The following is a 142,759-nucleotide window of genomic DNA, read 5'->3' as shown; positions in this document are numbered from 1 at the left end:
GCACATTTTTACTGCAGGGAAAAAGTTTGTGTATATTTACGCAAACTTTGACGCAAAGTTCATTTTCATACAGGCTGATTTGTGCGTAAAATATGGCGCCGCACATTTTTTGTGCGTACGCGGCTTTAGACATGAAGCTCCAGACGATCAGACGCAGCGCTGCTGTTGCAGGTCTGGCTGCAGCAGCTGGTTTCTCTGCAGCAGGAGGTCGTGGGGGTCATGCAGATGAGGGGAGGTCCCTGTCTTTGTGTCGCCCTGACTGGAAAAACAAATGCAGTCATGAGAAATCCCCTGCAACATCTGACTTGATGCTTCAACGGTTCGAATGAAGAAGTGGCGCTGGGCAGGAAGAGCTGCTGTAGGTCGCAGCGAGGCGGCAACACTTTTAGTCACGAGGACTTTCTGAATGTCAAAAGGAGATTTAAGATTGATCTGATGACTGAAACTCATTTTACACTCTGAGTACTGATCTTCATGCAGCTTCATTCTGTAAACCATGAATGACTCAGAAAGCCTCACTGCTGCTGCAGACGCCATTTATGGGCCAACAGCTGCAGGAGCATTTCATGGAGTCCGTCAGCTTCACGCAGCCCAGATGAAACCAATAATCCAGGAGGCGACGATTCATCCGGTTGGATTTTAACTCCTGATCTACTCGATCCTGTTCCTCTGACTGTTTCTGGTTGGGAACGTTAAACCTGCGTTTCCTCACAGCAAACGAGAAACTTTGTCTAAGCCCCTATTGGACGACTTTTCCTGACCTGAATTAGCAGGTTTGAAACAACCAATGAGGAGATTTTCCTTCTCAGGAGAACAAACACAAACACTCGTTATCTAACTGCTCAGCACTTTTCTAACCTGCCTTTATTTCTTTATCTTGTAAATAAATCGTTTGTACATACTCATGCATGCTTACTGTCCCTTCAATCCTTTATTTCCTCTATTTATACTGTTAGCTGCTAGCCATTAGCTGCTAGCCGTTAGCGCTTGAAACCAAAGTCAAACTCCTGACTCAGCAGGTCCGTCTTCTGATTAATTAATCTTTCAAAGATTCAACTTTTCTAACCTGTCATGCTTTGTAGAACAGTTTAAATGGACCATGGCCTAAACAAAACATGTTCATGATATGTTTACATTAAATCATTCTTACATCATCAGATTCCAGTCTGATCAGTTCTGCCTGGTGGACTGTTTTAGGGTCTCTGTCACTTTAATGCCACGCCCCCAGCAAATGTTCACACTCACACCTGGAAATGCAAACAGATGCACAAATACATTGAAAAGCATTAGTGGTGCCTCCTGCACAACCAAGTAGAATGCTGGGTTCTGGTTGGCCTAAAACAAAACTCTTTTTCAGCAGCCATTGTACAGCAGGAAAACAGGCTGACCAGACGCTGGAGCTCAGCTGGGGTTGCTGGGCGACGGACTGGGCTCTGATTGGGTGAAAACAATTGAAAACGACTCGTTTTCCAGAAACTAAAGAAAATGAACCTGTTGCCAGAAATCAGCTGGGAGTTTTTTAAGTTCTTGGTTTGTTTTTAGAAGCAGCAGAAATCCAAACATGTACAAAATGTGAATTTTGAATGGGAGGAGCTGCTGCTGCTTCAGTTTCTGTTTCTCCGTTTGAAGTGAAGCGAGAAAAAGCCGCTCAATCCTGGTTAAAAATTAAACGGATTTTTCTGTTAATCTGCTGGAAGAAATATAAACCTGTTCATAATTTAGAATATTACAGAATAACAAAGGTTTAATTAATTATGATCATTTTCCACTTACAGATAATGAAAACATGACATTAAAAATATTACATCAGATCATAAAAACCAATTATAAAACAGTTTAATATCTGCTTAATAGTTCTTTCATCAGGCCGCATTTTCTAATTTATTAGAGCTGAACATGAAACAAAATCCCACAGGCTGACTCCACCTCTGCCATACTTATGGCCAGAGTCCGTGCTGACGGGAAACACACACCTGAAGGTCGGCTCGCCGCGTTTCTCTCTCTCTGTGTGTGTGTGTGTGTGTGTTTCTGCGCCTGACAGCCCGGTGATTTCCAGCTGAAGATGTTTGGATCGGAGCAACATTTGGCAAAAAGGAGGCAGAATAAAATCATCTTCTGTTGCTGTTCTGGTTAATTAATCCTGAAATTATTCATATTAAAATAATCTCTTAATCTGGCCAACACGTTTCTGCTGACTGGAAGGATTTTACTGCTGCGCTGCTTAAAAAAGGATTTCTGCTCCAATTGTTAAGAAGGTTCTAAAATAAATATAATAAAAGACGAATAATTAATTTCAGAATTGATTAAATCGTTTTATCGCCTCACTTCCTGTCAGAAACAAACTTCCTTTTTGAATTGCACAGTTTTTAATCTATAAAAGATCCTGATTCAGTTTCCACAGGTTCATCTTCATCCTCCTCCTCTTCATCACTCAGTCTGAGGAGTTAATTAATCTCCATGGCAACCAGATTGTCATTCCTGCTGCTTCCTCTCAGACCAGACCCAGCCATCAGAATTATATTTAATTAAGTCGAAACTTAATTAAATATTTTTCATTTTTCTCTTTTCCTCATTCAGTCAGAGTATTCAGAAATTTTACTAGTAGCAGTTTTTATAAAAATATTACTCAAGCAAAATGTACAGTGCAGTGAAATTACTCCTAAAGGTGTATTTTTTCAAAAGTTACTTAAAGTAACTTAAGTATTGTAAAAAATTTACATTTTGCATAATTTTGTTCTTCCATTTTGTGTCTCTGCTTCTAAAAACCAAAAGAGCTGAAAACCATCCGGCCGTGACGTCAAAACGGACGGCACTGCGCCGTTACCTAGCAACCCAATGAAGCCCAGCCCGTTACCTAGCAACCCAATGAAGCCCAGCCCGTCACCTAGCAGTTGTGCAGGAGGTTCCACTTCTGCTTTTCAATATAATTGCACATCATTCACGTGGCCATCATTAGTTGGGGGCGTGGTCAGCTGTGATTGGGGGCGTGGCCAGATGCAGCTTATTGGATTTAAAGTGACAGTGGCCCTAAAACAGCTCAACAGGCAAAACTGTTCAGACTGAAATCTGATTTCCCACTAAAGAATGCTTAATGACCAAGTCTTGATTAGGCCATAGACCGACCCGAACCTGTTCTAGGAAGGTCATAGGTGACTTTAGGGTAACTAAGGTAACTGAACGTCACTAGTTCCTTCCCATCTCGAGGGTCAAGTTTCATGATTTTCTCTGGTAGAAAACTAATTTGAAAAATGAGTCTGGATGAATCTATGGAGTCGCTTTAATTCCCCCTTAGGGGGCTGAGGGAGTTCTGGGGGGCTTTAGGGGGTGAAAGGCTGAAGATGGTGTTCAGGAGATGATGGAGGAGGGGCTGAATCCCTCACAGGTCAAAGGTAACTTTGAAGATTTCCCAGGACAAAAACGATTCCTGTTCTTCTTCTGAGCTATTGAGTGGCAGAGCATTGACCTTTGACCCCATCCCAATCCCCAACAGAGGAGCAGTTTGTGGTTCTCACTTTAATGCCTTATTGGTGCTGTAAAGAAGCTTCTGATTGGTTGGACTGGATCACAGCAAGGCTTCTGATTGGTGGAAGGACAGTTGAAGTTGATCGTCGGATCGTTATGATTCGGTCGACGTTTCTCTCCGTTTCTGAAGGCTCCAGCATTTAAAATGTTTTAGCCTTTAATGTGTTGAAACACTTCAAGTAATTTCACTGAGTTTGCTTAACAATTCATTTTATTCATTAAATAAACTCTCAGAATCAATAAAAATACAGAATAAATACTTTTTGAAGAATATATTTGATAAATGAATCTGGTTTTTGTAAAATCAATATTATTGTATTATAATATTTAGATAATGTAAAAAATAAATCCATCCATCCATTTTCTTCCGTTTTTCCAGGGTCGGGTCGCGGGGTCAGCAGCCTAAGAAGGGATTTCCAGACTTCCCTCGCCAGCCGCTTGTTCCGGCTCCTCCGGGTGAATCCCCGTGAAAATCAAGTAGAAACAGACTAAATATTTAAGGTGGGAAATAATTATGTAATTCTGTCCATATTCAGGTTTCATCAGGAACATTTGGTCGACTTTTGGGGATTTTTAGAGACTCTGGAAAATTAAACACTGCAAAATAAAATGTTGCCACATTTTAGTGCAACTATAATTCACTAGAAAAGAAAAATAAATTACTTAAAAGCAACTTTTCAGTAAGATTTAGGAGATTATTTTAGTCAATAAATCCTTAATATTTAAATGTTTTAAAAGCTACTAGTGTAACGGATAGTGAGCTATTTAAAATAAATTGCCCAAATCATTTATATTTGTAGACTATTTAAAGTAAATTATTCAAAGTGAATTTTCTAAATTAAGAATGTCGCAGATTGTTTATGGATGTTTGTCTGTTTTGATTTGCATTGTTGGTGGTTTATATTTAGTTTTGTTTAATGGTATTTACACTTTATAATGTTTTGGGGGTTTTTTTTATGTACCTCACGGGCTGCCGTAGCTAATGAGGGCAGGCCCTATAAAATCATTGTGCCATTAATGACTTGAACTGTCAAAACATGAAGAAATAAACTCTTAGTGAAAGCAGCGAGGTACGCTTTGTTTTGTTGTTTGTATTGTAAGTTTATGTTTTGTATTCTAATATTTGTATATGTTTTAGTTTTCACAGTGACTGAAGTGACTGTGATGATCATGATGGATCATCAAAGAAAATAAATAAATAAGTAAAACGCTAAATTTACCCGTCGAGACTGGCTGATTAATTCAAGTGCTGAGGAGCTGCTACAGCTAGTTTCACTTAAAACACAGAAAAAATGTTTTGTTACGAGTGAAATAATCTGCCAGTGGAATCAGCATTTTCTATTAATATGAAGGGATTATTGACTGAAAACAATAATTAAGTTATTTTTGTTGTATTCCAAGTGACCTAAAATATTTGCTCTAGAAACTAGAATAAAATAAAACCTTGGTGAGATTTGAGTGACTGCTGATTCAGGATTTGGCACAAACTCATCATGTTGGGATGGAATCACAGGTTTCTGCTTCGTCTGATCGCTGGATTACAGGAGCGTCGCCTGGAAACGTCCTGCAGCGTTCCTGACAGACGGAGCAGATTCATAAATCTGTTTTTAGAAGCTGAGAGCGTTTCTCCCTCCTGCAGACGCAAACGTGACTCTGAGTCTGAATTCCTGCGGCTTTAATAAAACATCTTTTATTGCCCCAAATGTGGGCAGCAGATCTTCAGTCAGCGCCTCCAAAAGAAGCTGCAGCGATTCACAGCCAGCGCTCCATCTGTAGGGCCCCATCAGGCGGCAGGGACCCCATCAGGCAGCAGGGGCCCATCAGGCGGCAGGGGCCCATCACACTGCAGGTCCCAATCAGGCTGCAGGGCCCCATCAGGCTGCAGGGCCCCATCAGGCTGCAGGGCCCCATCAGGCTGCAGGTCCCAATCAGGCTGCAGGGCCCCATCAGGCTGCAGGGCCCAATCAGGCAGCAGGAGCCCATCACACTGCAGGTCCCAATCAGGCTGCAGGGCCCCATCAGGCTGCAGGTCCCAATCAGGCAGCAGGAGCCCATCAGGCGGCAGGGGCCCATCACACTGCAGGTCCCAATCAGGCTGCAGGGCCCCATCAGGCTGCAGGTCCCAATCAGGCTGCAGGGCCCCATCAGGCTGCAGGGCCCCATCAGACTGCAGGTCCCAATCAGGCTGCAGGGCCCCATCAGGCTGCAGGGCCCCATCAGGCTGCAGGTCCCAATCAGGCTGCAGGGCCCCATCAGGCTGCAGGGCCCCATCAGACTGCAGGTCCCAATCAGGCTGCAGGGCCCCATCAGGCTGCAGGCTTTCTAGAAAAATATTATTAATTCATAAAAATACATTAAAAAACTATTTTTAAACTCATCTTAACTTATTTTAGTCTTTGACCTTCACTGCAAAAACACAAAATCTCACCAAGTATTTTATTTTATTCCAGTTTTCAGAGCAAATATCTAATATTAATAAACAGTTCTGGTTCCACTAGCGGATTATTTCAATTCACCTAAAACATTTTTTCCATGTTTTAAGTGAAATAATCTGCCAGGATTTATTGACCAGCTCATATGTTGCGCAGTGCCTGCTGCCGTCAGCAGAAGTCATATTTCTATTCACTTCCAGTTTTATATGAATTCTTCATAAAAGCGTTAAGTTTCCAGCTACTAGCATGCCGATGTGAGTAAATCTTCACTAGCGCAGATGGAGTATCTGCATAGTTTAGCATGCTTTGGGTCACTGCTGCTATGTTTCACATTCAGGTTTATTAACGTCACTAAGAAATGTAAAAAAGAAAAAATAAATAAAAGTAACAGAGATACAATCAAAGTTATAGAAATCAGGGACAACATCAAATATCTGAAGAAGATCATATACGTCCTCACCAGCCAACAATTACTATTAATATCAGTAACATGGAAGAAATAAATGTATAAATCAGCCAATCAGAGAAACTTCCTCCTGCCTGGCTCTGCATTAAAGAGAAAACTGAAGGAACCAAAGATTGATTTGCTTTCAACCATAAAGTGACAAAAAAGGCTAAATGTGTAGAAGGCAGAAATATGAAATAATGGGACAACAATACCATAAATACCAGCAGTAATAGTCTTATTTTTATTTCATTTTCTGAGCGTTTTGCATTGCTGAAGTGGACAAATGGGAATAGTTATCAGCTAGCATGAACAAAGAGTCATGCTAGCCCAGGTGGCCTGTCAGTCAGACCACCTGTTGGCTTCGCACGGCCAGGAAGACAGGTGCTCTTCCAGGAACCCCCCGCCCCACGCGAGCGCACACACACGCACACACACACACACGCACACACACGCATGTTTGCGCAGTTATCTTTCCATTGACTTCCATTCATTTCTACAGCCTAAACCTTACCCTTACCTTTGCCCTACCCATTACATACCCAACCCTAACCAAAACTCAATTCACACCTTAGTCCTAAATCTGACCTCTGACCCCAAAACAGCGTTTCCCCTTTGGCTTCGGTCCCCACAAGGAGCCGTGTGTCCCCACAACGTTGTATATGTCAGGAAAATGGTTCCCACAAGGTACTAGAAACAAACACACACACACACACACACACACGCTGCAGGTGAGAAGACAGCAGGGGGAGAATTCATCTGTTTTCTCCGCAGCCAATGGGATTCACTGGTCTGTTTGGAGGCTAAGCTGTCAGCCAATGGGGCGCGGAGGAGGGCGGGGTCAACAGGAGCTGCTGGAAAATAAGAGGGAACAAAAAGTCTCAAATAAGAAATGTTTTAGTGCAAGTAGAAATATTTGGGATCAAATCCTGTGAAATTATTCTAAAGCTGTGCACTTCAAAAACACAACATCCTACTAATTAAAACTGTAGGAGTTACTGTATGTTGCATTACGATTTCCATCTTCATGCTGAGAAAAATTCATCTAAATGTTTGACACCAATTTGGTTTGATTTGAAGAAAGTGGAACTTCACTCAGGTTGCTCCAAAGCGTTTGCAACTTTCTCAGAGGAACGGCAAGAGACCAAGAGGCACAAGGACTTGAACAGTGGAGAAGTAGTTTTGAGAATTTCATTTCTGTTCTGAGAATGCACCAAAGAAAAAGTTCAAATGAAAGAAACGAGAACGGGAAGTCGTCCCAATGTGTGACTCAGCGGCCGACGAGTCAAAAGTGACTCAAAGAACCACAAACGGTAATTATGATCAAAGGCAAGAGACTGGACAAGATTCAGTTCTACACTTTCACTGTAACTCTTTGGTAGAACAAGATGCAGGAAGGAAAAGACAGAAAACAAAAGTAGAAATGGGGACAGAAGACCAAAGCGACTGAGAAAAAAGTAGCCAAATAATTCAAAAGAAGAGCCAGAAAAAAACCACAGAAGTCAGAAGTTTGATTGTAAATGATCCCTGAATAATGGCATCAGTATTTAAGTATTATTGTTTATCTTGCATACCAAATTCATCTTTTTAAAAAAACTTTGAAGCTTTGTACTGATGCACTGAAAAAAATATTGCAAATAAAGCAATAAATGAATCCATATTTCATTCGTGCTGATGAGGATTAAAGAGCAGGACAAAAAGTGATTTTGATTTTATATTAGCAAAGTATTAGCAAAGTATTAGCAAAGTATTAGCAAAGTATTAGCACCCAAAGCTAACATGAAACACTGTTTCACTCATCTTGTCCTAAATGACCAGATTTCATCCAACAGCAATGTTAGCAGTCAATCAATCAATCAATCAATCAATCAAATTTGATTTGTACAGCACATTTCAGCAGCAAGGCATTTCAAAGAGCTTTACATCATAAAAACACAAAGTCATGCAACATAGCTCAACAATCAAAACATGACATTAAGTCGAGTTCCATCGTTAAATTGATTATTGATTACGTTTCAAATCCAACTCTAACCTTATGGGTTTTAGTCTGGATTTAAAGGATCTCAGTGTTTCAGCTGTTTTACAGTTTTCTGGAAGTTTGTTCCAGATTTGTGGTGCATAGATACTGAATGCTGCTTCTCCTTGTTTGGTTCTGGTTCTGGTGCAGAGCAGAACCAGAACCAGAAAGATGTTAAAGTGAGAGCACATATCCATTGTCTTTATGGCTTTTCTATTTTTTGAATACTGGAGAAATTTGATGTGTTGTTTGAATTCCTCTTTAAAGGCTGAAAAACGAGGTTTCTGATTTGAGAATTTAGATTTATGTACAAAAATATTTGGCGACTAATAAAATTAGATTGATAATATAAAAATGTTTTGTTTTATTAGTGGGATAAGAGAAGAATCCAAACAACATTTCTACATAAGTGAGGGAAAAGTCATCAAGAATTGTTTGGGAAATAAACGTACAAATGTCTTGTCAGAAAATACATGAGAAACAGCAAGAGCAGAATAAATGACAGAGATTTTCTTCATAGAGTTGGCAGAATGAACAGTTCGTGTCAGTTTCTCTTTCGTATCGTTGAAGGAAAAACTTGCAGGGAGAAAAACGATGGATCGTCTTAAAAGACACTTCTTTGATCAACAATATTCCGTTCAGACAAACGTCACAGGAAGTCAGGGAGGAAGTAGAAATATGCTGGAAACGTTCAGGAAGCTCAGGAGCAAATAGAGAACTGTTCATCCGCTCATTCAGACAGAGTGACTGAATGAATCTTCAGGCTTCAGGAATTTGTTTCTAGATCTGATGCTAGTTCGTCTTTAACTGCTCAGCCCAGAGGTCGCGTTTTGAATATTTTCCATATTTGACCAGTTTTCCTGTCGGTCATTTAACAGGTTATAATTCACACTCCTGATTGGTGCACATGGGCAGATGTTATCGGCAGTGATGGCATAGTTACTTTAAAAGTAACTTTAATCTCATTACTCCTCGAAAAAGTAACTTAGATTACTTGATAAGGAAAGTAACTAAGATACATTAAAAGTAACATTTTTAGTTACTTTCAGCAGCTGCTAACAACGACGCTTCGCCTCCTGTGAAAATCACATTGATCTTTGCCAAAACTTAACTGTTATTTTATAAAGTAACATCAACAATGTGTCTCCACTGATAATGTTGAACTGAAGGGGAGATTGTTTACTGGTTACAACAGTACAAAAAAACGTGAGTAATTTGAGTTTGTTTCTGTGTTTCTATTGTCTGGAAACCTATAAATAGGATTTTAGGCCCCAGCCTAAAATCCCCCTGCCCCAGCCTCCAGGTTCTGCGTTACGGCCCTGTGTTTGCTGTCGCAGCGCAGCGCAGCTCCTCCTGCGGCTCCACAACTCAGCTGGCTGCACAGATTTGTGACACTTATCTTCATATTAATAATTATAAGCCTTATAAATATCTCATTAAAACTATAAATATCTTATTAAAACTATAAATATCTTATTAAAACTCTAATACCTTTATGGTCAGTAATTTAGCAGCAAAAAAAGGGTTTTAAATTGAAAATGTTGCTTATATAAGACTTTCAAACTCACATTTCAGTTGAATCCCACCATATTTTAAATGTTACAGTTTACTAAAGTGTAGAGCAATTGAGATTACTCTCAATTGCTCTACTATTAGCAGTTAAACTCACTAATAGTTTAGTGAGTTGTGGTTTAAATCGGAAACAAAAATGGCAACACAGAGACAGGTTTTGAGCAATTACTGGAGAGCAGTAGGAGAAAGTAGCAGAGAGACGAAATCTGGTCAAGATTTCCTTCAACGTTTTCAAGAATAAAACTGCAAATGATGTCATTTTGAGTCAACTAATACAAACATGGCAACATGCAACTGCCTGCAGAAACTGGAAGATAATTATAAAAACACAATAACAAGTTTAATAGTTTACATGCTTGGGAAATATAATCTAATTAGTAACGAACTCTCATCGTTATTGTCAGAGAAACTGAAGGATTTGTGTTTTTAATGCAGCTTAGAGCTGCTTTGCTTTCTGAAGGCTCTTTGTGTTTAAAACTGGAAGCAGATGAAGCTTTAAATGAACTTTGGAGGATTAACAGCTGAACAAAAAGCTAAATGAACTCCTTAAGTCCACTTTAGATGGATTATTCTCGTTTCTTTGTATTTACGCTGTGTTTTAAATCTGCTTCCGTTGGAAAGTCTCAGGCAGTGGGCTGCTGGTGAGCGGGGTCTGCGCCTGACTCACTCTCTGTTTCCTCCCAAACGCCTCGGCGGCCTGGAAACACCCCCAGACTCAAAGCTCAACAACTGCAGATATTTTTCACCTCAGAGACGTTTATCAGCTGCTTTCTGCATCCTGAGCAGTTTAATGATTTATGTGGAGCTTCAGCGCCAGGATGACTTGCACAGCATGAGACTCGCTTGTTTGAGCCTCAGAGATTTCAGACTCTGAGGTCTGACACACCGTTGGCATCCCCGATGATTAAAAACGAGTCGTAACGTTTGGTAGTTTCATTCTGAGAAACTGAAAAACTAAGGTGCAGGTAATTCCCCTCCTGCTTTCTGCTTCATTTCATGATTTCATTTGATTTTCCACTCAAAACCAACAGGTGACATTCTCCTCCAATAATAGAAAACACAACAAATAAAGGTGGATTAATGAACATAACGTATAAAGCAGGAAGTGGACTACAGCTCAGGGCATTCTGGGTAAATACAACCAAAGCTAACGTGCTAGCCTAGCGCTAGCAGCAGAAATGGCTCCTGGTTTTAGCCAAAGACTAAAGAGAAATCCTCCAACCGCTAAAACCGCTCTCAGTGTTTTCATAGGTTTTTGTGTCTTTTCCTTCAGTGGTTCTTGGTGCAGCGCCCCCACAGGCCAGGAGGGGAACAGATTGGTTTGACTCAGAGAACCACAGCAGCTGGAGGTGGAACAGATGTTCTGGTTCCAGTAGAACCGGGTCGACCGGACCATCAAGTTCTGTATTTAAGGAAAATGAAAAATTCAGTCAGATCGGAGTGAGAGCCTCCATGGATATCAGCGTTCCAATCTCTGCACACTTTGACTAGGCCATTCTAACACATTTCTTCTAAACCTTCCCTGTAGCTCAGGATCTGTGTTTACATCCACCCACACAGTATGATGCTGCCACCACCATGCATCACTGTGTGTTCAGACTTTAGCCACAATAACTTGGTCAACTTCTTGAAGATTCATTTTAAGGTTATAAATAAAATTATACTTAAAAAAGAATAATTGATAAAAACTGGCATTTGGAACAATTAGTTCATTTGATATATTGTTTTAAATAATGAACCAGCCGACTCTCTCGCTCTGATATTCCTTTTGTACAGATTATTATTATTACTGTTGTTATTGTTAATTCTGTTTTAGATATGATCTTGACACTTTAAGAACCATAAATGTGGATTCCCCTGTGGGGGAACGCAGGCTGCTTGTGTTCAGTAACTTCAGGATTTACTGGATCTTTTTTTAGCTGCCACTTCGTCACATTTTCAGCCGTTTGTGTGTCTGTGGCTCCGATGCTGGGCGTGGAAACGAAACAGCGGCTCAGTTCTGCTAAACGCCCACAGCCTCATCTGCATCTCCTTCATGGTTCACCTGGGGTTTTCTGGAGGCTGACGATTTTCCCCCTGGATGGTAACAGGACAGCTTTTGTGTTTTTCTGATCTGAAGGTGGAAATTTACCTCGTCGCTTTCTGGGTTTTCTATTCGAAGATCGGAGCCTGTAAAGGTTTTATGTTCATAGCTGCAATATAACTGATAACAGTTAAATAATTTGAGCTTTGCAACAATGTTAAAATTCAAATGATGTTCAATAATAATCAAATGTTGCAAATAGGGTGGGCATTTATTACATCATTTATCATTTAGTAAGAATTTTGATTTGTCACCAAAAACTCCTTGGTTTTTGTCCAGATCTCCTCTGCTGGAAATGTTTGAATAAAATATTACTGCAAAATATTGAGATAAAACTTCGTGATCGATGCATCTGCACTGTAAAAACACTAAATCCTACAAAGGGTTTTTGTCTTCTAGAGCAAATATCTCAGTTCACTTCAAAAAAGACAAAACTAACTCAGCAAACTCAACTTTTAGATCAATAATTCATCAATATTGATTAAAACACTGGTTCCTCTGGCAGCTTATGTCATTTGCCATTTATGCCGTTACAAGTGAACATAGTAAGAGTTTGTGGTTTTGCAGTGCACTGACTCATTCCTGTAAAGCAGAACCTCAGTTCAACCGAAGCAAAGTTTCAATCCGTCATTCAGAAATGATTCAACTTTCAGTTTTTCTCTGCTGATCGGCTCTGAGGACAAACTCTTGGTTTCTGAGCAAGAAGCTGAAACCTGTGGAAAGTTTTCACTCCCCTGTAAAAACCAAACGTTGTTGGGGTTGCCGGGGTTGCTGTGGTGGCGCAGGGGCAACGCACGACCCACGTATTGAGGCCTTAGTCTGGTGCCGGTGGTCACAGGTTCGATTCCCAGCCTGGCGACATTTGCCGCATGTTTTCCCCCCCTCATTACCCTGTTTCCTGTCAAACTACTTTCAAATAAAGGCAACTAGAGCCAACAAACACTTAAAAAAACAAACGTTGTGATAGATCAGTTAGCAGAGCAACGCAACTTTAACAGAGCAACGCAACTTTAACCAGTCAAACAGTGACGGCAACATTTCCACCACTTTGGCAAAAATATTGAATTCAAAGGAAATAAAGTCACATTGATCAACCGTTGAGCTGCCGATCAACCAGCAACCGATGACAACCAGCAACCAAAATAAACCAGCAACCGATATTTACCAGCAACTGATGACAACCAGCAACTGATGACAACCAGCAACCAAAATAAACCAGCAACCGATATTTACCAGCAACCAATGACAACCAGCAACCAACGACAACCGATGTGTTTGGTTAGCTTGTATGTTTATCAAACTATTGGTAGCAATGTATGAAATTAAAAACTGATTTTTAACAGAAGGAAACCTCCATCAGAACCAGAACCAGAACCTGCGGCCTGGAGGTCAGAGACGGAGCAGAAGATCTGAACCAGGAGAACTTTCTACGTTAGAGGAAAGTAAAACGTTTGTTTGGGAAAATCAGAGGAGAATAATTTCTATAATATTTATGATTTTAGCTTCCCTGAACTCAATGTGAGACCCAGATGTTTCACACGCCGTCCAGAAAAATGGAGCTTTTCTACATCCATATTAAAGAATTGTTGACTTGAATTAAGCTCCTATATCATGATAAAAAGTTTATTCTAAATTTGGAGTGAAATAAAATATTTACAACAGAAACAAAACCAGAAATATTTGGTAAGATTTTGTGCTTTGCAGTGAGTTTGGATGAAGTTTCTTTGTCCCATTGACAAACTTTTATTCTTTTTGAAAATATTTTTACAGAATAAATCACCAGGAAGGCGAAGTAGAAAGGAGAGAGTTAAAGTGGGAAAGTTTCATTTCTGCCTGAGGAAACGACACGACTAAACAATTAGCTGTGGATAATAAACAATAAATAGTTTCTGTGCCAATGCAGCCAGTTGGAGCCGAGCTCTAACCGTCGCCGTGAGGCGTCGGTTGCTGCGTGTCGGCAGCATGCAGGTGGATGACGGCCCTGTGGATGCAGGAGCATAAACAAAGCCCGCTGCAGGCAGATAAGCAGCAGGAACGCTGCCTTCTGCTCACATGCAAATAAAAACCAAATACTGCACTGCTGCGTCAGTCAATTTGAATACCGGTCCGTCTTGAGCAACCCTGAGGAATGTTCCTGCTGTGGCAACAAAAACGGAGTTGAGAAATCTCTGCAACGGTTGCTGTTGCTTTGCTGTTGTTGGGAAATTTTCCAGGGATTTTCCAGGTCCTGGAAAACAGGCAGGTTTTCTTCTTAGAGGGGATCAATTATGCAAAACTCACATTGTCAGGTTTTTGTTCCATTTGGGTTTCAATCGTCTTTTTGACTCCGAGTTGGACTGAAATCTCCCTCTGGGATAAAGAAAGTATAGTATTACTAAGTACTATATATTTAGTAAGTATATTCTTACTAAATTAGTTAATTATTTCGATAACAATCATTTCAGCTCTAAGTGTTAGCAGTGTTAGCAGTACTGGAGCTGTTAGCTGTGTTAGCATTGTTAGTGGTATTGGCAATGTTTGAAGTGTTAACGTTATTAGCACTGTTAGCAGTGTTAGCAGCACCAGTATTGCTAACACTGTTAGCAGTACTGGTGCTGTTAGCAGTATTAGCACTGTTAACGTTTTGGTAGCTCTTCAGTAAATTCGGTTCTCATTCGACGTGAGGCTAGTTAGTTCTTACTTTGGAAAAACGCCAGTCAGGCTGTTTTTCTAACGGTAGGAAAACTTCTGGTGTGGAAGATTTCTGACGTCGGTGTGTTTTTTCCTCACGTTGATTTTTCAGGGAGCGCCATCAGCAGAGCAGAGGAACTCCAGTTTGCAGATTAGCGGCGCGGCTAAAAGCTGATCCTCAGGTTCGACCAGGAGAGATGCTCAGATTCATCAGTATTTAATTTAACAGCTGACCAAAGCTCAATTGTAGGAGGAAATGTATAAATTCAGTATTTTTGGATATTTTTATTTTAATTTTAATTCTTGCTGTGGGTTCAGGATGTGGTTTGAGTTTCTGTTTAAAGGATTTATGCTTGTTTCATGTCATGGTTTTAATCATTCATGTTTGAATATTCTGGTTTTGCTTCTTCTGACTGAATCGACTGATTCTGTTTCTGCTACCAGAAAATCCTCAGTTTTATTTGCATTTTCAAAGCACTCTGTTTCTTTGCATCTTGTGACAAACCAAACAATGTAATAACTTAACATTAATTTAGAAATATTGCAGCATAATGTTTGATGCAGGAACAAAGAACAAAGTTAAACTGCTGCTAAACAGGAAAATGTGTGTGTGTGCGTGTGTGCGTGGGTGTGTGCGCGTGTGTGTGTGTGTGGGTGTGTGTGTGTGTGGGTGTGTGTGTGTGTGTGTGTGGGTGTGTGTGCGTGGGTGTGGGTGTGTGCGCGTGTGTGTGTGTGTGTGTGTGTGCGCTACAGCCTCCATTCAGAGCTGATGGAGGTGAACGAGTCTTTCTGCTGATTCGTTCCCATAACGATGGCAGCCATGTTTTTGTTCTCAGCTCATCAACCAGTAGCTAAGCTAGTTCTGGTTCTGGTTCTGATTGGTCCGTTACTTCACTTCCTCGCTGCCCAAGGACTTTCCAGGACTGGATAGATGTGAAAAATCTCCAACGGTCGGTCGGTCGGCTTCGGAAGTTTAAATGTGAAGTGTTTCGGTGAATTCTTGAAGCTGAGGAACATCTAAACGTCCCGGTTGTCTCCAGGCTGCCGGTCCCTTCGTGAGTGAATGACCTTTGACCCTGAAAGCCCACCGCGCTGAAACATGGCCGACTGGTTAGCTGCTCCAGGTGAAACGAAGCGGTTCCTCTGATGAAAGCCCCAGGAGATTAGCGGAGCGTTGGTGAAGCGTTCATGTTGCTGCCTGTCAGCGGCTCTGCAGCAACATGCAGCTCAAAATGACATTTATGTGAATAATAAAGTCTTTTGGTTCCCAAGTTAAGACTCAAAAGCATCTTCGAGCTTTTATGTCAAAAAGTTGATTCGTTATGAACAAAAATCCATTTTTGATGTGAAATTCTAAAAACCCAAAAAGTGAATTTAGTTTGTTTTCCTCCTGATGGTCCAGTAGACCCGGTTCTATCAGAACCAAAACTTCAACATCAACATTCAGATTTTATTGCCTCAGTTTGTTCCTAAAGAAACTTTTGGACAAAACGTGAAAGTTTGTCCAGAACCGAGAGAAGAAGTCAGGTCCTGGAATCGTTTGGGATCCGGTTGGTTCCGGTCTTCGGTCCAGGACTTCATCCTGCTGTCAGAACCTGAAGTCCATTCAGGGAAAAATGTTCAAGCTGAAATTATTCACAAAAAGACGTGAAGAGTAAACGAATGTTTTCAGAGCTGATCTGAAACCTGCAGACGGAAACATCAGAGAATCTTTAGAAAACGTTCATTTGAAGGAAATCGCTTTTGATGCGTCTTTATTTATTTATCAGCAGCTCATCCTGAAATGGTTGGACTTTCTCATAGTAAAGATGTTTAATATTCCAGATTAGTTTCTCTACGTGTCGCTGGGACGAATGTTTAGTCATTTTGGTAACAGTGCAGAGGACGTGTCAGAGAAGCACCAGAGACCAGCCTGGTATCCAGAAAGTCATCCAGGTTCAAACTCTAGTTCAGTTCATCTGGATTTATAGACAAATAAAACTGAGTATCATCAGCGTAACGGAGGACGTTTATAGAAACTGGGCCAAGTTCTGAACTTGGAGTTACTCCAAATGTAACTCTGCTGCATGAGGAAGATCGACCCTGAAACACATGAAGTTGGATGTTAACATGTTGGAGCCTCAGAACCAGAACTCGGTCTGACTCGGATTGGGAAAGTGTGTGAAAGGTTGATGCTTTTAGATGTTGTAACTTTTAATCGGTGGTTAAAAAAGGGCGGTTCCGCACTTTGAAAGAATCCTACCTGTGTTCATGCAGCTGCTTTCACCTTCACACACACACACACCCCCCCGCACACACACACACACACACACCGAGCGTCCCATGGGAAACAGAGTGTGGGTGTTTGGAACATTTTCTTCCCTAGGTGTTATCTAACAGCACACACAGAGCGAGTGTGTGTTTGTGTATTTATCTAGGCTCTGTGGTTAAGGCGTGTCTCTACCTTTCACAATAAAAGGTTTATGGATGATTTAGGAACAAATAAAAGACCAAGATGGAGATTAATTAGGTTGTAAATCTTAGGAATATTTTCTCTGTACCTTCATATTTCTGGACTCCATTCTTAGACAAACAGCATGGAGTTGGTTCTTCATAACCGAATAAAGAATAAATATCATGACAATAAAGTCATAAATTTATGCAATTTTATTCTCATAGCTTATTTGCAGGTTTCTAAACAATGCAGCTTTTAGACAAACCAAAGAGAATAAAGAAAATATTTCCAGTCAGAGGCTTCCTTGGATGTGCTGAAACACAGACAGCTGCAGCAGATCTTTCCTGCCATCAACATAAAAACTTCCCAGCATTTAATCTGATGTTAATAAAATCTGTTTTATTAACGCTGCGATAAGTAAGTGCACCCTAAGCCAGCTGATGTGCTGTGAAGTTAAACCGCAGGCCTTTAATCTGAAGGAAGTGGAAACTGTTTCCTGTCTCTGCAGCTCTAAACAACCTTTCATGTTTTTCACCAAATGTCAAAATGAGATCCAGTTTTGCAGACGTGACCTAAATTCAGCAGCAAAAGTTAAAATCTTTATTAATGTTTGAATTTTTCTGGTTCAACTGAAACACAGTCTGGACTTTAAACATATGAAAATGTTTTTCAATGATTTTATCTTCTATGACATGAAGGAAACTTTAAAGTTGTGCAGAAATCCCAGCCGATGTGACGATGGAATCTGATCGACTCGTCTTTCCTTTAATCTTTGATGTTTTTCCTGGAAGAAGGCGGCGCCTTTGTCAGCAGGAAGTCACGGCGTATGAGACCGCAGACCACCGGAAAAAAACAGGTGAAGCTCAGCTCGGTTTCCATGGTTACTACAACTTCCTGTGAGGCTCAAAACACTCGCAGAGGCTCCGCAGCACAAAAAGGTTTGCTGACGTTTGACAGGAAGAGACGAGGTGAGAAACGAATTTATCTATCAAAAACAGCAAAATCTGACAAATTAAATCAGATTAATCAGCAAACTGCAGCAAACTGCAGCAGGCTGGAGCAAACTGCAGCAAACTGCAGCAAACTGCAGCAGGCTGGAGCAAACTGCAGCAAACTGCAGCAAACTGCAGCAAACTGCAGCAGGCGGTTTCAGGGCAGCAAGTGAAAAGCAGCAGCATTTATTTGGTTTTTGTTGTTTTTATGTGGAAACTAAAAACAAAGGTTGAGTTTTATTTATTTGCAGGAGATGAATTTTATTGGGTCGGCATCAACTGACTGAAGCTTCACCTGATCAGAGACTGACGTCCTTTCTGACTTCTGCAGGAAACCAGAGTGAAAACACCTGAGATCGTCCTTCCGCCAAGTTTTCCCCCAAGCAGACAGACTCTCCTCTGGTCTATTAAAGTTCTTCTGCTAAAAGTTTTAGTTGCTTTTTCACTTCATTTCTTTGTAATATTCAGGAATCGATGTCTAATCAATGAGTTGATTGATTTAATAAGTGATCAATATTTAGCTGAAACACGTTTCCTGTCGTCCCCTAAAAACAAAATCTGGTAAACAAGGCAGCGAGTCGGCAGGATGTGCGGGTTCTGCTGGAGGACAGGCTGTTCCTGAAGAACGGTGCAGCTTCCTCCGCAAACAGGAAACAGGCGAAACGATCAGAACGATCAGAACAATCAGAACAAGATCAGAACAATCAGAACAAGATCAGAACAATCAGAACCACTTTAGGTCGATGCAGAGAAACCATCACAGCAAATATTCATAATTTAAATTTTAACCAGAAATGAGCTCCAGTTTTCTTTTCTAAAATCCTTCGTTCCTGTTCAAACCGACCCAAACGGATCCAATTGGAATTTAAGGAGCGAATAAATTCAGATTATTATTTTGTGTCGTTAATTTTTACATCGACGTTTCGTCGAGTTTCATCTCCGCTCGCTTTCGGCGCATCGTTTGGTTGTTTTGGTTTTTCCAGAGGATAAATCGTTCTGGCGCCGCAGATTCATTCAGACATGAATATATTTGAATATCTGCTGCAGAATGAGACAAATCAACATTAATAATAAAACTTTAGACTGATTAATTATTCTGTCTGCTTTGTTTTCATTTCAGAAACAAAGTTAAAGAAATATTAAATGATGGAGGCAAAATGAAGGAAAAATGTAATAAATAATCAAAGAAACTGAATAAATTTGTTTTAGCAAAAACACAAAATATTAACAGATATTTTTTAGTTTCTGGTGCAAATTTCTCAGTGAAACTAAATATGTTTTAGCAATTTTCATGTTATAAGTGCAACAAATTAATATTTTTTATAAATATTCAATAATTATAAAATAATTTATTTCCAGCTGAATAATTAATTACAAATTACTTTAGTTTTATTTCAAATTAAAAATATTAACAGACAAAAACTAAAAAACTTGGAAAGATTGAGTGTTTCTGCAGAGAATCAGGTCCAAGATGGACCAGAACCAGAACCAGAATAGAACCAGAACTAAAACCAGAACAGAACCAGAACCAGAACCAGGATCTTGATCCAACAGCCATTCAGTGATTTATCAGAATATTGATCCGTTTGTGTTATTGATTATTATCGTTGTTGAGTTATTGATTATTATCGTTGAGTTATTGATTATTATTGTTGTTGAGTTATTGATTATTATCGTTGAGTTATTGATTATTATCGTTGAGTTATTGATTATTATCGTTGAGTTATTGATTATTATCGTTGAGTTATTGATTATTATCGCTGGTTCTCTTGACTCGTCATGTTTGGTTTGTTGAATCTTGAATTCTGTTTTAGTTCTGATGTTTTTGGTTTTATGACTTCACGTCTCGTTTTTTCCTCTCCCTTCGTTCCTGAGTTTCTAGAAATCATCTGGTCTCAGTTCCTGGTTTCGGCCGCTCCGCCTCCCGTTGCTCAGAGCCAGCCGTTTTCCTCGCCGGTTTGTCAGATTGTCTGTTTCGTCCTGCTGGTTTCTCTGCTTCAAACTTCCCAGTTGAATAAAATGAAAACTGAACTGGATGGAAAAATGAATCATTCATGTCTCTCTGCTGTTCTTTCTGAATCAAAGATTCTGGGGAAAATCATTTTTAGTTCAAATTGATTCTGAAAACCATTGATCCATGAGGGAATTATTCAAATATTTCCTCCTGGTTTCATGACATCATCTGGTTTCAGGTTCAGTTTGACAGAAATGCTTTGAATGTTTTCCTTCTGCTTTCCGTTTCCTGGTAGCAGTGTAGCAGTGATGCGGGTCAGAACCGTTCAACATTCAGTTTTACCTAACTGATCAATAATTGGACTTCAGTCAGCTCAGACAAAACTGTTTTAGTTTCAGAAGCTTTTCAAAGTCTAAACATTAAACCCAATTAAACCAAAATAGAATGAAAAAGGAAAAATCTTTTAAATATTCAAAAATATTAAATGAAAAGAAAATTCAGGATGTGTTCAGATACCTCATTCTTGAATCTAAAAGCCGAGCTACACCCGTTGCCTAGCAACCCGATCAGAGCTCCTGCCTTGCCTAGAAACCCCAGCTGATCTCCAACATCTGGTCAGCTGGTTTTCTTGCTCTACAATGGCTGCTGAAAGAGTTTTGTTGACTCATCATCCAGAAACCACTTGCTGCATTTTGGTTGGTTGTGCAGGATGCTCCACTGATGCTTTTCAAAGATGCACTGTCATATAATTATGCATCCGCTTGCTGCCCCTTTCAGGTGATAGTGTAAATGTTGAGTTGGGGGCGTGGCCAGCAGCGGTCAGGGGCGTGGCCAGCAGCGGTCGGAGGCGTGGCCAGCAGCGATCAGGGGCGTGGCCAGCAGCGGTTTCTTGGATTTAAGGCGACTCTGAACCAGCTCAACAGGCAGAATGATTTTAGATCAAAAATGTAATGACCATGTTTTGATTAGACCACAGATCCATCGTGACCGGTTGTATGAAACATGATGGACCAACTTTAATCATCTCATTTCATGTTTTGCCTCTTTTTTTCCCTTTCAGGTAAAGTTATGCTTCCTCCTCTGTAATCCCTTGGGTTAGCACAAGTGGCTGTTTTTTGCTGCAGTTTTCTTGCTTTGGACCCTTTGGAGTCTCTTCCTTCCTTTGTGGTCAGATCGACTGCTGCCAACGTGACTCAGCAAGTCGTCAGTTTTCTCTGGCGGAATGACGAAGCCACAGGAACATTGTTTTCCCAGATTCCTGTAAGTCCCGTTTTAATAATGAGGAAAAAGGGAAGCAACCTCTTAGTCATTCTGATATTACATTTCACAGCAGCTTGAACTTCTTCCAATTCAAACCGACCCACAGTTTCATCCCAGCCAATCAGAGCGCTCCTCTTCTGCCCACTGCATTCCTCAGCCTATAGAAAGTCAGAGCTGAGTCACACAGAAGGAATGGCTTTCATTCCTGACAGCTCAGTGCCAGCCGGCCCTCCCTGTGTGTGTGGGTGTGTGTGTGTGTGTGTGGGGGGGCGTGTGTGTGAGAGAGAGATTAGGAATTTGCAGTGGGACGTGAACAACTTCCTGTTTTTACCCGTTAAGGACATCCGTGTTGGTTCTGTGTGTGTGTGGGTGTGTGTGGGGATCAGGACAGACAGGGAATGGGATTATATCCGGCTAACAGTAACCGGATGCCGGAACATCCCAGCTGAATGCGGCGACTGAAATCCAGCTCCTTGATTATTGGTTATTGATCGGCAGTTTCACCAACTTCCTCTGATTCTGGCGCAGAAGAAGCTCCTCGCCGTTTGTTTCCCATTTAAAGAGATCGACGCGTTGAGGCTCTTCCTCATGCACTGTAAAACATCTGAAGGTGATTCAAGTTCACCAGTTTGTTACTGAACCAAAGAACATTGTTCATTTTGACTAGATTCTGGCTGCCTTTGACTTTCACTCCACTACATTTCTACAATGTTTTTGTGTATTTAGTAACTTTTACGTCACATTGCGTTTCTTTGATTTGTTAGTTTGAAAATAATCCATGACTTAATCAGATGTTGTTTTTTTTCTCCCCTCTAGGGGGTCTTTTGTGGGCTCTAGTGTCCCTTATGTGAAAGTAGGCTGACAGGAAATGGGGGAAGACATGCGGCAAATATCGTCGTGTCCGGGACTCGAACCCACGACGGACTCAAGGCCTCCAAACATGGGTCGCGCTATCCCCTACGCATCATCAAATTATCTGGTTCAAAAATCAACTCCATGCAGCTCAAAACAGGTTGAGGTTTTGGAAATTGAATTATTGTTCACAATTGACCCGCTGTTAAGTTGAATAAACTATTTTTTTATTGTGGGGTTGATGCCGAGCGAATTGGAAACGAGCAGCTCCTCTTCCTCGGATAGCTGCGTCTTTTTTCATGCAGATATCTTTTATTCTGAAAAGTTTCCTGTAGCTAAAATAACGTTTCCTCTTTCTAATTTTGATTCATTTTACTCTGCAGATGGTTCCTGATGCACAGAATCACATTTCCAACTGAACTGCCACACTATAAAAACATCAATGATCTGTTCATTAATATCGAAACATTCAGTCTTAGACCATTACATTAAGGAAAACATTCAGCAGCTGCTTTTACTTTACATACTTTTAAAATTAAGTATTTAAGTAAAAATATTAATGTGATTTTTTTGTATTTTTACAGTGTTTGGGTCTTTTCTCCAGCTTCTGAATGAAACTCCAGAAAATCACATATTTTATGTTTTTGTGCTGATCTTTTTACCCACAATGCACCAGAAGTGAGCCGATGGCGCCTGTCACCAGCTGGTGATAATTAACACTTACCAATGAGAAACTAGCTAGCTAGCAATGATTTATTAGCAGCTAGCTAGCCGTAGCCTCAACCACAGCTAGACTCAAATGTTTTACAGTGCACAGTCTTAAGTTAAAGATGCAGTACCTTAATAAATAACAATAATATAATTTTAAGTAAAGTAAAATGTTGTTATTGGTTTGATATCAACAGAAAAAGGCTTGAAAACAGTTTGCATAAAATGTGAGGTAAATAAATATACTGAAATGTGTTTTTCTATAATAATGAATTCTAATTAAAGTTGTTGCATGATGTTTGGGGTTTCAGCAGTTCAGAATCATTTTCACTCTGAATTGCTCTCAAACTTTAGCTGCTTTCGCCTGATAAAATCTGGTTTGCGTTTCTCAATCTGCCAGATGAAACCAATCAGGCTGAAGGTTTTAGATTAACATCAAACGATGTGGCATCGTCATGAAATCCAGAAAATTATCACCTCTTTAGCTGTGATCCTTTTATACGTCTGTTAGTAGCTCAAACCGTTTTACAGCCTTAGCAAACCGTAATCCAAGACTTTAATTTGATAAAGTGGAAGATTTTGTTTGAATCACCATTTCCTTTAAAAGGAGTCCAGAGTTGGAATAATTCAAAGTATTTCTGAAGTTTTACCTTCCAGGTGAAATAAAATCTGTGAGCAGCCAGAAGGTTTCAGTCTGTTGTAATTAGTCCATTTTTTATTCTTTTGTTTTACTAATTTTACAGGAGAAATGAGCAGGAACCCAAAGCCTGGGTGAATAACTATGGTTCAGTGTGTTAGCATGGTTAGCATAGTTAGCATGGTTAGCCTTTACAGGAGAAACCAGAGACTGGCTTTGTTTTACAAATAAAGTGCATGTCGATACATCCGCTGTTTGGAAGGAACGGTCAGTTAAATGGATGGTTGCACAGACACACACACACACACCCCGACACGCACGCACACACACACACACACACACACGTATGTTTGGTGAGCTGAGGGTTGTTCCAGGGGAGCGAAGTGACTCTGATCCACTCAGATGACCCCGGTGACCTCTGGGCTTCTCTCTGCTTGTTTTGACTGTAAGGAGTTGAAGCTGTGAACTGAGCATCTGGTTCCTCCTGAAGTCGCTCCTCCAGAGCGGCGCTGCTGTTTGTGCTGATCGGAGCTCCTGCAGTTCCTTTCTGTTGACTTTTAGTGGAAATGTTTCTGTTGATTATAGAAACATGATCGAAAGGCGAAGGAACGCCACAATATGAACTAATGTAATAAAATGAGGCTTTAAAATGTAATAAAACATCATTAAAGCTGCAATAATGTAATAATAAGTAGAAATGGACTGAAAAATACTGAATTATTATCTTCTGAGCATTCGCATAGTTCCCCAAACCAGATGAAGTTCTGGCAACATTAATTCAAGAGTTAGCTTCCATGCTAATCCAGAGCAGAACTGAGGATGTGAAAACTAAACCTGATCATTTCTAATCCTGGATTCATTCATGAAGTCACTGGTGGAAGCGCTGATCTCTGATCAAAGATCAATAAAATGTTGACACTCGTTTGTTCACTTTGGAGGACATTAATCTCATCTTGCCCTTTGACCTTTGCCTTCCATGGTTTGTAATCGAGGAACTGAAGTTGGAATCGCTGCTGACCCGACGCAGCTTTTATCCACCGAGGAACAACGAGTAGAAAAAGTTATTTTCTCCAGTTTCCCCCTTTTTGTTTCCTTTTAGTCCGTTTGTACTTGAACTTTCATTTTTTTCCTTCTGCTCCTCCAGGTTTGAACCGTGATCCTGAAGGCTCGTATTTCTTGGTGAGCTCACAGGCGGCCCTGTTGCAACGTGTTGAGCAACGGTCGGGTCCTGGGCTGGGAGCCGCTTTCTGCTCCGTTCCCATGGGAGACGAAGCCACAGCCAAGTTCCAACGTGCGTCTGTTTGCAGAAGAGAAAGCCAGAAGATGCTTTCAGGAATTCTGAGACAAGTTTCCAGAAAAAAAGTTTACCGTACTTACTTTCCAAAGGACTCGGAAAAAACTCGCTGCTGCAGCTGAGAGAAATTTCTGAGAAGTAAAAACTTATTCAGGCAACGCAGAAAGAAACGCTGTTCTCACTGAGAGTCTCAGCCAGCAGATAAAAACATTCCCAACAGTCAGTCTAAGACTTGCACACAAACCTTTTTAAATGACAATCAATGTTGAAGGAAAAGGAAAAAAAGAAAATCAAAACTGAAAAGTGATTCATGAAGAAGGGATTTTATTTATCCAGAAAACCTACAAGAAACTGTTAAAATCAGAATCTTACATCTAAAAAACAACTCGGTCCGCCTCGACCCGATTCTGGTTCGCTTTAATCCAACTCCGGTCTGTCTACCTTGAAGGTCCGGGTCAGTTGGTGAGTTGTAAACACTAATTAACCTCTGACCTCTGGTCCTCCAAAGTTCAGTCTGGGTTCGGTTGAAGTGAACTCTGGTTCAGTTTGAATGTGAACGCCAAGCGGACCAGAGACCGCTCCAAAAGCAGGAAGTGGACTACAGAGCAGGGCAATCTGGGTAAATACAACCAAAGCTAACATGTTAGCCTAACGCTAACAGCAGAAATGGATCCTGGTCTTTAGCCAAAGACTAAAGAGAAATCCTCCAACCGCTAAAATCTGATGCCTCCATCTTGTTTCCATCTGGTGAAGAAGGAAGTTGCTCTCAGTGTCTTCAGAGGTTTTTGTGTCGTTTCCTTCAGTGGTTCTTGGTGCAGCGCCCCCACAGGCCAGGAGGGGAACAGGTTGGTTTGACTCAGAGAACCACAGCAGCTGGAGGTGGAGCAGGTGATGGAGTTCTGGTTCCAGTGGAATCAACAGGGCCGTGCTGCGGGGTTTCAGTCAGGGATTCAACAGACTCAACTAAACCTGAACTATACACACGTTGTGCTGGGCAATGCAGCAACGATGCACCACAGCAAGCCACAGGCATCCAATAATATGCATATAAACAGAAATACGCCAAGTAAAGCAACAATGCAGACAACCAAAACATAACTGAACAGCCAGCAATTTAGCTAAACTTTTCCATTTTCCCCAGTGAAGCTCAACATCAATCCATACTGCTCAAGTAGCACATGTGAACAATTAGAAGAAAAAATATTCAGTAAATTTGTATAAGAATGTAACAGAAAAGTAACACTCACCCATTACTTGTAAATAACATCCAAACGTTCTTGTGCTCAGCGGTAGCTGTTAGCCACTTGTAGCGCTCATACAGTGGTGTGAAAAAGTGTTTGCCCCCTTCCTCATTTCCTGTTTTTCTGCATGTTTGTCACACTTAAGTGTTTCGGAACATCAAACCAATTTAAAAAATAGTCAAGGACAACACAAGTAAACACAAAATGCAATTTGTAAATGAAGGTGTTTAGTATTAAAGGAGAAAAAAATCCAAACCATCATGGCCCTGTGTGAAAAAGTGATTGCCCCCTACACCTAATAACTGGTTGGGCCACCTTTAGCAGCAACAACTGCAACCAAGCGTTTGCGATAACTTGCAATGAGTCTTTTACAGCGTTCTGGAGGAATTTTGGCCCACTCATCTTTGCAGAATTGTTCTAATTCAGTTACATTACAGGGTTTTCGAGCATGAACAGCCTTTTTAAGGTCATACCACAACATCTCAATAGGATTCAGGTCAGGACTTTGGCTAGGCCACTCCAAAGTCTTCATTTTGTTTTCCTTCAGCCATTCAGTGGTGGACTTGCTGGTGTGTTTAGGATCATTGTCCTGCTGCAGAACCCAAGTTCGTTTCAGCTTGAGTTCACGAACAGATGGTCGGACATTCTCCTTCAGGATCCTTTGGTAGGCAGCAGAATTCATAGTTCCATTTATCGCAGCAAGTCTTCCAGGTCCTGACACAGCAAAACAGCCCCAGACCATCACACTACCACCACCATATTTTACTGTTGGTATAATGTTCTTTTTCTGATATGCAGTGTTCCTTTTACGCCAGACGTAATGGGACACACACCTTCCAAAGAGTTCCACTTTTGTCTCATCGGTCCACAGAATATTTTCCCAAAAGACTTGGGGATCATCAAGATGTGTTTTGGAAAAATTGAGACGAGCTCTAATGTTTTTTTTGCTCAGCAGTGCTTTTCTTTTTGGAACTCTGCCATGCAGGCCATTTTTGCCCAGTCTTTTTCTGATGGTGGAGGCATGGACACTGACCTTAACTGAGGCAAGTGAGGCCTGCAGTTCTTTGGACGTTGTTGTGGGGTCTTTTGTGACCTCTTGGATGAGTCGTCGCTGCGCTCTTGGGGTGATTTTGGGCGGCCGGCCACTCCTGGGTTCACCACTGTTCCATGTCTTCGCCATTTGTGGATAATGGTTCTCACTGTGGTTCGCTGGATTCCCAAAGCTTTGGAAATGGCTTTATAACCCTTTCCAGACTGATAGATCTTAATTACTGTCTTTCTCAATTGTTCCTGAATTTCTTTGAATCTCGGCATGATGTGTAGCTTTTAAGGATCTTTTGGTGGACTTTACTGTGTCAGGCAGCTCTTATTTAAGTAATGTCTTGATTGAAAACAGGTGTGGCAATAATCAGGCCTGGGTGTGGCTAGAGAAATTGAACTCGGGTGTTAAAAACCACAGTTATAATCTATTTCAACGAGGGGGGCAATCACTTTTTCACACAGGGCCATGATGGTTTGGATTTTTTTTCTCCTTTAATACTAAACACCTTAATTTACAAATTGCATTTTGTGTTTACTTGTGTTGTCCTTGACTATTTTTTAAATTGGTTTGATGTTCAGAAACACTTAAGTGTGACAAACATGCAAAAAAACAGGAAATGAGGAAGGGGGCAAACACTTTTTCACACCACTGTAGATACAGTCTTTAAAATGCCTCACAAAGTTCTTACTGGTCTGTTAGTGAATCCAGGCTTGGTGTAGCTTTTCCATGTTTAGTTATTTATTTTTTATCCGTGAAAGAGCGTCTTTAAAAAGGCGATTTTGATAAGTCAGCAACTAGTAAACCGGAGCTGAAGCGGAAGCTGAGCCATTTTGTAAACACCAAGTTCACTACAGCGATGGGAAAGCAGGAAGCTCTTTACTAAAAATTACCATCAATGCTAACCTTAGCTAATAAATTACAAAGTAGCATGTGGAGAGTCACAAGCATGTTGACTAACATGGACTTGCACCATTCAGTATGTTAAAATTAGTTTATAAGCTAAAATTAGCCAAAATGCTAATGTAAGCCTAAATGCTGTCAGTAGCATGTGGGGCACCACTAGCATGTTGTCTTACATTGACTTTCTACATTCAGTGTCCTAAACATGGCTAATAAATAAGAAAAATAGCTAAAAGCTTATTTTAGGGAAAAGAATAGAAGGCAGTGAATCACAAGGCAGTGAGACCTGAGAGAAAAAGATAATACTGGCTATTATTGCACTGCCTACAGCGGTGCACTAACCTGAGAGGAATATTGAGGCATTTATTTTGAAATTTTCAGTAAGCTTTATTTTAAAGGGCTACACAAATGTTATGAGTAACAGTGTTTGGGTTAAATCAGTAATATACAGCCCATAGCAGCAAGTAATGCTAAATGCCAGCTCAGTCCTCTGTTTCAACTGAGTCTTCTGCCATAGTTAGAACTACAGTGATGCGTATTTGTAGTCCTAAGCAGCAGCTCTCCCTGCTCTGTGTTCCGTTGCTATGGTAATTAATCCTCTCTGCCAGCTGTGAGTGAGACACACAGGGGGAGACAGAATTCTCTGTTTGAGCCAGACAGTTTGACAAAAAAAGCAGTCCGAACAACTCCTTCCCGTTCGGGAACCGTAATACATATTGGAAACCCGTTTGAAGCGTATGAGAGGGCTATTTGTCGTCTCCGATAGTCTCGCGATTCATATCTCTACGTCACTCAAAGTAATAACAGCGATGACAGAAAGAAGGTGTGAGCGGAGGTCTGAAATTTTTCAGAAATATATGGAAGTCGATGGGTGAGAGCTTGAGCGAGCGTGAGCAAATCCTGTCGCATCACTTTGCTCTAAAGCACCTTGACAGAAAACCGTAAGCCCTAGATAAGTTTCGAAAACATTTTACCGGAGCAGGCATGCGTATCATTGTCATGACCGAGTTTGATACCAATTGGGTGATATTTGTGGGCGTGAGGGCGAGTTAAAAAATGATTTGGGGTCAAAATGACACTCCGTCTCTCACTCTAGCGGAGCGGCAGTTAATGTCAGTTACGCTCTAATTTTACAAAAAATCTAAATCTTTGGGTCACTTAGAGACAAATTGTGGACAAACCGTAATTTGTATCGACGTGCCGTCTTAACTTTCGAAGAGATCACGGACGTATCTACAAAATGACATTTGAGTGGCATTTCTACGTGAATTCATGACGACACAGAAAATCCTCAAAAATAGGGTATTTTTAGGATTCTTTTGTTGCCTCGCTGAATGGGATTTTGTGGTGTCGTTTTTCGCGAATTATGTCGCCATGGTAACTCAGAATCCCACTAAAAGTAATAGCTCCCTTCTCGGCATCGAGCCGCACGTTTCGATACCACATTTGTGGGGGTGCACACAGCGGTACGAGCCGCATTAATGGTGACGGAAGAAAGAAAAATAAAGAGACTTTCTATTGGGTGGAGAACAAAAGGCACCTGCCATGCAATGCATGGAGGAAGTGACTGACTTGCTTTGCATAAATAAATGAATGAATGAATAAATAAATAAACTGTGCTGTCTTTACTGGACGAAGGGTCCAGAATGGAAAAGCTGTGCATGAAAACCGAACCAAACTGTAAGCAGCTGATTTCAGTCTGACTTCATCAGTTTCTCACATCATGTAATTTAAACACATCATTAAAACAGAACAACATTTACTGACGTTTATCCCCAAACAGCCCATCATCCATCCATTCACTGAAAAAACTCAAAATCTTACCAAGTATTTTGGTCTAGTTTCTAGAGCAAATGTTTCAGTTCACTTAAAATACGACAAAACTAACAGCAAAGTATTAGAGTTGTTTTCAATAAATAGTTCGTTAATATTGATAAAAAGCTCAAATTCTACTGGCACATTATTTCACAGAAAATGGGAAAACTGTTTAATTAGTGGAAAAAAACCTGCCAGTATTAGAAATATCCAAGATTTTGTTTACTTAAATCAAGATTAAGTGTTTTACAGTGTAGTGCCTCCTGTCCCTGCATGGCTGCAGCTCTCAGCTTCAGCTTGGACAGACTGACTCTGGATCAGCAGAGGGGACCAGGCCCAGATCATCAGGCCTCCACCACCGTGCTTCACTCTGTTTGTGGTTCAGTTCCTGATTCTTTCCTGTTCAGAGACTCAAAGATTCACAGCAACAGAGAAACTGAAGGCAGAGCTGAGGAGACAGAACACACACACACACACGCACACACACACACCCACACGCCCACACACAGAACACACACACACTCTCCGGTTGCAGCGCATGCTGCCGTGCCGGGCGTTTCAGCGGCGATGGGAAGAAATGTTGAAGAGAAAGTTGTGGAGGCAGAAAATGGCCGACAGGCTGGGCCAGGGCCTAGCAGAGGTCAGAGGTCAAAGGCAGACCAAACAGTTTGCAGCAGGAAGTCGTTAACCGTCACAGTCAGCTGGAAGAAGGGAGACTGAACACTGTAAAAACACAAAATACATCCAAGCAAATGAGACAAAACAACAGAAATAGGAGCTTGTTTTGAATAAAATATTCATTCATATTGATTAAAAGTTCCACTTCCTCTGGCAGATTATTACACTTATAATAAAACATTTTTCCCAAGTGAAATAATGTGAGTGGAACTAAAACGTTTTATCGATATACAGGAATTATTGAGGTGAAACAATCTCTTCTCCTACATGAAGCTGAAGTTAGTTTTAGCTCCTTTCCAGCAAACTGAGATATTTGCGGCACAAACTGAATTGCTTGGAAGTATTTTGTGTTTTTACAGTGCAGCAAACAAAGCGACTGCAGGTTTTCTGTCCGATTTCTTTAAACTGTGAAAGGAAAGAGGAAGAACATCTGGAACAGCTGAGAGGAAGTTTCTGCTTTAACTTTCAGTCAAAGGAAGGAAGAAATTCATCGGCGCTGCTTTCACTCTCTTTGTTCAGAGGTTAAAGGTCACAGCTCGCCTATATTCAGATCAAACCTGAAGAATTCAGCTCTGCTGGACGATTGCCTCCATCCTCCCAGTGAACTTTGACCTTTCACCTCATTGTAGATGAGCTCAGAGTTCAGGAGCGGCGAGGCGTGACAGATTGTTCTGGACTCGGTCCAGACCCGGTCAGGTCCGCTCTGATCCGCCGCCACGGAAACAAACGTTAATGAATGGCAGAGAGGCGGGTTGTAAAGAAACATGAGTCACTCGTTCACACAGGAGGAGAGAAACTAGAGCAGAGCGCGCGGCGCCACGCGCATCACCACGCAGCGCCACCATGCGGCGCCACACGCATCACCACACGCATCACCACACGCATCACCACACGGCGCCACGCGGCGTAGCAGGAAACCACAGAACGCAGGCAGCCAGTCAACATGAGAGTTTCTTCAAACAATTTGTGCACAAAATGTTCAAACAATAATTTGGTGAATAAAATATGATCTGAATTAATTCCTGTAAAATCAGGACAGTGCACTGCAAAAACACAAAATATTACAAAGCATTTTTTATCTTCCCAAACTCAAATTACTGGAATAAAAACCGGAGATGTGCAGAAACTCCATCAGATCGAAAACAAAACCTGATAAACAATAAAATTATTTAATCATTTCTTAAAGTTTCTTATTTCTGACAAATTTTAATTTGATTCTTTTTTTTTATTTCCAGTGAAGCTTTGATTGAAACTGCCAGCTGGATGACCATTCATTCATTCATTCATTCATTCATTCATTCATCCATCCATTCATTCATTCATTCATTCATCCATCCATTCATTCATTCATTCATTCATTCATTCATTCATCCATCCATTCATTCATTCATTCATTCATTCATTCATCCATCCATTAATTCATTCATTCATTCATTCATTCATTCATTCACGGTTTTTCTACCCAATTAAAACCTGAATCTGTTTTATTAGTTTCTCTTCTGGGTCACAGCAGGACATCAGCAGAATCAGAACCAGAACCACCAGAACCAGAACCAGCGTCTGAAGCGTGGCGGTCTACAGGAGCCACTCTGGGAGCACGAAGCAAAACTGACCCACTTCAGCGCCAGACATCAGATTAATTCACTCTGCAACGTTTTCACACCCTCATCACACCAGAACCAGAACCGGGTCAGAACCAAATGCAAACTTATGTCAATAAAATTCTGAAAAGTGTGGCTTCAATTCAGCTTAACTACGACCCGTTTGATCCGAGTCTCAGGCTACGAAGGTTCATCATGCTGGAACCAGCAACAGGTCGGGGAGGGGAGGAAAAGTTTTAACTTGTAAAACAAAAAGGCAGCTGAGAGGTTTACACTGTAAAACAAAAAATCATTTTTGTCGCATTTTCCCATTTTATTAGTGGAATAATCTAATGGGATTATTTCTGCCATAGGAAGAAAACTTTGTCAATATTTGAGAATTATTGACTTTAGTTTGTGAAAAGTTACTCTGAAGTTCGATTGTTTTATTTTAGGTGAACTGAGACATTTGCAGTAGAAAGTTGACTAAAATAAGTGGCAAGATTTTGTGTTTTTGCAGTGTGAATGTTTCCAGGCTGGAGGAAATCAACTCCAAAGGATAAACTCAGATTCCTGACGCCTCGTTTGGATTTTTATTTGACATAAAATGAAAGCCACCACCAGTTTATGATGTTTCACATAAAATCCCAGTAAAATCATTAAAGTCTGCGGCAGGGTGTGAAAACATTCATCAGAACCAGAACCACACGGCGGCAGGATGTGACCCCCGCGCCTGAATCCAGCTTCCTGTGTAATCCGGAGCGTTGTGAATGATTGATGGGTAGCGATAAGCCTCAAAGCGATCGGCTTCGCTGAGCAAACAGGCAAACGGACATCTTATCTCAGGACCAGCAGCTGCAGCCGACAGGAAGTCCTTATTTGGACATTTTACATCCTTTTACTGTCTTCTTCTCTCCTTCATTCTCTAACTTTAGAGTCACTCGTTCATGAAAATCAAATATTTTCACTGCAAAAACACAAAGTTTTTATCAAGTATTTCTGTTTAGTTTAGGTAAATATTTTATGACAGTAAGATAAAACTAACTACAAGTAACTTTCAAGCAAGATTTGCACTGGAAACAACACAAAACTATTTGGTAAGATTTTGTATTTTGCAGCGTTCAGTTTCAGATCGGTTGATTTGAAAGCAAATAAAAAACGTTTGATATGGAAATATTTTATGCAAATATGTCCTGAAGGGAAAATATTGAAACAGTGTTATAAATCATGCAAATTATTAGCAGGGAGCTGATTTCCGGCTGATTGCAGTTAAAGGAAAACAAATCAGTTTTTTATCAGGGTTTTCCCCAAGCGGCTGAACCGGACAGGTGAAACACTGAAAACTTTCCTGTTGTTTGTGTTGCTTCAGGCAACTCGTTTGCATCAGATCTAGAGCTGGATCCTTCCTAGCCGCTAACCGCTAACCCAGATCCCCGCTAAACGCTAACCGGCACAGATCCCCACTAACCAGCCCAGATCCCCTCTAACCGCTAACCAGCCCAGATCCCCGCTAGAAAAACTAGAGCAGAAATGTTTGGGAAGATTTAGTGTTTGTCTTGTTACAGAATGCATGTCATTCAGAGTCAGCTGAGTGAAGGTCAAAGGTCACTCAGCCTGTTCTCCACATCAACCGTTTTTATCCGCGTGTCAAAGTGTCGCATTACGACAAGTTGATGGAAGTAGAACTGAAAAGTCAGAGTTAATGCGCAGAAGGAGAAACGGAAACAGGAAGTCTCTGGTCGGGTTTGTGCCAGCAGATGGAAATCCGTCTAATTCCCATTTTACTTTTCATCACATTTTAAAAGTTTGCTTCAAATTAGCAATTGATATTTCATCATTTCTCAACGAACTGGAGCACAACTCCAGATAAATATCAATATGTTTATCATGATAAGCATTCATGAAGACGAGTTAACGCAGCTTCTCTTTAAATAATCTGAGAGTTTCTGGCTGAAAAGCAGCTCAGAGCAGGAAGTCATGCTGCGGGCCAGCTGGACACACAAACACCGTGTTTCTCTTTGTGCAACACGTTTCCCAGTCTGAATAGTCCATGTTTATGGGGATGAAAGGTGTGGAAACCACAGCGTTCGTCTCCATCAGCAGTTACTGGTTAACATCACTTCAACCTGTTAGTGTCACTTAATTCATTACACAGACTCTAACAGATGAAAATATTTCTATTATTATTCCATTAGATACTTATTCAATAATTTAGATGCAAAAAGGATTTCTGAATTGAAAATGTTTTGTCTTTATATAGTCTTTGAATTGAGAATAACGACCAGCCATGTGAGCAGAGATTCGTCTGCAGGGAGATTCTTCCTGGAAAAATCCTCAAATACTCGACTCTCATTCATCACTTTCTCTTCAGACGCTGCGTTTCGGTCGGCGGTCAGTCCACCGTGTTTTAGGAGGAAACGGCCGACCCGGAGAAACCCGGCCGCCGAGGCCAGCGTGTGAACCAGGCGACAACAGGAGAGCTGCAGGAACATTCAGCTCATAAATTAAAACAATACAAATGAACTAAAAAGAAAGCTTCAGTTCACTATTTCATGACATCATTTACTGTTATTAATAATTCTTTGACATTTTTTTTTACTTCAGATTCAACTCCAGGCAGCGAGGAAGAAAAAATATGAAATATGTAAAGAATGTAAACATCTGTAAATAATGTTAAGCTTTTAATCATTAAACTTTATTACTTTACTGCAGTTTGAAAATTAAGAATTTTCAAGGACCTTACACTGAAATCAAGAATTTTCCAAACCTTGAAAACACTTCAATGAAATCAAGGCATTTTCCAGGATTTCAAGCTCCTTACAAACCGGAACCGACCTGGACTGGACTGGACCGGACCAGACCGGGTCGGACCAGACCGGGTCGGTTCCGGTTCTCCCTGGGAGCGTTGTTCTGAATGAAAGCCTTTCTCGCTACAGGAAGTGATTCTTGGATGAACTTCAGCAGATCTGATTTTTTACTGCACACTGTAAAAAATGCTGAGCTGCTTTTTAGCATCAGTTTTCTAGAATCAGTCGACGTTCCTCTCATTTCCCACCGTCATTTCACCCAAAATAAAAAACAAATCTGATCCTCTTCCAGATCTGTCGTCTTCATCCTTATCGGAGTCCAGAGGGTGCTGCTGTCTACCTTCAGAGGTCAAAGGGCGAGAGGTGGGGTCACCTGCACAGGCCTCCAGTCCATCGCAGGACAACATACAGACACAAACAACCATCCAGACAAGGAGAACTTAGAGACCTGTCAACCTGGACTGAGGGAGGAATCAAACCCCGGACCTTCGTGCTGCCAGGCCACGCCGCCACCGACTGCGCCAGCGTGCGGCCCGCCGCTTCCAACTAAACTAAATCCCATCGTTTCCAGACGTCAGCAGGCTGAACGTCACGTTTCAGCCGACATACGTCACAATTCAGCAGCAGAAGAAGCCAAACGGTCAATCTGATGAAGTGATGAAGCAGTCAGTGAACGCATCACAACTCGGTTCTGTTTGGTCCAACATCCAAACAGAACCGGGTCAGAAGCTGCAGGTCCACTAAAGGCCGTTGCTGTTAGCTGTTAGCTTTCTATCAGCTTCTTTCGTCTGCTGACCATAATGTTGCTCTCAGCAAAACCCATCCAGTGATGGTGGCGGCCATCTTTACTGCCTAAACAGAGCGCTGCTGGGTGGCGCTGAAAACGTTTCACACTGAATTCTTCTTCAAATCATCGTTCATCAAATTTAATTAGCAGTAGGAATGACAACGAAGAAAAAATAGCACATTTTAGCAAAACACAAGAATCGAGCATCAAGACCTGCGGTGGAGCGAAGCCTCACCTGTTCAGCTGATCTCTGTGTTTTCAGACTCAACCGTCTCTCAGGCTGCAGACACAAACACAGAGTCGGTGTCAAAGGTCAGCGAGGAACGGGCCGGTGATGGAGAGGTCACAGCAGAAGCTCTTCTCTGGACGAGCAGCTCAGTCTGGAAATCCTGCAAAAAACACAAAACAAACACCAACTATTTTTTAATGAGTTTCTAGTGCATAATCTGACTTCACCTGAATTAAAACTAAACTACCAGTATGTTTGTTTTCAGTAAATATTTATTGACTAATGATAAAATGAACTACTGGCAGATTATTTAGCTTAAAACAAGATTATAAAACGCCTGCAGCTAGCACTTTTTATAAATATTAAAATATTGTTGACTTTAACCAAGCTTCTATATCTTGCTGAAAAGTTACCTGTAAGTGAACAGAGATAAAATAATAACAACAATAATAATAATAAACTTTATTATCATTATAGGAACTATGCAATAAAATGACATGCATTACAATGAAAGCAGGTGATACCTGGCAGTATGCGCTCCTTTGGAGCTGATGGCGTCCAGCTGTGACAAGTCGCTCCTGGTTGTCCTGGGGCAGCCGGACCGGACCGGACCGGACCGGACCGGACCGGACCGGACCGGACCGGTGGAGTCCTAGAGAGCAGCCGATGGTCCTCTGGGCAGATTTAATGATTCTCTGGAGAATCTTCCTCTGTGCTGCTGCTTTGCAGCTTCTGCAACCAGAAACCAGATGAAAAACATTTGGTAGGTTTTGACTCTTTGATATTATCCATCTGTCCCAGAAGGGAACCTGGAGTCCTGCAGCTTCTAGACACGTCTCTACTTCAACACACCTGAGTCACGTAATGACGTCATTAGGGCTGCTCGGCTGTTGGACCAGAGAATCAGCTGAGCGTCGCCTCCCTCTCCCTCCTGCTGTTATTTTTTACAGTGTGTTTCTCTCTCCCAGCTGCTTACTCAAGCCCCGCCCTCCGCTCTCCTCATTGGCTGCACAACGTTTTGGCGGGTTTAGCGGCATCGGCCAGCCAATCAGCGGAGAGGAACAGAAGTTCAGCGGGGTGGTTTCCCTGGCAACGAGTTTCTGCTCGTTCCCGCTGAACAGGCCGAGTCCAGGTGTTCTGTTTATCTGTGCTACCCCTAAATCCGTCCTACCTTGTGGTAATGCGTAATTCCGTTCTCTAGATAAGAGCGCTGAACAAGCAGGAGTGTATTTTACCACCTGGGCGGTGAAGAGCCGCTGAGGGAACCGTATCTGATGGGGGAACCGTATCTGATGGGGGAACACGAACTGTTGTAACAGCAGCATTGTCAGTAGTTTCTTCTTCTGTGGATCGCAGGAAGCAGCTGTTTTGAGTCATACTGTACATGAGCGAGGGATTCCCTGGCAGAAAAGATCCATTTACTCTGTTTACAAGACAACGGACACCGGTACGTTTCAGAACCATTGTTCTCTGGGACCCGTTTTCAAACTGGGCCGTTTCAGAGGAAACATTCGGTGGTTTCATGTAAATGTGCAGAACAAACCCAACAAAAAGGTCAGTTTTAACTTTCACTGGAACATTTGGGTCAGTTGAAGTTATGGCCCGGTTTCCATGACAATGTTTTCAGAAACATTTTCGTTTACACATCAGGAGATTGAAAACTCATTCAGTAACATAGCACCGGAAATGACGCAGTCTGGCCTGTAGGAGGCAGTGTGGCTTTGGGACGATACGCTCGCAGAAGAACAGAAACCGAACATTTGAGTTTAGTTTGGGCTCGTCTGAATGATCCGAACCGACTGAATGATTTATTTCCAGCTGCATCCTGTGGAGATGATGTCAAACATTTATTTTAGGCACAAATTGATTTTTAGTAACGAATCTTTACCATATTTTCTTCTTTACTTTTGCGTCCAGCTGCAGCAAAGATAATCCACACAGAGTTCTGGAGAAATCATAGGTGGTTCTGGTTCCTTTCTCTAAATACTTTCTGAAACAAATATGTCATATTTCAACATGCTCTTATTGTGAAAGGCTGGGCTTCCTGCAGCAGAGTGAGGCTAAATTTAAAGGACGAGTCTGTGAAATGACGCAGCGGTTTATTTCTGACGCAGGTCTCCGTGTTCACTGCCTTATATATTATTAGTTATCTTCATGTTCATAAATATCTCAGCTGTGCAGCCGGAAATAACCCGAGTTGTTCATATCTGATGTCCTGGAAGGTTCTGGTTCCGACCCGCCTTGTTTGGTCTCTGCTTGGTGATTGGCTCTCTTCAGTAGAAGATCAAAGGAAAATAAGACGAGATATTTCCTGTTTAGATTTGGTTTGAAATGTATTAAAATAACAAGAATATGAAATCAATCTCCACTGAAAGAGAGAAAAGTTTAGATATTAATGGGAATGTGTTTTTTCTGTTTTTGAATAAATTGTCTGGCTCCTCCCCTCAATATGGACAATGACGTCACAAGGTGATCTTAACGGCCGTTATTCTTATTACAAAAAAACTTAATTTATTTCTCCTCACTGGTAAGTTTGTTTTCATTATTTCTTATTATAATTCAAACTAAAATCACATATTGGAAACAAAATGTATTTAATTTCCCGACTTAAAGTTGCTGATGAATTGCTGCAGTGATTTATTTTTATTTATTATCTAATTTTATGTTTTGACATTCGTGTCAGACGGATCTTGTTTTATTAATTGCGTAACGGTTTGTGTGGATCAGATCACCACTGATCTGATCAAATAAACTGAATAAAAATCTATTTTAATTTTCTGTTATCCAGTCAAAATAACAGAACTTCTTCATTTCTGTATCTGATATTGTAAAATGTTTCATTGTTGAACCATTTGTCCGTCCATCTTCCTCTGCCGGGGTCAGCAGACTTCCCTCCCAGCCTCCTGGTCCGGCTCCTCCAGGCGTTCCCAGCAGAGGAACATCGTCCCTCTGGACTCCTCCCAGGGAGGCGTCCATCCTGACCAGATGCCCCTCAACTGGCTCCTCTCGATGTGAAAGAGCAGTGGCTCTACTCTGAGTCCCTCCTGGATGGCCGAGCTTCTCTCTCTAGAGAGCCCAGACACCCTGGGGAGAAAACTCATTTCGGCCGCTTGTATCCGCGATCTCGTTCCTTCTGTCTCGACCCAAAAAGACCACAGATGAGGGTGGGAACGTAGATCGATTGGTAAATTGAGAGCAGTGCAGCGATCTGCCTGTCGATCTCCTGCTCCTCTCCACGATCCTAGGAGCTCTGCTGTCTGGGGCTTCATGCCCCTGGTAAGGTCACCCAAGGCAGACACAGCGCAGTCTGAAGACCCTTTATGATGCACACAATCACTGGACTCAGTGTTCCCTCACCCGGACACGGGTCATCGGGATGGGGCACGTTGGCGAGCGCCCGGTGGCCGGGCTCAGCCCAAAGAGGAGACATGGGTCCCCCAGGTGGGCCCGCCACCTGCGGGAGGGGCCAAAGGGGCGCAGTGTGGACGGGTGGGGGCCGAGGGTCTGTTGATCTGATCCCCAGTTGCATAATGTAGATTAATACATTTTTGTGCAAGCTGATGAATGTTGAGTAGAAATGATTCAACTACCAGAGCTTCTGGAGACACTGCAGGTCAGAAGCTTTTATTGTTATTATTGTAAATTTGGAGGAGCGTTTTGCACACGGAGGACGAAAACTCGCGGCGGCGGCGACTCCTAAAAGGAAAAGAAGATTTTACATTTTGAGAATAATCTCAGAAATTTAAACTTGGAAATTTCTGAACTTGAAAAGTTTAACAATTTTGATTTTTCAAAAATTTCCACGTTTTCTAGAAAATTTAAGCTAAATCTAAAAATGTCAGTTTTCTGTGGAAATTTGGTCATGGTTGTTCAGAGAGCAGCAGAAAGTTCTGAAGGTCCTTGTACAGATTGGAGTTTGGGTCCAACGTGACGTCACAGCCGAGCCGGCCTCAAGAGCCAATCAGCTGCAGCGCCTTGTCATCATCCTCAGGGATGCAGTTTGATCTCTGAGTCAACAGGTGGGGGAGGGGAGAGGCGCTGAGTCACCTGGGAAGAATAGCAAAGTGCTGACTCATGGTTCAGAAATTAAACTTTAGTGAGAAAATGTAAGAAGGAGAAGGAGGGGTCATTCCGAGGTCAACAGGACTCATCAGATCCCAGTAAGGGGTTTCTCATTTATTATCAGAAAATAATAGTTTATTTATTTATCACCAAATGTAGAAACTCACATGAAAGATTCCAGAGTCTGAATTCACAACAAAATTAACTAAAACCTTCAGAATATTTCAGAACAATCTGACAAAAAAGGATAATTTAAATAAGAACAATAATGTTTTTTTTAAAGGATGTATTTTTGACAAACCAGTTTTGGAACATTAATTACTTTTATGTTTAAAAATTTAGAAATAAGATGTTCCTTCTCCATCAGCAGCAGATATAAAGAACAGAAAGTTTGAGTTTCCAGGTCCTGAAGGCTGAAACACTCAGCAGCCGGTCTGCTGCGCCCCCTGCTGGAGCACAGCAGGAACTGCAGCTGGAGCAACATGAGCCCCCTGCTGGAGCACAGCAGGTACTGCAGCTGTGATACCCTAACCCTGTGACTGAAGATCCACTTCCTGCCGAGTCATCATGATGATGATGAAAAGGGATCATTTGATCCCATCACGCGGTGACATTAAAACATTCAGTGTGACCTTTGACCCCAGCTGATCAAACTGAACCCTTCACACTTCCTGATGATGAAGTCCAGTTAGTCTTTTCATTTATTGATTATCAGTAATTGATTAATTTGTGACCGTGACGAAGCACAACGGAAATGTTTATTATGGTGTTAAAAGGGAAATAAATTAGATATAAATTTTTAAAATAATTATTAGTTATTGACCAAAACAGCAAAATTAAAATCAGCCCAAATATTTACATGGAATTAAAAATGTTGTTGTGTAATTTCCCTTTTCTGTTGATGAAACTGAATTTAGGAATGACAGCAGAAAATCGGGCCCGATAGGATCCTAATCAATACGCTGATCAAGTCCTAATCAATACGATTCTTGAATGAATGAATGAACGAACTGGTTCAAGGTGGAACTTTTCAAAAACGTCTAGGGCTGAACTATGAACATGAAACAAGTCATTTTAACCAGTCTGAACTGGTTAAGAGTCAGTTCACTGAACCAACGAGCGCCCTCTGTGGTCGCTGGCTGCATTGCAAGCTTTCCTATAAATGAAGTTTTTCTGTTTTTTCTCTCGACGTGTTTCAGGCACAAAGTTCTGGGTTTCAGAGAAGCTGGTCTGCAAATCACTTTACCCTTTTCTCCACAAAATAACTTCAACATTTAGTTTCAGATCCAAAAGTTCGACTTTTCTCCTGCTGGAGTTTATATGAAACAACTGAACTTTCAGAGCAAAACAAAACAAAATGATCCAACGTTTCAGATAAAAGTCAGAGGAAATGTTTTCCAGTTTAAAAACGTCATGAAACCGAAGTAAACCTGCAATAATAATAATAATAATAACCAGATTTCCTGATAAACACTGGAGGCAAAATTCTGAACAAGTTTTTATTGCAGCTTTACCCAAAACAAAAGTTTGAAGTTCCAGTTTTAGTAGAAACGGATCAAAGTAAACACTAAAGACCGCTGTCATTATTCTCATTATTATTATTATTGTTCTTGATCCCAAACAGAACCAGACGGGTCCACCTCCTGCATTCAGTCCAATCAGGTTTCCTCCTTAAAGCTGAGCGGCAAAACATCAAATCAACTGAAATATTTTTATACAAAAATCTCTTCTAGGAACAGAAGCTCCAATATTCACAGGAAAGAGTCGGGTCCAAACAGCCAATCAGCTGATCAGAAAAGCTGCGATGCAAAACACAAATCAGTTTGGAAAGTTTACCAAATAAAATGTTTGCATAATAAAATCAAGACGTTCAGCAAAAACGTCCTGATTTATTTCTGTAAACTTTAACAACTGAGGAAGAAAACTAAAACTAAAAAACCTCCAATGTTCGGAAATCTGCTGCTCCACTTTAATGAAACCGGGCCAGGATGAAAACAGAACCAGCTTTTTCAGCCCAACCAAACTCTGCAGATAAATCATTTAAATCTGGAATAAATAAGATTAAAAGCTTTTTATTTACTCAACTGTTTCTGACTTTAATAACTGAATAGCTCCTCCTTCCAGCGCAGAATCTCATTAATTCACTTGATTTAATATTAAATGAGTTTAAGACGATTGAATCAACATTAAAGAGTCGATCAGTTCTGCAAAGAAACTGAGGGAAAATAAACTAAATGTTTGCATATTTTAACTTTTAAGAATAAAAACAAACATCTAGTCTAAAAATGTTTGGAGCATTTAAAAAACATGAATAATTAAACAAAAATTAAACCCAAAACATGTTTTTGGTACATTATTATCTTAATTTAACAAAATAACCTTTACAGAGTAAAATATTTCTCTAAATTATCTACAAGAATTCAGTTTTGGATTTTAAAAAACTATTTTATCAGGAATACGAGATAAATCAGGTCAGAATCTGCCTTCCTGTCGTGTTGGAGCTGCTCATCATAACCAGCTACGCTAACCGCTACGCTAACTGCTACGCTAACAGGCTAACAGCAGAACTTCCATCCTGTTTGGAACCTTCTGATTGTTTACAGTGAAGCCAACATTCGTCTTCATTAACAAATTTAGTTGTTTCCATGGAAACAGTCTGGTTTTACCTGGGGGGGAATCGGACCTGTGACCCGGTACCAACTAAACGTCACAGCAGGACCAACCATGAAACAGAGGAGCTTGTTAAGCCCCGCCCACCTGGAAGTCTGCAGGCAACGAATCAAACGCACCCGGCCCAACAAGGGATCCGCAACCCGAACGGTTTGTTTTGCAGTAACTATGGAAACGGGAGTCTGAACCGAGCTGCAGGTCAGAACGCGAACATGGACCTCTGTCAAAGGAAGAGGAGCCGTCGCGGCACGATGCTGCATGATGCTGCTGCAGCCTCAGAGGCCCGGTGGCGGCGGCGGCAGCATGGGGGCCGAGCGGTCGTTGGTCAGGGTTCTTTTCAGCTTCACCTTCCTGATGAGCGTCAGCATATCGGCGCCTGCAGCGTCCTGCTGGTTGGAGACGGGCGGTGGGATTGCTGCAGCTGGGCTGTACTGCTGCTGATGCTGCAGCTGCTGATTATGGAGATGCAGGTTTTGAAGCTGCAACTGCAGCTGTTGGCTCTGTTGCTGCAGCTGTGCATGTTTCTCGTTGTGTTGCTGCAGCTGATTTTGTTGCAGCTGTTGGCTCTGTTGCTGCAGCTGTGCATGTTTCTCGTTGTGTTGCTGCGGTTGCTGCAGCTGATTTTGTTGCAGCTGTTGGCTCTGTTGCTGCAGCTGTGCATGTTGCTGCAGCTGATTTTGTTGCAGCTGTTGGCTCTGTTGCTGCAGCTGTGCATGTTGCTGCAGTTGATTTTGTTGCTGAAACTGTTGTTGCTGGTTCTGTTGCTGCAGCTGTTGCTGCTGCAGCTGCAGCCTTTGCTGCTGCTGCCTGATGCTGCCGCCCCCTGGTGGCAGCGGTGGCACGGCGGGGATGGGCATGTGACCCGGAACGAACTGGTAGTACGGCGAGGAAGAGGAGGAGGAGGAAGGCAGGGAGACGAGGCTCTGGGTGGAGGTGCACAGCATGCTGTGCCCCAAGCCGCCAGCGGGGGGCGCCCTAAACACGCCATCGTCGCCTGCCCACAGCGGGACCTGCGGCGTGCTGATGGGGATGGGCACGCCGCCGCTGATGGTGCCACGGCGGTACGCCGGCTTGGAGGACGGCTTGCGGCGGATGGTGGCAGTGTGAACGGCGTGCTGATGGCCGCCGCCACTCGGCTCACCGTCGGCCAGCAGGCTGACGGTGGAGGTCGGCCGCTTGGAATGGGCCAAGTCTCTGAACTGGAAGCGCAGGTCCGAGTTCCTGGGGAGGGTGGAGGACTTGTCCAGGTCGGAGCGGCTGCCGTACAGCTGGTGGAAGGGGGCGGAGTCAGCGTCTCCGTGGAGAGAGATCGACTCGTAGTCGGCTGGAGACAACAAAACAGACAGAGAGAAATATGCAAGCTGTTCCCATCATGCTTCCTAGCACAGCTTAGGATGGTCCATGGCCTAGTCAAAACATATTCATTAAATATTTGATCTAAAATTATTGTTAGATAATCAATTTCAGTCTGATCAGTTCTGCCAGTTCAGCTGCTGTAGAATCGCTGTCACTTTCAATAAACTGCTGCTGGCCATGCCCCAACAGCTACATGCCACGCCCCCAACACACACAGGCCACGCCCCCAACAGACACAGGCCACGCCCTGACAGCTACATGCCACGCCCCCAACAGACACAGGCCATGTCCCCAACAGCTACAGGCCACGCCCCCAACAGACACAGGCCATGCCCCCCAACAGCTACAGGCCACGCCCCCCAACAGACACAGGTCACGCCCCCTTCTCTTCTCTTGAAACAGATGAACTAAAATATTTACGATTACATGGTATAATTTACAGTTAATGTTTTATGATATTCTGCCTTCTGCTGCAGGAACAAGGCAAACTAAAATAAAATAATTATGTTTTGAAATGTTTTTCTAACACCCTAAACCAGGGGTGGGCCATCCTGGTCCTCGAGGGCCGGTGTCCTGCAACTCTTAAATGTCTCTCTGGTCCAACACACTTGAATCCAACAGGTGAATCACCTCAACAAGTGCAGTCAAGATCTCCAGAGTCCTGCTAATGACCTCATTATTTGACTCAGGTGTGTTGAAGTAGAGACACATCTAAAAGTTGCAGGAGACTTTTAGGCCCTCCAGGCCTGGAGTTGCCCACCGCTGCCCTAAACACTGAGAACATTAATTTTATAAAATATCCCCCAGTGACGTTAATGAATCAAATATAAGCTTAGTGTTAATAACAGACCAATACGTCACTGAGCCGTTAGGAATGATAAATATTCATTACATTAAAATAATGCTGATAAGATAAATCACCTTCCTGATCAAATAAACCCACTTTTAGCAAACAGAAATAATTATTTTGATTCTAACTGACCTGAAACCAGAAAATTATTATTTTATTCCTGAAATGATTTCGATCCTCAGAGCAGACAGGAAATGAGAGAAGACGTAACCTAGAGACGAGCATCTGTCCTCATAGCCAGAAGAGAGGGAAGGAAGTTCACCAAGGAAACAGGAAGCGTTCAGCTGTTCAGCTGCAGCAGCGTTCAGCTGCCGCCGCCGCCGGGCGTGTCAGGTGCAGGCTGCGCTGCGTCTCTGGACTCACTGTGCGTGTGGATGGTGTCCTCGGAGCAGGACGGCGTGGTGGTCTGGGTGCTGTAGCCGCTTGAACAGTGCAGAGAGTCCCTGCTGCTCCTCGGAGCGTCCGAATTCAACGCACCCAACGTCAAAGCCAGCTGATCCCGCGCCGAGCACGACTGCAGGGACGAGAGGACGGAGTCAACTTAATATTCAGATGATTCGGTTTTACTGCAGTTTGTTGTTCTCCAGCTTTCATTTCTCCTCCATGGTGAGCTGCTTGGTCCTGGATGGAAACTGATTCATTCAGATTATTTTGAAGAGGCTATACATCGGATCGATTGGTCAAATAATAAAAATAATATTATTGGTGATCGATTGGTTACCTTCCCAGACGCTGACATGGCTCTGGCTCGCTCGCCGTGCTGATGGATGTAGGCGCCGTGGGGTGGGGGCAGCAGGCCGTTTTCTGAGGCTCCCTGCAGGTGGCTGGGTGGTAACCACTGCTTCCTGACACACACAACGGGTCAGAAAACCTGGGTCAGAACCAGAACCAGAACTTACTGTCAGAAACAACATCATGTTTGGGTTGGATGCTGGTTGGATGCTGGATGGATGCTGGATGGATAGGTCTAAAGGCGACCAACAGGAAGTCAAGGCGACCAACAGGAAATCGAGGTCACCAACAGGAAGTCAAGGCGACCAACAGGAAGTCAAGGCGACCAACAGGAAATAGAGGTCAACCAACATGATGAGGTACTATGGGGGGGTCATGAAATATGGAGGGGTCATGATGATGTCATGATGTCGGTACTAACTGTAATCCTCACGGCGCTCATGTCCAGGCGGCTAACCCGGCAGCTCTGAGCGCCACGCCGCCTGTAGCTGGTGACAGGGATGTGGTTGCCATGGCGATTCAGGCAGGAGGGGGAGTTGCCCTCGCTGAGGGACCGCCCACCTTCATCACAGCCGTACAGCGGGTAAGGGGCAGCAGGCTACACAGGAGAAACCACACCTGAAAGGCTCTTATTTCGAAATTCCATGCAGGGAATGGAAGTAGAATTAGTTTAGGTTAAAATGATCGTCCCTGCAGTTCGCTGAACAGCCAAAAGGGGGCAGAAGCTGCAGCTAGTTGCTAGCTAAGGGAACATTTTGGGTTTTAGGGTTGGGGTTATATGAAGTAACATCAGTAGTCAGCCTCATTGCAGCTAACCAAAGTGATTTTTAATGAGCTCCTAGCATACGCATCTACCCAGAATGCATTTCTGCTTTAACACAGTCACATTTATGTGATACTTTACTTACATTCATAAAGACTAAGCAGCCTACAGTATTTTTATTGTTCTTACATCAGTAAGATAATGACTATCGATAATTACAGCTAATCATGAAACCTTTAAACTTTTCTTGCTGCAGCGTTAGTTCCTTCCAGCCAGAACAGGATGTTTAAACATTAGTTCCCCACATCAGAGTGTGATCACAGTAAATTCATGAATTAATTCACATAAAGTTATTAAGGACAGGTGAGTCCTGGACTCTAAACGGACAAAAGGTTAAAAGTCTCGCCTCCATTCAGAGCTCAGTAAAATGAATGAATGATTCTTCTTCTGCTGCTGTTTGCTACCTGCAGGTGAACGCCATCCACAGCGCAGCTGATGGAGTCCAACGAGGGAACGTGCCTCACCGACCCCGACTGGTAACTGCAACAAGACAGAAAACAATCAGAACAACAACAGTTGTACATGTCAACATGTAATAATAAATAACTACCGTGTAATAATAATATCTAACGTGTAATAATAAATATCTAACGTGGAATAATAAATAACTACCGTGTAATAATAATATCTAACGTGTAATAATAAATATCTAACATGTAATAATAACTACTGTAATTGGAAACAAACTGTTCGTCATTTTGACAGACAGAATAAAAAAAATCGGTCATGTTCTATTTTTACTCGTCAAATTATAATCATATCAACATCAGCTATTTAGCCGCATTTTTATGCGCTTTAGTTAATATTTACCCAGTTGAACCTGAATCCTGATTATCACACATAAAGCAGATAAATGCATCTACCTTTTTCTCTGTAGTGACACAAACCACTGACTGTGGCCCCAATAACTTATAATAAATGAAATTAGACGATTAAACTTCAATTAGCAGCACTTCACCTGCTGCGGTCTGAATGCTCAGCCTCACAAATTCCTTCTGGTCGAATCTGGAGAGAAATCTGTGCTGGTTCATCGGTCAGTTGGATGGTAGGTATGATCCAAACCGATCAATTGAACTCTGCGAGTTTTGTATCCTGTGCGCGGTCCTGGCGTGCGTTTTTACCAGAATCTTTTTACGTGGTTTCGCTTCTCCGAAACGGAGAGATGTTACGTCTGCTGCGCTCCTGAGCACCGCTCTCCTTCTGGGGGCAGGTGAGTTCAGTTTAATTCTCCGCAGCGGCAGAGCCGCGTCCGCATTGGTTGGGCAGCAGACTGCTCCTCTGTTTAGACTATAAATGGATTAACATAACATTCTCTTTAGTTTTCTCTGGTCTGGAATTAAACGCGTCATGTCAACCAAAAGTTTCCTAACCAGAAGCTCCAACGCGTCCGGTCCGTAACTCTTCAACACGCGGTCAGCTCCCGGTCAGAAAGACGCATTTAGTTCAGAGTCCATGAGATGATATTCAGAAAGGATTTTAGTTGCCTCTGAGATGAACTTTTTGAGTAAAGTCTATAATTTAGTGATTCTCAGTTCCAGTCCTCAGTCCTGCTCTGCATGCTTTAGATGAGCCTCTATTCCAGAACAGCTGATCCAAATGTTTGTATGACCTCTTCTGCAGCCATCAATACTGCAGAAGGCTGTTAGTCACCCACAGATTGAGTCCAGGTGTGGCAGAAGGGAAATACATAAAACATGCAGGGGGGGGGCTGAGGACATTATAGAAACACTGCTATGTCTGCCCATGAGCTCCAGTGAAGGGTGTTAACTATAACCTGTCAAAATGACAGACGGGCTTTAAATTTTCAGGTCGTTGAAAAAAACAAACTGTCAAATACGGAAAATATTCAGTTAACGTGACCCTGAATATTAAATAACTGCCATGTAATAATAAATAACTAATGTTTAATAATAAATAACTAATGTGTAATAATAAATAACTACATAGTTGATTGTAAAGGTGAGGCTTTACCTGCTGATGCTGCTCTTCCTGGACATGTTGCCAGGGGAACCGGGGGGGGTCTGGTAGGTATAGTTAAAGTCTGAACCTTTCAGATCCAAAATCACCTGAAGAGAAGAAAAACAACTTCAAGAGACGAAATTTATTCTTTACATTCAGTAGATGTTCAACATTCCTTTTTTTCTACTTTATTTTCCTGCTATTGCGACTTTATTCTGATGACGTTAAAACCTTATTATGTTTGTATTTTGTAATATTATGACCTTACTCTCATAATTATAATAAAAAATCACAGCCTGGCCCTGACAGTCTGTCGTAGAGCTGACTAAAAGTAAATCAACAGAAGCTGTAAAACACGCCTGTCAAACAAAATGGTCGTCCTGGGTGATGACATCACTCTGAACTATGGAAACCCAGGGAGGGAAATTAAGTCCAGATTTAACAAAAACTTTAAAACTCAATCAATAAAACTGGCTAATTGCCCCGTCCTAGCTTGAATCTAGGAACAGTAAAAATCTGTTTTCTTTGAGAAACGGAAACGGAGCGGGACAGGCGACCTGTTCGCTGGCGGCCGGCAGCTTGGTGGGTTCAGCAGTCAGAACGCTCAGGTCCTCCAGGATGGTCTGCAGGTGGGTCACTTCGCCCAGCATGTTGATCTCATGGTCCTGAGGGACAAAACACAGGAACCTCAGGAACACACACAGGAACACTGTTACGTCCAACAAGGGCACAACATATTTGAGGACACGTAGGCAAAACTGAGGGTTCAAAAAATTAAAAAATTTATTTCAAAACTCTCTTGAGCTTTTCTTTTGGTTCAGCTGCTTTAATTTTCTGTGGAGAAAAGAGACATAATTAAGCATCCCCGGGCGTGCCGTGGTGGCGTAGGGGTTAGCGCGACCCATATTTGGAGGCCTTGAGTCCTCGATGCGGCAGTCGCGGGTTCGACTCCCGGACCCGACGACATTTGCCGCATGTCTTCCCCCCTCTCCTTCCCCGTTTCCTGTCAGCCCACTGTCATATAAGGAACACTAGAGCCCACAAAAGGGGTAAAAAAAGGAGGGGTAAAAAAAAAACAAACAAAAAAAAAAACTTCCCCAGTTCCCCGTGTCCCAAAAAAAAGGAAAAACAAAAATCCCAAAAGTATTAACAGAAAGTTGGACCTGGTGAGCCGATCAAAAAGAACAAAACGGTAGAGCAGGGGGCCAACCCTACACAGGGCTGTCGAAGCCCCTACTAGTACCGGACTATAGCAAAAAAGAATTTACTGCAAAGAAAGAATCGAAAACAGGACAACCGGTCCCACCAGGCCAAAATCACAACCAAAAACGGCAAACAAACAAAGGCTAACAAAAATACCGCATGGCAGGCTGGAGACGTCAGCTGCGGCCGACAGCTACTGGGGACATGCGCGCACCGCGTCAGGACGCATCCTCGGTGGTGGCGGAGCGAGCGGAAGGGCGGTAGGGCCGACCCAAACATGTCGGAACCCAGCCTATTTATAGGCGGTCCAACAGCACCACAAATTAACGAGACCAAGTTAATTACAAAAAGGAATTATCCAAACTCCGAAGTATATTAAACAAAAGTCATTCAACTAAAGTCAGTATATAATAATCTAGAAAGAAAATATAAGCAAAAATAATTATAATGTGCCCGAAGCACATAACAAACACACACAGGAAAACACAAGAACACACACAGAAAAACACACAGAAAAACACACAGGACCAGACTTAATGTGTTCCAGAGGTTTAGAGTGTGTATTAGTGTCGGTGTGTGTGTGTTTCAGTGAGTGAGGCGGCGGAGCGCTGACCAGGACCGGCTTCAGCATGCTGACAAAGCTGCAGTAGCGAGATCGTTCTTCCACCAAGGCGCGGCACACGGCCCGTTTCTCCGTCTCCTCCAGGGCGGCGTAGCGCGTGTTGACGTCCTGCAGGGCGCAGTCCAGCTGGCCGCGAGCGTCGCCCTTCCCTGCAGAGCGACCAGAGAGCCAAGGGTTCAGATTCACAGAAACCTCCAGAAACATCCTGAGGAGCTGAAGCTTCAACATAACAGTCAGCTCCAAACAGCTTTAGAAATCAAAACATAATGACGTTTATTTATCCATTTTCTGCAAAGCACCAAGTTAAAGCCTCCAAGTTATTATATGGGCAGATGGACGCTGCGTTACTCAGATGCTGCCAGCAGGGGGCAAGCTCCACCAACATCCAGCTTCATCTGGTCCGTCTGCACTGACAACTGAAACTTCGTCTGCTGGTTGCAGTTTGAAACATTTATTAAAGCGCTGCCTGACTTTAAATCTGAGTAATTTCAGCTTCAAAAAGAGAAATGAGATGAAACCAGCAGTTAATCAATCGATCAGATAATCAATAACCAGCAGAAACCAGTTTTTACTGATCCGTACAGCTCCTGGTTCTCCTCCATGTCTGACCTGCTGATCCTAAAGCAGAGTCAATAATAATCTATCATCATCATCAGGTTTGGTATAATCTGGGAGGGGGGCAGAGCTTAAACCAATAATTGGTTATTTGCTGAGATTTATCTGTGCATCAGACTGTAACTATGGCAACAATTATTATTTTTTCTACTTTCACAAACCTTTAGTTTTAACGGTTTAAAATATTTAATGTTTCTGTGCAGAAAATATCAATTCAGCTCCAATAATCAACCTGATAGGCCTGTGATTTCATTCAGGCATTTATTGGAGACGCCCTAGCAGCAGCCAAACTTGCTTATGCCTTGGGCTGGCTCTGCTGATGTTCTACAACACAGGCAGCTGTTTTAACATCGTTGATCTAAACAATCAGATAAACGGATTACTGAAATAATTTAATAATCGATTAATCGTTAACGGAGAATAAAGATCAACACAGAGCAGAAATTCAAAGAAAACTGAACAAGAAAATCTGAACATTTTAAATCGAAGATAAAATAAAACTTTCTGTGAATCTGGTTCAGTTTTACCTTCGCCTGGTTCACATTCTGAAAAATAATCTATTAATCTCCTCCAGTTATTAATCAGCTAATCAATAATAATCTCCTGATCAGCTCTACTCTGACTCAGCAGAAAGCCTGAGCTTTTCTCATGTTGAAGGATTTTTATCTGCAGATTCATCGTTTGCTACAAATGATCAAAGGAATCCTGATTTTAACTTTTGGACAATAACATTTTTATTTCATCTAAAAATGAATTCAATTACTTGTTTATTAGCATCATAAAGCCGGACTTTGTTTGGACTGTTTGGCTCTGTCTTTGACTCTGTATCACTGGTTTCGCTTCAGGGTGAGCAACACCGCCATAGGCGCCAGAACGGGGGGGTCCAGGGGGCCAGTGGCCCCCCACTTTACGGCCCTGCCCTGCTGGTCCCGCCAGACATTTACACAGGCTGCACACATTTCTGACAATCTGTGACTGACATCTCTCTGTGTTTCTATGCAGACAGAAATACAGATAAAACCTCCAGCTCTGAGATCTGGACCAAATCTAATCTAAGGCTCCAGACCATAACAGTCACCCAAAGGTTTTCAGCAGCTTCGGGTCGGGTTGGGATCATGAGCCGCTCTGACATCTGAAAAAAGGTTTGGACTCTGATCTGGTCCAGGTCTGAACCAATTCTGCCTAAAAATGAAATGAGATTTCTGTATTTGTCACCATTTATAGAACTGACTATGTTTTCTTTCTTTCTAATGGCGTTGGGATGAAAAAAATAAACATCGGGTCCATTTCCGTTAACGAGTCCGGACCACATGCTCACCCACACTTTGCCCAGAGCAGGTCATTTTGGCTCAGGTCGAAAAATAATCAGGTGAATTATTTTATTTTCCTCTTTGCTCTTCCAAAAGCCAGTCAGCCATCAGTAGCCATAAATACCGATGGCTGCTGATGGTTTTCAGGTCTCTGTTGGCTGTTGAAATTCATTTTTGTCTGCTAAATAACAATCACATTAAAGTTTATTCATGGTGTTTTTTATTTTGTTTTTATTGCAAAAATATTGACATCTCTTTCCTGCACAATTTGTGGAACATGCAGCAAATATAATCTGCGCTGGGTTTTGGTTTTAGACCCACAGCATCCAGATAGCGCTGCTGCTGCTGATGCACTGGAACCATTAGGTTGTCCTGCTGCTCTAAACTGGTATTGCTGGAGGATATTTGATTTCTATTTTATTATTAGTTTTTTTAATGTTCCAAATATTTGACCAGTTGTGATTTTTGTCATATCTATCTATCCTGTAGCTGTATTGTGCGTATTTTGGACTTGTAATAAGTATCTGAGCACAGGGCGCCTTCAGTAAAACAGAAAAGAATAATTTTTGAATTTTTTTCATTATCTAATCCTCTTTACTATTAACATGTAAGAGAAAATAAAGCTCTATTGTGTCAAAACATCTTGTACGTAGCGAGTCTGTGTGAGTCCTGGAGGTCCGCACAAAGCCTTATTATTGGTCAGTTGACTTTTGTAAATTTGGCGGCTTGGCGCTTTTTCTGTAAGCTAAAAATGAGCGAGCGGAGTTTGAACCCTCCCGTAGTTCTGAGAGCTTTTTACCGTGTGCGGTTCTGGCGGGTCGCCGGTTTAGGAACTTTTTGTGCTTGTGCGTGTGTGTGTGGTTTGGCGAACTGAAGAGCTGACGGGTCACCTGGTTGGACAACTGTTCATCACACCAACGATGTAATGATGACAAAACCTTCATCCAAACACGGTGTTTTAATACCGTCGATCTGTATTCAGCTGTTCTCAGGTTGGCTGCAGGCATTTATCCTCTTTTACATTTTTCCAGAAATAGAATAAAGTCCATTCCGCCATCTAAATGCTCTGTGTAAAGTTGCCTTCTGCTTGTTCCCCACTGACAACTTTTAACATTTTCTTCTGATTATTTTCCACCAAATCTCTATGACCATTTAATAGCAAACAATCATCAAATCTAGCCAGACGGCAGAACATGGTAGACCCAAAAACTTTGTCCTCCAGGTAAGGGATGTTTACTGTTTACTTCGGGACAAATTGCCACAAACCCACTGAACTGATTGACAGGTTCCAATCAACTGAACAAGCCTGACATTCAAAGTGTGTAACAGAAGTGACCAAACACCCCATTTTATCTGCTGCCTCAGTGCCAAAGCTGCTAGCAGCCGCTAGCAGCCGCTCGTTTCCTCCTTCAGAGGTTTTCAGCGGACAGGAAAGCAGCTTCTCACCTTTCTTCACTTTCTTCTGCAGCTTGATGGTGTCTGAGGATTTCTTCTTGATGTCGGCTCTGGCCTTCTTGTACTCTGAACAGGAACAGGAAGTCGTAAATGAGGGCGGGGACTGGCTGTGTGCGGCGGCGGGGGGCGGGGCCTACCTTTGGCGTGGTCTTTGTCCAGCTGGCTCGCCGCTTTCTTCCACTCCTCCATCTTTAACTCCAGAGGTACGATGAGACTTTCTGACAGCGCTCTGAAAATACGCAGAGACCCGGCATCAGCTTCCTGCCGCACCAGATTAGGCTCAACACCGCGTACAAAAACCGTAAATATATTCACAACAACGTCTCTAATGACAGGAGCGCTCAATGACATACAGTCCTGATCTTCCTACTAAGGTGCAATAATACTGTACAATCACTAGCAAAAAAGATTTCTGTTACATTTAAAACTAGCGACAAGACATTTAGCGACATTACATACATGGCAGAGTAATAAATGATTTGAGCTTTTAGCACTTTTCCAGTGAAACTGGCCACTCAGATATTTACACTAGAGCCACAATCATCCTTACATTCATACATTTATGAATATCTATACATGTATATATGAAGAACAGCAGGAAACTTGATTAGAGCTGCAGTTAATGATTATTTTAGTAATCAACTAATCTATCAATTATGCAGGTGATTAATCGAGTAATCAGACAAAAACTATAAACATCAGGCTCTGCAGAAACTACTTACACCTTTCAAACCTTTAGCAACTCATTAAAATGATTATTTTTTATTTTATTGCTTAAATTCAACACCATGTCAAATCTCCAGCTTCAACTCTGAAACAATCCAACTAAATCAAACTAACGACTACAAATACTTTCAGACCCGAGATATTCGCTCCAAGAATCTGATTTAAGTCATAAATGTTTCGTCTGCTGTCATCAATATCTTGCTCTGCTTTTATCTTTACCCGATACAGTAGCTGCTGCATCGCTGCTATTTTAACGTTAGCTAGCGGTGTGTTAGCTAGCACCTTGACAGGCAGCTACTGTGATCAGTTGGTTCATGGAAAGCCAAAGTCTTGTTCCTTGTCTTCTGTAAGCTGACAAATTGTCACATATTTACCTAAACGTATTTTGCAAGCAAACATGAACGACGGCTGAGATCGATGTCTGCGGCCGGTGGTTTCTGTTCAGCTGCTGCAACATTTACGCTAATGCAGAAAGCTAATTCCAAACTCTGCTGTGTTGTCGTCTTGGTTTAGCTTAAAATGTTACCAAACTTTGGACAGTTTGTTATTTTCTGGGCGCTTCATGTTGACCTGCACAGCTAAAACTAGCTCTTAGCATACATGCATCATTAGCATAGCCGCTAGCGGAAGCGTTGTGCGACAGCGAAAACCTTCTCGCTAAAACGCAAAGCTAAGAGTAGATTAACAAGATTCATCACATTTAACAAATCATTAAAGTGGGCAGAACCAGGACAAGAACCAGGACCAGAACAAGAACCTGGACCAGGACAAGAACCAGGACCAGAACCAGGACAAGAACCAGGACCAGAACAAGAACCAGGACAAGAACCAGAACAAGAACCTGGACCAGGACCAGAACCAGGACCAAATCCAGAACCAGAAACAAGACCAAAACCAGGACCAGGACCAGGGTGGGCGGGGCTCCTCGGGTCCTTCTGGGTGAAACTACCGGCTGTCATGGCTGAACTGGGCCGTCCGGTTCTGATCAAAGCGAAAGTATTCCAGCTTTCAGGCTGACGAAGCTGATCTGAACAGCAATAATCACACTGTAAAACAAAATCCAACCAAGTATTTTTATACCGTTTCTACTGCAAATATCTGAAATAAGTCAAACTTCTCGACTGAACGATGCGGATCTGATCTGTTCACTTCTTTTTGCTTTTTATTATTTTATTTTACATAATTTGGACCAGAACTCCTCTGTGCCAGTAGAGCAGTTCTGGGTAGAAATTATTTACAAACATTTTTAATCTTAAACGGTTTTCACGATTTCGCCTTAATTTGCGCTCCTACTCTCTTCTGTTAGAAAATGTTCTGTTAAATGTGTATTTTTTGTGTAGTTTCTAATATCTTACTACACTGGAAATAAGAAAAAACAAACAAGTAGCTTTTCAGACATAGGAGCTTGTTTTCAGTAAATAGTTATTGAGTATTGATAAAAATAACTAGTTTCACTGGCAGATTTTTCCACTTCAAACAAATTTTTTTTTCCATGTTACAAGCGAAAAATTGCCAGTGGAAATCATGCTTTTTAAAATTAATATTCATGAATTATTTACTGAAAACAAGCTTTCTTATTTTGCTCAAAAGTTAGTTGGGAGTTAGTTTTGTCTTTTTTCGAGTGTACTAAGAAACTAAAACTAAAAACTTAAAAACACTTGGTAAGATTTAGTTTTTGCAGTGCAGTGAAAAACGAGTGACGCTGCAACAGAGAGGCTGAAACGGCTTCTTGTCTCTTTATCTTTGTGGGAACTTTCCATTCATTTCTGCAGCATTTCTCCTTGTGAGGACCAGTGAGTCCCCACAGCGTAATATGTCAGGAAAACGGTCCCCACAATGCATAGAAAACATGGCGCACCCCCCCCCCCACACACACACTCCCACCCACACATACACTCCTCCTCTGGCTGCTGCATGTGGCCATACGTCAGGAGAGTAATTCAGCGTCTGGCTCCCACACTGTCAGATGAAATATGTCATCACAGCAGCATGTCCTCCCCGCCTGCTGTGTGTGTGTGTGTGTGTGTGTGTGTGTGTGTATGTGTGTGTGAGTGAGTGCATGCGTGCGGGTGTGTGTGTCTTACGTGGTGAACAGTTTGAGCTTGGATTCGATGCTGCGGTGCCTCATGCACATCCTGGTGAGCGCTGAGCCGATCTCCTTGGTGGCACCTGCAACAATCCCAGAGTTTCACTTTAAAACTAAAACCAAGTTCTGTCATCGTGAGGATTAGCATGCTAATGCTAATGCTAAGCAGATCCACAGCAGTGTATTAAAGTGACTGCTTCCCAGTGTCATGCAGCAGAGGTGAGCTCGCTCTGAAATCACCATTTCTAGAAAACATCTAGAAGCTCTGAATCTATTCAGGGCTGCAGCTGATGATTATTCTAGTAATCAATTAACCAACCATGATGATGATTAATCAACCGATTCAACGATTTATCAACTATTATGACGATTAATTGATTGGATAAAAAACTAACACATTCTGCAGATTTTTCGTTTAACTATTTACAATTTTGATGCAACATTAAGAATACATTAAAAATCCAAATAATTAAATCCTTTTTAAATAATAATTTACTGTCTAAAAGTCGACATCATCATTCCTTTAGTGAACATTTGATCTTTTGTAGCAAACGATCCTCCAACGTGAGAAAAACTCAGGCTTTCTGCTGAGTCAGAGAAGAGCTGATCAGGAAATTATTATTAACAGATTATTAACTGATTGCAAAAGCTGATTAATAGATTTGTTTAACAGAATGTGAACCAGGCAAAGTTCTGGCACAACAGACTCACTGGCAAAGCAGGTTCTTTTTTATCTTAAATGCAAAACATTTATTTTTTACAGTTTTGGCTGAATTACTGATGAAAGTGTAACTGTGTACTCCAGTTAATCAATTACTAAATTAGTTAATGATTATTCCAATAATTGATCAACTGTTTCAGCCTTAAATCTTTTGCAGTAGTAATCTATGTTGAATCTACATGAGATTCAGCTAATTATGACAATAAAGTGACATATTTGATCAGAAGTAAAATGCAAACCCTGACCAGAGCAGACAAACAGCAACTGATCAGAAAGATTCAACAAAACCTAAAATTATTACTGAAAACTATATTATTTCTTTTTTGCTTTTATGTACATTTTATTTAAAGGTTGTGTCATCCAGAGGTTATTTCTACCTTTCTTAATAATCAAACCTCTCCTATAATCACTGATTCCTCTTCTAGTTTCCTGATTTATCTTTATTTTGCGCCACAGATTCTCCATCAGCTTTTATCCGGGACGTTTTCATCTAGAGCTTTGCTCCAATAGAGCTGGAACAATGAGCAGATTTTCACAACATTTGAATATCTAAATCTAGCAGCTTTGCAGGAATCAAACTGAGAACTGCAGCTCCAGGGTGGAAAGCAGAGAATTGGAGCGTTTGTTTCTGCAGCAGGTTGGAGCTAACAGGAAGTCCTGGACAGATATTAACCCCTTCCTCCTCCTGCTTCCTGTCTGAAACAAAACCTGATAAACCACCAAACACGGGCAGATTGCTCAGCATCATCTTCTGCTCAGAGATCTGAGTCAATAGTTAATAATAGTTCAGAATCCATCAGACATCGGCTGCTAGAAACAGGAACACAAAACTCCATCACACCAGCCCAGTTTAATCCGCCTCAACCCGACTCCGGTCCGGTTTGTTGCTGTAAACGTCTTATTTTTGTTTTATACAAATCACGTGACATACTGTATATACACCAAGACTGAAAGAAGTGCCTCCTGGTTTTCAGTCTTCTGATTAGGGCTGAAACGATCCCTCGAGTACATCGATTATTAAAATTCCTCGAGGAAAATTTACCTGCCTCGAAGCTTTGTTAAGTTATGTTTTATTATTTAGCGCACCGTGTTCTGGCAGTCAGCTGGACATGTAGGAGGTTCGACTGCGGCTGGTTTATCTGAGGTAACCGCGGTCAGCGCCACTCAGGGCTCAGTAGGATGTCTTGTGATGTGTGTGTTCCTGAAGATGTGCTGTGAAACCTCATGATGCCGAAGACGTCAACAGTTCTGCTGCTTCCAGAGAAACCCAGTCATGTGAAGCGACCAGAGAGCAGTTAGCCGGGAAGCTGCTTTGAAAATCAGCTGATTGGGATCTAATTACGCCGAACTGGGAGATTTTCTCTATACAAATGTAGTTTAGTCAATAAATGTGGTCAGTTTGTGTTATAGAACCGATGAAGGAAGGAGAGGTTAGATGTGAATGAATTACACTGCAAAAACACAAAATGCACCAAGTATTTCTGATTTCTAGAGCAAATATCATAGAACTGCTGAAATCAGACAAAACTAACTTACAAGTAACTTTTAAAAAAATATGGGAGCTTGTTTTAAGTTAATAATTCCTTAATATTGATGAAAAGGTTCTAGCTGTAAGTGAAATAATCTGGAAAAAATGTCATTATTATAACGGGGCATGATATAACGGGGCATGATCTCATTAACTCAAAGTCGGGAGAAGACGGTGCTGCTGCAGAATAACGTCCAGTCAAAAGTGACTGGTGCGTTCTGTTTCCATCGCCTCTGGTTTTTATCCGATTCTCCTTTTCTGTCAAACTGTGACTGAAGAGAAACTAAATAATCCATTTTCTAACCAGACTAACAGATTCAGTGAGTTGGACTTTAAATAGGACAAAAAGCTGCATTGCCACCTGCAGATGTTGCAGTAACACTGTAAATATTGACATGACTTTAACCCACGCTTTGATTTAATCGTCTTCTCAGATCCAACTGCAGAGACAACTGAGAACAATTACCTTTAACATCAAGATTAATGTTGAGTTCAGACTGCACAGCGATAAGGAAAACAATCCAAAACAGGCGATACTACGGTGGCCCTGAGGTGCAAACCACTTCAGCAAATTGAAAGCACAAATAGAAATTACAAAAACACAACAACAAATTGAAAAACGCTACATTAACAAAACGTTAAGGGTATGTCCCAGTTGGAGACCTGAGAAATGGCGATTGGACGACAGTGCTTTTGAACCGGAAGTTATCGCTTGAGTGTTGTTGCGATATGCTATCGCCACTTTCAATATGGCGGACGCCATATTGAAAGCGGCTTTATCTACCAGCAAGCTAATACAAGCTAATACAATACAATAAATGGACCAAACTTCGTAAAGTGCCGTTCTGCAAAATATTTTAAGTTACTGAATGTCACTGACACAATTTCTCACACATTATTATATATAGGAGTGAAAAAAAACTAAGGACAACGTTTCGAACTTGTTGATGTGATTATTTAATTGTTTTGGGGCAGAATAATTACATTTGATTCTGATAAATCGCTTTTATTGATGAACACACACACACCTTTACAGTGGTGTATTCATGAACATATTAACACAATTCCATAATTCAATGTGCATTTGCTGTTTCAAGATATGAATAATTTTTTTTTACTTCATTTAAACTTTTAGGCCTTTTATTGTAAAGACAAACTTTGATAATAGTTGTCAAACTTTAGCTACATATTTCTACTTTAAAAAAATATTTATTACAGTGTAATATGTCAACTGTGCTATAGACAGCAGTGTGAACGAAATCTAACAAACTAAATTATTTTTCATTTCTTTACATAAACTGTCATAATACCCTAATACTTCAAATGGAGATATTTCACTTAGAATACACAAAAAGTGAAAGAAAAAAGTGTGCAGTACATTATAAATTTATTTATATTATACTGGCGACACAGAGCACAGGCAGGGTTCAGTTTGCTGGTCAAACTGGGAGCAGTTCGGTGACTAGGCTTTCTGAGACATCTTAAGGCCCAGCTCTGCGGCAGAGCGCCGCAGAGCGCACAGGTTAAAGCGAATGATAAAAATGATCTAACAGCGTATTAGAAAATACATCCCTGATTCGTTCACATTCAGGAAAAAAAACGTATCGTCACCATATCGGGGCATCAACTTAGCATCTAAACACAGACATTGTGGAGATGAGCTGCGAAACAGAAGTCTGAAGAAAAACGGTTGAAACTAGTCTAAGCACCACGTTCTCTTCACTGCCACTTTCAAGATGGCGGCGACGTAAGTAGGACTCAGCGTATACGTGTTCATGCATATTGTCCAATCAGCCATTTCTCAGGTCTCACACTGGGAGACATACCTCTTCCGTTTTGTTAATGTTTAGCGTTTTTGTAAGTTGTAATTGTGCTTTGTTAATGTTGTTGTGTTTTTGAATTTGATGAAGTGGTTTGCACCGTGAGGCCACCGTACGATACTGATTTATATCGCAATATCAAACAGAAGTATTTTAATGCTGCCTGCTCATCTGGAGAATATTTCACAGATTTATTTTTAAAAGTTGAACATGTCAAACAACTTATTTGGATAAACAAAAGAGAAATATTTTAAACTAAACTTTGGAAAATGGATTTATCTTTTATTGATGTCCAATAAGTAAAATATAAATTGTCAATCTCTCCTATGTGCAGCTCATTTTAAATATCGCTTTTCAATGAGGAATTAGAAAAGAAATCTAAAAAGACAAAAAAACTAAATTGTTTATTTCCTCAGTCCAAACTTCAGACGTTTTTAAGAGAAAATATCTAAACAATAAAACAGGCATCAACTATGATTGCAAAGAACAGATATTTCAATTCTTCCTCAGTGCAAACTTCAGCAGCTGCCAAAGACATGAAGTAAATAAAACAGACTCTTTGTTTCATCTGCAGTCAACGCTGCTTCGATTTCGGTCCGACTTTAAACAGCAGCAGCTCTCTGGACTGAACCGTTCAGGTTTTATTATTATTGCCATCTTGTTTTCCGTCTCGTTTTTAGTTTTTCCTCCTCTTTTCATTCATGTCCTTCCTGTTACCTTAAGCAAGAGGCTGCAGCTGCAGAAACAGTAGCATGCTAACATTAGCGTTAGCATGTCTGGCTGCTGCTAACCTAACTTAGCCTTAGTATTCCAGCCTCATGATTGGTCCAGCAAGAGCAGCTCTTCCTCTGATTGGCTGTTCTGATAATTACATTATCGGAAGCGGACGCAGGAACTATTTTAGAACAGGAAGCAGGAAACAGTAAGGAGGTTCTGATCCAGACGCCAGTTTGGATCCGGTGAGAAGTTCTCCTCCTGCCCGGTTCTACAGACGTTCTCAGGAAACAAGTCTCATTTCAAACAGAATCAGCCTGAGCTTCTTGCTGCCTCTCATTTCCCACCAGTAACCCAGAACTGAACACCAACTCGGTCCAGTTCAGGTTCTGTAGCGGTCCTTCTCACCTCTGGTCCCAGTCGCCATGTCCGCCACTTTCTGGAAGGCGTCCAGGAAGGCTCCGGTGAGCAGGAGGGTCGTCCTGCACAGAACACACAAACATCCAGAAATATCACAGCTCTGAGCTTCCAGCGCGGTTCCTAACGGCCAGCCAGCGTTCGGCCGATCGGTCGCCAATAATCACCTGATTTATCAGAGAACCATCAGAAACACTTTCAGCAAAAAGAACAAAACCAATCTGAGCTTCAGACATTTCACTGATTTGGCATTACCAATCCCAGATCACCAGATACCACAGGAAACGGACCAGTAGAACCGCCGCACTAAACAGCTGTAAACATTTACTCTGAACAGGTTTATTCATTTCCTGCAGCAGAACCAAAGCGGGTCCATCCTGCCAGCTGAGCTGCTGGATCCAGATAAGACGCTGCCGGCTAGAAGGTTTGATCGTTCGGCGGCCCGGCCAGCCTTCATCGACGGAACTTCTGTCTGCGCGGTTCTGATCCAGGCGACACGCGACTGACAGAGCATCAGCTGATTGAAGGTTTCAGGCCGCAGAGCGCCGCAGAGCGCAAACTCACAGGGTTTCCCCCAGAAAACTGGCTCAGCCCGGCGGTCGGTCCACCGGGCTTTTGTATTAAAAGATGTTGACAGGAAACATGAAATATTGGGTAATTATGTTACTGGAAGACATTGCCGACACTTAAACCCACAACTATAGAGTCTTAAAAGCAGCAAATCAAGAAAATACAATTAAAATAAATATCAATTATTTGCACTTCTGTTAAATCCAAATTAAGTCATCGGTTAGTGGATCTAAAAACACGAGCCTGTAATGCTGATCACATTTAGAACCGGCCCAAGGCATAAACAAACTAAGAGAATATCACTGCTGGACCGGAGCAGACCGGAGTCGGACAGGAACGGACCAGAGACGGACAGGAACGGACCGGAGTCGGACAGGAGAGGACCGGAGTCGGACTGAACCGGTCAGTCGGTAAGTTGTATTGTCAGTCATTCCAACCTCTGAAGGTTTTTTAGACCTTTTAAACTTCCAGAAACGCTCAACCGCTGTGAGTGTTTGTGAAAATGGAGGAAGAAAACTGGACAAAATTGTTGATTAAAATGAAGCATCAATATCAGTGTAGAGCAGAGATAATCCTTCAGTCCTCAGAAACATAAAGCAGCAGCAGCTGGCGGCGTCTCGTGTTAGCAGATTCCATTTAGCATGAAAACTCAGGCCCCAGGCAGCTGCTGTCAGTGCAGACATGAAACCGATTCAGAGACTTTCTATTACTGCCGTGATTCAAGAAACAAAGTGTGTGAAGGAGCAGAGAGTTTCCTTCTGTGGCCGACTGGCAGCAGCGTGACGCTCATCAAACTACGGATGCAACAGGAAAGGCTAAATGTGGCTTCAATGTGACCAATACTGTGATTGTAATTTTCAGAAACAGTATCCAGATTTCTAATTTCTGGGAAAAGATGCAACTTGGATGATTAACTGGACTTCCTGTTTCAGCAGTGTGAGCCTGCATGGATCCACTTTGAGCTCTAAAAGTGCTGAATCATGAAGTTATGGCGGCTGTGGTTACCTGAGGTGGGTCTGCAGCTTGGCTCCTTTGGAGACGAAATCCTCCCAGGTGGGATAGCTGGCCTGCAGCAGACAGACAGACGGTTAGTTCACTGAACAGCAGCCGTGTTTTACACGCCGAGCCTAAAGACTTCACCTGAACCGTTCTGACCTGAACAGTTCTGAGCGGCCTGGTCCTGTGGTCCATTAGAACCTGCAGCCACACAGGGCCAACCGGCTCCAATCTGTTTAGTTAGAAATCCTTCAGTCTGTAAGCCAGTAAAGAGGCTCTAATGTGTCACATCAGCCAGATTATTATATTCTGACGCTCATTAATCATTCAGGCCAGTTATATTTTAACTCTTCCGGTTTGTCAAAGACAGAAAGAAACAAGAAAACCAAAACAAAGAAAGAGACAGTGGTGACTAAAACAAAAGAATAAACTGAAATTTAACAAGTTAAACATTCAAGACACTGACAAAATACTAAATTTACAATAATTTCTGGGTAGACTTGTAGTTGAAAAGCTTAGTTATGAATGTTTGGCGCCATGTTCAAGCAGCCAACATGTTGACTGAAAAACAGACAGGAAGACAAATAAGTTTAATACACCGGCGACAAAATAAAGCAGGACCAGGAAAATATTTCCAAAACATCAACAACCTTCTGCTGCTTTGTTTTAGTTCAACAGTTATAAAGCCCTAAGCAGCAACAGTGGGGTCAAAGGTCAAACTGGTTACCTCCATGGTTCCTTTACTGAATGTCACTGAACCAGGATTACAGTTAAACCATCCCAACCCAAACCAACACAACCCAACTAAACCCAAACCAGCCCAAACAAACCCAAACCCAAAAAACCCCATCCCAACCCAACTGAAACATGCTAAGTAACTTTAGCTTAAAGAGAAATGGAACAATAAAAGTATTTTCTAACTACGTTCCTCAACACAGCAAAGGATCTGAATCAAACTGTCCTCATTAGTAGATCCTGATTGCATCAGAAATTATTACATGCTCATAATTAAATCTAATTAACTTCCAATAAAGAAGCAGAATGAAGCAACCCTGTGGCTAACCAGCGTCCCACACACAAATTCCTGACTTTGGCTTCTCACGCTACAGATCAATAATTTTGCAATAAAATTATTGATCTCTTTGGGTTTGACACCAAAGAGGAAAAAAAAAACATTTTGTCCCACTGTGACTCAGAGAATCACATATGTAATGAAATAGTGAAGAAACAGATAACTAAAGTGATTAAAAGAGTTCAGTCTGAGGACAAGACGCTGCTGAGGGGAAATAAAGCTCAGAGAACCATTAATGCACATTTTACCCCAAATTAATAATACATCAAATTTATTTAATGCTTTTTAGGACACCAAAGAGAAAAAGTCCCATTTTTATCAGATTTAAAAGTTTTATATATCCAACCAGAGAGTTTTTCACAGGACAGAAATGACAGACATCACACAGAAGATGAAGAGATAATAAACTGTAAAGTTTATTACTTCTGGGTTTCTTTACATCAAAAATAATTTAATAATTTAACCCAAACTGCCAGATTTTTTGACAAGTTAAAGTGTAAAGTAAAGCAGAATATGCTGCTCCTACAGCATTTTGTGAAATGACTTCATTTTATTCAACACAATGCAAACGCTCTGTCTGCACAGATGAAGAGTCACTCCCCTCAGGATAACAGCTGCTTGAAACTTTCCTCCCGAATAATCAAGCTGATAATCATCTGACTAATTGGAGGCATAGATCCCAAAACATAGATCCTAACATAGACTGTAACATCTGGACAGAGGAACTTCACATCCCTGATCCAATAAATGCTCACTATTCTAACCACAGCGAACAGAAACAGACTGAGAGCTGACAACATGTTCTACAAAATCTCATTTCCTGGTTTAGATGTGAGTAGCACATTGACTGCATATGTATTGATATTATTAGCAATGCAAGCTAATGCTATTAGAGAGAAAAATGTTGTAATGAACATTAGCTGGCAAGCTAATGCTACTAGCTTGCATTGTGGTCACAAACTGCAAAGATTAGCATTGCCTGGGATTTTCCAACCTGCAACCAGAAAGAGCTGAACTCTGGCGTGACAACATTCCCAGATCTGACTAAAACAAAACCAGACATTCCTCAACCAACCAATGAGGTGGCTGGATTCAGCAAAGGTGAGGCTTATTGTTAATATCTGCTCATATTTACCACTCAATTCAGCAGTTCAGTTATGATCAAGTTATTTTTGTGACAATTCTCAGGAAAAGAGATGAAGCTGAGCACCCAGAGGGAAGCTGAAGGGGGAAGATGGAGGATTTCATGCTGCGTTCTTCATCCCATCCTGACCCAAGACATGTTTGTTTACTCTGAACTTTGCTTTGTGTTGCTGAGGAAACCTTGGTCTGTCAGAAAAGCACAAAGCCCCATCCTAACTCAGCTGATCTCCTGATGAAGATCCTGAGGTTCAAAGCGGAGACGCACACGCGGCCTCCAGCTTAGCCAGACCTCGCTAATCATGCTGCATGCTAGCAGCAGGCTGACAGAGATAAAGCTTCACAGGAAAATTCCTCAACCTGATGAGCAACAGAGCCGCTTTCACTTATCACCTGATTCCAGCTCTGGGAATACCAAGAGCTTTAAAACATCGTAAACAAGCTGCCCGAAGAACAAAAAGGTTTTTCAGCACATTCTTCAGGAAATGCTGCTGCTAGTAGCTGCTAGCTTCAGGAACCAGTCATGATGTGTTCAGCCAAAACAATGTGATTTTTTTTATTTTTGTCTTTTAGCAAACAGCAGCAAAGAGTCTGTTGATTTGGAGAAGAGGAAGTCAGCCAAGTCTCACGTGACGTTTCTTCTTCTTTGCATCTGATTTGTTTATCTTTATCCGGCTTTCAAACTTTTTCCAACCGATTTCTCTTCTGCCTCTCAAAGCTGAAGCGGTCAGCTGGTTTTTCAGAACCTGAAGCATTTTGTCTGACTGGAAGCTGCAGCTTCATAAACTCTGATTTTCCTGAAACATCTGCCTCATCAGGCTTTGAGCCGGGCGTGACATAAGGCCACACCCTGCATCGAGCTGCGTTCAGGTGAACCGCCTCATCATCTGTGCATGTCAGGACCGAACCGGGTCTGAAACCGCTGCGGGATCCGCAGAGACGCTGCAGATTGAGCTGCTACGTAAGAGATTACGGCGTTATAATCCCCCACAGCAGGCTTCCGCCAGGCAAAGAGGGAAACCTGAACAACCAATCAGAACTGAAACAAAGACAGCCACAGCAAGCTTTCATTAAATTCATGAGTCTCTCCAGATCTGATAGGAATGTCAAATATTCAAAATACTAACTTTTCCACTGGTCATTGAATGCATCTGAATTAAAATCATACTCTTTTGCCCATGAACACATCACCAAACTGCACAGTTGGTTAGGATTTTGGTCAGCTCTGATAAAGGCATGATTTCATGCATAAATTGGGGTAATTATGTAATCCTTTCATTTCCTGTTCAACAACAACCATTTAATATCTTTACTTTCACTTTGTTAAAAACAAAAACCAAAGTTACACCAAACAGAAAGAGCTGGAGGCAGAGCAGATACCAGCCCAGGTCAGGGGAATCGCTGGGAGTCCATTTAGGATTAATCACTTTGTTTCTTTCCTGCCAAACAAACTAAACCTGCATTAACTAACAGAAGCAAAGTGGAGAACAATTTATTAAAGGTTCTCAATCCAAACAACAGAGATGGAAACCGTTTCTGATGGTTTTTACAATCCAACTTAAGAGGAAAGCAGATCGGGCTTTTTCTGTTGTTGCTCCTGTTCTATGGAACAATTTACCTTTCAAATTAGATCTGCCCCACAGCCTGGATCATTTTAAATCGCTTCTCAAAACTCATTTTTATTCTTTGTCATTTATTTGAAGTAGTGTTTTGATACTCTGTTTTTATCAATTTGTGTTGTTGTCGTTCACAAGAACAGCACTTTGGCTCAGTTTTACACCTGTTTTAAAAGTGCTACATAAATAAATTTGACATTGATATTTACATTATCGTCTAATGTTAGGACAATGAAAGTTTTAAAACATATGTAAAATCTTTTTGTTGTTTAAGTCACTTGCTGCAGCTTTAAGCAGACGTTCAGTGTGAGATTTCACTGCAGGCGGATTGTTTACTTTAATCAACCTGCATTTGACTTTAATGAACATTTCATTTTTTCTTGACTTTATTTTATATCTGTGTTGTGAATAATTTATGGCTGAGAGCCTTACTGTTAAATATTATTTTACTAATTGCAGGTTTTTCAGTCCTTTTGACTGAGTAGCTGCTGTTTTGTGTCTGCAAGTATTTTGCATGTTTTATGTCTAAATTAAGTGAATTTATTACCAGATCATTTTTCCATTTTGCCAGATCACATGGTAGCATTTATACCTGAAGTGAAAACTGAACAGGTGATGGGTAATGATCGGAATCAGCAGCGTCCCTAGCTGCGGCCATCTTCACTTATTAGTACAGAACATTTAAGAGACAAGCAGCTCAAAGTGCTTTCATAACAGAAACGTCACACAGTAAATCATGAAACAGCCAATAAACATTCCTTCTGCCAAACGCATTCATCAAAATCATCAAGCAAAAACACGAGAAATATATTGATCGATTTTTCATTGATTACTAATCAAAGCAGCTACAAGCAGCTGGTTTTTAGCCTAAAAGGAGCTCAGGGTTTTGGCTGTTTTGCAGTTTTCTGGAAGTTTGTTCCAGATCTGTGATGCATAGAAGCTGAATGCTGCTTCTCCATGTTTGGTTCTGGTTCTGATGCAGAGCAGAACCAGAACCTGAACCAGAAGGCTGATCCAGCAGCAGATATTTAATCCGTTCAGTGATTTATAAACTACTAGCAGATAAAGTCTCAGTGAAGGAATGTAGAACTAGATGATGTAGAACTAGTTGTTGTAGAACTGGGTGGTGTAGAACTAGTTGATGTAGAACTAGATGATGTAGAACTAGTTGTTGTAGAACTAGTTGATGTAGAACTGGGTGATGTAGAACTGGGTGATGTAGAACTAGTTGATGTAGAACTAGATGATGTAGAACTAGATGATGTAGAACCGGGTGGTGTAGAACCGGGTGGTGTAGAACCGGGTGATGTAGAACTGGGTGATGTAGAACTAGATGATGTAGAACTAGATGATGTAGAACTGGGTGGTGTAGAACTAGATGATGTAGAACTGGGTGATGTAGAACTAGATGATGTAGAACTAGATGATGTAGAACTGGGTGGTGTAGAACCGGGTGGTGTAGAACCGGGTGGTGTAGAACCGGGTGATGTTTTCCTGTTTGTTTCTACAGAAAACTGAACTCCGTTCCTCCCACGCTAACCTGCGGCCCGTTTCCCTGGAAGGAATCGGCGCTATGAGGAAATATGAAATATCATATCAGCACAGTGAGTCAGCGGCGCTCAGCACATCACGGCCTGCAGACGCAGGGTGTGTCTGCTGTGTGTCACAGCCAAACGGCCTGCACTTAACGCCACACCCACACTTAATTATATATGGACTAGAGAACACACACAACCTGAGCTGGAACACACACCAACACACACTCAAACACACCATGCATATTGCCACTTCAAAGCCTTCGTTCTTCAGAGGGAGAAAAACATTAAATCAGCAGCTTAACGTGAATCACTGATCAACCAATCAGTTTTCATACCTTGTGACAGATCGGGCCTGATCAATAGTTCTGATAGATCACACCTGATCAATTTTCTTGGTGTTTTAATGAGGCAGGTCGGACGGGTTGCCGTCAGAAACTGCTGCGTTGGCTTAGGATGGTCCTGGGTCTGAATCCCTGCATGAGCCTGGGTACTCTCTGGGTACTCGCTGGGTATTCGCTGGGTACTCTCTGGGTACTCTCTGGGTATTCGACGGGTACTCTCTGGGTACTCTCTGGGTATTCGCCGGGTACTCGCTGGGTATTCGCTGGGTACTCTCTGGGTACTCTCTGGGTATTCGACGGTACTCTCTGGGTACTCGCCGGGTACTCGCTGGGTATTCGCTGGGTACTCTCTGGGTACTCTCTGGGTATTCGACGGTACTCTCTGGGTACTCGCTGGGTATTCGACGGGTACTCTCTGGGTATTCGCCGGGTACTCGCCGGGTATTCGCCGGGTACTCGCTGGGTATTCGCTGGGTATTCGACGGGTACTCTCTGGGTATTTACCGGGTACTCGCTGGGTACTCACAGGGATTTCTATATTTGCTCCTCCTGTTCTCAAACTGAGTTTTGACGTGAAAAACAGAAATGTTTTGACTTTTTACTGGTGTAGTTTATGTGTAAATGTCTGGGCTACTTTACTTCACACCCGTTCTGCTTTATGCGGAAGCTTCAACTCTTTTTAGCCTACCACAACTTTAGCCATGCCAACAATCTTGAAAGCAGAGGATGAGGAGTGATGAAGGTCAGTGGTCATGATGTCACTCCTAATATAACCAAGAGAGAAATCAATAAGCCGTCTGTCTCACCTGGAGCTTCTCGTCAGGTTTCTGCTGACTTCTCATATTTACAGAAAATATAAAAGTAAAAAAGTCAAAGACTATTTTATCATTTATTGTGAAACATGTCTGAAGAATTCTGCTGAATTCAGTTTTGCCTTGATTGCTACTTTTGCTGATTTCTCCACAGTTGTTTCCAGGATGGCATCAATAAATCAGATTAAACTCAGTTCCTGTGCAGCCTAGTGGAAGGCTGGAGAAGAATCGGTTTCCAGGATCTGACTGGAAACAACGCTAATAGAAGTTAGAAAAACTATGAAGAAGCAGCAGATTTGAGGTTTCCTGCTGAGACAGATGCCACTGAAAGCTGAAGGACTTCAAATTAAAAGTTTCTAATTTTCAGTTGACAAATGAAGATCAACAAAAACAAACAAATATTGAGGTGATAAAATCAGTAATGGAGTAAATGGACTTAGAGCAATGTCCTGCATGTCTTAGAGCAGGGCTGGGCAACTCCAGGCCTGGAGGGCCTAAAAGTCTCCTGCAACGTTTAGATGCGTCTCTACTTCAACACACCTGAGTAAAATAATGAGGTCATTAGCAGGACTCTGGAGAACTTGACTGCACTTGTTGAGGTGATTCAGCTGTTGGATTCAAGTGTGTTGGACCAGGGAGACATTTAAGAGTTGCAGGACACCGGCCCTCGAGGACCAGGACGGCCCACCCCTGTCTTAGAGGTTTCGCTGCTGATGATCTGAAACCTGGAGGAAACTGGAGCTAAGCCAGCTACAGAAAGCAATAAATCAATTAATCACACAATAATTTTAATTTAGTTCCATAACTTCCATTTGGACCACAATTGTTAAAGAGATGGGCCAATTTAATATTGTTGAAAAACGGACATTTTGAAAAATGCTGCCAACATTCGATATCCAGATCAAAGTAGTATAATTCACTTTATCTATTGTGGTTTTGTTAATTTATTCTGGATACTTACAATGTTGTCCAGTTCCAGCATTAAACAATCTTTAGAAATTAAAGCTTAGTTTAATTTTAAAAGGGTGTACTCGCTGCAGAGGCCTCCAGAGGGCAGCGCCCCCCGGCTCAGAGAGTTGGGTCAGCTAGCTGCTCAGTTAGCTCCCTCCTCAGCAGAAGCTGCGTAGGAGAGGCTGATGCAGGAAGTTCTGCTGGTCAGAACCAGAACCAGGATGTGATACCACAGCATCCACTGAAGCCGGCGCTCTTCCTGGTTATCACAGATGACTCACTGCTGTGTTTGCAGGTTTCATCATGTTGCACACAGTGTTGAAGCAGAGAGCGAGAACAAGGCGGGCTGCTGCGACTCTTCATCGCTAGGCTTTCACTCGTCTTCCTCCCAACACGGACCCTGGTTTGATTCAGCAGCAGCTGTTCAGAGGAACGACCCGGACCTGAAGTCATGCTCCATGTTTCAATATGAGCCATATTTCAGCAGGACTGAATCATCAGAGGATCCTCTCTTACACAATGTTCTGGTATTTGTTGTGATTGAATCATCGCATGTGGTTTGCTCACGAACTCAACAAATCAGACGAGTTAAAAACAATCTGGAAACTCCTTTATCTTTGTGTGACAAAAAAGAGGATCAGAACCACCAGACAGACCAGCAGAGCTACTGGAACCAGAACGTCCCCTAAATGGGACCAGGTCCAGGAACACTCTGAAACAGGAAGTCAGTCATTAAAACACTAATAATCAATTTAATATAATCCGTTTATATTTAGGAATATATCATCACTTTAGCCCAACGTTTGAACCAATTTTCTGAAAATTTGCAATAAATTCCTAACTATTTAGCCTAATTAAATGTGGCGATGTGCTGATTTCCAAGAACTTAAGCAATCGCGTAAAAACTTGGAGAGGCTGACCAGAAGGGGGGTGAGTCAGAGCGATTCTGGTTCTGAGTTTGTTGGATCCGAACCGGCTCGCTCCAGTGAGTCCAACTCATCCGTAGGAGGAAGAAACGTTCCGATTCAACTGAAAACCCGATATTTCACAACCTGGAGGAAGCAGCTAAACGAGTTACGGCTTCCAACATGAACATCTGACTGAACGGCTGTTTGACTGACTGGCCAGTTGTCTCAACTCAATATCAAACAGCTGGTAAATTCCCAATCCAGCCTCTCTGATGGATCTTTCCAATAAAAACCTAGACTCAGTGAGAAGCCAGTCAGTAACCAGTCAGAATCCAGTGAGAACCCAGTCAGTAACCAGTCAGAACCCAGTCAGTAGCCAGTCAGTAACCAGTCAGAATGCAGTCAGTAACCAGTGAGAACCCAGTGAAATCATAGTTAGTAACCAGACAGAACCCACTCAGTAGCCAGTCAGTAACCAGTCAGAATGCAGTCAGTAACCAGTGAGAACCCAGTAAAATCCCAGTCAGTAACCAGTCAGAACCCAGTCAGTAACCAGTGAGAACCCAGTCAGTAACCAGTCAGAACCCAGTCAGTAACCAGTCAGTCACCAGTCAGTAACCATCAGAACCTAGTCAATAACCAGTCAGTAACCAGTCAGAACCCAGTGAGTAACCAGTCAGAAGTCAGTCAGTAACCAGTCAGAACCCAGACAGAAGCCAATCAGTAACCAGTCAGTAACCAGTCAGAACCCAGTGAGAACCCAGTCAGTAACCAGTCAGAAGCAAGTCAGTAACCATCAGAACCCAGTCAATAACCAGTCGGTAACCAGTCAGAAGTCAGTCAGTAATCAGTCAGAACCCAAACAGAAGCCAATCAGTAACCAGTCAGTTACCAGTCAGAGACCAATGAGAACCCAGTCAGAAGCCAGTCAGAACCCAGTCAGTACGCAGTCAGTAACCAGTCAGAACCCAGTCAGAAACCAGTAGGAACCTTCATCTGGTTTTACCTGGTTCCGGTGTTTCTGTCGTCAGTGACGTAATGACTCACTGAATTATGGCGCCGTTGCTTCAAATTGATTCTGATCATCATGTTTCAGCAAAAACAAGATTTACAAAACTAGAATCATCGACCATAATCAAGGCTGCAGAATGATGGAGGCCACCAGGTCAGCTGTTGACCTGCAGGTTCTGACCCGGTCCGCGGTACCGGACGACTTTTTTAGATGAACATTTTGCTCCAATTGGATTAAAGCAATGCTGTTGTTGCAGTTTAGGCAATAAAATGTTTATTTTCTTATTTAAAAAAATAATTGAGTAGTTTATTTGTATATTTTAATGTATTTCCACTATTGCATAAAAAACTTCAGCAGTTAAATGGAAAATCTGCAGAATGTCAATTATTAGCAGATTAATCATCAGAATAATCGATAACTAAACACCATCACAGAAAAAAACAAAAGTTTCACGGCCTTCGTGAACAGAGGTAAATATGTTCCGTTTTCGTGGGGGATGAAGAGTTAAAAGCATAATTACCTTCATGTCGCTCATGATGAGCTGGAAAAGCCCTCCCAAGGCGCTGCATTCCTTCTCTATACCCGCATCCATTTTTCCACACGCTTCGGAAAAATCCTCCAAACACTAAACTTTTCTTCTAGCTCTTCCAGTAAACGCAAGCAAACAGAAAAAGTGTTTTGAATCCCGCTCCAATAGAGTCAATAGCTGGTTTTCATCCAGCAGAGGCGACTGGGTTGCAACTCAGGAGCCAAAGTCCAGCTTTTAAACAAACGGAGGAAAAAACACCAACTGCCGTTGCGCTGCACTCATCCGATGCTACCGGGCGGCCAGCTGGATAAACGCCCGGAACAACAACACATCATGGCTAGAGCCTCCAGCACTCTCTCCGGGAAAGTCTGACCGGGTTTCTACGGTTAACCCCGGCGGGTAGCAGTCCCAGAATCCGGGAGAAGCGGCTCTTAAGTCCCGCTGCCTGCTAACTCTGCTAGCCTCGGTTAGCGTAAACTCCGCTAGCAACCTGTGACTGTGCGCGAGTCCGAACGGATCACGCACTCACGTTTACGCGTCCAAACGCACGGTTCGATCGGGATCAATCACTGCGACCGGATTCACCAGTCCGGGAGCCTCTCTGCGGTCCGGCGGGACTCTTTACAGCCGACTGTGTTTGTATCCAGAAGAGCGGCGGGATAATTTATTTTCCAGCGAGTTTTGGTCGACAGAAGCGGCCGCGTCCCTCTCGTTGCTCCAACAGGAGTCCTAACCTGAAGTGAATGAAATTCTCCCGAAGACTGCGTCAAGGCACGCGCGTTTACAAGCACCACATCCGCTGGATGTTTTCAAAATAAAAGCCTGCAGTTAACTACAAACAACTATAACATAAAATTAGATAGACAGAAAGGTAGATAGATGATGCAAATTGACGACCTAATTAATATAACTCAAATTACACAAGAAAAGCAGCGCAAATAGAACTAGCCAATCAGTGTTTGAATTGAAGAAACACTTTAGAAACTTCCGCTGTAGAAAAACATTTGGTCACTTCACTGCATCCCCAGCCACACAGGGCTTTATACAAGATATAAGATAACTTAGTGTATTGTAAAGTACAGTATGAGACATCAGGAAAATAAAATTCCTTAAATTCTGTCCTGTTTTGTGTTTTTGTGTGATACCCTATGAGTGCCCCCCCTGGACACCAATATTTCTGGATATGGCCTTGTCTTTTTTACTGCTGACACAGTTTTGAGTTTTTTCCCCTCAACTTTAACAAAAACATTTTGTTTTCCATGGAAACAAAACCTAAATAGGTTTATACATTTGCTTCACAACTAGTAAAATAAAAAAGTGGTGCTTTTACTTTGAAAGCTTTGGAACTTCCTGTCTGCGGTGCAAGGTGGCGCATTGTTTGTTTTGCGTCTCAAAGCCCGGCGGTCCAGGGGGCGGAGCCACGGAGGATCAGGAAAGTTACCAAAACAAAAGGTGCTGAGGTTTTTCCACGGAGTCAGGACATTAAAGTGGGCTTAAATATGTTCTACTTCACAGTTTGATATGCGGGAAACTGTTTGTAGATGTGTACAAATACATAGTTTAACAAATATAAACGGATTCTGTGAAAATCTCTGCAGGTCATCAAGTCAGCAGCAGATGTTCAAACGAACCCAGCATCAAAGCATCTAACATTTTCATCATAAGTTATTGTTTACATCAGTTTTATACTAGTTATAATTCACTAAACAATCTTATTTATTAATTAAATGAAATAACATATTTCTTTGATCCAAATGTAAGTTTCTTATATGTTACCACAACTTATATTTAAGTGTTTTTTCCATATTTCCTGTGCAATACGCCACAGTCCAATTATTTAAAATGTAACTGAAAATGCGAAAATATCCCCGAGCACCTGATTGGTTCACCTGCACAGCAGCTCCTCTGTGGGCCAATCACACGTTAGCCCCGCCCACACACTTTGAAGGTAAATTCAGGAGAACAATATCTAAAAAAACCCTCAAATATCTCTGTGCTTCTAATATACAATGACTATACATTTTAAAGAACATTTTTTATGTCTACTTATACACTTTGCATCAAAATGATTATAAATATGTATTATTCATGCGACAGACTGGCGATCTGTCCAGGTGACCCCGCCTCTCACCCGGAACATTAGCTGGAGAGGCAGCAGCTCCCCTGGGGACAAGGGTGTAAGAAAATGGACGGATGGATGTATAATTCATTTTTATACATGGATTTCTGATTAAAGTGAAATAATAAATGAAAGTATTTTTATAATCTTCATGATCTGTTCACATTTTGATAAAACTTTCTCAGGTGGATGGTGAATAATTCACTTTTTCCCGTTGATATCCACTAAAATGTTTTTCAGTCAAATCAAATATCCAGCTTTATGAAACATTTCAATCAGTCTTGCAAATCAATAAAAAAATTTAAATGTGTTTGATTTGCTTTGTTATGCTACATCTAAACCTTAATTGTAGCTATTACATATATATATATACATATATATATATATATATATATATATATATATATATATATATATATATATATATATACATATACATATATATAAAAAAAAAATTCCCTTCTCACCCACCGCGGGTGGTTCTTATCCTTCTGAGCTCGGGTCCTCTACCAGAGGCCTGGGAGCTTGAGGGTTCTGCGCAGTATCTTGGCTGTGCCAAGGATTGCATAATATATATATATATATATATATATATATATATATATATATATATATATATATATATATATATATATATATATATATATATATATATATATATGTCCTGTGTTTTTGGGAGCGTGAAACCATGGTAACGTGACCCTGAGGTCCTAAACATCCAGGTTGGTTGTGTATTTCACCCGGCAACAAGCTGAGTCACCGCCTCGTCTCTACGCTGGTTGCCATGGTGACCAGCACGCGGCGCAGCCTCGGGTTTGCGTGAGTGAACTGCTGAGTCACAGGATCAGTAGCCGATAAACAGTGGTGCGGTTTCCATGGAAACCACGGGTCCGACAGGACAGGGAGACCAAACACCAGGAAGAAGGTGGTGATGCTCCTCCTGAAGCGGAAAGCTAGAGAGAAAAAAGATTCATGGCATCAAGGCGAACTGCTCCTCCAACCCTTACCTGGTAAAATAATAGTTTAATTATTGGATAAAGTTATATATTAAAAGCTCTGAAGGTGCGAGACTGAAGCGGGAACCCATCAGATCATTTGTTTCCTCAGTCTATCCGGAGCTCAGTGAGCGATTCATTGTTGCTGTTCTGTTTGTTTCATCTGGGTGTCACTGCCACCTGGTGGGTGAACCGTGTAACTACATCATCCATCCATCCCATCGGGGTCACCAGGGGTGCTGGTGCCTCTCCAGAGGTCAATGGGTGGGGCCCCTGGACAGGTCACCAGTCCATCGCAGGGGAACACAGAGACAGACAGGACACACACACACACACCTACACACAAGGAGAATTTATACAGACCAATTAACCTGACAGTCATGTTTTTGGACTGTGGGAGGAAGCTGGAGAGAACCCACCATGCACAGGGAGAACATGCCGAAAGAACCCAGAACCTTCTGCTGTAAGGCAGCAGTTCTACCAACTGCCACTGTGCCACATGTGAAGAGAAATATTTCAACACAGAAACCGAAATTAGACTGTCTGAATCATATAAATACAAATAAACACAATAAACAGCTCAATAAATAACAAATATATTAATTTTAACTTAGATCTAGAAATAATATTCAGTTAAACCTTCAAGATAGATGTGTGAAATGATTGTCAAATCCTCCTGTGGTCGAAATTGGTAAATGCAACTAAACAATAACCTTTGCAGAGACGTCAGGCGGGATTCAAACCCAGGACCTTCCAGCTGCAAGGCAGCAGAGCAACTGATCCACACCCAGGGAAGAATATGAAAACCAGAACAAAAATACTTACTCTGGTCACATTTGTGTATGCTAACAGACACTCCACTTTTTACTTTTACTTTAAGCAATTAAATTACAAAAACATCTTTGGAAGCAATAAGCATGGATATAAAGCTAAAATTAGATCCAATTTGTATAATAATAATAATAATAATAATAATACATTCTATTTATAATCCTCTTTTCATATGTAGATTTCAAAGAGCTGCAGCAAAACAGCAATTACAATCGATAAAACTAATTAAATTAATAAGTAGAAGCTAAAATAAAAATCTAAGAAAGTGCACTATCTATTATTGCTAAAAATTGTTTGAACTGTTATGTATTCTGAATCTCAATAAGGATCTATTAAAAAAAATTAAAAAAATCCCTTCAAACCGGAAAGAAAAGTTTGGTCCTGATCGGTGACTGCTGCCAGCTACAGGTCAAGAATCAAACAGCACCTTGGGGTTTTTCATTGTGTTTGGTATCCAGCGTGTCTGTGCGGTTTTCCCCCGCAGGTCCCGCGGCTCCCAGAGGGAAACATGGCCTCCATCAGAGAGCGAGCTGCGGCCCTGAAGCTGCCAGAGAAGCTGCGGGCTTTTTCTCCTCCAGGTGAGTTCAGGAAAACTCGCCTTTAGACTCTCTGCTGGCAGCAGCAGGAGGCCTGAGAAAATGAAGGGGACGTCGATTTAATTTAGAGAATGTTTTAAAGTGCTTGATTTGATCATTGTCAACAGCATTTTCTGTTTCTGCTTTAAGCCTAAACCTGAGATTTTCCCGTTCTTTTAACAATAAGTCGTTTTTCTGATCCTGCAGTAATCAGCTGTTACAGGTGCAGCTCGTTTACCTGCAACGGCCACAAAAAGTTGATTTATTGACAAAAGTAATTAAAAAGTAATATTTTTAGTGTTTAAGTGATTCTTAGAAACTTTTGATTTTCATAAAGTAATGAAAACAGTGTAAACGCAGAAATATAACAGCTGATACAACCATGGGGAAGATGGCTGACTTCACAGGGAACAGTTGTTGTTCTGGAGGTCTCAGGGGAAAGTTTAGTGGAGGGAAAACAATGTGTTATAAGTGAAACAATCTGGAACTAGAACGTTTTCAATCAACATTACAGACTTGTTTACTGAAAATAAGCTCCTATCTTTCTGAAAAGTTACTTGTTAGTTTTACATATTTGCACTAAAACCCCTGGAAGATTTAGTGTGTTTGCAGCGTGTTAGCAGTGTGTTAGCAGCGTGTTAGCAGTGTGATTGCAGTGTGTTAGCAGTGTGTTAGCAGTGTGTTAGCAGCGTGATTGCAGTGTGTTAGCAGTGTGTTTGCAGTGTGTTAGCAGCGTGTTAGCAGTGTGATTGCAGTGTGTTAGCAGTGTGATTGCAGTGTGTTTGCAGTGTGTTAGCAGTGTGATTGCAGTGTGTTTGCAGTGTGTTAGCAGTGTGATTGTAGTGTGCTAGCAATGTGTTTGCAGTGGGTTTGCAGTGCGGCTGAAGGTGGGTCATCATGAGTGCTTGTTGTGTTTCTGTGTCTCAGCTGCTGGAGTGAAAGCAGCGCAGTCGTCTTCCATCTGGAGCGACCTCATCGCCCACCTGAGGTCAAAGGTGACGGTGAAGCGCCGACTGGTCCAGTTCAAGGCCCACAGCGACTGCTTCGTCGGCTCCGAGGCCGTGGACAGTCCTGCTTCAGCACGCCGCCAATACTAACGGCCTGCAGGGTGAGTCCGCTCCACGTTTTACGTCCGGCTGGTCTGCAGTGACTGTCAGAAAGTCCAGATCTTCGGAAACAAGATCTGGACTTTTGCAGTGTAAAAAGTTTCACTTGCAGTGTAAAAAGTTTCACTTTTTACACTGCAAAAACACGCTGTAAAATATTTCAGTTCACCTGAAAATAAACAAACTTACAAATAACTTTCTAGCTTTTTATGTCAAATATTGATGAAAGAAAGAACGATTATTTCACTTGCATGAAAACATTTTCATTAACTGAAATAAGATTTTAGCTCTAGAAGCTAAACAAAAATTCTTGGTCAGATTTGGTTTTTTGCAGTGCACTCGTGGCTTTCGGGTTTTAATTCTTTTATTATGTTGAAGCCAGTAATGTTTTGTCTTAATGACCTACTAACGGGTTTTAAGCCATGAATGTGTGTTTGGTCCAACCTGCAGGTGGCGCCGTCTCCAGAGAGCAGGTGGTGTGTGTCTGCCAGGCTCTGCTGCAGAGCGGTGCGTTGGAGGCCGTGGGAACCAGAAACAGGAAGGCAGGATGCGTTTGAGGACAGTGGGAGCGCTCTGTACCGGTCAGATGTTCTCAGTAGTGAGGGACCTGACTGGACTTAAACCGGTTCTGGTTTTAAAGCCGGGTCTGTTTCAAACCAGTTCTGGACCAGTTCTGGTTTTGACTGGTTGTCTTTCAAACTGGTTCTGGTTTTGGACAGGTTCTGGTTTTAAACCGGGTCTGTTTCAAACCGGTTGTGTTTTGAATGGTTCTGGTTCTGACCGTGTCTCTGGTTCAGGTTCGCCTGAGCGGCGCCGTCTTGCCGTGGAGGAGCTGGAGCGACGCGCTGCTCTGGTGCAGCAGCTCTTCCTCGGCGCTCCTCCTCGGTATTCTCAGCATTTCTTAAAATATTTTTATGAATTTTCCAACAGAATTAAAGCAAATAAAGAAAATCATCACATAAAGCATCAGTTACCATAGCAACCGGCTCTGAGCCGTCCGCTCCGTTTAACCTTCAGGCCTGAAGAGCCGGCCGGGTCCGCTGGGTCGGAGGGGCCGGTGGGCGGTCCCAGCAGGGGGCGCCAGACGGACGCAGCGCTGCCTCAGTCCTGTAAGACAACAGCGTTGGTTGTCATGGCAACAGAGGCTGAGAGGTGGTTGACCGGTCTGCTTTTGCCTCCCAGTGGTCAACGAGGTGTGGCAGGAGCAGACGCTGCTCAGGCTGCTCAACCTGGTGGAGCTCCCCCTGCTGGAAGGAGTCCTGCAGTGCAGCCAGAGCCCGACCTCTGACCCCTCAGCCGACCTGCTGCCTCACCGTAACCCTGACCTCATCAGCAACAGCCTGGACAGACAGATCCTCCAGGCCTTCAGGGACTCCCAGTAAGTCAGACCAGTAAAGCCAGTAGGACTGATGGTGAAACCAGTAAAACCAGTATGACTAATGGGACTCCCAGTGGGACGTACTGGGAGCACTGGGTGTTTCAGGTGTTTCTGGTTTCAGGGAAGACAATTGGCTGACCAGCGGTTTGGACTGTCTGGACTTCCTGCCTGACCAGCAGGTGGCGGTGCTGAGCAGAGAGCTGCCGCGCTGCAGTGACCCAGAACCACCACATGGGGGCGCCGTTCAAGATGGAGGCAAGTTCTGCTCCAATCAGGTTCAACAGAGGATGGTGTTTCCAGCAGCCATGTTTAGCTGCTTCCAGCTGCAGCCATTTTCACCTGAGAGGGTGGTTGTTGGTTGGGGGCGTGGCCAGCGGCGGCGATGGGGCGTGGCCAGCGGCGGGTTGTTTGGATTTAAAGTGACAGCAGCCCTGAAGCAGCTGAACAGGCAGAACTGATCAGATTGAAATCTGATTTCTGTGAATCTGATTTTAGATCAAATATTTAATGAACATGTTTTGATTAGGCCATAGACTGGTCCTAAACTGATCAATGAAGCATAATGGGTCACCTTTAAATGAAAAATCTGCAGAATGTAAAAATGTTTTATCTAATCATCAGAATAATCTGTAACTAAATGAATCCTTCAGCCATGTCGCTCCAGTAACTGTGTGTCTGTCTGCTGCAGGGCCCAGCAGTGAGGACGATCTACCGGATCGGCCCCCAGCCCCGGGGCAGCTGCTGCTGTTCGGCTCTCTGGTCAGGCATTACGGCAGCCGGCCGCCTCTGCTGCCTCCCAACATGGCGGCCGTGTACACGGCCGTGGCCGAGCTGCTGGGTAGGAAGCCGCACCGCCGCAGCGCCACAGCCCAGAGGCTCTGCGGCAGCTGAACCTGCTTCGTGTGTTTGGCAGAGAACGGCCAAGCTGGAAAAGGCGCTGGAGGCGCTGCAGCTGTGTCTGAAGCTGCTGCCCCCTGGCTGCCGGGAGGAGCTGCGCAGGCTGCTGACCTTCATGGCTGCTGCGGCTGAACCGCGAGCGCTGAAGCTGGACAAGGAGGTGATGACCGTCAGATCCCTTTAAAACGCTGTGGGGAGACTTTGACTGAGCCTCTGGGCGGGTCTGCAGGTGGAGAACAGAGCGGCGGTGATAAAGGCGTTCTCCAAGGCCATTCTTCACAGCAGGAGCTTCCCGAAGGAGAAGCAGGACCTGATACTCAACTTCCTGCTCAGCAACAGACAGGAAGTCTTTAAGGTGACCTCACATCCTGTCAACCCCGTCTGTTGCTGTGATCAAGCATATTCATAAAAGGTTTAGTGGAGGGAAAAAGGTGTGTAGGAAAAGGTGCAGCAGCACCAGAAGCCTTGATAGGATTGTCAAGCAAAATCCATCCAGGAATGAAATTTTCAGTTATCAAAATGATTAAGATTCATTCACTAAATTATTAGTGAAATAATCTGCCAGGGCTTCTTATCGATATTTAAGAGTAATTGGCTTTAAAAAAGTTCCTAAATGTTGTTGAAGAGTTACGTTTAAGTTAGTTTTATCTGTTTTTTGAGTGGAATAAGATATTTGCAGTAGGAACTAGTCACGTTATTGGTCAGAATTAGTGTTTTTGCAGTGTAGTGATGATCTAACCTGAACGTATTTGCTAAGTTGTTTTCCCATCAGCCTGAATGATTTCTGCATCAGAATCTGAAACAGGAAGTGAGTTTTTCTGCTTCCTGTTTCAGATTCCAGGATCTCTGCACAAAACCATCAGTGAGAAGCTGGCGGGGCTCGCTCAGACCGATGCTCCAGGTAACATGATGCTGCAGGTAACATACAGAACCCGACAGAACTGCACTGTTTTTATTTCAGACCTGCAGAGCAGCTTTAGAGCCACTGGAAGGAAAATCTGACTTTAATCTCAGCAGCATGGTGGATTGTGTTTCCACGGTGATCGTGTCGCTTCTCTTCCTGCAGGTCCGCCGGCCTCCAGCCAGGCTCCTGCTGACGCAGCGAAGCTCGGCACCCAGCAGGCTCTGTTGGAGCTGCTGAGCAGCATCAACCTGGACCGCAGCATGGCGGCGAAGGAGAGGAGGCGTCTGCTCAGGCAGTTCTGCTCCGCCCATCCAGAGATCTTCCACCAGTACTTCGGCGACTCCGCTGCCTCTCAGATCTAGGCAAACTTTTGATTTTCTGCTTTTGAACAGTTTCTCCTTGTTTTCACCGTTTTTCTATGCAGTTTCTGCTTCTTGTATTTTCCATGCATGTTTGTTTGTTGACTTGCTTTATTTTCTAAGATAATTAAATAAACCTTATTGATTTCCACAAAGAATATTCCACAGTAGCATCTCCTGGATGTAGCCATCAGGTTTTTGCTAGCTCTGCTAATCCAGCTCCTTTGCTTTTGCCGCTCTCTCCTATCTGTGCTCTGCATCATGAAGCCTCTATTTGTCCAGGATTCATTCAGGTTTTTCAGTAAAATTCAAGGACTTTCAAGGCAAGTTTTGACATTTTTCCAGCAGATCGGAGATAAAAACAATACATATTAAAGCTGCAAGAGGCGTTGGAGGCCCTCAGCGCAGTTCCGGCCTCGCGGTGACCGCGGGGGCTCCAGCAACGCCACCTGTTGGCTGACGCTGGCACCTTCCCTCACCTGTCCGCCAGCAGCGCTCCCTGACGACGCACAAGCGTAGTGGGGTTGAATTTCAATTTCAAGCTATTGGGCTCTTTAGAGGTTAACAAAGGTCAATCCTAACACGTTTAGTGCAAATTAAATGATGCGTGTATGATTTACAGCAGTGTTTCTCAAACTGTGGTCCCTGGACCATTTGTGGTGCGAGGGCTCCCCCTAGTGGAAAGAAAACAACTCCAGGACTACTTATATGATCAGAGGAAGATAAGTTATAGCGACTGGATTCCTTTGAATGTTTAGTGGTAGGAATCGTTCCAGTTAGTCATAGGAACATAGGATCGCCAGGCATCCAACCAGGATCATTCATGCCAGGTTTGGTTTCGTTTGTTTTGGCGAGTACGCCAGGTTCGCCGCTCTGTCATGCAAAAAGAAATAAAACAATAAAAGTTTCTTTAACTTCAGCTAGAGAGAAAAAATGGATCCATTATTTTATTATCTTTAAATGTCTGGTTTCAGCTGTAAATAACACTTTCCAAATTCCAACCTTAGATCGAACTTTATTACTAGAATATCAAGAACTTTATACAGAAATCAGCTGATAGAAATCCCACAAAGCTGATACAATCCCTGGTATCAGCTCTCTGGGATTTGGGGTCAAAATTCAGATTAAGGACTCGAATCAGCTGCTCCCACCTCGTTGCCATGGTTACACATTAAAATTGTCCAAAAGCAAAAGAGGAAAAAGCCAAAAGTGCAAACTGGTTCTGAGTGACAAACTACACCAGGTTTCCCAGTTATTGTTCCTCTGGTACTGGAAATGATAAAACCCCCAACCCTAATCCAACCCCAACCCTAATCCAACCCCAACCCTATCCGTAAATCTGTGAGGATTAAAGCAGCAGATGAATCAGAATTTAACTCTGCTGTTGAGCCATTCTCTGTTTGACTCTTTGGGTTTTTGGACGTGATATTTTCCAGTTTCTACGGTGTTTTTCCACCCCGGTCCTGAAGGCTGCAGGCTTTGGGTTTCCCCTGACGGCCGATGAAGGGATTTCTGAATCTGAGTGAAGCGTTGGAGCAGAGGAACATCTGAAACATGCAGGGCAGAGCAGAGCGCCTCCAGGCCCGGGGCTGGGGAACACTGCCTTACTACAGCAGAAATGAGACAAAAGTAACACGTTTTATCCAGATTCAGGAGTTTGTTCCAGTTTGTTCATATTGGTGACGTTCTTCTTCCGCTGCCAGATTGTTTATAACATTTTTCCTCCTGACTGAAATAATCTGCCAGTGGAGCCAAACGTTACCATCAGATTTAAATGATTAAACAAGCTCCTTTATCTTGCTAAAAAGTTGATCATCATTGTAGAAAGTCATGTTACCATGGACACAGGAAGCAAAGCAGGACCACGGCATGCCTGATCCTCCACTATACCTGCTCATTAATCTCTGTATTTGTGCTGAAGTGTTTAATTTTTTTCGGTAACGCTCTTTGCTCCAGGTATTTATGTTTCTGAGAAACAGGAAGTTGTTGTTTCCACTTCCTGTCCAGCAGCTTTTCTTTTATCGTTGACCTTCCCGCTGTGACAGCTGATACGCCTGATCCTGTATCCATGGCAACAGTAAACAGATGCATCAGCGTTCCTCACAGCGGCTCTGATGGAAAATTCACTGCAAACATCTGAACCCGTCAACTTTGTTCATCAGGATGAAATCTGGTGAATATTAAGATAATTTTATTCTGAAAAGCTTCATTTTATCTTGTCTGCAAAAAGAAGAATACAGAATGGATGGTTTAACTTCAGTCCAAAAAACACTTTCCTTTTGAAGAAGTTGAGTTAATGAATTTAAATTTTCTCTTGTGTATTTCTTTCAGGAAAGCTCATATAAAAATTGAGAAGGATTCTGAAGAATCGTGGAGTAAAAACTGGGGCTTCCTGTCTGAAGCCTATAAAGAGGTAAACATCTGTTTAATTCACTACATTAATAAAAACCGGATTATTTTCGCCTCTAGATGAAAATCCATTGCTTAGAAAAGGTTCAGGATAAAACTGCAGGTCCCAGATTATAAATCCAGATGGTTTTCATGTTAAAATACTTTAATAACAAATTAAATGTCGTTCTGATCAGAGAGCTGCTGCTGACGTCAGGAAGCCTCCGCTGTAGCAGTCTGTGTTGCAGCGGTACTGCAGAAGTCTCTGAACAACTCTGTTGGTGGAAAGAAGAGGATGGTCTAAACCGTGGACATCTGGTTCTGGGTCTAGTTTGGTTCTAGTTCTAGTCTGGTTCTGTTCTGGTTCTAGTTCTAGTCTGGTTAGGGTTCTGGTTCAAGTCTGGTTCTGGTTCTAGTCTGGTTCTGCCGCCTTTGCAGACTATGCAGACTACAGACTTTTCTTTCTTTATGTTCATATCAAAATGTCCGCCCATTCTGCTTTGTTTCAGTACGAGATGAAGAATGTGAAGCTGAAGACGGGACTGAAAACGGAGCTCCACCCTCACCTGACGGTTCGACCTTTGACCCCTCCACAGAAACCCGTCCAGGTAAGGCTCAGCCAGCACCTCTGGTCCCGGACTGCTGTCTACCTGTGCTCCACCTGTCCTCCTGTCCAGGTCGGCTCTTCCTCCGCCGTCCCTCTGACCTCTCAGCGTTTCATCGGATGGCGTTCTGGATCGTCGTGCTTCCAGCTGGAAAAGTACGGCGTGGTGCATCATGGGAGGCGTAGTTTCCTGAAGGATTTGGGTTGGTCTCTAGATGCTTGCAGCTGAGTCTGTTACAGTAAATAATAATAACTTAGGATGTTGGTGAATGGCAGGCAATTAAACACATATTTCCCAACAATAATTCAGTCTGATTGCATTTTGTTGGTTTATTTAGACCCTTTTAATAATTAATGGCTGAACTCTGTATAACATGATTATTATTTTCAATCCACTTATTGTGAACATGAAAGCCTGACAGGAATGCATATGTAACGGGTACCAGGGTTCCGGACCCGTCAGCAGCAGATAAAGCTGAAAAATGTATGAAAATGAGCACATGGGAGACGCAGTCTGTGTTGCTCCAATTTCTCTCAGCTTATTTATTTAACAAACCAGCTCATTTAACTGTCAATACAGCCCAATTTATAGATCAGTAATTTACTGTACATATTAAACATATTCTATCATTGACATAAACATCAACATTAGCATTCCTTAAACCAGAAATAATCAAATAACCTTGTTATTTTGTCCCATTTCCCTCAGGTAACAAGTACCTTCAATTCACTGCACTTAATATGCATATTTAATCACACACGGTGACATTTTAATGGGCATGTATCTAAAGTTATTGTAAACTGGCATAACTATACTAGAATTCAAACTACTTTAATTAAGTGAATGTATATATGTTTACTACACAAATAAACCCTGGAGCCTGATCTACATACCCCGCTATCATCTGCCGCTAGTGTGCTAACCACTAGCATCACGGCATGTTAGCTACTCCCTCTAGCCACTGCTGGCTCCGAAATACAATAAACTATTTCAATATCTTTACACTTTGACACATTTGCTTAAACATTTCTCGAACGGTACCAAATAATATAAAAAAAGTACTTTATTAAAACGAACTTGCAGGTTATTCTCACCTGAAAAATGTATGAAAATGAGCACATGGGAGACGCAGTCTGTGTTGCTCCAATTTCTCTCAGCTTATGAGAAAACGGCAGAGCAACAGGCAGCTCAGAGTCTCCATGCGCCACCTACTGGTGAAACACCATTACTACACCCATCGTCAAAGAAATGCATGCTCCTTTTTTTCTATTGTGAGCACACACCCGTGGGCATCACACACTCCCGGCAAAAAAAATAAATAGCTCTGACAATAACAAAACTTAACACAGATTCTCATTAAATCCATTCCCACTAACTAAACCTTCTCAACCGCATAGCATTATGGATGGAAAGCTCATAACTGGTGTGTGGTATGTATGATATTGCCATGGAACTTGAGTACACAAAGAAGAATTTGAGTACGGCGCACTCAGTGGTGGACTAGGTAAATATGAATATTGCAATGGATGGGCAAACACTGCATTCAAGTTACCATGTGACTGTACTGATGGCTTACCCAGTGAATCATATGTGAGAAAATGTCTGGGCCTCTTATTGCGTGTTGACCTCCTGACCTCTGTCTGATCAAGTTCAGCAGGAGGGATCATGAATTGAGTTTCAGTCTCTGGCCCTACAGACCAGTTTATCTGCTCCACTTCCACAGGTCTGGTCGAGACAGGTATGGTTTCATCCATGTTTTGCTCAGGTACGTCGTTTAGAGACTCCAAGATGGCTTCAGGCGAATATTCAGTTGGTGTCTGATTTTCATCCCCAACTGTTTCAGGGGCCCTCCCAGAAGTTTGAGATAAAGTTGTCTGAGGTAGAGAAGGTTTCTCGTACGGACACCTTTGCTCGGTTCTTTGTACTGGTACCCTAAGCCAGTATCCTGAGGGAAAATCATTGTCCGAATCAGATGTTTCACCATTCCTCTCTTCTCTCTCTGTCCTTGTGTCCTTTCTCTGTCTTTGTTTGTGGGTTTGTTTTCTGACAGGAGCCAACGTTGATTGATGCAGTGTCTCTTCCACAGGTAGATCATTTACTAGCATAAGGAGGTTGCGATGCAGCGTCCGAGTCTTATTCTGGTCTCCTGATTCAGGACAGACAACATACACTGGGCTGTCTGCCAGCTGTCTTTTAACTAGGTAAACAGCCTTCTCCCAGTAAGTCCGTAATTTGCCTGGTCCTCCACGTTCACTGAAGTTCCGGAGCAGTGTCTCTTCCACAGGTAGATCATTTACTAGCATAAGGAGGTTGCGATGCAGCGTCCGAGTCTTATTCTGGTCTCCTGATTCAGGACAGACAACATACACTGGGCTGTCTGCCAGCTGTCTTTTAACTAGGTAAACAGCCTTCTCCCAGTAAGTCCGTAATTTGCCTGGTCCTCCACGTTCACTGAAGTTCCGGACCAAGACTCTGTCTCCTGGATGCAGAGTTACTCCTTTTGCCTTCTTGTCGTATGTCACTTTCCCCTTTGCACTAGCCTTTGTGCTACTTTCACTGGCAATCCGGTAAGCTTGTGACATCCGCTCTGCCCATTTCTCCGCGTATCCTTTAGGTGTTTCTGACTCTTTGTCTCCAGCCAATCCAAACAATAAGTCAACTGGGAGGTGTGGATGACGGCCATAAAGAAGAAAAAAAGGTGAGTAGCCCGTTGACTCGTGCCGTGTGCAGTTGTACGCGTGTACAACATGCGGGAGGTGATCCTTCCACCGCAGCTTTTCACTATCAGTCAAGGTCCGTAACATCTGAAGGATGGTGCGATTTAGCCTCTCAACTGGATTCCCTTGGGGATGATATGGTGTTGTTCGTGAGTGGCTCACCCCAGATAAAAACTGCAAAGTTTGGAACAACTTATTCTCAAATTCACGACCCTGGTCGTGATGCAGCTTTGATGGATATCCGAACCGAGGAATGAAGTCATTGAACATCAGCTCAGCGGCTGTCCTTCCACTTTTATTTCTTGTGGGATATGCCTGAGCAAATCTTGTGAAATGATCGATCACTACTAATATGTATTCAAACCCTCCCACGCTGGCTTCTAAGTGCAGATAATCAATACACACCAGCTCTAAAGGAAAACTGGAAGTGATACTACACATAGGCGCCCTATCGTAGGTGACAGGTTTCTTGGCTTTGATGCACAAACACTTTTGAGTGACATATTCTTCAATGTCTTTAGCCATGAAGGGCCAGTAGAATCTGTCCCTTGCCAAATGAAGCACTTTCTCTGTGCCCACATGGCTCATCTCATTGTGCAGATATTTCAGAGCTAATGGTCGATACTTGGTAGGAAGAACTAGTTGTTTTTTCTGTCCTGCGAATCTGTAAAGGAGGTCGTTTTCCAAACGTAGCTTACTCCATTCATGCAGCAATTTCTGAGTGTCTCTGCCCACCGTTTTACGTATTCCATCTGTTAACGTAATGTTGGATGCTTTCATTTCTCTGACCTGGCCTATGGCTGAATCCTCCTTTTGTGCCTTGACAAGGTCCTCGTGGCTTATGGTCGGGAGATGAGAATAGGGTTGTTGGTCAGAACCTCTGGAAGAAGTAATGAGTGCTGCAACCCATGGTACCTCTTTGCGCCAAGCTGCTCGACTCCCATCCCATGTTGCACACACTGCCTCATCTGGGAAATCCTCAGTGCAAGTTTTCCCATATGTCTCCATATCAAGGGGGAAACGAGACAGTGTATCAGCATCAATATTGGACTTTCCAGGCCGGTATTTAATGTCGAACCGAAAATCTGAGAGTTCACCCACCCACCTATGACCAACTGCATTAAGTTTGGCTGTACTTAAAATGTAGGTCAGCGGGTTGTTGTCTGTGTATACCGTAAAGTGAGGGGCATAGTACAGGTAATCACGGAACTTCTCACACACAGCCCATTTCAATGCAAGAAACTCCAGTTTCCCACTGTGTAGATGGTAATTGCGTTCGGCTGGTGTAAGTGTCCTAGAACCGTACCCAATCACTCTCAGTGTCTCATTCTGTTGTTGGTACAAAATGGCTCCCAACCCCTGGTCTGATGCATCGGTATGCAGAATAAATGGTAGACTAAAATCAGGGTATGCCAGGACAGGTGGATTTGTTAGAACACTAATTAGCTGTTCAAGAGCTTCCTGGTGTTTGGTGATCCAGCTCACTGGTGCTCTGGAAGATAGTTGGGGCTGTTTGGACTTTCCACTCCGGACTGAAGTCTGAGTTGTACCTGATTTACTCTGGAGCAACTCATAGATCGGTTTAGCAATCCGGGAAAATCCTGAATATATGAGCGGTAATAGCCGAGAAATCCAGCCAGCCTCCTAACCTCTCCGACTGTCGTTGGTTGCTTTTTAATCAATGTGTGGATCGCTTCCAAATCATGGGGATCTACTTTGACCCCGTCTGCAGACACAAGACGACCCACATATCGAACCTCTGACTTGAACAGTTCGCATTTTTCAGGTCTCAGTTTCACTCCATGACGCTGGAGAGCCTGTAGGACCTGGCGGAGTGCTTCAACATGTTCCATAAACGACTTGGAATAGCAGAGTACATCATCTAGATATGGAATGCAGCACTCATCTCGAAGTGGTCCTAACATTTCCTCCATACTCCGCTGAAATGTTGCAGGGGCGTTCGAAAGCCCAAATGGGATTCGAACCCACTCATAGAGTCCCCACGGGGTGATAAAGGCGGTGAATTGGCGCGACTTCTCTGCAACAAAACCTTGGTGATAGGCTTTGCCTTGGTCTAGAATACTAAACCATGCATTTCCTCCAAGGGTGTCGGTCAAGTCCTTTATTCTGGGTAGTGGGTGTCGATCAGGCACCGTCTTTTTGTTTAAGAGGCGATAATCAATACATAGCCGCAGGCTGCCATCTTTCTTTCGAACACACACAACCGGTGCAGCGTACGGGGACTTGGATTTGACTATCCAGCCTTTAAGTAGCAGGTCCTGTATATACTCTTTCACTTCTCTAAAGAGAGGTTTTGGAACAGAGGAGTAGGTGGCTCTTACAGGAATCTGATCTTGAAGAGTGATCGACATTTGTAAACTGGGTATACATCCAATATCATGGCTGTCTCGTGCAAAAGCTCCAGCTTCTTCACAAAGCATCTTATTCACCACTGTCCTTTGAGCCTCATCTAGATGGCTGAGGTCTACAGGGGGTTGCCACGAAGGCTGACTGGGATTGGTGGGTGCTGGAGTAGCACTGTTAACAGTCACCACTGGGTTCGGTACTTCAGCTGAGCTTGCTGAGATCACCTTATCAATGTCATGAATGTTGCCAAGAACAGTTTTTCTTGGTAAAGTGATTGTATGTCTTGTATTATTTCCAACAGGTACAGCCACATAGGGTCTGTTTGGATTGTGGACCTCTAAAACACCTGCTCCAACATCCAGTTCGCCTAATGGTATACTGTCATCATCAGGCTCAAACAGTACAACAGAGTCGGGGAAAATGGTGTCAAATGGAACTTGACATTTGACCCAGGCCACTTGGCCAGCTGGAATGACTGTGTCTTGTTTGCCTGTCCGTAGTTGTCCCCACTGCACAGTATGCTTGTCTGTCTGGATAAAATTCACCAGGAGTTCAGCCTTCTCCACTGGAATGGAAATGGCATTACACACCAGGCTGGTGAGTGTTGGAGCTAGGTTCTGAGGCTGCTCTTGTATCATTACCTCCAAAATATTGAACCCCAGCAATGGTCTTTCCAGGGCAAGACTACTGACAAGGAAAGGAACATTAATAGACAGATCAGGATTTGTGTTTCCCATCAAATTAACAGTAATGGGTAACCAGCCATCAAATGGGATAACACCCCCATCTATGGCACAGATTTTTAGGTCATCTTCATCATCCAGGATTTCACTGAGTGGCTTGACAGTAATTTCTGGTAAGTATTTGTCTTTCCAGCTTTTATCGATCATGCTCACCTGGGCACCTGTGTCTAGTAAAGCAGTGACAGCAAAACCATTTAAGCTACACTGGGTTAAAGCTTTTCTCCCAATGAGCTTGGCTAGACAATCACTTTTGCTGTTTGGTGAGTCATGGCTGGTTGCACTTGTCAAGTGGGTTGGCTGACTGTGTTTGTGGTGTTTTGTTCCCTGGTTGGGTACATGGATGGTTACAGCATGTTGTTGTTCAGACTCACCAATTTGGCCTGTTGCATGTAGGGACTGTTGGGGCCCGGTCACTGTCTGTCCCCCGGCAGGGACCGGCTCCAGTTTCCCTGACGTGTCGGTTTCTGGAGGCAGCCCACTGCTTTGTGACCTTCCTCACCACAGTGAAAACAATGGGTACAGTCAGGACGATTTTTTTCAAGGCACTTCGTGCAGCCATAGCGCCTTCCTTTTTGCTTGTCCCTGCTGTGTCTTGGTGGCTGATTATTTTGTTCAGATGCTTGTTGTTGAGTTAATTTTGTAATGACTCAACAAGCGTGGTGAGTTTTTCAACTTTTTCTTTTAGTTGTTGGATCCCATCAGCTTGTGGTGTTCTGCTTAGACCCTCTCTTGCACTTGGATTTTGGGCGGCATTTGTCTCAACCTGAGCACTGTGTAAATTTGTGGGTCTTTGGCGAGGAGCTGACCCCAAACGTCTCTGTCTTTCATTCTCATCACTTATTATTTTCCTCATATGTCGTAGTATTGCTTCATCAGTTACACAAGGGTCAGCTAAAAGGGGTTTAAGCTCTCGACGAACATCATCATGCTTGTGTCCAAGGCCTTGATACACAGTATGAATGAAAATGTCTTGAACTGTGCTTGGGCTGTACTTAACATCTGTGTCAGCATGTTTTGAGGCCAATAAGATCTTTTGCTTAAGCCCAATGACTCTGTACAGGAATTGTTGGGGTGTTTCATTGTCTCTTTGTTTGGTACACATGAGCTCCTGGAAAAACTCTGTGTTGCTTTGCTCACCAAGATGGGAGTGTAGAAAGGCTTTAAGTTCGTCTACTGTCAAATCGTCCTTATTCATCAACATCTCCTTAAAATTTCCAGGTTTGATAACTCTGAGGACTGCCCTCACAATTTCTGTGTCACTGAACTGATCCCTTAATCCCTCATCAATCTGGCGACAAATATTATTGTAGTTAATGTCTGACCCCTGGTCTCCAATTTGGCCTCCCTGTATTTTAAACTCTCTACGATGAAGGTAGGAGAGATCTCTTAATGAGATCAGACCGTCATGAGCCAGAGATGTGCTTACTTTGTCTCTGTTCTCTGTGTTCTGCAACTTAATCTGTGACTTTCCTGGTGAATGTGATGCAGACTGTGAGGACATGGTGGGTATGTACTGCCTGACCTGCTTGCTAAGCTCTTCACAACTGGCAAGTATTTTCTGTATGTCAGTACTACTCATATCACTAGCCATCAATGTTTCCTGTTTATCTGCATTTACATCACTTACAGTAGAAAGATCATTTTGAAATGTAACCACAGGGTCAACAAAACCTTTAACTTGACTGTCCTTTAAATCAGCATCATGACCTGGTGGATTTACCAAAGGAACCTGTGTGATCCTGGCATCCGGACGATGCACTTGTAGTTGAGATGCATCACCCTGAATGGCTGCATCCACAAGGTCCCTTAGCTCTAACAAATGAGCCATGCCGGTGTCCTCAGACTCTAGCAAAGTCTTACTGCCCATAAAACTGGTGATGTACTCATAGCAATCCTCTTCATCTGTAGACTGAAGATGAAGTGGCTCCACCTCTGAAACTGGACCCACTGACCTGGCAATCTGGAACAGTTCATCTGCAGGTAGGTTGAGCAAGTCCTTCTTGATGGACCACACCAAGCTTTTCCTCTCACCGTCTGCCATAGCTGTTCCTTCTTCCCAGCAGTTGACTACACCATTCAAAGTCCTGGAGCCCTTTCTCTCTTTGTCTTTTCCCTCACCGGTGGACAGGGTAAGACGCCTTCCTCATCCGCTGAGATGAACGATGGACTGTATGAGGTCCACAGTATCTGTATCACTGGAACCACGTCCCGGTCTGGCAGGGAGTAGGATCCCGGACGAGCCCCCACAACTGTAACGGGTACCAGGGTTCCGGACCCGTCAGCAGCAGATAAAGCTGAAAAATGTATGAAAATGAGCACATGGGAGACGCAGTCTGTGTTGCTCCAATTTCTCTCAGCTTATTTATTTAACAAACCAGCTCATTTAACTGTCAATACAGCCCAATTTATAGATCAGTAATTTACTGTACATATTAAACATATTCTATCATTGACATAAACATCAACATTAGCATTCCTTAAACCAGAAATAATCAAATAACCTTGTTATTTTGTCCCATTTCCCTCAGGTAACAAGTACCTTCAATTCACTGCACTTAATATGCATATTTAATCACACACGGTGACATTTTAATGGGCATGTATCTAAAGTTATTGTAAACTGGCATAACTATACTAGAATTCAAACTACTTTAATTAAGTGAATGTATATATGTTTACTACACAAATAAACCCTGGAGCCTGATCTACATACCCCGCTATCATCTGCCGCTAGTGTGCTAACCACTAGCATCACGGCATGTTAGCTACTCCCTCTAGCCACTGCTGGCTCCGAAATACAATAAACTATTTCAATATCTTTACACTTTGACACATTTGCTTAAACATTTCTCGAACGGTACCAAATAATATAAAAAAAAGTACTTTATTAAAACGAACTTGCAGGTTATTCTCACCTGAAAAATGTATGAAAATGAGCACATGGGAGACGCAGTCTGTGTTGCTCCAATTTCTCTCAGCTTATGAGAAAACGGCAGAGCAACAGGCAGCTCAGAGTCTCCATGCGCCACCTACTGGTGAAACACCATTACTACACCCATCGTCAAAGAAATGCATGCTCCTTTTTTTCTATTGTGAGCACACACCCGTGGGCATCACACATAGCCTACAGTCTTTCAAAAAAAAATTTTTTAGTTATCACCGATGAGATTTAGTGTGCTTATCACTAATGAATTATTTTATTATCCAAATGTCTAGAAAGCAACCAAAGTATTTAGTTAGGCTATACATTCAATTTGAAAATTAAAATGTTGTTGTAAGAGAATATTTAGTTTACAGAAATATTTAGCTAGAAATGAAATATTTATTTTCCAAGCTAAATATCTATTTTGTCAATTCAATATAGTAACTTACTTTACTTCACAGCTACTTGTGAAGTAAACGTATCATGGCTTCAATGGGCTGTAAGTTTTGGATACTTAACTCCTCTGGATTTTAAGATCAAAGTTCTTTGGAGAGATGCTTTAAATATTTTTCTACTGTCTCATAAATCTTCGAGTTTCCAGTTTTGAATAGAAGTGCTTCAATAAATAGATTTGCTCAATGATGTATGAAGACGCTGATCCTGGCGGCTGGAATCCACCTCTAGTCTTCCGGTTATGAGTCACGGCGCTTACGTAATGACATCACGAGGCCTGTGAGAGAAAAGCGGAAGAAGGGAGTGAAACAACACCAGCGGCAGTTAGGACGTCTAGGAGATCCTCGTTAGCATTTCACCGGTCCGCTCTCACAAAGTTCCGCTGGGTTGTGTGTGTTCACAGCCGAACCGGCGCATTTTAATCTGAATCACACAAAATGTCGCTGTTTGGTAAGATATTCGGCACCGGAGGAGGGACGGGAGGGAAGGGACCGACTCCCCAGGAGGCGATCCAAAAACTCCGGGAAACGGAGGAGATGTTGGCCAAAAAACAAGAGTTTCTAGAGAAGAAGATCGACCATGAGCTGCTGACGGCGAAGAAGAACGGCACGAAAAACAAACGAGGTGAGATAAATCTCCCTGGCTGTTCGGGTTTAGCGGCTGAACAGCTGCTTAGTTAGTAAGTTAGTTAGTTAGTTGGTTGATAGGTTAGTTAGTTAGCCCACAGGCTAACCTCCAGAAGGAGAATGGGAGCTGGCAGCTGGTACTTAATTTTTTAATAACTTGTTCATGAGCAGGGGAGCTTCTGTTGAGGGTTTTAGTTTAAGCTGAAATGAACCGGAACAACAAAAATAATTCATTAAAAGAGCAGAAAGTGTTAATGCGATCAAAACTCAAGCTTAAACTGTAAACAATAAATAAATCATTGTCCAGCTGGTCTCTCCGCCGCTCTCGGTTTTCCACCCTGAATAAATCTGCTATTAAGGACGCAGTCCTGCGTCTCCACCGCCGAACCGTGGATTCGTTCACGCCGAGCTTACTGCAGCGCAGTGACGTGCGGTCAGGGGAGGCGGAGCCTCACCTGTCATCATGGAAAAATAATATATAATTATAAAATAATTGATATTGCTTTTTTTCACCCTGTGGTTTGTACTATAAAGTACCTATTTTTCATTCAACTTAACCAATTCTGATAATTTTTTCTGTAAAATCGCAGGATTTAGCATTTTCCCATTCAAATGCTCGGAGCGCAGCTGCCATTTTATCATAGCATGCTCCTCCTGTCTGTACGTCGCCAGTAAAATCGTTAAAAAAGTTTTAATATATAAACAGATTTTTCCATAACTTAGCTTATGTATATATTATTCAGTGTTTGTTGTCATCCACTGTGTGTGTAACGTGTTTCGTGTGCTGAGCAGCGATCAGAAACCAGAGAACAGATTCCAGGTGAGGCAGGCAGTTCTCTGGCCTCATGGCAGGGGGCGCTCATGATCCCAGACATTGTGACTCCACAACTGCAGAGTAAGAGACAGTAACAGCGAGTAAAGTGCAGCGATATAGTTATAGTTTTCTCCTCTTACCGAAGCATTCACTTATTAAGCCTAAAACCATACCACTGCAACAGACTGAATGTCCTGCTCTTTGTGTGGGAAATATTTCAGTGTTTTTTTTTTTGTGTGGCGTGGTTGTCAGTTGCTATGGCAACGAGTCTGCGCGTAGCTGCGCTGATACAGAGAGCGAGAAAGACGTGGTTTTGAGTTGTACTTTAACGGCTTTTCCCTTTGCTGTGGAGCACAGCACAGTAAATGTACATAACATTTCTCCAATTGAACCGATCAGAAGTCGGCAAGGCTGTGAACGAGGGGATTTCCGTATCCATCCGGGAAATCCCGCCTGCCGCAGCGGTAGATCAGCTGGCCGCGAGTCCAGCTCAGATGAGATTTTTGTTTTCTTTCGTTAAATGTAGAGCTGAGGTAAATGTTTCCCTCTGCTTCCTCGCTTATGAGCGCATACAGAAAAAATGGGGCTGGAGCCCCAAGAAGAAAACCGTTCGGCGGTCGCTGGGGAGATTACCTCGGCAGGACCAGTAGGACCGGGTCGAACGGAAGCCGGGCTGGGCCAGGCCGGACCCTGCAGTGCAAAAAGGGCTTTATTCTGCCTGCGGGATGCTGCTCCTGTTTTAAAGCTGTCGGGTCAGCAGAGACACGCTGAAGATTCTGATCGATCTGCTGCAGCTGTGAAGCTTTTGTTTCAACTCCTCTGTGATTTGGGGTCAGAGTTCAAGCGTTAGCAATCTGACCTTTGAGTTGCTGATCAGATACTCACCATGTTCATTGTTGTTTATGACGTTTTTATTATTCATTTCCACTTTGTCACTCTCTAGGCTCTCATTGCTTTGCTTGGTTAATAAATTGATTATTGGTTCATTGGTTCTCATACAGGCAGTTTTCACTCCATCTTTGGTGGCATATTTACTTCCAAACACAAACCTGATGATCAGGATTGTTTTCTGCTTCCAACTGTGGCAGGATAGAGGAGAGTTAATGAGGAACATACCAAACCTGTTCTGATCATATCAGGCATGTTGACTCCTCTATCTGCACCTCAGTCACCGTCTGTTGAATCCATGCAGTGAGACTGAAGAGGAAGAAGATTCAACACGACGTTTATGCAAACTGTCAGGACCTGATGAGCTAAGCTTCTTTATCACGGCTGAAAACAATCTGAATCTTTTTCACTTTGCTTTGAAATAAAAGCGACTTGTTCCCAGAAAGCATCAGCAGAGAGAAAGTGATCTGGACTCAGTGCCATAATCTCATAAAGAGTCACATAATGTCGTTTCAGATCATGTCTGGATGCTGAAATAATCGAATCAAACTGGGACTGGGAGCCGCCTCATGGCGGCTCCCAGTCCCAGGCACATACTGTCCCATAGTCCCAGGCACATACTGTATATGTGATGATATAAATATCATCACATATACAGTATATGGACAGGAATAAGCTGCCACTAATGTGTGGTTGGGAAGCTCAGGCATATTTAAATCTGATGTTTTGTTGCATCTGAGACGTGTCCTGAAGGTCAGACAAAGGTCGCAGAGTTTGGTTTAAAGTGTTTAATAAACCGTGTTTGGAGAAGGTTTTCACCAAGGACGTTTTCTACTCGCAGTCTCATTTCGCTTTCACTTCAGATCCATAAAAACCAGTCAAACTTGGAAGCTGAAATACTAGATAAAATTACAAAAACTATTTTTATGTTTTTAGATTTATATGTTGAACAACAATATTTATTGAACCAAAGTAGTGTGATTTCTAGTAGAAATGGAAATTAGTAAATTTGTTGTCTGTGTTTTCAGCAGCTGGATCAGGCTGTGGCTCACTGGCTTCGTTTTTAAGCTTCGTTTGTGCGCCCTGCTCTGCCTCTTACTAAAAGTCAGGTGATGTTTGCGCTCCTAATGTAATAAAAGCAAAAACATGGCGGATGACAGATGAATTCTTTGTGTTGTATTTTTTAATTTTCCATTTTAAGATTTTCTGTATATATTTTTTAAAGCCTCACATCAGTGAAAATTGCACTTTGACCTTTTGTTTCAAACATCTGGAAGAGCCTGACTTATTGAGGACTTCTGAAATCATTCCCAGGACTGCAAATGGCCCCCGGGCCACACTTTGGACACCCCTAAAAACTATCCTGCATCTGCTTTTTGTCCAGAAATGTTTGGGGGGTTTTCTAGAAATTGTCCAAATGTATTACACACACACAGTAATGTATTTGTATAGTTTATGAGTATTTAATATTTTACCATATTTCCATTTATTCTGGTTCTTGTTTCTGAACTTTGACCCTTTCTGACTCCTGACCAAATCACAGACTCTCTAAATAACCAGAATAAATCCAAACCTTTTGAGGAAATGAAACATCTTGCTTTTAAATAGCAGGAGAGCAGGAGCTTCTTAAAGACACAGAGGCCCAATTTCAATTAGTTAAAACAGGAAGTCACATTTCTTTAAAATCATATTTGATATATTCAGCTTTTTTTTTTTACAACAAGTGAAAGTAACATAGTAACGAAATGGTACTAAATGCCTGGAACATCCATGATACTGCCCTTTTAATGATTTAAAGACAGTTTTATTTCAAACATCAACATATTAAATTATTGATTAATAAATGTTAGGTGGTTCTGCTTGGCATGTTTTTGAGGCTTTATACCTTAAAACCGACGTCATTAGTCATGAGATTTTGGTCATTTTACTTCTTAAATATGAGAATCATTATTTTTAAATGTGGAACTGCTTCACAATATTTGTCTGTCTTGAAGCAATTTTGAGTATCAGGCTGACTCCCTGTTTCCTGTTGCTGCCGATCTGCTGACCTAGCTGTGTTTCAGAAAGACTCACTTCCCATTTGGTCTAAATTCAAAAGAAGAAAAGCTGATTATGCGTCAGGTTAATTTATCTCAGCTGACTGATGGGACAAGTTAATGGAGGTGTAATAAATGAAGGTGACCTTTGACCCCCAGCGGCTCTCCAGGCCCTGAAGAGGAAAAAGCGCTATGAGAAGCAGCTGACCCAGATTGACGGGACGTTGTCCACCATCGAGTTCCAGCGGGAGGCGCTAGAGAACGCCAACACCAACACGGAGGTGCTGAAGAACATGGGCTTCGCTGCCAAAGCCATGAAGGCCGCACACGAGAACATGTAAGCTCTCTGTTCCGCTTCCTGTCGCTTTGGGCTTACTTCCTGTTGGTTTTCGTATAAACGCAATCTTTCTCTCCCGCCGTCCGCCAGGGACATCGACAAGGTGGACGACCTGATGGCGGACATCACGGAGCAGCAGGAGCTGGCGCAGGAGATCTCTGATGTCATCTCCAGACCAGTGGGCTTCGGGGAAGATTATGACGAGGTGAGAGCCGATCGGAACCAGAGGTCCAGTTCAGCTCTGACTTTATGTTCGCGCTTCGATTCTTCTTCTTCAGACGCTGTCCAAACGTCTTGTTCCCAATTTTCTACCACAAAACAAAGCGCTGCGGCGGCCATCTTTACTGCCTAACGGAGCGCTGCTGGGTGGCGGCCATCTTTACTGGTTAAACAGAGCGCTGCTGGGTGGCGGCCATCTTTACTGGTTAAACAGAGCGCTGCTGGGTGGCGGCCATCTTTACTGGTTAAACAGAGCGCTGCTAGGTGGCGGCCATCTTGACTGCCTAATGGAGCGCTGTCCAGATTATGGCCTAATCCCAGCGTCTGTGTTCAGGATGAGCTGATGGCGGAGCTGGAGGAGCTGGAGCAGGAGGAGCTGGATAAAAACCTGCTGGAGATCGAGGGAACAGAAGACGTGCCTCTGCCCAGCGTCCCGTCAACGTCGCTTCCCTCTCAGCCAGGTGAGACTTCCTGTTCAGACTCACCTGCTGCGCCGGACGCTCAACCTCACCTTTGACCTCTCTCTGTTTCTGCTCCAGCCAAGAAGAAGGTGGAGGAAGACGAGGACAGCCTGGCCGACCTGGAGGCCTGGGCGGCCAACTGAGCAGGGGTTTCCCTAGCAGAGCAGCAGGGGCTGTTGGTTGCTGATGCTGCTCTGCATCCCAGCTTCTCTTCCTGCTGAGCGACCTCTGACCTCTGCTCCCTCTGAGTGAAACAAAATGTACTCCAGGAGCCTGAGGCTACCCTGTGTTTGTGGAAATGGTGTGTGTGTGTGTGTGTGTGTGTGTGTGTGGGCGTGTGCGCGTGCGTGCAGCAGCAGGACCAGGCTTGTTTTACAGCAATGTGAAGCATCAACTCATGTACAGAAAGTGGCGCGGCAGGCAGCCATCTTGCTGCTCTCCATGCTCCTGTCAGTCTGCTGCGCTGCAGATATGATGAACCCGTTTCTGCTGAATGTCTTAGGAATGTTGGATTGGTACTGAACCGTGATCCACAGATTACTGAAGGAGCGTTTGCTCCTGTTGCACAGCTGGAGTTTAAGTTTCCATGAAACCTTCGCTGCTTCGCTTCAGCCACACCTTCAAGTCTTATTTTCCTTAAAGCAATTTGGAAGAAAACATGAAAAATGTTGCTTCCTTTCAAGAGTTTAAATAATCTAAAATTTCACACACATCTCTGAAACAGACATGTTGCATTAACCAACTGCTTAAATGTTCTCTGAATGTGCATTTAGCTCAGTGATTTTATCAATAACCGGAATGTCCTGCAGGAAGAACACGCAGCTTTCTGCTCTGAGCTGCTGCTCTTCTCGCCGAGTTAATCTCCTGATTGCTGAACAGTTTGGGATTAAATGAGACTGAGGTGAACTCCTGAAGGGAGGTTTTCTGTTTCAGCTGTAAATTGATAAGTTGATGTTTGATCTGTTTCTGATTGGCCTGCTGCTCTGCTGAATGAAACGTGCCTGACACCTCCTGCGCCTTGTGATTTGCGGTTTCCTAACGACTGGATTTATGTGTAACTCTGCTCCAGCACTCACTGATGGACCCGATGGGTTCTGGTTCTGACTCCGTCTTCCTGCTGAAATCACCATGGAAACAAGCTTCTGCTCACTGCCGGGCTGCAGCCTCTCCTCCTGTTCGTCAGATCTAACCTTTGATAAAAGCGTTGCAGCTCTTTGTATTTATAATAAGTAAAAAGCTCCAACATATGCTGGGATTACTTTACCTCAGATGTCGTCATGCTCTTCCTGACTGCGCTGGTTCTGGACTTTATCCAGCGCAAACAGTTTCACTGTTACTACAGCACAGGTAACCTGAATAAAGTTTGGATTCAATGACTTGTAAGAATTGCTGATTCTCCAAATAAAATAATTAGATTTTTATGCTTTTTCTCAATTCGGCCATTGCTGGTCCTTTTCTCTGATTTTTAAAGTAATTCTGTTAATATTCCTCCTTTATTAAATGATTACAACATTTTTTTTAAGTCTTGGTGGAGGAAGTGGTTCCAAGATCAGTTCCGGATCGAAGATATTTTAAAAGTTTATCCGTAGATACACAGAACTGGTCCAGGAACTGACCCTTGAGGAACACCTCCACCAACAGCTTCCTTGTTTTCAAGCTCAAACTCTTGTTTCGACAGTTTCTGTCATTCACTTTGATTTTCAAACATCTGCAGAAAGAATCATTTACTGCTAGAAAAACATGTTTCCTTTAAATAGTTTAAGTTTTTGGTTGTTTTCTAAACTCGGCCTCACAGAGCCAGAGGAACCTGAGCTGGCAGTTCTCCTACATCTGCTCCTGAATTAGCTGTAGCATAATGTTACAGCTCAATGTCAAAGGTCACGCTCAGACTGTCCGTCTTACCGGCTGCATTTCTTTGATCTTTTCTAACTAAAGCTACAGAAAATGTTGTGACTTGCATGCAAAGTTATAATTTAAACATCTGGGTTGCATAATTTAAGATTGTGTGAGAAGTAAAGATGGTGGGTCAGCTTTGACCCCCTTTCAGATAGAAGTTACATTATAAATTTGGCTGATCCAGATGATTGTGTTATTACCAGACATTTGGATGCTTGGCACACATACACACGAAACAAATGTGATGTTTTACAAACCAGTAAAAGACTTGGAAACAAGTCTTGAATTAATTCCATTTCTGCAGCAGCAAAACAGAAAAACATGAACAGAAAAAAAATATTTTTGCTTCTGCTTCCCAACCAATCTGGATGTATAATAACTGAAGACACAAGTGAGTTATTAACTGCAGGCAATATATTCACTGCTTCATTGGAGTTTTTTGTAAACTTTCTCACCTACCCCTTTAAATATCCAGATCATATTCTTGAACGCCTCAACTGCCTTTGTTGGGGAGCAGCAGCGGCTCTACTCCAACATCTTTATGGATAATTGAGTTCATAAATGTTGCTCTCTTATATTTAGGAGCTCTCATATACAAAGACTATGTTTATACCTGTAACAATTTTTCTGCATTATCAGTCCAAACAAATGAAATGAAAGCTTTATCCTAGGGATTGATTTTGAGTTGAATTATTATACAAAACCGGGGAGATTTGCATAAAGCGTTGAATCAGTGGTTATAAATAGAGATTTTCCCGGTTTTAAACGTTAAACATGCTCCCAGAAGAACTGAAGAATGCGGTACAGGTGTTTTTTTTTTTGTTTGTTTGTTTTTTTGTAACCTTTGTGTCGAGACTTACGGAATAACGGCTAAAAACACCGACAGAGTCCGGTCCAGACACGCTGTAACTACATTTTCCACAGTCACTGAACGCCCCACGTCACAATTCAGGTACTGATTGGCTACCCGGCTGTGGGGTGGGAGCTGCTCCAGCCAATAGGAAACCAGAGCATCCTCGCGTCAGAGCCACCCAGCTACAGAGAGCTGTCTGAACGAAGCCCGGCCGATAAAAACCGAGCCGTCATGTTTCAGTCCCTCCCTCTCCGCCTCAGTTCGCCGGCCAGGCTGCAGCTTCAGACTCCTCGGAACCAAACTACACAGAACAACCATGTCTGAGAAACTACCCTACAAAGTTGGTAGGTGGCTGCGCTCCTTTTCCCGCCGTTAAATCGGTATTTACTGGAGTAGCTTTGTTGGCGAGTCTTTTAAGGTTGAATGTTCTAACCGGTTCTGACGGGTTCAGAAACTTTAACAGAACCCAACATTCAACTTTATGTTCGCATATTACATACGATTCCGGTTTTAGGCTTAGGACTTATGTTTTCCAGGCCGAGTTCACTTGTTAGCAATCATTACAGATTAATGTGTAGTTGTAGTTTGAACGTCCCTGGGTTTTTCACATTCTAATTTAATCTTCGGTAGTTCTGTAGTTTATGATCAGTCCGGGTCTCATGTTGACATTTCGCAGGCTTGTTGTTCAGTCCTGAGAATGAATCGACATGTAATCGCGCCCAGCATGGGCTTCTCTTGTACCTGAAACAGCTCACCAAACGCTTCTGGGTAATGTAGTTAATCAGCGCAGCCCGTGGATCGGCGCTGCACTGCTCGCGCGGTGTTTGGAACTCTATCTCCCGTGATGCCTCGCGCTTCACCGCCAGTTTGCTCGTGAGTGACAAGAACAGGCAGAGATTATGCTTCGCTGCACCGACTGAGAGTAGCTACATAGCTGTAACAACACGTGGTCTTAATACGCGCTTAGGTCTTTTATAGTTTTATTTATGATTTTTAATAGTTCTAATGTGTTTTTCAGGTTCTAGTGTACGTGTCATCTTAATGGCTTCAGATGTGTGAAAAATTGTGATCAAACACATTAAAAGTAATCCAAAAGCAAATTAAAGCCAGTTGGCGCCAGTTAAGCAACAACAAAGCAGCAGAGCAAGACAATTTATTTCTTTGAAATTGACGCTGTTGGATCGTCATGTGATTGGAAGCAAACAAAATATGATTGATATGATCAGTAGGGTCAAAGTCCAAACAAACACTGTCCAAGGCCTGCAGAAATCAAAATTTTAACCATCTGAATTCATGCACTATAGTAATGTTGAAGTATTTTTTGCATAGAAACCTTTTAAAGAATAATTGGGCATCTTGCACTTGATAACCCGGATCAGTTGGGATGAATGTGACTGAATTGAAGAGGATTTTTGGGAGGTTCCTGCAGACCGACGTTCTGGTGAACTTGGAAGTTTTCCAGTGTGATTTATTCCTCCTAGCTGAGCCGAAAGTTTGTTGTTTTTCTGCAGGAAAGAGAATAAATAAAAGTTTCTACTGAGTGAAAAGCCTCTGAATATTGAGCCAGATGTTGTTAATGTTTCCTAACCGTTGTCCTCCCTGGCGGCGCCGGTCGGGTCCAGCTGACATCAGCCTGGCGGAGTGGGGCCGGAAGGCCATCGCCATCGCAGAGAACGAGATGCCGGGCCTGATGAAGATGAGGGAGATGTACGGCCAGACCAAGCCGCTGAAGGGCGCGCGCATCGCCGGCTGCCTGCACATGACGCTGCAGACCGCAGTGCTCATCGAGACCCTGACGGCCCTCGGAGCCGAGGTGACCTTTGACCCTCTGCTGCCGGCTGAGTTAATGTTGAACTAATGAAGGAGCTTTGTTGTGTTTATGGCAGCTGTTTGCTCCCAGGCTCTGCAGGGGGCCAGCATATCGAGCTAATGTTGACTCGGTTCTACTCCTCAAGGCTGCTGTGCGGTTATCACATCTGGTTCTGTCCGACCCGGACTGGTCCCATCCTGCCCAAACCAGCAGGATGGGACCAGAAAACTGCCTGGGTCAGAGCAGAAGTGGACTTCTGGAGAGGAAATGGGTTCAAACCTCGTCCACATTCATTAAAATCTTTCCATCATTTCCTCAGACCTGCAGCCTTTGTGTTCAGACACCAGGAGGCAGCAGCGAGCGACAGAGTTGCAGTTAAATAATCACAAAATTTTAAACCGGTCTGTTTTTAAGCAGAATGTGAACCCAACCTAGACTGCAAGATGTTTGTAGCGGGTCAAACCAGTCGGCCATGTTGGACTGGCCCGGCGCTGCTGCTGCTGCAGCCTGAAATCATTCACTGGAAGCTCTGGTTTTAAGTTCATCTGGAGTGACTGATCTAGTCTGAGTTACTCTGAAAAGGTATTTTTGTCTAGTTTGTAGCGCAAATATCTCAAGTTCAGTTAAGACAAAAATAACAGAAAAGTAACAAAATCTAGGAGCTTGTTTTCATTAATAATGAATATTGATAAAATTCACTGATGATCAGGGAAAATGTTTGAGTGAAATAATTTACCAATGGGCCTCGTCCTCATTTATTATCAATATGAAGGATTTTTTTACTCCGTATGTTTTTCTGATTGATCTGAACTCGGATGTTTGTTTGGTCAGATTTAGTTTTTTGCAGTGTAGGATCAGGATCACACTGTAAAAGATGAACATGCAGCGAACATGATCGATTCGCCAATAAATCTGTTTATTGATTATTGATAGAGGTGGACGTCATCTCATCAGAGGTGGTTTGAACTGTGAAAGGTGAACACGTCTGACCTCTGACCCCCTCCACAGGTTCAGTGGTCCAGCTGCAACATCTTCTCCACCCAGGACCACGCCGCCGCCGCCATCGCCAAAACCGGCGTTCCAGGTACCCGACAGCGCCCCCTGTGGCCGCTCGGCGTAGCGCCCAGACAGGAAGTGACCTCTGATTTATTTTTCAAGTTTACGCCTGGAAGGGCGAGACGGACGAGGAGTACGTGTGGTGCATCGAGCAGACGCTGTACTTCAGAGACGAAGCGCCGCTCAACATGATCCTGGACGACGGCGGAGACCTCACCAACCTGGTGCACCAGAAGTACCCCAAGCTGCTGCCAGGTGGGTTCCTGCCCCGCTCTGCCCCTCCTGCCCCCTTCAGGCTGTGAAGGTTCATTCCTGTAAGGCAGGGTGTCCAAGGTGTGGTGCGGGGGCCATTTGTGGCACCTGCTTTCAGACGCAGCGGGCATGTAAACTTTCTGTTCCTTTGAAAATCTTCTCTTTAATCAGTCAGGTTTTATTCTCTCCTTCTTTCCAGTAACTTTCACTCCTTCGCTGCACATTAACCAGCTTTTAATCCATTTATGAAACTTTTCTAAAGCAGTTCCAAAAAACTGACCTAAATGCAGATTTTTGTTGCTCAGAATCTGCAACATTTTGTTCAGTTTTCTCTGTCTTTTAATGTTCACATTTGTTTTAATAAGGCGGATCTCTTTAGTTTCGATCTAGAATCATTTCCACGCTGCTCTGCAACAGTCAAATTACTTAAAGTATTCTTAGTTTATTGTTCAGCTGTTTCGTCCTTTTGGACGTGTGATAAAGTTTGGACACCCTGCTCTAAAGTTCAGCAGTAAAGCTTCAGGTGTCCAAGTTAATGTTTATTTCTACAACACACTGAAAAAACACAATAGTTGACTAAAGTCATCCATTTAACTTTTATTCTGCACAAAGTGTAAAAAAGCAGAGGAACACGTTAGAGCTCCAGGTTCTCTCTGGCTGCTCTCTCAAATAAAAGCAGAACTGAAGCGTCTGAGTGAGATACGGAGAAATGAGATTAAAACTGAAACTGTTTCCTGCGTAATTAGATTTATTTTTCTTAAAATAATCACTAGAAAATGTTTAATTTATCCCAGAATGAAAGTAAATGTTTTTGTAGGTCAGATCAGTAAACGCTGGTTCAGCTCAGTGTCTCTTATAATCCAGTTTGTTCAGTTGATGGGTGGCAGTCACCTGGTGTGCTTTACCGCCACCTGCTGGTGAGGAGTGCAGCGCTGAATGGGAACGATTTTTAAATCTGCCTGAAAAATAAAAAATGATTTTTCTCAGCTTCTTCAAGGAGAAATATTTACGCTTACATACTTGAGCTTTGTGTTTTAACTCTTGTTGTCCATATTGAGCTCAAGTCTTATTGTGCTAACATTTAATTGTTTTATATTATCTGGTATAAAATTACCAGAATAAAGTTATAATATTCAGACTTTATTCTCATATTTATTTTTCTCTATTTTTGGCCCAAAACTCGTGTAATTAGGTTGTCAGATATTTTATTTTTCAGATATTTTCCTGTATAAAGTTTAAACTGTTAAAGTAATGCATAAAGTTATCAGGTTTGTTCATATTTACTCCACTATAATATGAACTGTTGGATCAAACTGAGTTGTGAGCAAAACATTATTTACAGTTTGAACCAGATATTTACATAAAGCTGAGAGAGAAACGGTTTTTCTTCTTCGCTGTCTGAAGTTAAATCTGATAAACTTTTGTGGTTTCAGGTCAGTCAGAATCCAAACTATTATTTCTGTTTGCTAAAAGCCAGAAAACTAAATGAGAACATTTTTAAAGATTTGATCAGGAAGGTCATTTATCTCAACAGGATTTGTTTGGATTGTTTTAATGTAATTATTATTTATAATTCTTAACGGCTTGGTGACTTTTTGATCATTTTAGATGTTAAACAAAGTTACTGAAATTGGAGGAATTTTTTTGTTAAGTTATTGTTTTATTCTCTGGTATTTATGGTGAAACATTTCAAAACATTTTGTTTTAATTTAGCTCATCTTGTCCCAGCTGTAGAATACTGTTAACTTATTAATAACAGTAATAAATGAGATTGTATAATTGTGAATTTAAACTTTTTTATTTCTTTTAGACTTGTATTGTTTTTATCTCCAAAGTGTTTTTGCTGGAAATGTTAGAAAACTTCCTTGAAAGTGGTGAAAACATTTGAATTTTACTGTGAAAAGCTGAACGAGCCCTGGAAGTTCTTCTTCTTCTTCTTGGAGTTTTTGTTTCCACAGAGCCACCGGGAATTTAAAGGTTTTTTTAGAACTGGGGGGTTTTAACAATGTGTTGTGCACCATTTCTAATCAAGGAGACCTAAAATATAACCAGTTGTTATTGTAACTATCTATTGTGTTTTTTTTAGTATCCTTGACCTGATTATGTAATGTATTGTTAAATTATTGTATAATAAATGTTTTGTTAAAAATCAAAAAAAAAAAAAAAAAATTTCTTCTTCTCTTGTTTCATGTCTGGCCTGTCCTCAGGTATCCGCGGCGTGTCGGAGGAAACCACCACAGGAGTTCATAACCTCTACAAGATGTTGAAAAAAGGCGACCTGAAGATGCCAGCCATCAACGTCAACGACTCCGTCACCAAGGTAATCGCCTGCCTGACCGCCGCCTCCGTCGGCAGTCTTCCTCCTCCTCCTCATCGTCAGCACGTCTCTGCAGAGTAAGTTCGACAACCTGTACGGCTGCAGGGAGAGTCTGATCGACGGCATCAAGCGAGCCACCGACGTCATGATCGCCGGGAAGGTCGCCGTGGTAGCGGGCTACGGCGACGTCGGCAAAGGCTGCGTCCAGGCGCTGCGGGCCTTCGGCGCCCGCGTCATCGTCACAGAGATCGACCCCATCAACGCCCTGCAGGCCGCCATGGAGGGTGAGCGCGCGCCGGCCGAGGCGCCGAGCTTTGGGCCGTGGGAAGTCGGCTAACACGGACTTCCTGTTTCAGGGTACGAGGTGACAACGATGGACGAAGCCTGCAAGGAGGGAAACATCTTCGTCACCACGACCGGCTGCGAGGACATCATCCTGGGGCGGTGAGCTCCTGCTGCCGCCGCGCCGCAGCAAAATATTAGATATTAATCCTGCAGCTTTCAGCAGAGTTTACTGAAACATTTAAACCGAGACATTTAAACTAACATAATGAAACTGTCCTCATGGCGAAGCCAACGGCGCTGCAGGGGAACAGGAAGTGACAACAGCTTTTACTTTTTTAAAGGAATATTTGCTCTCATTTATGAAGACTCTCAGTTTAGCACATAATATTGGAGTTCTTAAAAATCACCAGGGAAACCCTTAACATAAAGCTGTTTAAATATTTTATTTACACTTTAACTGATTTCAGACTGGTTTTTGTTGGCCAAAAATACATTATTATCCATTTATTTCAGATTTTCTATGACACTTTGGATATTGTGTGATTTTTGTATACATCTATCTACAAATATATTTTTATTCTAATGACATTTTATAAAGGAAAGTAAAAAATACAATTTGAAAATGTGGAGTTTTTTATGTTACTGTTATTGACGCATTTAAAAATGTACATAGTGATATCAGCCTGTTGGTTTCCGTAGCAACGAGTGATTTCAGTTTCCATTTCAGTCACTTTGAGAGCATGAAGGACGACGCCATCGTCTGCAACATCGGACACTTCGACTGCGAGATCGACATGATCTGGCTGAACAAGAACGCCGCGGAGCGCATCAACGTGAAGCCGCAGGTGGGCCGGCCGTTCACCGCGTCACCACCTCAGCACTTCACCGTTAATGCGTTCACCACTTCATCTTTAACCCGCTCATGTCCAGATTCACTCATTACCTTCCATCAGGTTTGAATCTGTTATTCCTGCGTTTTGCCCCGGAGGCGTTGCAGCTCAACTCGCCGTGTTGCCGCTGCGTCAGACGGGGCGCAGATGAACCGCTGGCGGTTCGAGGCGCCGAACTCTCCATCTCTGAGAGACTCGGACTCGAACGCCATCGACACGCCGCCGGTCGCTTCATTTCAGAAAACACGGGACAAATTAAGACACCGGTTTGGTTCAGCGAACGCTAATTGACCTCTGACCTCTGGTCCTCCAAACCTCGGTCTGGGTTCGGTTTGAATGTGAACATTGAACAAACCAGAGACCGCTCCAAAAGCAGGAAGTGGACTACAGCACAGGGCATTCTGGGTAAATACAACCAAAGCTGACATGCTAACTTAGCGCTAGCAGCAAAAATGGCTGAAAAATCCTCCGACCGCTAAAATCTGACGCCTCCATTTTAGTTTCCACTTCCAGGAAAACAAACTAAAATTGTCTTTACTGAAGGTTCAATGGTAGTTTAATGGATAAACCTCAGAGTTTAACATTAGCTTAGCGGCAGTTTAACATTAGCTTAGCGGCAGTTTAACATTATCTTAGCGGCAGTTTAACATTATCTTAGCGGCAGTTTATTGGTAGTTTAATGGCAATTTAACTGGTTGCCGTTGGGCTAGTCGATATGAACTTTGATCTGGATGTTTGGTGGCGATAATGAAACGGATCCTTGACGTGTTTTTCTTGTTGCTGCGGTGGCGTGGTGCCATCAGAGCTCCACAAACAGAAACGGATTTTAAAATCTGATCTTCTCTTTGGGTCCAGACTCACATCTGTTCCTCGCTGAGCTTCACGCACTGACCGAGTTCAGTGTGTTTTCATATTTATTGATGCTGTCAATTCGGTTACCTTTACCAAACGGTAACGTGACTGAATTCTCCTGATGATCTGAGGCGGTTCTGCTCCTCAGGTGGACCGGTACCGGATGAAAAATGGCCGCCACATCATCGTGCTGGCAGAAGGCCGCCTGGTGAACCTGGGCTGTGCCATGGGTCACCCGTCCTTCGTCATGAGCAACTCCTTCACCAACCAGGTGAGGAGGAGGAGGAGGAAGACGAAGGCTGCGTTGGGTCGGTGGTTCTGACTGCTGTCGTTCTGCAGGTTCTGGCCCAGATCGAGTTGTGGACCAACACGGCCAAGTATCCGGTTGGAGTCTACTTCCTGCCCAAGAAGGTAAGTGGCCAATCAGAAGCAGCGGAACCAGTCCGAGCAGGGGTCACCAACGCAGGGCCCGAGGGGCCCCCCGGACGCCCGAGGGGCCCCCCGGACGCCCGAGGGGCCCCCGGATGCCCGAGGGGACCTTGTCAGACGGCCGCAGAGCAAGTTCTAAAAATAGCCGTTGTTATTGGGGAGCACTGCCAAAAAATTACTCAATTAAGTGTTTTTACTTTGAAATAATATTTGTTTATTTTTAGACATTTAAAAAAAAAAAAGCGAATTATAAAGACGTCTAAAATAAATTGCTTTATGTATAAAACTCTTTTCTAGGGTTAAAGTTCAGAACTATGCGCAGCAGCTGGAGCCACTCTGGTACCTGGAGATTTTCCTTTAAAAAGAAAAGAATAACTTCTGGACTTTTTATCTAATCCTCTTTACTTTTAGCAATATTGTGGGGAAAAAAACCTTTTTTGTGTCAAAACATGGAGTACGTAGCGAGTCTGTGGGGGTCAAAGGGCACGTCAAAACCTAAATGTTACTGGTCAGTTTACTTCTGTTTATTTGGCGACATTTGCACTTTTTTCTGTGAGCTAAAAATGAACGAGTGGAGTTTGATTCCAACAGCAGTTGTTTGGATCCTGGCTGAGCTTTTTACCGTGTGCGGTTCTGACGGGTCACAGGACCAGATATCTGCTGCTCCTACTGAACCTCAACAACTGAATCTACTGTAGCCCAAACGTTCCCCAACAGAGGAGAAATTAAGCAAACGATGTTGCTTCACCTTCTCTGGACGTCTGAAACCTGAACCTGAATCAACATCCTCCTGTTTCCACGGTCGGCTTCGCTTTCATGTCTTTATTACTTAGCATCGTTTGTATAAAATACATTTTAAAAAGTTCACTGCTTTTGTGGTTTAGGTTTGTGCTGGTCAGGTGCAGTGGTAGTTTTATGTTACTCTCCGGTCTGTCTAACTTCATTTTTTCCCCGACATCTGCTGGTGTCAGCCAACAGGCGACCCGTCAGCTTTTCAGTTTGCGAAAAACACAAAAAGGCTAATAAACCGGCGACCCGTCAGAACCGCGCACGGTAAAAAGCTCAGGCGGGATCTTAGAACAACCGGAGGAGCTCGTTCATTTTTAGCTCACAGAAAAAGCACCAAATTAACAAAAGCAAACTGAGCAATAAGATTTAGCCTTTTGCGTGCCCTTTGACCCCGACAGACTCACTGCTGTGCGCTACGTACGCTTGCTGCTGCTGCAACATTCCAGACTCTGTCACTTGTGGGCAATTTAGAATCACACAGAAAATCTCCAAAAGGGAATCAAAGTTAAAACTCTGAACTAAGAACTTCTGATCACATAATAGCAATTAACCATAGCTGCATGGTAAATCATTACTGATAACTATTGTCAGTATTCCCTCACATTAATATGATCAGGCAGCTGTAATCATATATACATAATATTGTTATAAAGGCTGAGCCAAGAAAACTCATGTCTGTATCAAACAAGCTGCCCTTCGTGTTGCTCTGGACCGTGAAGCAGCTCCCAGCCTCAGGTTGGTGACCCCTGACCTTCAACATCTGGATCAGTGGAGCCCAAAGTGTCCCTAAGGGCCGGCATCCTGCATGTTTTATTCTCTCCCTGGTTTTAGTAACGACCTTCTCAGCAGGTCAATGTTCTCCTTTGGCCTCTAATGATCCATCATTGGATCCAGGTGCGTTAAACCAGGGAGAGACTAAAACATGCAGGATGCCGGGCCTCAGGGCCCCACCTTGGGCCTCAGGGACCCACCTTGGGCCTCAGGGACCCACCTTGGGCCTCAGGGACCCACCTTGGGCCTCAGGGACCCACCTTGGGCCTCAGGGACCCACCTTGGGCCCATGATCTAGATAATCTAGAAGTTGTCATCGGACCGGTGCCGATATTTGCAGAAGTTCTACGTCTGGTGTCAGTGATGTCTCCCTCAAGGGCAGATCTATCCAGTCTAGCTCTGTGCTTTTTTCACATTAATCCAGATCTGTAGTTGAACTTTGACCTGTTTGTTTACATGTTGACAAAAAGTCGACCTGTTGATTTGATCGGTTATTGATAATTGATTTTCTATCGGCCGTTAAGCTGAACAGAGTCCAGATGTTTTCACAAGTTTGACCAAAACTCTGAACATGTTACCGACCCGGTTCTGTAACTGGTTCTGGTCCGGCCCGCTAACCGGTTCTGGTTCTGTGCTGCAGCTGGACGAGCAGGTGGCGGCGGCTCACCTGGACAAGCTGGGAGTGAAGCTGACCAAGCTGACGGACAAACAGGCCCGGTACCTGGGCCTGCCCTCGGAAGGCCCGTTCAAACCGGACCACTACCGCTACTGAGCGCCCCCTGCGGGCGGCGGCGGGCCGTGGCGGCTCGGCCTCTCGCCTCGAAGGAACGGCAGACTTCCTGTGAACGCTTCCTTCTTCTTCTGCGGTTGGCGGCGGCGCCTCGCTGTCCTCCGGGCCGCGTGGAGAAAATTCCTCGTCATTCCTGTCTGGGAGAGTCTGCACTGCAAAAACACACAATCTGCCAACGGGTTGAGTTTAGTTTCTACAGCAAACATCTCAGTTCTCCTGAAAGAACCAAATAATTTATCAGCAGGATGGTAACTCGTTTAAATGAATGATTATTGAACATTAATCAAGTTTCAGCTGCACCGCATCGTTATTGTTTCACTTTAACATGGAAAATGTTTCTGATAGATGGAAAAAAATCTGTTCAATATTCAGTCACTATTGGCTTAAAACAAGCTGCTGCAAAGGTTTTTTTATTTTGAATCTTCTCAGATATTTGCATTAGAAAATAGACATGGATTGGTAATATTCTGTGTTTTTCAGTGTGTTGCCTTTTAGCACTTAGCTGCTCTGTGTCTGAAACTCCGGTTGGTTTTGGACGCAATTCTGCCAAATGAATCACCGAAGCAGCTGCTCACGTCTGAAAATGGGATTTATTTTAATTGGATGCTCCGATCCGCCGGTTCCAGCTTGAAGCTCAAAAATGATGGAGAATAAAAGAAACTTTAAGAAGGTTTTGTAGTTTTCATTCCTTTATTCACTGTTGACACTTCAAACTTAAAGCTGCAGCAGCACATTACTGAAATACCACTACAATAAAATAAAATGAAAGTCATTAAGAGAATAAATTCACTTCTGAGACTTTATTCTCAGATTTATTAGTTTTAAAACCGTTTCTCTGTATGGATTCTGCTCTTCAGAGAAATGTCAGATTTTTGATGCAGAACTCGTTGGTTTGGACTAAAACTAGAAATTTGTGTGCATCTCCATGGCAACGCTGTTGATGTAGGTTTCCTAAAGGTGAAAAATGTATTTAGTTCAGTGACTTAAAGTTACATGATTTTATTGTAAATGTTTCATTTTAGTGATTAAAACACAATATTTTCATAAAACGAAGTGGAGGGAAACTTGTTGGTCCTGAAAACGATGTTTTCCCTGCTCAGGTTTCTAACTGCTTTAGTCCAATGTTTGTGTTCATTTAGAAAAAATATATATTTTAAACTCTGCTACAAAAATGAGGATTTTCTCCTGAAATCCTTTTTGTGTTTAGCTGAATTTAATGATCATTTAATGATAAAAAAAAATTCAGGGAGTTTGTCCCCCGACTTCAGGAATATTAAAATCAAATTATGACTAACTAAAGAAAAATACTCTTGTGTATTGAATATTTTCCATTTAAGAAAACCTCACCCTAAAAGCGGATCAGCTCCATTTAAACTGCAGCCTGAGGCCACATAACATCACTCCAAGGGCAGCAAGTGGCCCGCAGGCCGCAGTTTGGGCCTCCTTGCTCTAGGAGAAGCTTTAAAAGCTGCAGATGCTTTGCTAGTTTCTGGCGGTCCACTTCACCACCAGGTGGCAGTGTAGGCTCACTGAGCCGCGGAGTTTCTGCTCTGACCTTCGAGAAGGACCAAGTCCACCTCGCTGCAGCAAACCGGAAGGGGCGGGACGGACCGCTGTCAGACTCAAACCTTATTTGGAAATGGGACCGTTGCACCCCGGAAGTGAAGGGGGCGCTATTTCCTATATTATCCGCAGGTCTCCCGTTTTTATTTTCTTTTGAAATCTGTGATATATTTTCATCTTTAGGAAGGATTTTCACTCACGGCATGAATTTGAACAACTGCTGCCAACAGCCTTTCATTGAAGTACAAGACAAAATGTACTTAACAAAAAGCACCTTGTAATTTTAAAGGCTAGTTAACATTTTTACAACTTCATGATAATAACTTGAGGTTTGACCTGAGAGAAGAATTAGAATTTATTTTGCTTTTAAAGATAGATTTAATTAATCTTTAATCCAATGTTCTTATAAAGACAAGGGAATGGTTCTTTGTTTTAAAGTGTCGCCCTGTAATCAGATGAGTGGAACCGTAGAGTTTTGTCTGAAGCAGAGATCATATCTCTGACGTCTTCAGGTATCTTAGAAAAACAAGCAGAAGCTTCTCGGTGGCCAGAGACAGCGGGGAATTTACACCAAAATCAAGAGTTTCTTTAGAAACTCCAGGAAGCCGACGGGCCCAGGAGGCAGCAGAGTGGAAAACAGCTGATCAGTGATAGGAGAGCGCCGCATCTCTAACAAAGTCTGTGAAATAATCACACAGATTAGAGGAGGACCGAAATGGGGTAAAGTTATCACATCGTTAGGCCTCTACTCTGACATTTCTACTTCTATTTGGAAATAAATGTATTCATTCAGACGACTGTTGTTTTATTATTTTTTTTATAAAAAAAATAAACTTCGGCAAAGTATTGTCATGAATCCCAATACAGCCTTCATAGTGTTATACTGTATAACATAGTCTCAGTAAGATGAATTTAATGTCTGTTGTTGAAAAGTGGTGATAAAAACATTTCAGGCCAGAGCAGAAACTAAAGCGTCACTTTGTTTTTCCTGCCAGTGTTTTCCTTTTCCCAACTCGGATCCTTATTTGCTGCCTGTTTCATGCCGAGTCGGGCCATGCCTCCTGTTTTCACCTCCTCCTGCTTCTGCTGTTGTTCTGGTCCTCAGTAATAAAAGTCCAGATGTGCAGCGATGCAAAGACCTCAGCGATGCAGGAGCAAACAGCCAGCTTCGCTCAGAGTTATCATTTGTTAGTTTTGTGGAGTTCAAGGTGAAAATGTGTCTGACGGTACACGCTCCCTGAAGATGAGAAACAATTTGTACAACAATAAAAGCTACGGTGGCCACATACCGGCGTTTATGTCTCCTGAGCTGCTTTTCTGAAGCCTTTGTGGCCGAATAAATAACACGCTTTACAGATGGGGAAGCTGCCAGTCTCTTCCAGAACAAATCACTTCTAATGTGAAAAAAACCCTCGAGTCAGCAAATGCCTCTGAGCTAAAAGATTGCAAAACTGTTTTAATTATCATAAATGAAAAGATGTTTATGTCTGTAGAAGTCTTTGGTAGTAAATGATGTGAAGTTCTCTTGAGCAGCATTTTTTTCAGGCTTTTGCTGCTTTTTCCCTCATTTTCTGACCAGTTTCTTGGATCATTTTTATACAGTATTTTCAGTGTTGTATAAAGTACTGAAATCTCAGAGTCAAGTAAAAGTACAAGTACCTCTCCAAAATATGACTTTGGTAAAAGTCGAAGTCACTGACTGAAATGTTACTTGAGTAAAAGTCTTAAAGTATTTGAAACTTCTTGTACTTAAGTATGGAAATTACTGTAAAAATGGATGTACTCAAGTAATGTAATGAAAAGTACAAGTAAAAAGTAAAACAAAGCAAATGCAGTTTGAATGACATTTTTTATATTTTGGTAAACTTGTCAAATACACTTAAAATAATGTACCCAACCAAGTGCAGGCAAAATTAAACCTGCTAATAGATATACCTGCAGGCATCATTTAGTTAAGAAAATTAGGTGCTTTACCTATAGCACAAGGTTAACTTAACCTGCTTTACAACTGAACCAGCTTCTTAGTATACCCTCCAGGACAGAAAATACAAAGTTTTTGTAAGCCTTAAGTTTTCCCTTCAAGTAAGGTCAGTGCTGAAAATGAGAAAAATAAATAGTACAGAAAATGCGGCCAACATGAAGAAAAAGAGCTGTTACGATTACTCTACTTCACAAATCAGTGAATCAGTCAATGCTACAGTCAGTAGGTGGTGCACACAACTGGTCATTATGCAAAAGAAAAAAAGAATTGGGAGGGAAATGCAGCTTATTGGCATCTGTAAACCTGGTTTTGAACTTGCATGCCTTTCCTATATTCGTTAAATTTAGTCTAAATTGCTATTGCTATGGCTTCTGTCCCCCCTTGAACAGAGGAGTCTAGGTAGCCTGCTACAGTCAACATTAGGCCTAAGCTAAATACACCACGTGTGGAACTGAAACAATGCCAAACAAAGTTCATTTATGGTCAAGATTTCACAATACAGTAGTGCCTAGTGACCAAGCTATAGTTACTGAAACAGGAGGATTATAACCATTTCATAAGAAGTTACCTCGATGTGTTTCTTCAAGTTGGACGGGGAGTTTTTGTGAGATAGAATTTCCATGTGACTGCTACTGATTGCGAGACTTGCTTTGTGTTTAATGGGAGAAGCGAAACAGGTGTATCCTAATTAAAAGTAAAGAAATCAAGAAATGGCAAAAAATGTGGAATGAAGATAAGAAAGGAAGAAGATTATATGAAGTACAAAAGTCAGTTTGAATTCGAAGCATTAATGAACGAAACAGAAGAGAAGAAATAATAATTAGTAGATTAAGAGTTGGTCATACCTACTTAAATGACATGCTTTATAAAATAGGGAGGAAAAATAATGATAAATGTGAGAGATGTGGAGAGAAAGAAAATGTAGAACACATATTGATGAACTGTAAGTCAAATGAACTCGAAAGGGAAGAATTAAAGAGAATAGTTAGAAATATGGGGCATGAATGGAATCTTAAAGGTATATTAGGAAATGAAGGAAACATAACAGATATTCACAAATTAAGGAAAGCATTGTTTATTTATCTTAAGAATACAAAATTAAAAAGTAGAATTTAATAGATATGAAGTAATGCTTCTACACACTCATGTACAGTAGGTGGCGGTATGCACCTTAAAGTTGCTTGTGATCCGCCATAATAGAAAAGAAGAAGAAGAAGTATCCTATTGGTGGTGATGAACAAGCCCAGGCAAGCAGGCTACGGACTTTGTTCGGTAGCCTGCTTGCTACTTGCTAATCAGTAGGTGGGGTCAAAACACTTGCGTTTCTCTCTCTCGCTTTTTTGTAACGAGTAACTAAACCACACATTGAAAATGTATCGGAGTAAAAGTACGCAATTAAGTTCGGAAATATAGTGAAGTAAAAGTGAAAGTCATCAAAAATTTTCATACTCCAGGAAAGTATGAAGTACTCCAAAATATACTTAAGTAAAGTAGTGAAGTATTTTTACTTCGTTACTATACAACACTGAGTATTTTAGGGATGCACCGATGCCGAGACGCGTATCTGGACGACTCCATGTGGATGTACTGGTATTGATAAAACTGCTCCGATGCTACTGGACCGATACCAGCATCACAGGAGCATGATGTCAGCCAGCCGGCGTTAGCAGTGTGGAGGATGAAGGTGAGGACAGGTAGGGGGCAGCAGTGCAACATTAGCTGCATTAGCTAGAAAAAAAACTTTGTTTACATCCTCTAATACTGAAAAAACACACAATTGCTGTGTTTCAATTGAATAAGATACACAATTAAAATCACACTTGAATAGGTTTGTTCACATAATAATTCAATAAAAATATTGAATTGCGCTGTCATCCTCCTACTACTTCCTGTTGTCCTTTCCGCCAGCAGTAACATCCGGTTGTTGATCACGACTGAAAAAGTGTTTCCATTTGAAATATGTTCATGACGATACAACAGAAAAACATTTCATCCTAGCGTGAAAACCTTTTATAGAAAAACCTGATCTTTTTCAAAATTGTTGCATTTCCATTTGGCGAATATATTTTCCAATTTTCAGACTTTATGGTCAATGGAAACGCAGCTACTGGTTGTTGGAAATATTAGCTTAATTATGCTAGTTTTAATGCTAGCTTTAACTTCAGCGCATGTTGAAATATTAGATTGTTTTGAGTCGGCCTCTATGTAGGTTAGATTTAGATTCATGATTTAATCAATACATAACTTAATCAGGAGAACATTTTTCTTAGATATAATGATCATGGTTTGATTAAAATTAGTCTAATCAGTAGTTTTTTTATATTAGATCACATTCTTAAGAGTGTAGAAGATTGTAATCATCTGAAAATGTTTTAGTTCATTATAACCAAAGGAGTTGAAAACTAATCAGAAAATATTGAGTGTGATAGATATTCTAGTCCTGAAATTGATTTTTATAATCAAATCTGCTGTTTGATGCCCTGGGTCAGAGGTCAGAGGTCAGCAGAGCTCTGTGGGTTCAGGAACCAGTTTGAAATGAAAAACACAGATAGCTGATAAACTTTGGTCCCACTTTCTTGAGTAAAATGTTTCTGTATGAAATGAACATCTATTGTTGGTATGCTGGGAAAGAGCAGCCAGGATTAATCTTGGCCTCCTAACAGCTGCATGGTCTCTGGCTGCAAACAACAACGTGATTACTGGCTGTTTGAGTCCACCTCTAAACGCTACGTTAGACCATCAGACAGTAGAAACAGCCTTGATATAAAAGTAATGGAGCTAAAACAGCCAATCAGATCACTGGACCTGTCTTACCTGCCACTCAGTGTCTCTGAAGGGGTCTTTGTATTTTTCTAAGGTAATTAATTTCTTCTTTGTGGCTTTGGTTTCTGATGACTATGTTGATTTGTTGATGTGATTTTATGCACTTGGTTGTTTGAATAAAATTCTGGTTGACTGTGAAGTTGAACAGTGACTGTTCACTTTTACACCGGACATTAACGGACCTGGGGAGAAGAGATAACGACGAGCAACAGGTAGGAAATGTCTCGTTTCTCAACATGGTGGATGCTAACTGCCGATAAAAACTGAAGGAGAAACGGTAAAGCTGACTAATTATTTTCAGCAAAGTTGTCAAGTGGAAGAACAAAACCTCGCACTTTCAACACCAGTAATCTGATAAAAACATCCGACAGACCAACACGACGCTGAGTAGTTTTCTGAAAGGAGCACAAACAGCAACTCAGAGGAAACGGCCGAAGATCATGAAACTATCGGCGGCTCTCACCCGGTCCGTCGGTCCTGCGGACTGTCCGCCATTTTCAGTTGCTGCTAATGGGGGATTCTTCTCCGGCCGCCAGGCAGGTTCTAAGATGGCGGAGTGAGAGGTGTTTTTTGCAGGCTCTCGCATACAGTTATTGTTTAGCCTAGATGTAATCCAATATTTGTGCTTTAGCCCAGTTTTAACGCGTATTTGTTCTTAGTTTAACAGCTTTTTGAAACTATTTCAGCCTTTTTGTTCTTTTTTGCCGTCTGGGAATTTATCTACGGAGGCTAGCATGTCAGACCACGACTACAACCGGTCGGCTCTTCAAGAGGCTTGAAAGGAAGATATTATTGAAGAAATTGAGTTGGTCGGGGCCACGTCTGATCCTTCTTGTAAAGAACAGAAGGTGAACTGGGATCACACACCTATTGAGAACAAAAGCAAGAAGAAAATGAAGCTACAGGAGCCTGAATGTAACGAGGACACAGCGAGCGCCATTCTCCGTGCGATAGGAGAACTTACCACAAAGACAGACAGTCTGAAATATTGAAAAGCCTTGAAAAACGTTAATCCTGTCGCCATTGAGGTAAATAAGAAAGCCATATCAGAGCTCAAAGCTACAGTTAACCTTCTCAAAAAAGAAAACGCAGCGCTGAGGATCTCCTGTGAAGACCATGCTCGTTACAAGAGACGCTGGACCCTGAGGGGGACCGGACCGGACCGGACTGCCCGAGAAAGACGAAGAGGACAAACGGGAATCCATCATCGGGATCCTCACTAGGATCATTCCTGTCTCCGTGGATCGGCTGCGTGACTCGGTCCACACCGTTCACAGATTGGGGGGAAAAGCTGGTGCCGCTTCGGCCAACAACTGACCCAGAGCCTCATCATTCAGTTCGGGATGCGAACCCTGCGGGATGAGGTCTGGAGGAAATCCAAAGATGCTAAAGTTTGTAAAGAAATGCACATCAGCTTCAAGGAGGGCAGTATCGCCTGGGCTAAACTGTGGCCCCTGGTTCAGGAAGCCAGGAGCAGAGAGAGGCAAACGCACTTACCTGAAGGAAGGTTTCGCCCTGATCGATAATCGAAGAGTGGACCCTGACTTACTACACCACCATGTTCCTTTTCTCCCACTGGTATGGTATGTTATTGTTTTATTTGTCGCACTATTCCATACAGCTGTTACTGGCTGTTACCTCATTCCTGCTCATCGGTCCTGAGATTAGTTTTTGCACAACTACTGTGTTTATGTGGCACCCGAGTGGTGTACCAAATAAATAACTGCAAGGATTGTGAACAGAGTTTCAAAACAGACCAATAAAATTTACAATAATTTATTTAAAAGGTGAATAATTAAAAAGGAGGCACAAGCAGTCCTTGAAGGCAAAGTCAATAAACAAGTCCGTAACAGACTCTTAGCTGGCCCAAGGGGGGGGGGGCGGTCTTCTACTGCTCCCGGTCCCTGGCGAACCTCAGCCACGATCCAGCCACTCCTGCTCCTACAGCCCGGCCGCCCGCTCCTTGACGGCGACCAGTCAGGGCGACTCGCTGCCCTCAACAGCGATCAGACGGGTGGTACTCCTTGGTGACCAGTCCGCCCGTCTCTAGTCCTCCGGTCCGCCTGCGCCGTCCTCCAACACCAACAACCAGTCCGGCTCCGTCTGCGTCTCCTCCCAGCTGTCTCACCGTCCATGGCTTATCATCCTTCCTGGTCTGCACGCTGCTTAATTAGATGCAGAACACCTGTGCCGCTGGGTGGGGCGTCGCCCGGTGTACATGGCACGTGACCTCAAAACAACCAATCAGAAACATGCAACACAACACCCCAAAAATATAACTCAACTAAATCTGAGAAGTAAATAAGTTCAAAATATAACAAGCAATCCAAAACAGCAATACAAGAAACATAAATTTAAACCAAAAAAGGAAAACCAAGGCCACATTACCACACCTATTTCATGTTATCTTTACTTTCACTTCATTGTAGGGGTTTAAAAGATATTGCTAAACATAAGGCTACTTTTCTTTATTGCAAGGAGCAAAAGGCAAATTGTTTTTTTCTGCAAGAAACTCATTCATCAAGTGAGGAGACTAAATTCTGGAAACTTCAATGGGTTGATCAAGTTTATTTTAGTCATGCTACGTGGCATTCAGCTAGGTTATGATTATGTTTTATAAATTCCCAGGTTCTTTGTTGGAGCATATCAGTGAATCAAATGGCCACTGGGTAACTGGAATAGTGCAGATTGATGGAAATAAGATCATTTTGGTGTATATGGATATAATAATAAAACGATGAATAGTATATTTTTTGCTGACCTCGGAGTGATGATAAAACAATGGAAAATAAAATATTCCACTGATCAGGTTATCTTAGGAGGAGATTTTAATGCAACTCCAGATGGATCGATTGATCGTCTGCCCTCTAGGGGGCAGCACCATATTTATCATGATATTTTTGTAAACTTAATCTCTAATACAAATTTGACAGACTGCTGGAGAATTAGAAATCCTAATACCAGACAATACTCCTGGTTCAATCCTTCTGAAATGGCCAGAGCTTTAGGCTGGATTACTGGTCGATAATCCCTGATAATCTGGTAAATAATATGTCAAGTTTTGAAATCTCAGCAGCTCCTCTAACAGATCATTGTTCAGTTACCTTGTTTCTCTCTCTGAATAAATCTAAACCACCTTCAAACTCAGCTTGGAATTTAATAGTAATCTGGTGAATAATAAACTTTCTGTTCAGAAGTCCTGAACCTCAGTGAGGATATTTCAGTAACGGATCTGTCGCCCTTAAATACATTTAAATTTAATGTTAGGACAGCAGCAATAAAAAGGCAAACTTGCTTCACAGCTGAGGAGACAGAAACAATCCCAGTTTATTAATTCTCTCTGTCCAAAATCAGTTTTATTGTCTGGAAGCTGGGTCAGCCTGATGTTTTAAATCTAAACTAGATCAAGTTTTTCGAGATAAATCAAACTGGGCTTTCATTCGCTCCAGGGCTCGGTGGATCCAGGACAGAGAAAAGAACGCTTCATAATTTTTCAATCTTGAGAAAGCAGAGACAGTCCAAACAGAAGATTCAGAAACTAATTATTAATGGTAGCAGTCACTGCAGACCTGGATTTAATATAGACATTTTTATAGTGATCTTTATTGTTCTAAGTATTCAGAATCCAACTGCCAGTTTTTTTTTTTTTGGATGAAATTCAGGAATCTGTTGAAAAAATTAACCTCTGCATTTTCCTCACCACCCTTCAACCGCAGATCATGACAGTTCAGTTTCCATGGAAACGAGTTTGACCCCTAGTTTCTCTATGTCAAGAGGAATCAGGCAGGGCTGCCCAATTTGTGTGGGCAGAGAATCGTCCGTCCGTCCGTCCATCAGGAGGGCTGCTTTTGCCTCTCCAGCTAACGTTCCTCTATCTACTTCATAAGTAGCTAAAACTTTTATCAAGCTGTATTCTCAAGCTGAGCCCAGAGATTCCCGGGGAAATAATAGGAGATCTGCTGCAGAAGAACCAACAGTTTGGCTGTTTGGTTGTTTTTTTTTTGCCTGATTTGTCATAATATCTGGAATTTTTATGGTTTTGTTCAGCGGGAGACTTATTTTCTCTGATCATTAAATCTCTCCTGTATTTGTAGAAAAGCTGATAAGAACAAATACTAAAATAAAAACTATATTTAATGTTAAAAAGTATCTAAATCTGGCAGCTTTGGGTTTGCGGGATGATTTAAAGAGCCTCAGCAGCAGCAGCTCTGTTTCTGGAAACGAAGTGAAGCTGACTTCAGTCAGCTGCTTTCTAACCCTTCATGGGAACTTCTCAGTAGTTTCCACGAAGAAAAGAAAACCCTGTGAATAAATCCTGTCATTCTGAACTCCTTGGTTCCTTCAGATTTAGGAGAAAATTGATCCCTAAATCCCAAAGAAATGCAGGAAATGGGCGCAGCCTGAAAGTGTGTAATCCTCCACATTCTGGACTTCACTGCTGTCCTCTGCTGCATCCATTTCCTAAACATTCAGGCCATTATTTAGAACTTTATCTACATTTAATGTCATCCTGCATCTCTCTCCGTTTCTGTAACAGGTAATAAAGCGAGGCTTCTGGTGAGGAATGCGGCTCTGCGGGCCAGATGCTGCGCAGAGTCACGGCGGAGCGGTCAGGAACGTGTCACATGATGCGAGCGGCATCCCGGGAGCTGGACGTCTGGACAGCGTCCTGGACAGCTCATTACTTCCCCACTGCGGCTGACGGCCCTCCAGATGTGCATCTGCATCCCGGCTGGCCGCAGGCCGTCAGTAAGCAGAGCTCACATCTTATCTGTCTCTGTGGGTTTGGAGTGAGCTGCGGCTCAAGGTAGAAGGTTAGTTAGCTGTGAATGAAGCGCCTGAAAGCGATCTCCCAGCTTTAATTCTTGTTTTCTTATTTGTAGTTAGCATGAAAAGGCCGTCCGTTCCTGGCCGATGCAGTGAACCCCTCAGAGGCCGGCGCTGCTTTAGTCAGTCTGAGGTCATTAGTCAGTAATAGTTGTCACATGTTGGCAGCAGCAGACGACCTGCTCTGCTCTGCAGTCATTAGCTGAAATAATCAGGCAGACTGGAGCCGCCGGGTCCGCTCTGCGTTTCGTCCCGATCTGCTGGAGCCGTCAGGGCTCTGGAAACGCTGCCGGGCTTTTCAGTTTTACCTGCTTCATCTTTAAGTAATCTGATTACTCTGACATAGTTTCAGCTTTAACATCTGAAAAGCTAAAGCCGCTGGAAATGTGAAAACAATGCATTTTATTTTTTCCTTTCAGTTACTGCAGGGAACATATAAACTGCAGAAATATTCCCTGATATGTAAATTTTATAGCTCAGTTTTTATTAATTTTTTCATGCGTTTCCTGTTAGAGTTGTTATGAGAGTCAGAGTGATTTACTTTCACAAGTGGAGTGTTACAGCTCCCACTGTAATGATTCTCTTGAGATATATAATCACATTACATACCTGCAATAAGCTCCGATCCCAGAGCAGAAACTATGGTTCTGAAAACCTTTAATAAATGCTAACAGCAGCTTTTACCAAAATCTGTAATCCAGTTTGTTTCAGGAAAACGTCTAATGGAAATACGAGCCAAACAGTTTCAGTCTCTGAATTTTCTCATGAGATCCTTCCTGATATGTTTAGGTATTAAAAAACATGAACAGCATAACGCTACATGTATAGAGAATAAAATGCAACTTCACTAACCCTCAGAAATGCTTCAATCTTTCAGGTAAAATGCTTTATTCAACAAACTCACTAATGCAGTAAGACTCAACTGAACCAAGAAAAAATGAAAGATTTATTCAAACTAATAAACTTCCCAAAAGAAAACCAGTGAAAATGTTGATTTTATAAAAATAAATCCAGTTATTTACTGACAGTTGAGAAACCAACTTTATTTAGAAAGAACTCAACTTCCACTGATTAAAATTTGTTGTAAATTATTTACAAAGCAGCACCAAAATATGTAAGAAAAGCACATGAAAAAATATAAATAATGATTTATAATACCGTATTTTTCGGACTATAAGGCGCACATAAAATCCCTATATTTGCAAAAAAAATCGGCAATGCGCCTTTTATTCCGGTGCGCCTTATGTATGAAGAGTGTACCGTATGTTTTATTACGACTTTGGTAAGCGACGAAGCCACTCCCCTTGATTGTCGAAGCATAATCGCTGCTGGTCAGAAACCTCGTGGAGTCAGCTCTCTATGCTGTCTAGACAGACTTGTTTTGAGGCGGGGAACCACTTTTCCTGATACGTACGGTGCTTCAGTCATCAATGAATCGGATGATGACGAGAGGGATCCGGGCTTGCTTGATGCCGCTATCGCCCAACTGTTAAATTCCGACACAGAAGACGGGGAATTTGATGGATTCATAGAAGATGAATGATTGAAAAAGTGAGTGTACTTTTTTGTGTAATATTGACAGTTATTGTTAATGATTTGAATAAAGTCTGACCTATCCGACTACCGCAGTTTGTTTCGCTTTATGCGAATTTTTATCCGGTGCGCCTTATAGTCCGAAAAATACGGTAATATTACATGAATGTGTTTAAAGACCTGGGGCCAGAATAAAGGCTAATTTAATAACTACACTGTTATGCATTTAATCAGTTCATAAAACCTGAGTGACGTCGCCCCCCCACCTTCTTCAAATCAGACAAAATTGGTGTAAAACGTTTGTGCAGCAAAAATTGTCGTTTATTTTGGGAAATGTTGAACCAGTTCAGTTTGCATGAGACCTGGTTAAAGTGAATTTCATCAACGTTAAAATTAAATTATTCATGTTCAACAATTTCAAATGAAATTCACAGATGCAGCATGAAGGTGAATGAATGTTCATTGACCTTTGATGACCTCTAGAAACATTTCTTTATATCTTTAAAATGAAAGCAGCACAAACAAAATTTTTTGCTGCACGAACGTTTGAGACCAATTTTGTCTTGATTTGAAGAAGGTGGGGGGGCGACGTCACTCAGCTGTTCAAGCTCGCAAAGCAGAAGTGAAGATAAAATCATTGTTTTGATAATTCATTTTTAATGTATTATTCAGTCACCACGGTAACAGATTCAGTTTAGTTTTGTACCACCAAGACGGCCGTTTATAACGCACAGACAAGCCGCCGCCGCCGCGGCGCTCGGGCCGCCGCAGAACCTCGCCACCATCATCCTGTCAGCTTCGCTCTTCTGATTCACGTCCAGCTCAGAAACGACTGGATCTGGAAGGTTCTGTTCGAATCCTCACCGCGCGCCACCACCAGGGGGGTGGAGGACAGTGGCGGTTCGATTCCCGGCCCAGAGCTTCACCCCAGCTTGACCTGACCTCTGACCTTTACTGCAGCTTCTCCATCTGCACACTTCCTGACTAATCTACTGCAAATAAAAGCAGTGGAGGAAAAATCCTCCCAGTCTGAAAACGGCTTCATTAACTGGTTTCACCTCGGTGATACTTCGTTGAGTCCAGAGACCGCAGCTTGACCTGACCTCTGACCTTTACTGCAGCTTCTCCATCTGCACACTTCCTGACTAATCTACTGCAAATAAAAGCAGTGGAGGAAAAATCCTCCCAGTCTGAAAACGGCTTCATTAACTGGTTTCACCTCGGTGATGCTTCGTTGAGTCCAGAGATGATAATCCATCTGCTGTGACTAACGGAGTAAATTATTATTTACTGATTAAGACGCTTCAACGTGACGTTCAGCTCAAACCACCTGAGGATAGTCGGAAACTGGTTTTTAAAGATTCTCCATTAAGTTTTATGTTTAGAACCAATGTAGCTCTTTTTCTTTAAATCCGTGGCTCAATTTCAACATTTTATATTTGAAAAATGCCGGAAGGAGCTGGATCCATGCAGCGAGTGTTTTTTCCAAGTATGTTCCTGATGGGTTAGGAACCTCCATCACACGTCATAAAGTGGATTTCTGACATTTCTCAGCGATGTTTATCTGGCGTCAGCCTGCAGCGGCTGAGCCAGCGTTTCCTCAGACGTCACAGCTGTTTGGCTGCATCTGAACGGCTTTTACTGGAAGCAGCTCAGAGATTACAGTGGAGAACGAGGAGAAGGTTTTACCACAGAGATTTCTGCTGCTGTACTTTGATGTCAAACTTCAATGCAGAAAAACTGAGAATATAGAAAAAAGCAGCTTTAAAAAGGATTAAATTATCTACCTGAATATTTTGATTATCCTAAAAGGGAATGTAAAATATCTGCTTTTATTTTCTGACTAGTAAGAAGAACTGTTCAAAATGTCTTTAATTAAAATATGAAGTGTCAAAATGCCTTTCAATTTATCTAAAATGACGTTGCTGGATTTGTCAGATGAAGGATCACACGTCCGTAGATACAATGAAAGATTTCTCAAACTTAGCTATGACATGTCAAAATTACATTTTTAAATAAAAACTGTCCTCAAGAAACAAGAATACTCAAAACATTCATAAAACGGTTTGTCAGCTGATCAGATGATCTGATTTAATATTTAGCATAACCTCATAAGACAGAAAATGTGATGTTCTGTACAAATTCTGCTCTTTTTAAGACTGAAATTGAAGAAATAAAATTTGTAACAACATTGTTTGGGGAAGCAGACCTGGAGAGGCGGAGCTGCACCCAACCTTTCATCGTTTGCTAAAATAAAAACATCTTTTGGACGTCATCTGGACAACACCGAGTTTGGATCAAAGACCAACGGTTTAATGTTTCTGGGCAGAAAACATTTCAACGTTTTCAGGAAAGCTGCAACAGCTCAGACACAAACATGTTGGGATTGTTTCCAGAAGACACTTCATGCTCAAATGAAAGGAAATCCCATCAAACCTGCTCAGCATTTTGTTCAGCCGCGTCAGGATGGAAACAGATTCCTGGTGCTTCTGAAATGAGCTGCTAGAGACCAATAAAGCAAGGAACTGAAGACATGAACCAGTTCTTTTCTGCTGAAAACCAGTTCTTTTCTGCTGATTCTGACCATTTATTAAGCAGTTGTTTTCTCCTCAGTTGATTCTTGATGACCAGCAGCTGATCTGAACCTCACAGTTTTCAGCTCCAGTCTGTAAATCTGGACCAAATCCTTGGTGTCCCGATGGTCAGCTTCGCCCTCACCATGGGCTTTCTGCCACCTAATATTCAGCTGGAAGGATTTTTTCATCTTCTCCAAGAGAAAAGTCTCGGTTTCGTCGTCATTTGTCTGCAGAATTTCATGCACCAAGTTGCAGTGAAGCAGCTTTAATCTGCTCATGGTTATTTATGTTGTGGTTGTTTCTTAAATGCATCCTTGTGTTGTTTTGTAAATCTTAAATAGCAGTTCCTGCTTCTTCGAAGGCCCTGGCTTTTTGCTGTGGTTTAGCTGATCTTTCTCGGTATTTATGGCGTGGACTTGTGTGCAATCAATAGAAATGATGCCAGGAAACGCAGCTCTTAAATCAGACATGAAAAGGAGGATTTTTCCTCCCATATTTCTTCGTCAGCCATACCAAACTGCAGAGCCGTTCCCAGATTTTAACTTTTACATTTATCCATTTTAGACCCAGTTATTTCTATTTTCTTGTTAATCGCTGATGTGTTTTTAAGTGTAGCTCATCGGTCAGAACCTGCTGCTCGGCGTTTTGCAGGACTCATAAATTCAGCCAAATCAGCAGAAAAAGGAGCCGCTGCCTTTAGATGGACGCTGTCTCTCTGGATCAGGTCCAGTTTCCCCAAAGGTTCACCAGTTATCACCCACACAGCTCCCAGTGGTAGCTACTGGTCAGTAAAAGAACGACTGAATAAATGACTGGAGCTGCATGGAAGCCAGGAGCGGATGGATAAAGAACTCAATAAATTAAATCACTCTGAACCGATACTTCAGATTTTCTCCCAGTATCATTTGCCCACAGCTTTGAATCTTTCAAAATGTCAGCAGGAGAAAATGGAAAACTCCAAAATGTTTAGCGTAGAACCGCAGCAGCTGCAGTAAATTGTTTCCAATCAGTTTAAGATGGAAGCATGTGAGCAGAGCAGAGAGGCTGCTGATGCTGGTGTGAAAGTTTTATGCCGTTGTTGTTAACACATGTTCCTCACAGTGGGAAATATTCACATTGAGTTAGCGTGAAGCGTGAAGCGTGAGAGCGAAGAACACCCAGGTGGACGGCTCCGCTCTGCTCCCGTAGCAGCAGGACCGACAGCTGAAGCTGCATGGTGTTGACAGAAACGCCACATGCACCTCGACCCACAGAGAAAACAGACGGCGGCTACAAGGTGTGGAGAGTTAACAGCATCGCTTCAGTGAATGTTTTCTATTATCGGCTCCCGGGACATGAACTCTGAACCCTGTGGGTTCACACGGATGCATTTTACTGCAGAAACATAAAATTATCTATGGTTTGTTTGTAACCTCTGTTTAACCAGGAGGAAAAGATGCTGACAATCCTGTGCAGCATTTATTATAGCAGTTTATGGTACAAAAGCCTAATTTATTCTCTAATATGCTCCCTGGGAACTATTAAGGAACTTTTAATAAGCGGAGAACCATCTGAAGCCTTGGGGAAAAGCTTCCAAATGACTAAATGAAATGCACTCATTGTCTGGCATTTAGCTCTGCTAGATGGATCAAGAGCAGCGGGGGGCGCTGTGCCGTCAGACCGTCTGCCCCTGAAAACACATAAAAAAACCTCATGAAAGCACACATAGGGTGAGTGTGACCCGCTCAGGGGAAAACGCTTGTTGGGTCCTGCAGTGGCGATTGTTTGCCAAGCCAAACATCCAATAAAAGTTCCATCGATCCACTACTGAGGCACTGGGGGCAAAAGAACGTTCAACGTCTAAACTTGTTGATTGTTCTGGATGATTTATTTTTCTGTTTCAGCAAACAATTACAGAGTTCAAACTTTGCTTTGTTCTCTTGCTGCCTCTCTTGCTCTGGTAAAAACCTCAGGCCCCAAACCCAAATGCCTGCTGGTCCTGAACCAGGCCCTGCACTTATAGAAAATGGACCGACCCACATTACTTCCTGTTTTAGAAAATAAATAAGAAAAATAATAAAACAAAAAAATAAATAAAATCAACAATTATTAATCTGCAAATAAACTCTGTAAATAATACAAAAAATATAAATTTAAGAATAAACTAACAAAATTCAAATGGATAAAGAAATAAAGAATAAATATCTCCAGCAGGTCCAGTTGCCCCAGTCTGTTAAAACCACAGGAGGCTTCAGGTGTTAGCATTTAATCTCATGTTGGCTGATTAAAGGCTGGCAACTTCTGGGGAGCTACCATGGCAACCAGATGAAAATAAACAACACAATATGGCGGAGGGATCAAAATCAATGTGGTCCGCCTTAACCCGACTCCAGTCCACCTTAACCCGACTCTAGACCACCTTAACCCGACTCCAGTCCACCTTAACCCGACTCCAGTCTGCCTTAACTTGACTCCAGTCTGCTTTAGGTGTGAGGTGTGAACGCTAATTGACCTCTGACCTCTGGTCCTCCAAACCTCGGTTTGGGTTCTGTTGAAGTGAACTCTGTTTTGGTTTAAATGTGAACACCAAGCGGACCGGAGACCGCTCCAAAAGCAGGAAGTGGACTACAGCGCAGGGCAATCTGGGTAAATACAACCAAATCTAACGTGCTAGCCTAGCAGCTAGCAGCAGAAATGGCTGCCTGGTCTTTAGCCAAAGACTAAAGAGAAATCCTCCAACCGCTAAAATCTGACGCCTCCATCTTGTTTCCATCTGGTGAAGAAGGAAGTTGCTCTCAGTATCTTCAGAGGGTTTTGTGTCGTTTCCTTCAGTGGTTCTTGGTGCAGCGCCCCCACAGGCCAGGAGGGGAACAGGTTGGTTTGACTCAGAGAACCACAGCAGCTGGAGGTGGAGCAGATGATGGAGTTCTTGTTCTAGTAGAACCGGGTAGACCGGACCATCAGGAGGGAAACAGACTACAAAGACTTTTTAATTATCTGGACGAATAATAATAAAATACAGTGAACTCTCGCTGCTTCACGGATTTGCATCGTGCATTGTGTTCTGCATTCTGATTGGCTAAACAGTCTCTCCGCTTCTTCTCTACCTGTGTGTCAACAACGTTTAATATGTACACATACGTAAAACAGCTTGCCAAATTTAAGTTTGCAAATTCTCTTGCAATTTCAAGAATCTTTTTGCCCAGAAGAAAAAAGAGCGACAACATCTACCGATAACTATGTTCTTCTCTCGATAAAACACACCTGCACCGCGGGTTTTAGAAGAAAAAACCGCTACAGAGCGGAGTCAGGATGCAGCGGCTCAGTCAGAAGAGCAGTGAAATACACGTGAGTCACTATTTGTCCTACTGTACTTTGTATTTTTTTCATAATCATTTTTCATTTTCTCCCGTTCTAATCCAATGACTCGGGTCGCTGTGGGGCGGTGCTGATCTCCACAATTTGAAGCCTTCAGTTCATATTGATGATTAAAATTATTTTACAGTACAGTAGTTATTTGTAAAAAAAAAAAAAACAACGTTTATACAGTACTTTTACACTGCCTGGCCAAAAAAAAAGTCGCCACCAAAAAATGGTCACACTCTCTAATATTTTGTTGGACCGCCTTTAGCTTTGATTACAGCCCGCATTCGCTGTGGCATTGTTTCAATAAGCTTCTGCAGTGTCACAAGATTTATTTCCATCCAGTGTTGCATTAATCTTTCACCAAGATCTTGTATTGATGATGGGAGAGTCTGACCACTGCTCAAAGCCTTCTCCAGCACATCCCAAAGATTCTCAATGGGGTTAAGGTCTGGACTCTGTGGTGGCCAATCCATGTGTGAAAAAGATGTCTCATGCTCCCTGAACCACTCTTTCACAATGTGAGCCCGATGAATCCTGGCATTGTCATCTTGGAATATGCCCATTCCATTTGGGAAGACAAAATCCATTGATGGAATAACCTGGTCATTCAGTATATTCAGGTAGTCAGCTGACCTCATTCTTTGGGCACACAATGTTGCTGAACCTAGACCTGACCAACTGCAGCAACCCCAGATCATAGCACTGCCCCCACAGGCTTGTACAGTAGGCACTAGGCATGATGGGTGCATCACTTCACCTGCCTCTCTTCTTACCCTGATGCGCCCATCACTCTGGAACAGGGTAAATCTGGACTCATCAGACCACATGACCCTCTTCCATTCCTCCAGAGTCCAATCTTTATGCTCCCTAGCAAACTGAAGCCTTTTTTTCTGGTTAGCCTTACTGATTAGAGGTTTTCTTACGGCTACACAGCTGTTCAGTCCCAATCCCTTGAGTTCCCTTCGCATTGTGCGTGTGGAAATGCTTTTGCGTTCACAATTAAACATACTCCTGAGTTCTGCTGTTGTTTTTCTTCCATTTGATTTGACCAAACGTTTAAGTAATCGCCGATCACGATCATTCAGGATTTTTTTCCGACCACATTTCTTCCTGGAAGACGATGGTTCCCCACCATCCTTCCAGTTTTTAATGATGCGTTGGACAGTTCTTAACCCAATTCTAGTAGTTTCTGCAATCTCCTTAGATGTTTTCTCTGCTTGATGCATGCCAATGATTTGACCCTTCTTAAACAGACTAACGTCTTTTCCGCGACCACAGGATGTGTCTTTTGCCATGGTTGTTTAAGAAATGAGGAGTTACTCATTGCATCAGCTGGGGTTAAATAACTTGTTGCCAGCTGAAAGATAATCGCCTATGCAGCACTTATCCAATAGGAGGCTTGTACCTATTTGCTTAGTTAAATCCAGGTGGCGACTTTTTTTTTGACCAGGCAGTGTATTTGTTAAACAAATGCTTGGGCCTGTAAAAAGGTTTTGTTCTTTGGTTTCAATGTATTATGGAGTATTTCATTGTATAATAATAGTAAAAAAAAATAAAGGTTACTACTTCACAGATTTCGTCTATCACGGGTTCTTTTTGGAACGTAACCCCTCGCGATAAACGAGGGTTCACTGTACTGAAAAAAGCTGACTCTGTTTCTCCACTGGATTTGGCTCCATTCAGATCCTCTGATCCGTTCGGCACCGTCGGCCTCCTGTGGCAAATATTTCTCAGACTGATTCCTAAACATCACAGAACATTAAATTATGGTGGCAATGAATCAATAAAATCCAGAAACTGTTAGCATAACAGTCAAACCAAAATGTTTTGGTTTGACTGTTATGCTAAGAAACTAATAACTGTTGGTTTTAACAGCTTTTTATGTGAAATGAACGTTTCCTTGTTGCGCCATGTGAGTCTGGTGTCTTCTTAACCTGCAGAAACTCTTAAAAGGCTGCAGGTTTTATGTCTGTGTTCAGGGATTTGCCTTTTATGACGTTACATTCCACATTGAAACATCTGAAGCCCAGATTGTTTTGGCCTGTTCTTCTTAAAACCCTATAATCCATATTTATTCGTATGTGCAGGACGGGTTCTGGCTCTGTCGTAGCTTTGCAGAAAGAAAGTTTCCTCTGACGCTTCGTAAATTTGACCAACTCTGACGTCAAGCTTGGAGCTTTAAAGTCCATCAGGAGATAAAAAGTGAGTTTTATATATGGGTTTCTATAAAACTAGCAGCGTTGGTTTTAAATCACAGCCTGGTTCTGCTATCAGAACCAGAGAGCCGTTCTGATTGGTCTGTTTCATCTGAAGGCCCCACAGCTCAAACAACTCAACATATCAGGACTGTCTGCTGCTGCCGTGAGGCTTCATGGGTTTTTTTCTGGAAGCAACTTCATTCTTTCCTTTCTGGCACTTAAAGAGATGCAGAGAACAGATCAGATTCCCGGGTCAAAGGTCAAGGCTGCAGCTCCTGTCCGTTCTTTTAGGAGGGAAGGAGGGTTCCTGTTTGTTGTTTTTCCCAGTTCTGTTAAAATCAGGATGGAAGACGGATGACTCCTCTGGGAGCAACTTCTCTGCAGATTCAGCATTTCTGTCACATGCATCATCCGACAGTTGGGTCGGTTCAGAAACCGGACATAAATATGTCTGATCTAAGCTTCTGGAAAGAAAACGTCTTTTCTCTAACATGCTTGGCATTTCAGAGAAAACCAGGAATCTCATCGGAGTTTCCTCCTGTTAATAGAGAGGTTTAAACTTAAAATGGATCCTTTCTCACAGCTTCACTCCAGGTACGGCGAAGGAAAAACGCCAGAGATGATAAGAAACAGAGACATGCAAGACCTCGCATGACCTCGCATGACCTCGTAAACTTCCCAGGCCGTTTACTTTTACAAAGTAAACTGATAAGTTTACTTTGTAAAAGTTCATAGAGGTTTTCCGATCGATTGGCCTCCAATCACAATCAGCCAATTTCTGTGAAAAAGTGTATGATCGGTGATCGATCACTGTCTCTTGTTGCCGATCACCAAAACCGATCACCTGTATCTCCCTTCACAGCCTGCAGCTCATCTCCTCTTTCCTTCTCACAATCCTAAGCGATGCCGTGTAGAACTTCAACGCTCTCAGAGTGAATGGAGACGTTTGCGTGTTGCGGCGGAAAATGACCTCAGTGGTGAAGCACGTCAAAATGCATCAACACAACGAATCTCATGACATTTAAAAAAACAAGAACTTGACGGAGTCTGGCTGCATCGAGGCTCAATGCAGGAAAAAAGCGACCAGACAGCAGGTAGAGCAGCTTAAACTACCAACACTCACTGGATTAGCATCACAGTCAGAAAGGCTAAACAAATAACCCCAACAATAATTCATGTCTTGGAGCTGCGGAGTGAGACGCTGGTTCTGCTCCCGCTGTTGGACCGCTGCTGCCGGTGGTAATATTTCACAGACAGAGCCACTGAACCTCCAGACAGTGAACTCTCACACCGAGCAGCTGCTGAGAGCTGCAGCAGGGAACTGAAACAGATTTTAGATATGTGGTAAAACTTTCACTGTCCTAATATAAGGCAGATCCACCCATCCATTTTCTTTACACCTTGTCCTTGTGGGGTCAGCAGGGAGCTGGTGCCTCTCCTGTGAACGTACATGAGACAGATAATCTCTGAAAATAATCAATCTCCTCCTCCCTGTGTTGTGCAGAATTACTCCGCTCAGTCAGACGCAACCAATCAGAGCCAGCATTAGTCAGCCAGCCAATCAGAACCAGCCCCGATCAGAACCGATCGGTGATCGGCGGTGATGGGAATCAGCAGAAGAACCTGAATGAATCGTCCCTAAAACCTGATGTTTTGAGCGGCTGGAACTGTTTTTGGGTCGAGACGTTTGTGCGGCAAAAAAACCAAACCATGAATGAATTGTTCTTTAAAAATGTTAATCATCAGAAAGGAGATGATTGAGTTTAAATCATTGTGCCATTAACTGGGTGTTTTCTTGTTGCGACAGGTTTAGTGTATTATGACAATTATTAGTTTAACACCAGGAAGTGTTTCTGGTTGAGTAATTTACAGTTTTTCCATAAATGTTTTTCACTTTGTGGTGTATATAAATCTTAGCATTCGGTCTCAGACCTGCTCTGGGTCTCCATCCCTGTTATTTTTCTCAGTTTTTAAGTTTTGTATCCCAGATATATTCCTGCTCTCCTGAAGTTCTCCAGAAACCGGAAGCAGCCGCCTGTTTCGTTCATTTTGGATCTCCTGCTCTGATTGGAGTCCGATCTTTTGAAAGCCTTCGGACAGATGTTTGCAGAACGGTCAAAGTGCAAACTAGAAATCATTTTCTAGTTTGTTTTTAGGGACGTCTGGCAGCTGTTGGGACTTGAACCCGCCTGACGCGTCACTGTGTGAAAACCAACATGGCTGCTTGACAGATGAAAGCTTTTATGGCGAAATGGCTCTGGCCTCTGAAATACAGTAGCGTTCAGCCGTGGTGGTAACGGGATCGCTCAGCGGAGGGTCTGGTTCACATTTATGTGTCCATCCAGAGGATTTGACCTTTTCCATCCCCTAAACCTCAGCAGCGCTGGTCCCGCCTCCGGGCCGAACCTCCCAGTATATCTTCATCGTGTGAAGTTCCAACGCAGGGAAAGGTAGTCCAGCTTACCAGGAACAAAGCAGTGGGAAAAAGAAGATCTGGACGAGGGGAAAACTTTGACGGAGAATCAGCCGGAGAAACAAGAAGAGAGGAGAATATCTGAAACGAAGCGAAGACTCGAATCAGAGCCGAAGAGGAAACAGGAGAGAAAACAGGGAAGGAATCAGAAGAGCAGAGACCGCCGCGTCCCGTCAGGCGCAGGATCCTCAGGTAGGAGAGCGACCCGCTTTTTAGGATGGAGCCGAGCGACCGGACACAGACTGGAGGATGGCCGAGCCCGCTGAGGTCCGGTTAAAACCGCTGAGGTCCGGTTAAAACCGCTGAGGTCCGGTTAAAACCGATCTGGTTTTACTAAAGCTGGTTCAGTTAATCTAAAACCGAAATGAAACGACAAGAAACGGATCCTGAATTTTGAGTCGGTAAACAATAAGGATTCACCGAGGAGAATCGGTTCTGGTTCTGGTTCTGGTTCTGGTTCTGGTTCTGGACCTGGACCTGGACCTGGTACCTGGTTCTGGTTCTGGTTCTCAGTGCCACTCAGACTGGATTGGTTTTTGGATCAAATCATCCTCAGAATCAGAATCCGGATCAGAACCGACCGGATTAGGAACTGGGCTCCTGCGGTGCTGATGGTGAAACCTGAATAAAACGAAGCGATAAAATGATCCGAATCCGAATCGGTTTCCCCGTTTGGCTCCTGTCAGGAGGAAGAAACGAGCAGCAGCTTTTTGTTTCCCTCAATAATAGATTCATAACAGAAAATAAAATGAAAAGATCCAAACAATCTGACTAATAATCCCAACGTTATAATCTGATTATTACAGGAAAAACTCACTGATGACTCAATGAGCTGAACTACATAAAAATAATTCAGAAAGGCTCCGGAGGGAACGCTTGTGTTTTAGTTTTTATTTACGAAATTAAAAATAATGTGACGGTCCGACTGAAACCGCTCCGGTTCCGACCGCTCTGGTCCGGTTCAGACCGCTCCGGTCCGGTTCCGACCGCTCCGATGTCAGGAAAAACTTTATCAACGAAAAATAAGTTAATGTTTGATAAAAACAGCCAATAATTTCAGATGGTTCTGGTTTGGTTTCCTCATGCAGTTTCCCTAATGACTCTATTTATAATAATTATTATTATTATTACTGCTATAATATGAATTCAGAAAAAAATCTAAAAGTGATAAAATATGCAGATCAGATCAGAAATATGGAGTTATTTTGTTGGAAGATTAAATATTTTGGAAGCTTTATTTATTTGGTAATTAATAAATTACCAAAGTTGAAAACTTTTTCATTTTGTTGTTTAGGATTAATATCATTATTATTATTATATTTAAATCTTTTTCCTCAAATGTTCAATTTTCTGTTTCTTTGTTTTACATTTGAAAGAAAAATCTCCTTTAGCAACAAATAATTTCTCATAAAACTAAAAACTGTATTGCAAATCAAAACACTAACAAACTATTTTTAAGTCAAATTAATCCTTATTTTGTTGAATAGTTTTTAAATGATCATGAAACCGATTTTGACAGAATTTCTGGTAAACGTGAGTAAAATGGACGTTGACCTTTAACCCACGAGTTTCATGTTTTTATGCCTTTATTTGCGATGGATAATCTGATCCAAAACATCCAAAGCTCTGAGATTTTCAGGCTGAAACCTGAACGCCCGTTCTGGTTTATTAAAATACATATTTCCTGTAACTTTAACATTCTTTTATTAACACAGAGGATTTATGTGAAGAAAAATGGAAAAAAGTTGCATTTCTCCAGTTAGTAGAAGAGATGCATTAAAAATGTAAAAAGGGAGAAACAAGTTTCTCTTTTTAATCTGATTATGAGAATAAAAACCTTAAATAGGTATGTTCCTTCCAGGCTGGAAGGTGAATAATAAATCAATCCCCACAGCATGACACTGCCTCCACCATGAAGAGATTTTATTATTATTATTTATCTTCTACTATACAGAATTATTTTAGTATTTCCTCGTTCCTGACGGTCGTAGACGAAGCGAGCAGCCGCTGAAACATCTGCACAAACGTTACCGACTGGTGCTCTGAGTTTTCTGTTGCTTCGTTTCTTGAATCATGTTTGGGTTGGCGGGGAGTGGCCAGCCCTGCGCGCCGTGACCCTGGGGGTCGCCGATCGTTTTAAGTGGAGTCAGAAATGAAACGAGGTGGAGCGTTCTCCGCGTTTCCTCTCTGCAGCGAGTCCCAGAGGAACGCTTAGCGTTCGGTTACCCATGCAGCTTTCACACCATTTTACTGGGTTTTATTGCGACCGATGGGGTCAGGGGTCAGGGGTTCGTTCATGTTAGGGTTTGGTTTCTATCCATAAAAAGCTGGAATACTTGCTGAAGTTTGTTCCACTGGGAACAAACTTCCCATTATGCTGCAGCATAATGGTAAGAATGATGTAGGGATGTGCCATACAGCATGAAATTCATATCTCAATATAATTTGTGTAAAACTTATCAATACATTTTAAAAAATCACATACTAATTGAGTGTAATGTATTTATTTGTGAGTTAAAACTCGTTTAACACGCCATCGTTTCTGTGGATCTTATTTATGTTTGTAAATGTTCAGTTTTACGTTGCTGCCTGTCACGGCCTTAAAAAATCTCTTTTTAAGGGAGACTTCCTGGTTAAATCAAAGTTAAATAAATAAATGAAAAGTGTATCTCTCTAGAGAAACATGCGTTGAGTCCTGCCTTCTCTTCCCAGTGTTGTGTTCGGCTGCGTTGCTGCGATCAAAGCTCATGCTGGTGATGGGAAAACAAATCATTTCCTGTCTTTCACTCAGTTTGCAGGTCATAATTTTCTGCTCCTGTTCTGATTGTTCAAGCCTCCTGTGGTTTTAAGAGACGAGTCATTTAAACCCCACTAGTTCTTTACTCTGTGAGATGTCCTGCAGTCGCGCTGTGCGTTTTACAAGGTGTTTTATGATTTCAGAGAGACCGTCAGGCTGTCACCCCGCAACACGGCGTGTCTGACTGTGACATCTGCCGCGCTCATCCTGAGCGCTGCTGAGATCACGGGAGGTTAAACCTCAACCAGGTCCAAATAATAATGTCTTGCGTCTGCCTTTTTACTGTGAGCCGCGCTGCTTCCCGCCGTTCTGTTTTGATGCTAGCTGGTTATGTCATCAACAAGCAAGTTAGCTGGTACAGATCGCTATCATGGGCCAAATTCATATAGTTTCTACCGAATACCGTTTATATCGCACATTCCTACAGAGATGTAACGTAAAACTTTGTGATTTATCGTTAAATTCTCTGATTTATCGTTGACTCTAATTTAACGTTAAACTCTGTGATTTAACGTAAAAGTCTGATTTATCGTTAAACTCTGTGATTTATTGTTAAACTGTGATTTATTGTTAAATGCTGTGATGCTACGCTGAACTGAAACGCATCAGATGTTTTCTAGAGAGCTTCACAAAGCTCTGCCAGACATTACGCTCCATTATTTTCTCACATCTGTAAATATTTTTTGTCATTTTTCCAAGCAGTTATGTCTTTAAATCGTTTGACTTCAAGATGTAACGACCCACTTTAGAGTGGAGTGCCTCAGGGTTCTGTGCCAGACGTGAAGCTTTAAGTCCAACCAGATGCAGGTCAAGGTGTTGTCAGGTGCTTTCAGACAGACAGACAGACGCTGCTTCCAACATTCCTGCTTGATGTTTGTGGCGCTGCTGAAACAGCTACCAAATGTTTCAGCTGCTTTTTCCACATACAGTCGCAGCCTGATACTTTTTCACGTCTAAAAGTGCAGCACGTTTAAAATAATACGCTACATTTCATTAGTATTAGCTGCCTTCTCACTGTCAGGTCTCTGACTTTCAAACATTTGTCCTGCAGCTTCTAGTTTCTAAACATCTGAGCTGACACAGATCTATGTTCTTCAGAAAACACCCCTTTCTTTTTTATCAGAATCTGTTTGTGGAAAAGCTAGGCTAATGACTACTCTCTATTTTGAATGACTCCACCACTAGTTGTGTGTCCATTAACGATAAAATTGTGCAAACTGACAATTTAAAAAAATATACCGTATTTTCCGCACTATAAGGCGCACCACATTATAAGGTGCACCTTCAATGAATGGCCTATTTTAAAACTTTTTTCATATATAAAGCGCACCGCATTATAAGGCGCATAGAATAGACGCTACAGTAGAGGCTGGAGTTACGTTATGCATCCATTAGATGGAGCTGCACTAAAGGGAATGTCATCAAAACAGTCAAATAGGTCAGTCAAACTTTATTAATAGATTACAAACCAGCGTTCTGAAAACTCCCTTCATTCCCAAAATGAATAAACAGCTGTTTGATTATTTCCCCCGAGGTAAAGTAAGCGACGTGGTATTTTGGTGACACAGTTTATCTTTTAACAACAGCAAGGTATAACATATAGTGGAGGGGAACTTTTCCTGGATTCAATAAACACATAAAAAACAGTCTGATACTGTTACGGTAAATCAAACGTTAGTGCAATCACAATATATATCCACTTCCGCACCACTGAGTCGTTCATGTTAAATTCTCTGGCTGCTGCTCTATTCCCGTGTTTTACTGCGTGACTGATCGCCTTGAGCTTAAACTCTGCGTCGTAAGCGTGTCTCTTAATAGGAGCCATTTTGGGGTCTTTACACAAAACCCAGCCTGCACTGCGCGCTTCTTCTTCTACGGGGGAAAATGAAGTCGGCGGCTGCTTACCGTAGTTGCGAGACCAATTGTGGCTCAATATTGGTCCATATATAAGGCGCACCGGATTATAAGGCGCACTGTCAGCTTTTGAGAAAATTGAAGGTTTTTAGGTTGCGCCTTATAGTGCGGAAAATACAGTAGTTATTTAATAAAAACGCACATTTTTTTAAAAACTCATGTTATTTTGATAAAAAGCTTTTGTGCTTGGATGACAAGGTTTTTTTGGCCGTGTTGAATATATTTTGTAAACAGTTTTTTGGCGTCACACCAGCCGGATGGAAACAGAGAAATGAAACAGTTTGAGTAAAAGTTACACATCCTGTCATGACGCAGCAGAAAACTGTGAACGCGATTCAGACAGGATGGGAATTCATGTTTCACACAATCTCATTCCTCTCACAAACAGGCCATTATTTTAAAGCTGGAAATTCATTCCAAGACAGAAACAATCTGACTGTTTCTTAGAGATCATTTCATCTTTTTCTTTAAGTTTGAGATTTCTGGAAGCAGGTCAGAGTGAACCATACCTGAAAACTCAATGAGTTGAAGATTCAAACTGGGAATCAAATGTTTTTGTTTCTGAAAACACAAAAGAAAAAAGAAACAGCTATCAGTGTTTTCTGGCCAAAAAGTTACTGGGAGGTTCAAATCCAAAGTTTAATATTGTGCAAATATGTGTGTTAGAATCAACAGCATCTGGAGTGTTTTATGGGATTTTATGTCCTAGAATCACAGAAAGTAGAGCAAACAATCAAGAAGTGGAAATGGGAAATACTGCATGCTTTTTAAACTATTTTGTAAATAAAAAATCTTGAAAGGTATTTATATTCCGTCCGCGTCAAAACTCAAAACTACATCTGCAAGAATTTTACATGTAACCCGATTGTCTCTACGATCCGCCAGGTCAGATAAAAGTTCTCATTTGGAACTGTTAGATGTTAAACTACATTTGTAAAAGTCTCTTGTCTTTTAGAGTTGCGTGTTTGATATAGTTGCAGAAATAAAATATTTAGTTTTTATTCATCTGTTACAGTAAAATATGGAGAAAACTGAAAAAAAGTAAAAGTTTCAGAAATGTTTTAATTTTCTGAGTTGGCAGGAATAGTCGTAGTCCAGGTTGGGAAAAAGATGATCCCACTTTTGATTGTTTCGTATTTTAGGTCAGTGTGTTGTTCATCTAAAATAAGATTTCCAAACTGATAAAGAAAACACAAACATGTTTTTCTCTTTCTTTCTGTAATTATATGCATGTTGCTGAAATCTTTGGTGAAGTAAATATGAATTTGTTTATTATTGTCTTCATGTGTTCCTTGTTTGTTTCAGGATGAAAAGGTTTTTTTTCTCTCTGGGCTGAAATCGTTATTTTTGTTGCTTCTCGTCCGGCCAAGCCTCCAATTTAGCAGCATTTTGTTATAATTTTCTGTTTCATACATTGATGGAATAAATATGGAGCAATTTGAATCTGACAGCTGCAGGATGAAAACATTTTGTGGCAAACAGAACATGTGCAGCTCATGTGTTGCTAATAAACCAGCAACACTTAAAATAATGAGACTGCAAACAGAAAATCTCAGACTTATTTCAGAAGTGAAGCCTGGTTGCCGGGTGAGTTTGTTCAGGCTCTGTGAGCGTTTGAAGCAGGTTGGAGATCAGTGCTTCAGTCAAATCTGTCTTATCCAGAGCAGATCTAAAGGACCTCATTATTTCTGAAGCATCTTTCTTTTTGCTGAGCGCTGATCTGTGGCTGCAGCAGGAATGAAGTCCAGATGTCTGAGTGTTTCTACCAGGACGTCTGCAGCTCCTCCTGTCTGATCATTTATAAAAGTTCTTCATCTTCAGAGGGATGGGTCAGGGGTCAGGGGTCAGGGTCTCTGCCGTAAATCCTGCAGCGGATTCAGAACCTCTTCATCT

At 42.3% G+C, this 142,759-nt stretch overlaps 6 protein-coding genes, 3 long non-coding RNA genes and 1 pseudogene across 12 annotated transcripts in view; 7 read left to right on the top strand and 3 right to left on the bottom strand.

Moving 5' to 3' along the window:
* Positions 1-9,227: 9,227 nt before the first annotated feature.
* LOC116710405 (uncharacterized) lies at positions 9,228-33,671 on the top strand. Its single transcript, XR_004337090.1, has 3 exons — positions 9,228-9,238; positions 11,931-11,932; positions 33,539-33,671. It is a non-coding gene; the product is annotated as an uncharacterized LOC116710405 (long non-coding RNA).
* A 7,082-nt stretch (positions 33,672-40,753) lies between these two features.
* On the bottom strand, positions 40,754-73,868 carry mtss1 (MTSS I-BAR domain containing 1). Its single transcript, XM_032549382.1, has 14 exons — positions 73,097-73,868; positions 63,196-63,257; positions 61,612-61,685; positions 56,419-56,503; positions 53,746-53,837; positions 53,600-53,674; positions 50,220-50,377; positions 48,961-49,068; positions 48,416-48,510; positions 46,849-46,924; positions 46,014-46,219; positions 45,611-45,734; positions 45,253-45,403; positions 40,754-44,007 (listed from the first exon to the last, which is right to left on the bottom strand). The coding sequence occupies exons 1-14, from the start codon at positions 73,166-73,168 to the stop codon at positions 42,959-42,961; spliced, it is 2,427 nt and encodes an 808-aa protein (XP_032405273.1). The 5' UTR covers positions 73,169-73,868; the 3' UTR covers positions 40,754-42,958.
* On the top strand, positions 63,266-67,222 carry LOC116710406 (uncharacterized). The gene is made up of 2 exons (XR_004337091.1): positions 63,266-65,359; positions 65,447-67,222. It is a non-coding gene; the product is annotated as an uncharacterized LOC116710406 (long non-coding RNA).
* Positions 73,391-82,427, top strand: LOC116710359 (DEP domain-containing protein 7-like; annotated as a pseudogene).
* Positions 82,428-83,190: 763 nt separating this feature from the next.
* LOC116710114 (uncharacterized) lies at positions 83,191-94,668 on the bottom strand. The gene is made up of 3 exons (XR_004337041.1): positions 94,462-94,668; positions 85,224-85,492; positions 83,191-83,858 (listed from the first exon to the last, which is right to left on the bottom strand). It is a non-coding gene; the product is annotated as an uncharacterized LOC116710114 (long non-coding RNA).
* On the top strand, positions 83,867-85,566 carry LOC116710113 (uncharacterized protein C20orf85 homolog). 2 transcript variants are annotated; one of them, XM_032548943.1, is made up of 4 exons: positions 83,867-84,442; positions 84,601-84,682; positions 85,167-85,265; positions 85,335-85,566. In XM_032548943.1, the coding sequence occupies exons 1-4, from the start codon at positions 84,384-84,386 to the stop codon at positions 85,488-85,490; spliced, it is 396 nt and encodes a 131-aa protein (XP_032404834.1). In that variant the 5' UTR covers positions 83,867-84,383; the 3' UTR covers positions 85,491-85,566. The 2 variants fall into 2 exon arrangements, with proteins under 2 accessions (XP_032404834.1, XP_032404833.1); XM_032548942.1 differs by having other exon boundaries at positions 85,167-85,566.
* On the bottom strand, positions 85,698-89,572 carry LOC116710109 (uncharacterized). Its single transcript, XM_032548939.1, has 2 exons — positions 86,357-89,572; positions 85,698-85,736 (listed from the first exon to the last, which is right to left on the bottom strand). The coding sequence occupies exon 1, from the start codon at positions 88,985-88,987 to the stop codon at positions 86,648-86,650; it is 2,340 nt and encodes a 779-aa protein (XP_032404830.1). The 5' UTR covers positions 88,988-89,572; the 3' UTR covers positions 85,698-85,736; positions 86,357-86,647.
* Positions 94,669-94,774: 106 nt separating the features above from the next.
* On the top strand, positions 94,775-101,280 carry LOC116710111 (charged multivesicular body protein 4b-like). Its single transcript, XM_032548941.1, has 5 exons — positions 94,775-95,089; positions 98,989-99,166; positions 99,257-99,371; positions 99,720-99,846; positions 99,925-101,280. Exons 1-5 carry the CDS (start codon positions 94,903-94,905, stop codon positions 99,987-99,989), a joined length of 672 nt encoding a protein of 223 aa, XP_032404832.1. The 5' UTR covers positions 94,775-94,902; the 3' UTR covers positions 99,990-101,280.
* A 1,505-nt stretch (positions 101,281-102,785) lies between these two features.
* ahcy (adenosylhomocysteinase) lies at positions 102,786-113,508 on the top strand. Its single transcript, XM_032548940.1, has 11 exons — positions 102,786-102,939; positions 104,218-104,408; positions 105,414-105,489; positions 105,564-105,716; positions 107,921-108,033; positions 108,107-108,314; positions 108,387-108,474; positions 109,043-109,160; positions 110,206-110,328; positions 110,397-110,468; positions 112,687-113,508. The coding sequence occupies exons 1-11, from the start codon at positions 102,912-102,914 to the stop codon at positions 112,816-112,818; spliced, it is 1,302 nt and encodes a 433-aa protein (XP_032404831.1). The 5' UTR covers positions 102,786-102,911; the 3' UTR covers positions 112,819-113,508.
* Positions 113,509-123,747: 10,239 nt separating this feature from the next.
* Positions 123,748-142,759, top strand: part of asip1 (agouti signaling protein 1) — a 21,527-nt gene continuing 2,515 nt past the window's right edge. The window contains exons 1-2 of one of the 3 annotated variants that reach the window (XM_032550611.1): positions 135,743-136,347; positions 139,096-139,200. The gene's annotated coding sequence lies outside the window, so the exon portion shown is untranslated. Of the gene's footprint in view, positions 124,018-135,742; positions 136,348-139,095; positions 139,201-142,759 lie in introns of those variants that run through there. The other 2 variants (XM_032550612.1, XM_032550610.1) reach the window with 2 other exon arrangements.

This window comes from Xiphophorus hellerii, chromosome 20, assembly GCF_003331165.1.
Source record: "Xiphophorus hellerii strain 12219 chromosome 20, Xiphophorus_hellerii-4.1, whole genome shotgun sequence".
NCBI classification, from domain to species: domain Eukaryota; kingdom Metazoa; phylum Chordata; class Actinopteri; order Cyprinodontiformes; family Poeciliidae; genus Xiphophorus; species Xiphophorus hellerii.
This window is presented reverse-complemented; position numbering and strand designations above follow the sequence as displayed.

What these genes read in the sequence shown, in the direction of transcription:
- LOC116710111 (XM_032548941.1), top strand. Translation starts at nt 94,903, where the DNA reads ATGTCGCTGTTTGGTAAGATATTCGGCACCGGAGGAGGGACGGGAGGG. An exon ending in AAGGCCGCACACGAGAACAT is followed by an intron (nt 99,167 to 99,256) that starts GTAAGCTCTCTG and finishes GCCGTCCGCCAG; the next exon opens with GGACATCGACAAGGTGGACG. An exon ending in GTCGCTTCCCTCTCAGCCAG is followed by an intron (nt 99,847 to 99,924) that starts GTGAGACTTCCT and finishes TTTCTGCTCCAG; the next exon opens with CCAAGAAGAAGGTGGAGGAA.
- LOC116710109 (XM_032548939.1), bottom strand. Translation starts at nt 88,987, where the DNA reads ATGGAGACATATGGGAAAACTTGCACTGAGGATTTCCCAGATGAGGCA.
- LOC116710113 (XM_032548942.1), top strand. Translation starts at nt 84,384, where the DNA reads ATGGAAAATTCACTGCAAACATCTGAACCCGTCAACTTTGTTCATCAG. An exon ending in GTTCATCAGGATGAAATCTG is followed by an intron (nt 84,443 to 84,600) that starts GTGAATATTAAG and finishes TATTTCTTTCAG; the next exon opens with GAAAGCTCATATAAAAATTG. An exon ending in TGTCTGAAGCCTATAAAGAG is followed by an intron (nt 84,683 to 85,166) that starts GTAAACATCTGT and finishes GCTTTGTTTCAG; the next exon opens with TACGAGATGAAGAATGTGAA.
- ahcy (XM_032548940.1), top strand. Translation starts at nt 102,912, where the DNA reads ATGTCTGAGAAACTACCCTACAAAGTTG. An exon ending in TGACGGCCCTCGGAGCCGAG is followed by an intron (nt 104,409 to 105,413) that starts GTGACCTTTGAC and finishes CCCCCTCCACAG; the next exon opens with GTTCAGTGGTCCAGCTGCAA. An exon ending in GTACCCCAAGCTGCTGCCAG is followed by an intron (nt 105,717 to 107,920) that starts GTGGGTTCCTGC and finishes GCCTGTCCTCAG; the next exon opens with GTATCCGCGGCGTGTCGGAG.
- mtss1 (XM_032549382.1), bottom strand. Translation starts at nt 73,168, where the DNA reads ATGGATGCGGGTATAGAGAAGGAATGCAGCGCCTTGGGAGGGCTTTTC. An exon ending in AGGAAGAGCAGCATCAGCAG is followed by an intron (nt 46,925 to 48,415) that starts GTAAAGCCTCAC and finishes GTCTTGTTGCAG; the next exon opens with TTACCAGTCGGGGTCGGTGA. An exon ending in GGACACCATCCACACGCACA is followed by an intron (nt 44,008 to 45,252) that starts GTGAGTCCAGAG and finishes TGTTGTCTCCAG; the next exon opens with CCGACTACGAGTCGATCTCT.